The sequence below is a fragment of the Ostrinia furnacalis genome, unplaced genomic scaffold, assembly GCF_004193835.3.
Source record: "Ostrinia furnacalis isolate ACB-3 unplaced genomic scaffold, ASM419383v2 OfSCF7420, whole genome shotgun sequence".
NCBI classification, from domain to species: domain Eukaryota; kingdom Metazoa; phylum Arthropoda; class Insecta; order Lepidoptera; family Crambidae; genus Ostrinia; species Ostrinia furnacalis.
This window is the reverse complement of record NW_021137659.1, coordinates 149,358-293,536: the sequence shown is the minus strand read 5'-3', so window position 1 is coordinate 293,536 and position 144,179 is coordinate 149,358. Positions and strand designations below refer to the sequence as shown.

The 144,179-nt window shown below is 38.6% G+C and overlaps 1 protein-coding gene across 1 annotated transcript; it reads right to left on the bottom strand.

Annotated features, from left to right (window-relative positions):
- Positions 1-45,792: 45,792 nt before the first annotated feature.
- Positions 45,793-101,916, bottom strand: LOC114364449 (A kinase anchor protein rugose). The gene is made up of 32 exons (XM_028320619.1): positions 101,899-101,916; positions 93,303-93,443; positions 92,824-92,966; positions 89,949-90,162; positions 84,185-84,407; positions 82,798-82,940; positions 82,636-82,722; positions 82,446-82,549; positions 79,678-79,868; positions 78,464-78,615; positions 77,495-77,612; positions 77,138-77,184; positions 73,056-74,622; positions 72,105-72,250; positions 71,003-71,167; positions 69,848-70,027; positions 68,984-69,082; positions 67,608-67,715; positions 66,484-66,634; positions 62,375-62,463; positions 61,569-61,736; positions 59,567-59,677; positions 58,743-58,851; positions 57,557-57,660; positions 56,655-56,862; positions 55,253-55,488; positions 54,365-54,504; positions 52,251-52,345; positions 51,751-51,838; positions 51,177-51,321; positions 49,829-49,970; positions 45,793-45,950 (listed from the first exon to the last, which is right to left on the bottom strand). The coding sequence occupies exons 1-32, from the start codon at positions 101,914-101,916 to the stop codon at positions 45,793-45,795; spliced, it is 5,790 nt and encodes a 1,929-aa protein (XP_028176420.1).
- Between the last annotated feature and the right edge of the window lie 42,263 nt (positions 101,917-144,179).

Here is a 144,179-nt window from a genome sequence, read left to right as displayed (position 1 = left end):
GACACATTTCGTTCTACTCGTATGTTTATTAATTTAATGACATCAATTTCTCTGAATGTTTTAAGAACGTGAAACTGTACGAGTACTCTGAAATGTAAACTTAAACTGACAAGATGCGTTTCGGGGGACACAAAATATGCAATTATTTCATTACGCTAATGACTAATGAGCAACGCACTTAACTTTCAAAAGACATCGTTGATTACCGGATTATTTTTAACTTAAAACGTTGAGAGAAGACCTTCTAGGAATCTCTCTTTTACTACCATCATCTCTAAGAAGAAAACTCCGTAACCAATTGTGGCTTGACCCTAAATTATATTATTGAACCATAAAAACTATTACTTGTAATTCACAAGAGAAAGCCACAAACTTAACTAGAAAGCTGTTAGTACTTAATCGCCAAAACGCAACGATGAGTTACGTAAAGAGAGACATTATTGTCGGGCAGTCACGATCAGGCAATTCCGATAGCCATCGATTGTACGAACCACAGCTCATCAAGGTATACATTTTTTGTTGCAATATCAGCTCTATTACAAGTACATTAAGACGGTACAGAGTAAAGCTGGACGTGGTCTGTACCTACCCACTCTACCATAGGATTGACCACGCCACCCACGGACTGGGTAAAGGTTAGTGCAGAATATTATTTGAAAATTGAAAATTTATTTATTGGTTTTACTTGTAAACATGTCTGCTGTTACTGAAAATCAATATAATGTGAAACCAACACTGGACATGAAAATTTAAAAAAATCTGTTGTTTAAAGAAAGTCCAAGTTTTTCCACGATTGACCAAATCGCCATTTTAAACCCCAGTGGTTTATTTATAAATAATTATAATTTATAAATTAATTAACGAATTGAAAGGATATAATTTTCATAACGGTTTGAAAGGTTGTAATCTTTCTTTCGTATCTAAAATTTTAGTCAAAAAAATATTAGTGTCATCAATAATTGTAGCAAAATACGTCATTTTAAATTTATAAAAATATTTTCTGTATTTTTATTTGAATTAGCGGCTTTTGATAGATGATGCTATCATACCACCCGCAAATAAAGACTTTTAACATCTTTTTATTTATTATTTGACTTAAATTAATATCCCCAATGGCAATTTTAGATACTTTTACGACATAAATTATGGCCGCAATAATTAATTTGAGCTTTAACAACTCAAATGACATAAAAATTCCATTTCCGGTCACTTAAATACTACTTTTTATTGCGCCAAATATTACATTAAAATCAGCATGGAAGGGTTTATGTCTTTATTGGTCTTCCTTTAAACAAATACAATAAATTAGGATCGAGGATAGGATTAATGAGACAACGATAAAAGTTAAAAAAAAACTTCGCCATCTTTATTCATAAGACAGGTACACCAGCACCTACCAGTTTAGGATATACAAAGCTCTCTCACCTTACAATAGTCTTCTTCTGTGCGTTTTATGAGCAATCAAAAGGCGAATTCCATTAATTTTTTTTATCGGAAATGGAGCTTTGACTTTTACATGACACTACTTAGCAAAATCTATTTTTTACCAGCCAATAGCAAAATTTCGCCCTGAAAACTGAAATTTTTCTAAGTGGTTTTAAAAGAAGATGTATCTAGAAATTATGCAACAATTAGTATCCAATTTAACTTATGTACTAACTAACGGCCACCACTTGATACTGTGGGTTTATATGACTATCCAATAATTGGACTTATTGCCAGTAATGTGCTAACTTTTATACTTACCACTTCTTGAAACTGCAGTAAGTAATCGAGAATCAATGACGGAATTGACGTTTCAAGGCGTAATTTATTCCTTTTTTACTCCGATCTAGTGTAGACCGGGTTTTACGACCGAGACGAAGCTAGGTGGAGGTCTAAACGCGTGATTATCACCAGCAGACTCGTAAATTATGGGAATCGTCCGAGACCGCGTTGACTGCCAAATTTGTGGCCCTGGCTTACGTGGGAAATGTGTGGACATGGATTAATGTTGGGAGGTGATTTCTTTCGTAAGCTGCTTTGGGCAAATGTTCATTTTAAAAAAATGCCAAAATAGTATTGCATACAACCAGGTCATCGGAAAATTCTTCGCTTAAGGTTAACTTTATTTAGAACTAAGGCCGTGGTAAAATATCGTTCAAGACCTTTCAAGGCTCGATTGAAATGTAAGCATGAAATTCATTTTTGTGACGTCCTCTGCGATTTTGGTCAAATTGTCATTGACTGAATTTCATTTACAGTACCTAACGCAGGCTGGCTTGAATATGTTCTTAATCTACTTAAGTGCACTTTAATCATGTTGCTAATAATTAAACAGCCAGTCCACCTAAATCCAACGCTCCAAATTGGCCGCCAGTAAAAAACAAAGGTCGAAAAACCAACAAACACATCACCTCAGCCTCGGGGAGCCGGCTAATCATACACATTACCCGGTTATGACAGTGCCGGGGACGCCTATAGTGTGTTCTCGGAATTAAACTGTTTTATTTTGGATAGGTTTGTTAAACATCGAAAATCGGTATCACGGAATTAGATGAGAAAATTATTGCTTGTTAATTAAGATTTTTGGGTGGGTAACGTAAAAAATTGAGCTTTTTTGGGGCTTTTTTTAAAAGCGTTGTAGAGTTATCAAATACTTTTCTAGGCGAGAGTAAATAGCAAGACGTCGTACCATCCCAGACTGCATCTCACTTAACATCAGGTGCGATTGTGGACTTGCCTTGTTCTGCATTAAAAAAAAACTTTTATAAGTATTTTGAAGATAGGTACGGTTTAAGAAAGAAAGAAAGAAATACGGTTGCCTATTTCTCGACGAATAGAGATTAGGAAATAATATGCAGAAAACTTGGGGAATCGAACTTTTTTTAATTAAAATTATGTTAAAATAGGTACTGTTCAGAGTGCTGAGTGTCTACTTTCCAATCTAGAGTCTCTATTATGTAACTAATTCTATGTAAATAATTTAAATTAACATTATGACTTGTAACGTGTTTTAAATACTGCAATGCAATAGGTACTTTAACGTGCAACTGATCAATTATAAGAAAAACTCCAAATAGACCTTATAAAAGTGATAATTGTATCTTAAAATCGTTGCGATATCTAAATATAAGACTATATCCATAACCCATAAGTTCGCAATAAAATTACATACTTACCCAGATAAGCCCAATAATGGTAATTGAAAATTGTAATAAGCATTGCGTATGATAACTAGAACTTGTTTCATAAGAGTCACAGACGATGGAATATGGGTGTCTTATACGGTTGTAATAGATGCGAATTTGCAATGAATATGTATTAGCTTGATGTGCAGTCCACACACTATCTATGCACCTGTTCCGCCAGCCCATCTAGTCGAATAGTAAATTAGTAGATTAGAGTAAGTACCTACTATTTTATATTTCATATTGTAGATATCAAAGTTACTACTGAGTATATTTTTCAAGCTGAAAAATAGGACAGAAATTCTGAACTTTTTAGCTGAAGTTCAATAAAAGATAATGCAATTGACAGAAATAATTCTATGAAAATAAACAAAACTTTTGCATTTTTAATGTCCAATTCTATCTATAATCAATACGATGCGCAAACGCATACGATTTTGGAGCAATCTGTATTTGGTCATGAAGCAATTTATAACGCACGCCGTGCGCCTGACCCAGTATTTAGGTTTGGTCTGGCCACGCTGATTGCTTATTATATTGATGTTTCAATTTTATACTCATTTTTATGGTCATCGACCAACTGTGGGGGGTGGCCACCCAGAACGTGCTCTATCCCTTTCTCGCCGACTATCTGCTGCATAACCCCGTCTTGGTCTACTTTTACTCGCGCGCGTTCTGGTCCTTTCATCTCTGTCTTCCTCGTTCCGTGAGGTGTTCCGTCCTTGTCGTGTCTGTATAACTGATTATTGTGAGTGAGGAAAGTCGCTTCTCCCAGAGATGGTCCATACAAGGATGTTACAACACTCGCGGCGAGGTGGCCGGCCGATTGACAGATGCTCCATTCTCTGTTGCCTCTGATTGGTTTGATTCGATTATTTCCTTTAATATCGCTAATGAGATCGATATAGCAATCGATATTGTGCCAATAAACCAGAATAAATACCGTTAAAATCAATTTGATCGTCGTAAATTAGTTTGAATACTAATTGAGGGAAGCCGGTTGGAACGCGGGCGCCGCCACCGTGATGGGAAAAAAATCAATCTTAGTTGAAGCAATAATCTGCTAATATTTTTTTCTCACGCATATTTCATCCATAATTTAAAACACCCAATTTGTGACTTTGGAAGTTTATATTTTAAGATTATTATTAAGTGATTCGAATTCATAAATAAGAAGATCAATTAGGTTAAAGGCATCTCACCGCACGACAATTTTCTAAGCTGAAAATGTAGAGTTCGACAAAGTAGCTAAAATACCTCAATCCACTTTAGAAAACCAGAAAGATCGGCGTATTTTCTAAGAACCTCGCAACTTCTGTGCTATACTGGATTGTCGTTCTAAAATTCCTTGCAAAAAAAAAAGTCCACTCATGAAGCGATTATTTCGTAAATCGACCATTATCAGCCGACGGCATGCGACCAAAATGCCTGACGGGGAATATGACAAATTCGTGCGAGTGGTTTCTAACGAATTCCCCGTTTCGCGGTTCCGTAGGAATTTCGGCTGTCGGTCGATTGTTGCTTTTTTCATTTGGACTAAATCGTTCGTTCGAATTGATGTCGCGACTATCTCGCTTTGATCTTGTTTTAACGTGTTGGTGCTCAAAGTTTTTACCTGATTGAGATCCAATTAGTGACGAGGTATGTACCTACCTATTTATTATTTTGTAAAATGATAATTGTACGTACAGTGCTTTCTGCACTACCTTCACAGTCGATAATCCGGCAATATTATTCTGCTTTCCTAAACAGTTGTTCTTCCTGAAAATTAGGCATCTTTTTCTTTAGTTTAATCTTAGGAAATCAGATACGCGCCTAAATGCTGCTCATGAAGGGACACGTTGCTGGTGTTTGAAAATAATAATAACTAAAATATGTTTTATAAGCTTACTTTGTCTCAAATATGATCACAAATGTCAGTTCAAAAATGACTTTGTTTTTTCTTCCAAATGCGTCCCAAAAAAGTTTGAGCACCGAAATATGTACGCGAGAGACGGTCGCCGAGCGGCGCCTGCGCCTCCTTTATAAATCACGTCAGCCATCTTGTAGATTACCCGATTAACAAGTCAACTGTTAACGTATCCTTTCGGCTACCATTCACGCTCATTGCCCGGGACAAGGCCACGACGACTTTCTGATCATTTGGCTTTTTTGTCGGCCTACATGGTGTTTTGGGTTAACATGCTTTTTTTTAATCGGTGTGTTTGATAGTGTTTTGTTTGTTATGTTGTAGTACAAGAAGAGGTGAATTCGAGATTATACAATCAACTATCAGGAAGAAAAATTTTCCCAATAATTTTTCATCCTCCATTAAGTACTTGTATTCAAATTGATTTTACCTCCTTAGTAGCCTGGAGTGAAGTTTAAACTGTTTTAATTCTAAAAAAGACATTTTTTTTTTAAATATATAAATAGTATTTCGCATTTTAGCGTTTAGAAATTGTTGATCCTATTTAAATTTACACTAGCAACAGAGAATAAAAAACGAAGTAATTAAAAAAAACTTAAATGAACATTACACAATTAATCTGCTACACGAGTTGCGGATATCAATACCTCTAGTAGGAAAAACTTTCGAGTTCGTTTCGTTGCGTATTCAAAGTGTCATCGAAAAATTTTGTATGAAAAATTAAACAGCGCCCCCTAGGTTATAGCCGCCCTAGGGGGCGCTGTTTAATTTTTCATACAAAATTTTTCGATGACACTTTGAATACGCAACGAAACGAACTCGAAAGTTTTTCCTACTAGAGGTACGTAGAAATTGCTTTCTTCATCCTCATTAAATCTAAGATTCATAGAAAAGACTACAGGCGTATTTTCCTTATAATATTAATTTCTATATGAAACTGAATTATTTTTGGGGCCATTTCCCTTCAACAAGTATAAAAAAATGAGCAAAAAATTAATAAGACATGTGACTGAGAGAAAAGAAGTCAACATCGGTAACCTAATAGTTACGTTTGACGTAAAAAACTTGTAACTTTTTTCCTCTATCATGATACTCTACCGATTGCCACAAATTGGAACTGTACCTCTAGTAGGAAAAACTTTCGAGTTCGTTTCGTTGCGTATTCAAAGTGTCATCGAAAAATTTTGTATGAAAAATTAAACAGCGCCCCCTAGGGCGGCTATAATATAGGGGGCGCTGTTTAATTTTTCATACAAAATTTTTCGATGACACTTTGAATACGCAACGAAACGAACTCGAAAGTTTTTCGTACTAGAGGTACTGATAGGTTTGTAATAGATACAGGTGCTCGATTACCAATTTCTTTGCCCCACGGTACCGGGCGGGCTTTGATTGACATTTTGTATTAGTTCCTTCACCCGGCATTAACTTTTTAATATTGCTTCTGTTGGTTAATTTGAAACCGATAGAGTTAATAGATTTTGGGCCAAGACGTCTCACTGTGGGTCCCGTGTCAAGGCGAAATTCGTCTGACAGCTCTCGTATTGCCTAACTGTCATTTGTTTTTGTAACGTTTTCATCATCTTTTTTTGTTTGTTTGTTCACGAAAGGTGATATTGTTGGCCAGTCTTTTTAATTGATTTCCGCAATCTAATTTTATTTGTTTTTATGCTTAATGACATCTTATTTCTCGTTTGTTTAATGACATATGATATCGTCACCAGCCAGAAAGAATTTTTATCTGTACTTAATTCGCGTTTTTTGTTGTAGAAGACCCATGTTATCTAACTAAATCATGGAATCTATGCTCAATTTATTTATTCTATTCTGTAAATATATTTTAAGAATGTAAAATCTTAATATTCTAAGGTACGAAAATAAGTAGATTGAATCTTTCAAATTGTATAATTAACTACTAAACTATCGTTGGTAAACTAACTTTATTTTTACTATACTAACCCTTATTCTCCAAACATCATCATTCATCATATTAACATGAAGCTTCAACAATTATGTTAAACTTAAACGGAAGCTCGGTTTCGCCATGTTTTTGTTAATAAGCGCGATTATTTTTAAATCGTTCACCATAAGACGTGGCGTGCCTATAAATGATTGTAAAATTACCCACTTAATGGTAATGGTAATGATGTAACTGAGATGACGAGATAGCCTCGATTGTGGCAATACTTTTGGGATGGTTGTGTACTTGTGTGTGTGTAGTAGAGGTGGGCGCCGATATATAATTGGCCGGCGGCGGCGCGCCGACTTTTTGACTTCGGCGGCGGCGGCGTCGGCGGCGTGACCTTGTTTGACCTTTATTCATTAGGTATTTTTTTTAAATCTGCTTTTTTAAGTCTGCTTTGCTAGTCGTCAAGACTAATCAGGTAATTTGCAGTTGGTTGGGGTTTTGACACGGTAGAGCTACTAGAGCAGTGGTTTACCCAAGTAAATTAGCTCTCTTGATTATAGATACTTTGATAATTGGATAGCAGGTTTGGCTGAGATCAGGTTTTCGTGTATTTCCTAAAGGCGAGCGTACCAATGTGCCCCTAACCTGTATTTTGGAGCTCTTTGGAGGCACACAGTTAATGATGGATTAGCTGACTGTCGGTCGACCAAAGTTAGATGCCATAATATTATGTTCAGATCTGTTTTATTAATATTTATAGTCTTTCCATGTCATCCTACGGTCCAGGTTTTTAATGTAGGTTGATTGCAGCAATGTGTCGAGGTCTAGATTGGCCGGAGTATAAGTTGACGACGTCTTAAACGATAATATGGTGAAACTTCGGGACTTGCTCACATGCGCCACTTGGTCAGCCAAGCATTATTGGCATTTAGTTGACTTTACAACAGTCTAGTCGCTTTAAGATCACTGTTACATTTGAGGAAAGCCGCAACTTTCTGGTGTCTGGGCTGCTTTACTAGTAAATGTTGTAGAGTACCGGACCAAGTACAGAGACCTGGGGTACTCCAGCTCTGCAGCTAAAAAGATAAAATTTTGTCACGGAGTTTGATTTAAAACTGTCTGTCACTGAGATAAGACTCCATTATCATCACCGTTCAGTAGGTAGTAGAAGTGTGCTGGAAGGTACTTTTTAATTTTATAGAGTAGTCCTTTATGCTAAACCTAGCTGAAGCCGCAGCGAAAGCAGCCGTATAGGGTTCTTTCTCTTTCAAACATTGTACTGATTATGGTTGGTATGGTTTCTGCCAAAATTTATGGTCGGGTATACTATATTACATGGGTCATACTTAGAATAGACGAGAAAGAATGATCCTTTTCCATAATTTTAACAATACAAATATCAGATTAACTGAGCGATAGGAGGAGATTTCGTAGGGCGACTTGCCAGGCTTATGGATCATTTCCAAAGTTAAGAGACTTGCGAGGATCTCACTCTGTGTGTCATTGTCATGACCATGGACTGCATGGTGATCAGATCAAATGAAGGTGCTTTACGAGGGTCCATTTTGGCTATTTCTTTAGCTTAGCCAACTCTCTTAGTGTTCGTTCATTCGTTTCAGCCGAAAGACGTCCACTGCTGGACAAAGACCTCCCCCGGAGACTGGTCCTGCGCCGCTTGCATCCAGGTACTTCCCGCAACCTTCACCAAATCGTCGGTCCACCTAGTGGGAGGCCTGCCTACGCTACGTCTTCCGGCTCGTGGTTGCCACTCAAGAACTTTCCTGCCCCAGTGGCTATCAGCTCTACGAGCTATGTGCCCCGCCCACTTTTAGCGATTCTGCGGGCTATGTCAGTCACTTTGGTTCTCCTGCGTCTTTCATCCTCTCTTAGCGTAGTAGGAATCAATCATCTACTTTTAACTTGAGGAGGGTAGGCGGAAACATGGCGGTTAACTCCTCAGATAGGTACAAAGATGTCCAGAAACAGCATATGAAAAGATGCAAAATGGGCCCTCTCAAATCACAATGGGAAGGTTTGGGAGCATAGCGCCTAGAATGGCGGGAGACTGTGAAGAGGCGAGTCCGCGAGTACAAAGTGCAGCGCACACCTGAACTCGACATGAAACGCGATGATGCAAATCTCGTCCATCTGCCGCCATTCACTATGATTATGTTGGCAGCGTGCTCAGATACTCTCAATGTGCGAGGAGTTTGCCGTGAAGATCGGCTATGTAAGCTATCTTCGGGCGCACCAGCGCCGCCAAGACAGCTGTCGAAGTGGTCACCATGACCGAAATCGGTCGAAAGAATCATCATTATCAGTAGGAATCAAAGGCAGGCATATCTGCAAGTCTCGGATCAAGTTCAATACTTGATCTTATTTTTTTAATTGAATTGTGGATTTTTTGGATTATCCGTGTCGTTGGGTTTAAATAAACCAGCTTGTCATGTAGCAAAGGTCTGAGATTTTTCTTGTCAGTTCGCACTCGTGTATTACCGAACCTAATAGGCAGAGAACACTTTGAGGGATGTACTTTGTTGCCTTCCAGAGTTTGTGGTTCCCATTTGCATTCCAAGACATATTTGCCAATCTCTGTGTGAGTGATTCTCTTAAAGTATAGACCAATAGTGTAGACTGCCAGACGAAGGCGGCGATTTTTTTCTTGACAGCAAGAGGGAGCGGTGCCTCTCGCGATCAATTATTTACTAGACCAAGCAGCAACCTGAATAATGTACTGCATTAACTGTTATAATTAAGTTACTCAATCAATTTATTAGTATAACAACGGCATTAAGTTCGCCTTGTGTGCCAATTTATATGAAATTAAAGAATAAATATTATACTTAGTTCTTCTGCGTTCTAAACACGAATCCAGAAAATACAGTATAGGAGTGAAATAAATTGCAAATAGTTGGTACAATATCAGTATCGGCGCGCCGACAGCTGGTCGTCGGCGGCGTGAAAAAATTCGCGGCGGCGGCGGCGCGCCGGCGTGGCGCCCACCTCTAGTGTGTAGTCACGTGCAAAATATTTATAGGTAAATATTCATTGGAATTTAAACCTCAGTAGGTACATCGGAATAAGTTGCATGGTGGAATATTTTAGTGCTCTTCACTGAACTCCTCATTGGTTATTGAAGTAGTAATTGCTGTTCACTTGTTTATATAGGACACTGATTACGCAAGATCTATCAAGTTTAAACCCCTAAAAACCTAGGTCTAGTTTTCCATAACACCTTTATGTATTTTTTTCAGATAAGTATACGAGTAGGGTTTTGTCTCTTAAACTTCATACATATTTCCTTGAAATTATAACTGAAAGTTCAGAACACTTCACTATTTACTACTATCCTATCAAATACCAAAATTTTTATGACAATTTTATACAAAAACACGGGCTTATATTTTTGATAGGTATAATGAAAAAATATTTTCAGGGACAAATCAAAAACCACGCGAGCAAGAACGCGGCCTACAGCTACAATAGTAGGTACGTACTAAATAAAACGATTTCCACACATCGTATAATTATTTACTCGATATTATTGCGAAGTCAGATAGAGTTCGTATAAACGTCACATAATTTAAATCTCCAGTATTAAACATGTTCTTATTACTGGCATTAAAAGATCCATATTGCGTTGGACAGTGGTTCCCAACCGGTGTGGTCCGCTTTAAAATAATGGTCCGCGAAATATTTCAAAATTCACAGGCGATACAAGAAGCATTTTAGATAAATTTAGTTTATTTTGGCATGGCTATGGTCATGATATCTGCGAACAACAAAGAAACGCGATCTCTAATCCATGAAAGAATAGAATGGAAAATAGTTTCTTTAGTAAAAAAAATAGGCTACAAGACAAAAATACACATACTCCGCGTCTGTCATGCATGGTGGCAAAAGCGTTCCGTCTCTAGTCTTCCAAGTCTCAAGTAGGAAGGTTAAGACACCATTATCTACAGTAGAACAAATATAATCATAAAAAAGTAAAATAAAAAATAATAGGTATTTAGTAAAAACAAATTATTATTATCAACCGGCCATTTTGGAAATCATTGGGGGAGGCCTATGTTCAGCGGCGGACATCCTGCTGTGGCTGAAAAAATTATGTTTTTTTAAGCTTTTACGTTCCATTTCAACTAAAATAGAGAAATAAGGGTGAGACACGACATTTTTAAAAGAGTTACGTTTTCTCTGTTTTTGTATGAAAGTTAGTGCATCATAGATGTGTACAAACAGCTGTATGCGTATGGAAAGGTTGGGAACCACTGGCGTAGGATGCAAATGCCGCCCGGGTGGTCTGCCCGCCTAAGTAGGAAGCGAAGTGGTCAATTACTAATTGACTGACCAATTAACGGGTCAATAGGAGCGGCTGTGAGAATTAGAGACTTTGGCCAATGCTAAAACAGTATTTGCTCATCCTCATTAGGATATTATGGCATTATGAAAAGAGTTAACGTATACTCTATTCGCATACGAATCATCTGCCTATAAATTTTATGGTATCTATTGTGAGACTTCGTATGATTTGGATTCTTCAGAAATGTGTCTTAAAAGTTGCTCGTATCGTCGCTATAGAATAATCAACCTTTACGTTCAATGGCATTTATATTGAAATTACGTAGCTGCGTAGTTAATTCAAATTCAAATTCAAACGTTTATTGCATGTCACAATACAATTTATATGTTGTTGCAAAATATGTAGATTGTAGAGGTATACATACATGTGTCGCCCTGCAAGGGCACAGCAAGACATCAAAAAAAGGGTTAGTATTAACCTTAAAAATAATGTTATGATGATGTTTACAATATCTTTCATTCTCTTATATTTAACAAATCTCATGAACTCTTTTTATATTGCTTGCGTTTCAGGATTTCTGGATCCAGAGAGCGCTGAAGGGACAAAGAACCAAAAAAGATATTAAAAACTAGAAGTGGCGTTTTATACATAAAACATTAAGGCCATATAATGAAGCTGAGTTAATGAGCATCTAAACTTGTAAGAATAGGAGACTTTAAATCTAATATTTAGCTGTTTTGAGAACACTGAACTAGCTCTGGCCTTGAGGTTGTGGTATGGGGCCGTCCATATATTACGTCATTCTAAATTAGGGGGGGGGGGGGGGTCTAAAATCTGAAAAAATCGATGACGTAATTTATGGACGGCCCCTATTCAATATTTTCCAGAACCTTCTTTTCGAAAGTTAGCGTTAGTAAGTAGTAGTAAGTTAGTTAAGTTATTCTTCTTTGTTAGGGACAAAAGAGACTAAAACTGCCCATCAAACATCATCAATCAAAAGAACAAGCCCCCAAAGCTCATCTATATCAAACTAATTGACATTCCTGCGCCCAGCAATACTAGCATTCCGCAAACTATAGCTACGCTATGCGGCTGTCAAACGCCACTGACGGGGTCGCAGTTCACCCCAAGCGTCCGGAGCACTCGCCCCCCCTCACAGTCCAATGCACACCCCCCATCTTGCCTCCTACTGACCCTTTCTTGCGCAACTATGGGTTCTAGATGACGGGAATTTTGTTGCGAGTTGCTGAGAGACGAAGAAATGAGGTTTGATTGCCATACACAAAAAAAAAGTCGAACTAGTCGGCACTTCTATGTTGGTAGCATTCTCTTTTCTAATCTCGGATTTCTATTTTTAGTGATTAAATTAACATGATAACTGCAAAAAATCACGTGCCAAAAAGCAGTGCTCAAGTTTTTTGTTGAAATACTGAAACAAAAATGCACCGCATAAAATTACTGGATATCAGTAGTTGTCTTGTTTAGTACGTTTAAAGTACCAATAGTACCATATTGACAGTAGAAATTAAAAACAAAACACTAGTGGTTCAAAAACGAAGAGTTTACGAAGGTATTAAAACTTAAGAACTCCTGTAAAACTCGAGTTTCCAGTGCTTCACAGCAGAAACACCGCTAGTCTTTTGTTTTTACCAAATCCAAATCGAACGCAACGCAATAGTATTTCAAATCTGAATTCGATGTCCGAATCAGATATTTAAAAAGACAAAAGACGATTGATGTGTCAGATTTTAAACTTACTAAAATAGAGAACTCATGTCGCCTTGAGACCCGTGTTTCTCTATTTTAGTTGACCGATGTGCCCACGACTTCTCGTAGTAGCGTCCGGGCCGGACACCCGAAGGTGTCATGGAGACGGCTCAGCCGGGGCGGTTGCGTCTAACACAGCCTAATATAGCCGCTCAGCTCGATTGCTCTCAAGTGCGAACCCGCCTGAGGAGCTGGAATTAGCACTCGACGGTCCTCCAGCGTGCATTCAATATGAAAGGTCGCGGGCCTTTTAGTTGGGCTATTGTTTGCTTCAGGTGAGCGGAATGTGATGGGAATTTTGTCCACTCTTTCAGGGGATTTGGTAAAAGCTTACAGGACAGCACAGTGTGTTTTAGGTAGTGTAAAATCTACCTAGTTGGTTACTCTAGGTAATAGGTAGATATAGGTAATTGCTCCTCGATTCGACCTCATAGCCCAGAAGGCTATCCTTTTTCATCTCTTGTACCTACAAGAGATGAAAAAGAATAAAACAGTTCCTACTGTTTTAGAAATCTTTGACTTAATCTTAATCTTTCTAGAAAAAATTGTAAATTTTGAAGACTGTGGATACTTTATTTGACTTGACTACTTGACTAATTGTACCCTCTACATTTACCACTTGTCATGTTTTCATCCTGCATTTTGTCAAGTGACAATCTCTTCAGAATTTTTGTTATTATTTTCTTCTTAAAAAAATACTAGTACATGGCACTAACCTTCTAAATTGCACTAACTCAATAATTAGGCATTATGGACAAAACTTTACCTCGTCGACAATTTAACATCAATGCACTTTAATATGAAGACACGAACATCCTTCAAATATTCCAACCGTTCCATAAATAGGCACCTAGCACACCCGACGTGTCATTACAGCAAGAAGTTTGATTCCGTCCTCATATATATTTCACCGGAGCTACTTGAGCTCCCTATAATTACCTTACAAACGTAAAATTCGAAACTAAACTTCGTCCGCATGTTAAATAAAACAAGCACTATCGATTCGAATTAAATTTTCGTCGTAGTGGGCCAATTAAAGTGGTGTAAGCCTCTTACTAGTCACCCCATACTTACCCCCACTACTTCACTAAACCAACATGGCGTCACGATTGTCACCTAAGCCGAGCAATTTTTCTACGGCGTGTAAATTTTCTAAAAAAGCTTTATTGCAACGGAATAAGGTTGATGTGGAATACAGGGGTATTTTTGTCACCTGAAGACTTTCTTTAAACGAGTGCAGCATTACCCTGTTTTGCTCTAGCGTTGCGTTATGGTAATTTGAGCTTTGGGCTGTGATATTAGGGTAGTGATTTGAGTGGCGGGTGTTTGAAGAATGTTAGTTTTGTTGTTGCAAGTAGGTTGTGGAGGCGTGACATTAGCGCCCGCTGGGATCGAAGAATTATAGATGAAGGGTTGTGGCGGGGTTAATGGCGCATTTTAAGAAAGCACGCCGATTCAGTATTTATGCAAAAAGAACCGAGTTCTATTCAGAGGTTTGTAAACGTCATTGAGGCTTAGCTTTTTAAACACACTTTGGACGCGGAGTGAATATATGTAGAATAGCGATAAACTCTACATACGATTTTTCTTTATGTGGGGTTAGCTGACAATGAAAATACCGCAGTAATATCTGAAACAGAACTCAATAAGACCGACTAACTAGTAATAATGGTATTTTACTGCAAAGTCAAATGATTTTGGAATCACTAAGTAAATTCAGTCTCATTTCAATGAATTTTCCCCATAACTTACAGATCACAAAGTTGATACTGTTTGTTATAGAAGGCTTACAGACTTAATTCATAACAAACAGATGAACATCGACATATTATTCCTGTTGTTTTCACATATAACACGAAAAAGGCTCTACTAAGACGCAATCAATTACGCCAGCTCTCGTTCTTCGTTAACCGCTACCGTACGAATGGATACATCTCGAATGTAATACACACTCGAGTTATGTTCCGCTTTGTCGGTTGGGAGGTATTCAATAAAGTACATTAAATCGTTACGTTCGAAAATCAAAACGTTCGCCGACCAATCGCGTTCGCGCGGCGCACCAAACGGATTCTTATTGACGCGTGCGCACGGTTAGAGTTGCCAACAATTAGAATAGGGCCTTGGTGGTAATTGATTGGATGACATCATCCATGGTTTCAAGACACAACTTCTCTAAAAAGAACAAATTGAATAATTATCAGTAAATAACAGTGGGCTATTTTGAAATCAATAAATGGTTACTCAATTGATTTAGCGAAAAAGTCACGTCAGAGCTTTTTAGTATAAAATCTATGGGAGTGGCGGTGTAAACCAACTAGCTAAGACTCGAGGGTATTTAATACGGTAGATACTTCTAAGTTTAAGTGACGTTTGTTAAAATATTTACTTTGTATTCTCTACTTGTTTTCTATTCTTCTTTATATTATTCTAATAGGAAAATTATGAACACAAGGCAAGTAATATTTCTGAAAATGAAATTCTAACAGAGAAAGCTGCAAGGAAGAAGATCGTTTGAATTTTAACGCATTGTAAATAGACAATTATATTGAATTAATCCGATAAGAATCTATTTCTACAATGAAATTCAAAATATTTGGGATAATTGGCACAAAATATTCCATTTTCCGAAAGCAATTTTTTTTTACTTGAATAACAGGAGAGTTCAGGAACAGGGTGTGTAAAATACGTATAATTTTATGAGTAAGAAACATGTCAAAGGACCAGGTAAACTTGCTTTACATTTTAATTTCTTTAAATGAATACCTTCTACACCTTGTTAACTCTATGAAGACCGCTACGGGTGTTGTTCGGGTTATATTTATTGAAATAATAAACGAGAAGCGCCTCAATAACTCCTTGGTACAACTAGCGTGCTTGGTGGCATAAGACTGGGGGTACACTGGGGTTTGGGAAGACTTTTACCCAAATACAATAACTTAAAGTTTGAAAAATTAATTAAACTAGATTTCAGCAAGACTTTCAAGCAACTACAGTATTAAGATTCACAGATAATGTAGAGTAAGTTCTGTTACAAGTTACAAGACGACAGACAATTTTAAGAAAATAAATATCAACACTATCATCTCTATTTTGGCTACAGGATGTCCATTGCTAAATATTGCATTTGCCACCCCTAGTGACTTCCATCTGGAAAGAACGGTTTAAAACAATTAAAAAATGTTTACTCAAACTGCAATCGTACCACCATCGGTATGTCATCACTTGCGGTTATGAAACACCTTAATTTTGACGTAACGTAATTATGAAAAGATACTGTGATTGAAAGAACTAAGCTCAACAGAAAAGCTTGTCTCCAACATTTGAAATGTAGAGTTTTAGAGTACGTCAAACTACCTAAACACTGTGTCAGTGATCCTATAATTATTTGCTGTTGGCTATACATACACAGGTAGGTAGGCTTGCAAGCCTTCACAGGTCAAAAATCGGGGGTGAGTCGCACTAGGTCAAGCCGAGAAGGTTGCTGAACAAAAGAAAAACACATGTAACCCAAAATGCTGGTTCTGCCGTGTAGCGTCAGCAAAGAGAGCATCGCGATGGCGCCCAACAACCTATAATAAGGCCATTGTTTTTATACAAATACAATATTGCGTTTATAAATCGGATAAGCCTATAACGGACGGGAGCGGCGTGGAGCTGTTTTGTACACAATTTTATTTTAATTGTACTTTTAACTTGTTAAAGGTTTCTGATAAATTTTCCGATAGGTACGAGTAGCAGACATAAAACGATATTTAACAAAAAAGCCAAAGTCATCAAAGGTGTCTAGTTCATCTGACAGATAAGTTCCTAACAAGAATTTACGCAAGTGCTAAAACAGGCTCTATATTATGCCATATTTTTTGTTATAACTATATTATACGAAAATAAAATGATTTACAGAAAACCTCCTTGTTATCGAGCAAGATATAAAACATTTTCTAAGTAAACTGTCCTTAAAAACTGCATTAATGTAAAAATTGCATCTACTCGTAATCTGATAAATTCTAAGACTGAGTTGCATCACCTTAACTTTAAACATAATAACTTTAAGCGGTGTTTTTTTATGAAGTTTGACAGACTTAGACAGAAGCAAGAAGCTGAAATCTACGGTATAGATGACCTAAACTGAACTGTCCCACCAAAATCATTGACAGGAGAGCGCCACCATCGTTCAACATTATAGTTTCGAACATGGCAAAAATCGGTACCAGCGATCCTGTATTGACGGTGGCGCCCCGCTGTCACGTCGGTGGCAATGTCACGGATAGGACAGTTCAGAATATTGGGTCTATAAGACTTCTTAGACACATTTTAGTCTTTACTTTCTTTTCTGTCGACTCCACAGCCTCCCCTGTCCACATATCAGGCAACAAGAAGATCGCGCCGGCCTAACCTGGCGCCAGTAGCCCTGTTCGTATGTATTTATAACTTGTCTGCCCTTATTTATGTATTTATTCATTTCCTACCCGACCACATTGCCCGACAATTTGATCGGGAACACGCTGGGAGATCGACTTTATGGGTCATTCTTAGGAACTGGACATAGGATGGCTTTAGGAGACTTATAGATGATGGAATGCGTAGGAAATCCAGATATGCTGTTATGTCAATGTATTATTATCAATTCCTGGTATGGTATCATTGTCAATACACATAATATCACCACAGCACTTAATGTAGGCAGCAGTTACAGGGCCGGTCCTTGTGGAAATCCGTGGGAAGTCTTAGTCCAGCAGTGGACTGAAGTCAATTGAAACGAAAGAACCCACCACAACTTCTATGATGCTACAGTGGTTACCTCGATGAGCTATGGTCTGACTATAGTGACACGCACGCGCTGCAGCGCTGTAAAGAGCTAATTGAGCGCGTTTACGCGCTAGTATGCAAACCAGATAGTCATTCCAATAGAATATTGTATGGTAAGAAATTGATGAGCGTAAGAAAGAAAACAGTTTATGAAAACTCATCAGAATGTTACATTTTTGTTACAAAATCGCTCCTATTACAACGACATAAGAATATTCAGCTTGATGTTAAGTCGCTGTACCTTCTTAGAATAGAACCGTATGCAGATAATTATTCTGGAAAATTAGTTTTGCATATTTCCAATAGTGATTATTGCAAGACATAGCAGGTGACCTATTTTACTTCCATCTCTGAAAGTAGGTATTAATGTTTTAAAAACTTAGCTTGGCCTAAGCTTAAAAAATAAAATTTCAAAATATTTTTTTTTGTTCATATTAAAGTTCAAAACTTATCCACCATTTGATATTTGGATTTCTTTGCTGATTCTTTCTGAAAGTAGCTTTCATCAAACTCATAAATAAAGTCTTGTGGTACTTAAAAATCTCAATCTATGCTTGAAATTGAGTCGAGTTTTGAGCTTCCTCCTGAAACTCGCACCATTATAATTATCATAAATAAAAATAAGTGAATAAGCTCTCTCTACATTTCATAGCAATTAAATGCATCTCATCCTCAAGTTCTGGATACTTGTCCACAGGCGTCCGGCGCCGATGCGCGCGCGCTTTGAGACGCCGACAAAGGCGCCGCGTGGGAGACCACGTGTCGCGTGCTACGCGCGATTACGGTGCGACGATTGGGTCTCAGTGTCTTCAGATAATGTTCCTATCTTCTTATTATTATGAACTTACATCGGACTCATTATCCTTTAGGTTTTTATTCGAATTGATAAATCTTAGAAAGCTGAAAAATTCTTATGAATATTAAACAGAGGTTGGGTTGATGGTCCCAACTTCTGCTTGTGTAAAAAGACCCCGTTATTTCATAATTAACAATGATTTATTAAAGCCTATGGATAGTATGGATGTTCTGAAAATCATTTCGTGGTATGTGCCAGCCTTCATCTTACCTACTTAAATCGAATGACCAACTTATAAATAATATAACTAAGTCTACTATTCCGTTTATCGAATGAAACTTTTCCAAGTGCTTGAATCCTAGCACTAAGTTTAAGTCTTAATTTTTCAGCAGAAGTGGATGTTTCAGAGCTTTATGTTAAGGTTAGGGTTATAATATTAAATTGGTTAACTAATCTAGCATTTTTGTCAAAAAAATTTAGTAATTCATTTAAAAAACAGCACACAGCATAACGAATCGAACGAAACAAATCGCTGCTCATCAATTTAGTGAGCGTCCATCACCATCGATCCCGAATAATTCGGAGAAAGTTTCAAGAACAACTCCTAAAACGCGGCCAATTTGCATCACACGGTTCATACGGATGCGTTTCGGGGACGTTCCAGGAACATAGGGACATCTGGGAGGATTCAGGATAGCCCTAACGGTACTGTGAAGTAATTAAGAATAATTACTTACAAGAATCTTTGTAGAAATCCTTGGAGGAGGCCTTTGTCCAGCTGTGGACGTCTTTCGAATAAACGAAGTTCGAGTTTACGAATGAACAAACTTAGATCATAGAAGGGAAGTTGTAACATTGAAAAAGTGAGAGAGTATTAAAGCATAATTTAAAAAGTACTTACTGGGTACTACTTATTATTGAAACTAATTATAGCTTACTAAACTAGCTCTCCGCCCACGGCTTCGCCCGCGTGCAATTTTGTCTGTCACGGAAAAACTTTATCGCGCGCTTCCCTGTTTCAAAATTTCCCGGGATTAAAACTATCCGATGTCCTTCCCGGGACTCAAACTATCTCTATGCCAAATTTCATCAAAATCGGTTCAGTGGTTTAGGCGTGAAAGCAAGACAGGCAGACTTCAGCTTCAAAGAGAGTTCAGCTTGCATCACTTGCATAGTCACAAGAGGTCGAGGGTTCGATTATGTTATAAATTATGCATTGACTGTACTCGTACCTATAATTCGTAATGTTTTCATGCATTACCAATTTACCATCTTTTATTATGAGATATTTTTAATGTGAAATGAATTCTACAATTTGACCTTTATAGGAATGGGTAATTTGTTGCTCTTACCATGTTCTTCTCGTAAACGACTCATCAAAGTAAACACATTGGCACCTTAATATTATGTTCTTGTGATAGGGACGATTTTGGAACAACAATGTACGATAGTATGACTGTATACTGCTCCATTTCATACGCGTACTCAACACACCAATAATGTGCAAAATTATGCGAAATTGCTCAATGCTCAACTATGTTAACTTAAAGTGGCGCCAATTAGAATGCGCTTGATCCCGTTGGAACAATTATTAAGCTTGAGCATCGACTTAGAATATGGGAACTCATGATCCTGGACTTAAAATGGGTTCTTAAAATAGCTCTGTATCAGCAAACGAACCTATGTCATTCTAGCCCCAATCAGGCTGATAGCTGATTAGGACACATAAAGTTTCGCCATTGTAAAATCTATAGGAATGTCGTACTTTGGAAGTTCATAAAAAAAGACCGTTATTCATTGAGATTTTTCACTGATACTTCTCTAATTCCCTATAGTATAGACTATTGCGCATTTTCCACGCAGTATTTAGATTTTGATTTGGAAGCACTAAACTGGTTTGATAGGTAATAAAGATGTCTCAACAGAGAAATTAATCGATCTTCCTTTCAATTCACATGATTCGGACCCACCTACATAGATTACACAGGCTGATTATCGAAATCTAAAATTCCGACATTAAAAACCATGTCTAACATCTAATAACTTTCCCACCAATTTCAATTACGTTATCTGCGCATCAACAGATTATAAAAGTCAACTTTTTAAGAACATCAGGCAAAGGCATAAACGGGTGGTCCGCCAGATGAAATGCCGCGTCGCGCCCCGCTGCGGCCGGCCACATACCGGCCTGTCTTACAGTCATAAATATCTCGTAATACCTACCTCCTTATTGGAGCCGCTGTCGCCGATTACCTATTGTATTTGAACGTACGAAGAATGGAAAGGCTATCGAATCGAATGGAACAAGGATTTAAAATTTTGAAATATTTTTAAGTTTTTTTTTTAGTAAATAAGGCTTCTAATTTTAAATTGTTCGACATAACAGTCCAAAGAGTTTCTAGTCTTATGCATCTGTCAGCATTTATCACGGCGACAGAAAGCATTCGCAAATTCATCCGCAAAAACTCGTCTTTTGAATTTGGAACACCAAATAAGATTTCAAATTCGCCCCCGCCACTGACATCCTTACAGCCGAGCAAACAAACAGTTTAGAAACGTTTAGCAGAAATTGCATCGGACCAAATGTCGCCCGCCATTGTGTTTTTTGTGGGGATTACACCAATCCAATCCCGTAGGAGAGTCGGTGCCTTTCACGACCGCCGGACGGTTGCATTTTTCCGGGCGGTTGCGTAATACGATCGGGCGTTTGCGACAATTTTTCAAATGACAATCGGTAGGTAACTTTTTGCAACAATTTCCCAAATGACAATCCAGGCTGTATTTGTTCCTTCGCCTTGAAAAGGTGGGCGATGGATTAAAATTACGCGGCCATTTGATCTTGTTACGTTGATCTGTATAATCTTCGTGTGCAATTTCTTGCAAGTTGAGAACTTTTTTAAACGAGATCCAATTAAAATAAAACAAAGATTTATGAATGCAAAAAACACCTTATTATTGATTTTAAAGATCTCCACTGACCATGTTATTTTTAATGTTTAGTATTTATTATTTCTAAGAGCTTACTTTGAAGGCTAAAAAGACGCTATTATTTTGACTAAGTATTTTGTTTATTATCTCAGACAAGTTAAAGGAAATAATAATTTATTTTGCTTAATTACTGCTGAAACCTAATAGGTAGGTTTGGCTCTCCTAGAAATAAAAATGCAAGAAACGCTTCAAAAAGACACTTCGTCAATCGTGACCCCGGCCGCTGATCTGCAGCAAATTGAATCGTGGGCCCTACGAAAAAAGTAAACTGAAACTTTGGCGCCAACGCGCCAGCGATGTTCTTTATTTGAATGTCTGCTGCGTTCCTTGGCGTTTTTGTTTTTACTTTTTTTTTTCTTATTAAATTGTTCGTTCCTGTTCTAGAACTCAAAAATTTGAGGCCAGTCTCATTTTAACATGCTGTTTCGTAATTCCAGAGAGATTCGAGAAAAGAGTTTGATTTATATTATACATATTTCTCACTATATGGTTAACACTTTTTCTTAATATAAAGCAGCATAATAAAGTATTTACGATGCCTTTATCTGTAATGAATAATTAAGTCTAGCTAGAGAGTCAATTTCGATCTGAGAGGTGTAGTTCCGCAACTTTCGAAGTACATTTTGTGCAGCTAAATTTGGTACAAATTGTGCATAATTGCTTGAATTCTGTACCCATAATAAGGCTGCATCCTCATGGTAATAATTTATTGATGCCACGTAGGTATTAATTGGTAACCTACTTTATTTTTGCTTAGGTACTTTATTACATTGGGGTAAAAATCATCTGCTCCTGATACATAGTTGGTTCGAATAAAAAGGCAGGAAAATTATCTGCGAATTAAAACTTACAATGTAAGAATACTCTTTGAATTCGAATCCATAAAAATATCCTAACCAGTTTTTACGTCGAAGAAAAATACAAATAACGTTGACAAATCAATGTTTCAATTATGTACCTATTTGATTGATGCAGCCATACAATCTCTTCAGAAGTAGGTAAAGTTGATAAAGTTCCTTGGATTAAGAAACAAAAAACAACCGATACTTTTAATGTTTCAAACTCGCCTAATAAACTTTTGCGTAATAAGAAACCTTCTTTCGAAAGAATTTCCCAAATTCATTTCCTGAAGATTTTAACTTTTATTTGCAAAATCATACTTTATTAGAACTACGTAGGCACGAGCATTGATTTGCCGCTATCAGTATGTATTTTTCTAATATATTTTAGTGAAGCCCATTTTTTTAATAGCATTTACTTACGTATATTAGATGGCAGGGAAGCCGCAATTATGATTTCTATTCCTTTGCCTTCTTTTAGAAAAAATAACGCTAATTCGTAAGAAGGTCGAATTATTTTTTCACAAATATTGAACGCACCTTTACAAACAAGCGAAACGTCACTCGAATTCGGCACGGCTCGTTGCCCCCGAGATTGCTCCCAAAAAAATCGGCAACTTTCTAGAGATTAATTTGTCATTTGGAACGAAACTAGTTCCACAAATTGAAATCGAGAAAGAATTGCGTCCCGCTAGTCTGCTCTCGGCTTTATTTTGACAAAAATTGGACGAAAAATAGTTACGAATTTTGGTGAGTGAAGCAAAATTTAAATGGAATGATTTTCATCGTGTTTCATTTTGTAGGTGAAAGTTTTTGACAATGGAAATAGATTTAATGAATTACTTAAAAAATATAAGCTTTACTAGTAGATAAAAAGAAAATAATAACAATTTGAGACCTGAAAAATAATGCATAAAAATTCAAAAGAAAATTATTGAACCTAAAAATTGGTCAAATAGTTGAAACAAAAGCCTCAGAGAATGAAAAACTTTGTCTGTTCTTCATTCTTCATTTTTTTTCGTATGTTACTGGCTGAAAATATTGTACATAGGTACTGGGAACTAGCGTTGAAAAAATAGGTTTTATACTTTTATTTTTTATTTATGCAATGTTATAAAAAAGAACATTCGAAACAAAAATACTAAGTACCCCGTTTTTTCCCGCTGATTTTTATGTAACTTAGGGAATCTGTTCCTTAATTCTTTCGATCTAAGAAAAAGAATATATTCTTTTCGGAGTGTTCCACGCTGCCTACAACACATTCTACCTACATGTCTTGTTGTTAATAACCCGGCAGAGGCAAGCTTCGCTGCAGCGAGCGACTATTTTCCAAACAATTTGCCGGCCTAAGCGCTGGGAGTGACGTCATTGGGATAATGGCGCGCGGTTCACATACCAGTGGGTGTAGACAACGTAACACTTTTAGAAATTGATCCGAGGTACTCGTAACAATTTACAGTTAGTACTAACTTTCTCAAATACTCATAGCAATAGTATATAGTAATAGATACCATATAGTAGTAGTAGGTACTTTTTATGATACTGGCAAATTAATAACCTTATGACGTCACACGATTGCGAACTCAACTGACTATCTGTTGATTTCATATCCAGGTCCACGACAAATCGAATTTTACAGCAAATTGAAAACTTACACTATTTTCAGGTCTAGAATTTTGTCTTCAATGGTTGAATTTCAATTCTTTATGATTAATGCCATGGGAACGAGCCCTACTAACTAGGGCATGAATATCGGAATCTCGGAATCTCGTAATATCGGAATCTCGGAGTACGAGATCCGATATTACAATTCCGATATTGAATGACCCAATATCGTAATATCGGAATCAGATAAAGGTTTTAATTGAGATTTTAAACAAAGCGTTTAAACGCGCCACAACCTGCCACAAAGCCCAAAGTACATGATTGGCAAAGACCAATGATTTTCTCATGTCTCTCACCATCACTTTTTGTCCCACTGCAAATATTTATGGTTAATTTAACTTGTTCTAAAACATTTTTAGCACTTGCCGTACGTGGCCTTAGCAATGAAAAACGTCATCTCAACTACCTTCCAAACATTAATTGGACTATGGCCCGTCAGTTCTGCGTACATGTGCCCTGCCCATTGTCACTTCAGCTTGTACAGCTTCACGATCTCGTAAAGAAACACCAAGCACAGCCCTCTTCATAGCATGCTGTGCAACTTTGAGAGGGCACGTTTCCGAGCCGTATATCATCACTGGTAACACACACTGATTGAAGACTTTCGTCTTTAAGCACTGAGGTATTTTGGACGAAAATATGTTGTGTTGTTTCCCGAACTACTACTAAGGAGGAACTACTGAGGAGATCCGTAAACGAACTAAAGTCGCTGACATAGCCCGACGGATTAGCAAGCTGAAGTGGCAATGGGCAGGGCACATAGTACGCAGAACTGACGGCCGATGGGGCAGCAAGGTTCTGGAATGGAGGCTGCGTACCGGAAAACGCAGCGTGGGACGTCCACCTACAAGGTGGACCGACGACATCGTAAAGGTAGCAGGGAAGCGCTGGACGCAGGCCGCTACCAATCGATCAACGTGGAAAGCATTAGGGGAGGCCTATGTTCAGCAGTGGACGTCCTATGGCTGAAATGATTATGATGATGTTTCCCGAAAGCGGCCCAGCTGAGTAAGTTACGAAGATTTACAGCTTTCTCGAAATTGCATCTACCTAGCTGAATCGTTTGTCCGAGATAGCATACTTGTCAACAATCTCGAGAATCGAGCTCTCAACCGAAAATAGGTAGGGTGCAACATGGTCATAAGCTTCGTTTTGTCCATGTTCATCCGAAGGTCTACCTGTTGGGAGACTTGATTAAGGCATTCGAGCATTGTGCCGAGGTCTTCCAGCGATTCCGCCCTTGTACGCAAAATTGACGGCCAATGGGGCAACAAGGTTCTGGAGTGGAGGCCACGTCCCGGAAAGCGAAGCGTAGGACCGCCATCCACAAGGTGGACCGACGACCTCATAAAGGTAGCAGGAAAGCGATGGATGCAGGTCGCCACCAACCGGCCATTGTGGAAATTATTGGGGGAGGCCTATGTTCAGCAGTGGACGTCCTATGGCTGAAATGATGATGATGAGGATAGCCCGTGGTTTTGTGAGTTGTACATCGATAATCAAAAAGGAACAAATTACAAGCATATTCAAGTTTTTAACCAGTACCTAAAATTTTTGTACCATGTGACTTTACAAATCGTTCTGCCAGTATTGGTTGAAGGAGTAAAAGTTTGTTTGATGCCTGTTTTACAAAAGCACTTAAATTATTTGCTAGTCCATATTGGCCCATTATCAGTAACCAAATGCAATGGATACCCATAACATACAAAAATGGTTTTAAATACTTCAATTTTATAATTTTAAGAAGTGCAGTTTCGTACGAAATTAAAGATTTTGATGAAAATCATTATTTTACTGTATACAATCGAGAAATGTTACGAATATAACCAAATAATATTCAATTTATAACACACAAACTCAATTCCGATATTAATATCGGAATTCCGATATTGAGATCTAATATCGGAAACCAATATCGGAATTGAAAACCTTCCGATATTACATGCCCTACTACTAACGGACCTATTATATTTAACATGGTTTCACTATTTTATACACATGCGCATTTTGTTTACGTAATTAAGAGTTATTTTTAGTTAAGCCATGGCTGTTAATATTCAACCTATGAGTTATAATCCGCAGGTAAAATTAACCACTAAACCACAGCAAACGTTAAGTTTCCGATGTTCCACAGATTAAAGCTTCCTTCAAATATCTAGTTATACTAATCCAAAGTGGAAATTAGACGGTAAGATTTCACAATGGAGGCTCTTAAATGCAAAATCCAAAATAGAAAATCTTTTAGGTAGTTCAATCATACAATATTTTTATAAGTGCCACTTAGTGGTCAAAATTAAATATAATATTTTTGATTTTGATTTTGATAAGTACTAAAAACTCATAAAACTCATTTATTTTTGCAAATAGGCTTTTAAAAAGCACTTTTACACGTCCCAATATTAACCCTACCACTGCTTCGGGACAATAAATGGGCCAGTGCTGAAAAGAAGCAGCGCAAGAAACTCAGTCACTATTGTAAGCTAAAATTCTTCAGATTTCCGTTGATCATTAAGATTTTCCAACTTTCACTTTAAAACTGTGAAAAACAGGTCTCAAACGTGACATTCCCATAATGTAAGTACTTAGTATGGATCTATTTTATGTACTTTTCCAGGAATCCTCTTTCACCCACGCACTTGCACATTCATAATTTCAGCCATAGGACGTCCACTGCTGAACATAGGCCTCCCCCAATGACTTCCACATCGCACGGTAGGTAACGGCCTGCATCCAGCGCCTTCCTGCTTTTACATTATCCTGTCGAAAATGACAATGTAGACGATCGTAATCGCATGGTGTAAACGCCAGTCAGTGGCGATTTAATAGCAGCGTGGGTGGATAGGGAGATAGGGGCGTAGAGCCGCGAACTCTAAGGTGAAGAGATAAAGTAATTCCGCTTAACTGGGGGTAGTTAAGGATAACGCGAGAAAACACGCTAACTTAGAGTGGATGGATTGGGAATTGTGGAGAAATTGGAAGATTTATATTTAGATGCTATTTTTAGGTTTAAAAGCCTGATCTGCTAACCATGAGCTTACATTATGTGTGACATGAAATGTATGAAATTGTACAGCACCCCTAGCCGTTACTTTCAAGAACTAAAATGTTCATAGACTTTTTGATGCACTCTTTAGCTGTAAACTCATGGTTAAGCTATACTTGTTATGAAACGATACTTAAGTGAACAGACATAAGACTGTCATCTTCATTGCCATTTCAGTCATAGGTCTACTGGTGGACGTAAGGCTCCTCCAACGAACGCCATAAGCTAAGGTCTTCCCATTTTTTCATTAGTCTATCAAGCAGATATATCCTGCCAGTGATAACTTACGAAACGTGAAAAATGGCAGCCAACTTAGCTTATGTATTAACTACAACAGATGCCCCAGTCAACAGCAAAAAAAAGGAATACTAGTTAATCTACATAGTTATGTATTACTTGAAGACGAATTTCATATTGATGTTTCAGCCAGAAAATAGAAGTGAAAAAGACTGCGACAAACTGATATCCAAATAGAAAGAGCAGGTTTTCAAATATTTATTACTCATAAAGAAGCTGTACTTAAAAGACTGTGGGCTGTACAAAAGTTCTATTAAATCCGCTTCCACACTTTCTAAGCTGATGGTTTAAAGAGAGCAGCGTTGATGACCTCACCGTTCTATAGTGGCTGTATAAGGCGGCTACTCTACCACCTAGACTATCATTTTTATCTTTCTCGGAAAATTCAGTGTATTTCTCCAATTTTCAACCTTGTAAAGTTCGAATTTAACTTGAGAAGTGTGAGATAAAGTGGTTTGCTGTCTGGGATTACTAATTGTGATTCATAATAACATGCTACAGCCTCATTTATTTATACGTTGGTTAATACAAGCTGTATGCTTAATTTGCGACTGATTTGCAGTAATAGACCTAATCAGGATATTGTTTCCAAGCTCAACTGTATGACTGTATTCCTAAAAGAGTACAACAGATTGTTTTGTTATTAAAATTCGTTGTAGTTCATCGTGAACATCACTTATGGCCAATGTTCAAAGTAAAATAAAACATTATTTATACTTTACCTCATACCTATAACTCTAACCAACACACCTTACTCTCAGATTAACTAAGAAGGCCCATAAGCGCAAGTGTTAACCCCTCCGCACTCAGGAAGCTGCAATTAAGAGGGTCGGCTCTCCCAAAACTGTTTAATGTCTTGGATAACTCCCAGATATAGACAGTGGGGCGGGGAGCGAAGTTTGGGGATGAAATGATAGTAAACAAAAGGTTAACATAGATGATTTTGGTAAGAATTGAATTCGTATTCTACCATGAATTAATTTCATAGCTCCTATGAGTTACTATAACGTTTACTTATCGTTTATCAGAGAAACGGGAGCTAAGTTTTGGGATGATAGGTAATGATACTGCTAAGCCCACCAGGGACAAACTTTGACCTTCACTAGTTGGGTTTTTATTGGCGGTCAAGCTGCTGTAGATCCTGGCTACACAGGAGTTGTAGCGGTGGGAACGAGAGGTGGGAATAGTCCCGTAGTCCCGTACTACGCCCACCAATGTTAACAATTATGAATTTGGTAATTCGGAGTGTACCATGAAGGTTGTGTGTATTTAAAAGTATGTAATTCGTATCAAACGACAACATGAACACACATCTGGGTAAATACTCGTATAATATATCCAAGGCCCAGATAAAACAAGTTCGGGAGATAAGTTCTGGTAAATTCAGGATTGCTTGGAGAATTGTAATGTAGCGATGATCACTTGTATCGAAAACGGTCACAGCTGGACACCGCGATCATTTTGTCGGCTTCCAATTTGTATGAAGAACCGACCGGTATTATATCGGTCTAATGGCACACACTAGCACTTCCATACTGTTCATACTGATTAACAACCTTTTTTTTTTTTTTTTTCCGACTGGAAAATGCATGAAATTGCATACTCACCAGCCCGGGGGAGCCAATGAGTTATGTGGGGCTCTCCTCGCCTGAAGGGCAAGGCCTACCCACTAAAAACCAGTCGGGTCCCTCTGGTGGCGCTTAGTGGGGCAGCATACGAGTCGGTGAGTCGTTCGCATGTCTGCCCCCACGCAACGGCCGCAGCCTCGCTCTACAGACCCCACTGATTAACAACCTGACCTAACTATCGGCCGACTAAAGTCTATAGTCCGCGGGGAGTCTGATACTTGAATCTATTGGTGAAAGAATTTTGAAAATCAATTCTGTAATTCCAGAGATTACTTCTTACAAACTTGCAAACTTCACCTCTTCATATTGGTACTTAAGATTGCAATATTTTAAAACAAACTCAAAGAACGATTCGCTTACATTTCACTTTTTGTATTTTCAAGTAAGAATGCAACTTCCAAAACAGGGGTTGTTTCGGCTACAGAGTTACAGCTATTAATATGGGGGAGCAAGTTAGGGGATGGTAATGACATTGGGACCGTTTCCTTAAATGTATGTTTCTTGTTATTGTAGTGTTGCTACTTGCACAAACAAAGTTTCTACGATCCTTATCGTAATATTTTTATGGGCGATTTATAGTAAATTATGCTCGTGCTTTGTCCTCGAGATTAGAAATAAGAACTATGTAGTAGTATCACGTACGGTGATGCCAGTTTACGCACTGTTAGTTGAGGATNCCCCGTTGCAAAGCTAATGCATTCCCCGCGTATATTTAATGAGATCATTCGTCAGTGGCGATACTCAGTGCGGCGACTTCGCGACCGTCGCCTTATCGTTTTAGTTTATGCCTTTGAGACTTGCCTAAATTATTATTGATAAGAAGAACTTACTAAGTAAACGTATCAACTTTTAGCTGTAACAGAAAATGTTGAATGGTTTCAGCAACTCACAGAAATAAGCATGACAGTAGGTATATCGATCGGTGCCCATGTTTAGATGATCTCAAAATTGCTGGAAAAGCTATTAAAACTACCAGTTTGTCCGAACAAGTTGGTAATAACAATCTTAGGGCCAATCTATAAACACTCTTAAACTAAATACCTACCTATTCTTAAAAATTGTTTGCGATAAAAATCAAGCTTTTAACCATAATTGCATGGTAAAGGTAGATTACCCATTTGGGAGTAATTAAGTACAAACACATGAAAAGCAATAATTATTTCCATTTCCTAAGCTAACTGGCGTAAATAACTAAAAGTTTCAGTTGAGGCAATCAATTTTACTAATAACAGAAATTAGCATCAGCCTAAAATAGAAGCACTTAGAACTTTTGTTGGCAAAAGGTTTTATAATTTATCGCAAATACTGCAAAACTTGACGGCTAGGCAGTCTACAGAAACTATTAGTATTTTTATGCTTACAGATTTAGATTTTTTAGAGATATAATAAATACATGATAAATAAAATCAACAGCAGTTTCATATCAGCAGATAGATGATGAAATGAATAAAAAACATTTTATCGATCTAAGCCCTATTTTTTTAAATGAATCTGAAAATCTAAAAATTGAGATTCAACCAGCAAACTTCAAAATTAAATCAATTGATAAATATTTCCAGAAAAAGAATATCCAGAATACGAATTGCCTAAATTCACTTTTACCAATAACTGATTTAATAGTTTTAAACGGGGTCACCCAGGGCAGCATACTTGGCCCACTATTATTAAACGTTAAAAAAATCAAACTAACGAGACGAGCGCAAGTTTTACGGCACTTGTATGGTGGTTGTAAAAGTGGCGCCTGTTTTATTGTACTGCTCGGACCGAGCACTGAAGTTACGGCCAATTACCGAATATCAATTAGTGATGTTGATATATTGGACGCGCCGTAAATCTGTTTTCAATTTGCAGCGGATGCTGTGCGAGTAAAAAGCTCGTAAATTGATCAATAAACGTTTCGCTATTGAGTATTTTTCTCAAGTTTAGCAAGGTATGCAGTTTAAAGAGTGCAGTAAGTGTGATTGTTATCCTGTCTTATATTTGTGGTTTGCTTGGTTTACGTGCTTCTTCTCAGTACTGACTGGCACCGAAGTCAGCACATCAGACTATATAATATTGTAGCAAAAGCGCACCTATTACAGTGTTAAGCTTGATATGCTGTCGTCTCTACATTCACAGAAGGCATACAAACTTTACACATTCAGCTTACGGAATCAGTCCACCACCGACCAACTAGACGTGATCAAGAGAAATCTCCTGGCTTCACAGCGGCACATTAAGCACGTCACATGTGTACGAGATTGACGCCCGCCGCGCGCGCACCGTTTTACATATAAATTACCAATTACAGGGCGAGTGAGGCGTTTAAAAGATTTAGAACTGACATGCCAAGTGAGTAACAAGTTAGGCGTCATTCGATCAGAAGTCAAAGTCAAAATTTATTTATTTGTTTAGAACTTTAGACTATTTAAATAGTACTTACAAATCGACAGATATTTTGATCTTACGGCGCATCTACATATTTTATAATCTCTTTACCCTACCAGAGCGCTTCAAGACCAACATATGGCAAGTGAGCGCTTCTTATAAGCTGAGAAGAAGCGCCGCAACAAACTCAGTCACCACTGTCTCCCGGTTAATATAAATAAATAGGAATAGCAGTACCTACTTAGTAGGTACATTATTGATTCAGGAGCAGTTCTCTAAATTTGCCACGCATTCTTGTATGGTTTTCAGAAGTTTATTAAAGGCATCTAAGGATGAATCATGAAGGATATTGATCTTTAAACGAAACATCTGGATGTTTTTGCCGTTCTGCAATGCATTGCGTGTCTCTGCTTTTTGTATAAGATTTTGTACTTCCTAATCATAAATATCTATTCGAGAGTCATAATTAAATATAACAATGTTTGTGATATATTAAATTTACTGACAGTTATCTCGTCGTGGCATCAATAATGTAGCAAACATGAAAGAAAGTTACATTCCGTTCCGATTTCGGTCTGTGTACAAAGAAAACGTTATTTATTTACAATGCTGTATAATATATTTTTAATTAAAGTTACAATTTACTGTACTCGCGCATGTTTCTCTAATTGGCACAGTAACTGCAACATCATAATTTTAATATCACTTAGACCGTATCTATTGGTTCTTTGGTCGGGTCTTAACGGTAGCCACTTTTAATAATGAGTAATGATTGAGATAGAGAAAGACCGAGTCTAACGATTCCGTAATGGATTGGGATACCTCCGCGCGTTCTTGTGCTCCTAGTACAATCTTAAACGCTAAGCAGAAGTCTCATTAAAACCATGATTGATTCTGTAGCAAAACTAATCCAGTAGCGACTACCGGCATTCAAATAATTATCTTTAATAGAACACCGCGTCATGGTCTTGAAGAAATAATAATGAGACACGAATAATTTTGCTCCAGAGTAATTAAGATTTTAATGAAGTAGGCAGTAATGGCTGCTATTATGTCCCATCCTGTATTTGGATGGTCGTTATTGATTTTTGGCTCAGGGTTTTTTTTGCTTTGAGTAGACCATATTTTTAACTGTCACAAATTCATGCAGTATATTATTTGATTTATTAAAATCCATTTCATTAGAAAGAATCACAACTATACTTACAGTAAAAGGTTCTCTGATCTCGGAAAATAGAATATCAAAATTGAAATAGATAAAGGTTTACATTACAATAATAGCCACTTTCCACGTCCATAGGAAATTGCGAGATGGTTGCTACGCCTGTCACCCATCGCTTCCTTGAGGGCAGTTCAAATCATTCACTCAGGAGTACCAGGCAATCATGGGCTGACAGAAGGTGTGTTTAGCGAGACAAACCAGCGGCCACCCGCCGTGCGGGCCCGGGGGCAGCACGCGCTCGCGAAATCACCGCGCAAATGCCCTCACAATCTACAGGTTGCAACGGTACCGCGATACCTCCAGCGTGGTATGCCAGCCTGGTACTTTGGGAACGGTTGCGCTTGTTCAAATATCTAACGGGATGAGATTTACAATGTATAAAATGTCGGAAGGTTAAACCTATGGCACGACAGTGATCTCAAGTATTCAAGTAACTTAATTATTGCCCGACTTATGATTTAAAGACATGTTATTGGTGCAGCAGACGGAATTGAAAAATATACGTTATGAAAAAACTACTTCTTCCAAGAAGTTCCTAAATTCAACAAAGTGAAAGAATTTCGATCAAAAAGTTTTTCATAGCTAGTGGTGGTCCACACATTAAGTTATTCTGACAGATTTTTTAAAACAAACATAAAACAGCTTGAGGCCTAAAAAGTTATAGAATATAACTAGCGGCCGCCCGCGACTTCGTACGCGTGGATCCCGTTTTACCCCCTTCATCTATCTTACACGGTTAAGATTTTTTCATATAAATGTTTTTTCCCGCTAACTCCCGTTCCCGTGGGAATTTTGCAATATCCTGTTGTAACTAAGCTTTAAGTTTACTAAGGTACCTGCATGCCAAATTTCAAGCGTCTAACTTAAGCAGTTTAGATTTTTCATACAAAAAGATTTTCCCGCTAATTCCCGGTCCTGTGGGAATTCCTAAGTATCCTATAACCTGCCCAGGAGTATGAAGAATAATTGTACCAAGTTTCGTTAAAATCCGTCGAGTAGTTTTGGTTTCTATAAGGAACATACAGACAGACAGACAGACAGACAGACAGACAAAAATTTTACTGATTGCATTTTTGGCATCAGTATCGATCACTAATCACCCCCTGATAGTTATTTTGAAAATATATTTCATGTACAGAATTGACCTCTCTACAGATTTATTATAAGTATAGATTATTATAATTTACGCAGCAAGCGTCTATAAATCAACATAACCAATTCAACAAAAAATTAAACAAACCGTATTTCCCATGGATTAAAAACGCATAAAAATGCGAAGTTCGAAACGATACTTTTCCCATATACCTAGCGCAGTTTCCACGAACTTTTAGCATATTGCGTTCACAGGTTCTAGGTGCGGCATTATTACATAAAGAAAACGCCATCAGTATTTTATACACAAACACGTTGACTACGTAAGTAAGTTTTTATAAAAAATATTTCAACAATATTAAAAAATATTTTTTTTATCTTGTCGTGGTTACGAATACTAACTGAATCTGAAAATAGCTACTTGAAAATAGGAAATCTAATGTAAAGTAATTAATTGCGCATGACAAATGCCTTTTTCACTCTATCTTATTTTATGTATGTACGGCAAACGTCTCTACTTACTCTATGTTATATCCCTCTATAGGTACTATAAAAATTATATTGGGACGTATTGATAAAGTACTTTTTGCCGTTTTATAAGTTAACTTACTGAAAATAAAATAAAATTTTAATTTATTTCATGCTAAGGCGACTATCTTAAGGCGACGACCATGGATGCTATGATTGATAGTGACTGCCTCCGATCGCCTTCACGCAATCGCCCGCGCGACATTTTTCAAATCACGTACGCAGATGACTTTATTTTGATATTGCACAGCGGTTGTTTACCGCCCATTGTTTCAGCCTACGTGTACGAATGCGACGCCGAAAACTTATAAATATTCCACTAATCCACATATCAATATTCGGCCTGTGTTAGCGCTGGGAAAGTCGCCATTTGAATTGAATTAATATTGTTTTGATTGGCGTTTTTGATGTTTGAGTTTTTTATAAGCTGTGTAGTTCGCCGCTTGCATGCCTTCACACATTGAGAGGTATGCAAGTTTTTTTCGATTTAAAATAAATCCGTGAGTTACATACAACGTGCAGTTATTATTAACTACGTGTTCTTACTACGAGTATACCGCAACCTTGGACGTTTATTCGTCCAAGACCGCAACGTATGCGTAATTTTTAACCAAACGCGAGCTGCACTTTTATGTTCGAATCACTACCTATCTACAGTAATGATTTCATGAAATAGTGATGCTCATAGCATTCTTCTTTTAGACGGCAGAAATTATGATCATCATTTTCCTCCAGATGAGATGCGGGCCAAGAGCTTCCCGGCTGGAAAACCCTCTTCTTCTTCACATTCTTGCTCTAAATCTTCATAAATTTTCTTATAGTAAAAGGCTTCTCCTTTTCATCACACAAAGAAAGTTTTCAAAGTTGTATTTTTACTCAATCAGAAATTTTATTTTATTTGCGAGCTTCACCCAAAGTTGCCTCGCGGTTCGGTGGCGTGTACGGGCCAAATAAACCAAAAAACTTTTAGTTTTATGCAAAGTTCTCGCGTGCTACTGCGGTCTGGAAGGTAGTCCCCTTTCCTTTATTCCGCCGACACCTTGGGAATGTCAAGGACGCGTATCGATTCTCAGGAATCGATTTCACAATGAAACAGATGTGTCAATGACGATTAACAGCTATTTATGCCTCGTTACGTTAAACTTTATGTCTCGTTAAAACAGCTTCGTTTAGAGAAACGGGGTGCGGAGTAAGCGTTAGAAATGGAATAATAAGTAAGAAAGTTTACGGTTAATGCTTCTCTTTAATTTTATTAATTTATAAGCTAGTTTTCTTTGTGAAACTTTGGTTGAGTCAGTAGGTAAATTATGTTTGGAACTGCCCTTATTTATGTTATTTTATTTCGAGGCTCTACCTAATGGAAACAGTTCACACATTTTGCTTTCATCCATAAAATATTGTTAATCATAGGTACAAGCACTTTATTATTGCCAAATACGTGCGCTCTTGAGTTTATTCTGGTGCTATTATTATTCAAGGTAAATGCAACGTTTCATTAAATTATAGTCCCTTATTGTTTCAATATGTGTTTGGCTATAGTAATGCAAATTGTATCCCCAAAACCGGATAAAATACAAAAACTAGCCGTCAACATTAATCTAATAGGATGCATTAAAGAAATTATACCCGGGGGACGACCCGGGCCGTTTCCTATTGCTAACCAGGAACACATGGCCGCCGCGGAGGTATTTTTTCCCCGTTTTTTTCACGGAATATCAATTAGGATATTTGGTTCGGTTCCGCCCGTGGGAGGCCGCGTGCTTGGGATGCCGGCGCCTCCTGCTCTGGTATGCACTCCTGGTAATTATCCTACGATTAAATGCACGGTTTATTGCTCTCGCTGACTAATTAAGACAAATAACGTGATTTATTTGGTTTATTTTTGGTCAAATTTCTCTTCTGAGGATATTTACTGTAATGTTTTTGACTATGACAAGGTAAAATGGTTAGTAATTTTACTTACAGTAAAGTGCGTTAAATAATGCATTAAAAACTTTAAGTGGTAACGTTAAAATGAGGACAAGCAAGGAGTCTCTCTCTGCCACTCTTTATAACAGAATTGAAAATATTACAAGTTATATCACAGTCGTGGGTTCGATTCCCATTCGTTAAAATTTAGTTTGAGATGCGACTATTAACGCTAGAATATTTTAATGACTGCGTAATATCACAGTCAATACAGTTTATTCCAAACGTAACATTTTAGTTTGGTTGGAAAATAACCTAAAACAATAAATTATATCGAACTCTACTTTCTCAGAACAAGTAAATCATTCGCCGCAATATTATAGTGATGTGCGACGTGCGTTATCTATCGATGATCGCGCAGCGGGCGGCTCGCGTATGGCGCCTAAATTCCTGCTCGTCTGAGCATTGTGTGTGTGCCACTGTCAATGTCACGGAATATGTAGGGTTTACTCTAGTGGTTTCAAATCCCTTAATAGACTAGCAACTGTATTTTTATTTTAGACTGTATAACTTTTTGAAGGTTGAAGACATAAGAACGCGACGCAGGTTGCCCACGCGCCGGACCGATCAGGTCAAAACCGCACACAATGGTATACTTCACGAGTGTACAAGAAAGGCTGCAATGCGGGAGAAACGACGACGGATTGTGAAGCTAACCAGGTGTGAAGTCCACGACCACTGTGCCAAGAGTAGCGACGAAGAAGAAGAAGTAAAATTTTATCGAATAACAAAAACGCCCTTTTCCTTAATTTTTCTTAAACATTTTGGGTTGGATTTACTGTATCTGGCGTATTTAGTTTTTGTTGGTAATTGTCTGTAAGAACATCTCTCAACAAGATAAACAGGTACTTAAATACTCACAGTAATAATAATACTTCAAAAAGGCACTAAGGTAATTTCTCCAAGAGTAAAAACAAATAATTCTACGCAACATTGCAGCGAGTTCTTATCGGATTTCGTAATCAAAATTAAACAGAATGCAGAAACCGACAGGTAGACGTTTCATAAAAAGCAAATGGTACACAAAACTCAACCTTAACACCTTTGCATAGGTCCTGTTAAACTTTTTGGAGATGGTCTGTATTTATAACAAATGTTACGTCAGGCTGTCAGAGCAGAAGCTGTCAGAATGACGTAATATGTTTATTTATGACGGGCGGTCTGTCATTGATGACGTGAGAACAGTGACTGCGTGATGTTATCGGTTGTGCTTTTTTTTTGTTCGGGCTACTACTTTTTCTTTTGGAGACATTTAAATTGATGTACGTTTTTTTTAGTACCTTAAAGGTACTGCAAGCTTAATAGTTTTTTTTGTTATTTATTGCATATTTGATATGTATTTCTTGCATAAAAATATCTATAAATTAACTAGTTGTGCCCCCGCAAGCTGTGTTCTAATTAATTTATATCCGGTTTTCTGCAGAGGAGGGGTTAGGTTACAGGATTATCAAAATACATGACATAAAATTAACCCCAGTTACATTAAAATGAACTCCAGTACAAAAATACCTAAGGGAATACTTTTTTAAGAACAATTAAAGCTACTTATCAATAATAGAGAATTCGTGATGCAAAAGTAGCAACATTATTTTGCTAGCTACTGCTAGTAAACTACAAAACAACAAACTACAGTGTATGATAAATAAAAATATAGTTTAATGGATAAAAAGCTTTTGATGAGCGCGACGTCTTCTGCAATAAGCGTTAATAAGTTTAATTTCCCGATTATCGTTGGGAGATCACTATGCGAGGATCTTTTATACAAACATAGTCATATGATGCGAATATTATTGCAAATGAAACGTCTAGGCGTAGTAAGGACATAGTTTATGCATATCTTTTGTGAATAACTATTGCTGTTACCTATGGCGTTACTTATAAGAGATTTCAAAGCTTTCTAAAAGCACAGAGTATCAAATAAGTAGAATTAAAGCAAGCAATAATTGCTTAAAGATAAGGCAGTTTGGGCAGATTTTCAGATAATACCATATGTATATTCTTAACGGACGGAGGAGGTTCTCAATTCGGTAGGTAATTTTTTACAAATAGTATTTCAGCGAGCACTTTCTGAGAGACTAAAATCCAGGTTAAAACAAACTTACTTTAAGTTTAAAATGATTGTGGATAAAAACTCACTAAGATTGGTTTAAAGTATAAATTGCAATTGCCGGGTCGTTATAATGAGACCTTTAAGATAACGCGAATAAAATACACTTTAAACGACTCTGGAATTATTTAAATATTCATTTTGCGTTTACCTGTTCAACATAATCTGCATCAATGTTACTTAACTCTCATTGACTAGTTGACTTTACTTTTGTTGTAAAGCCTTAACATCAGTAGAGATAACTCATTTTTTTGTTTCTTATTTAGTCTAGTGATTTTGATTAAAAAAAGGGTAAAACAATAGCAACCATTTAACAATTTCCTCAACCAGTGCTTGAGGTATGGAAGCGGCACGGGATGATATTGACATTTATGACATGACAGACCTTAGAAATCTGAAGGAGATCTGAAGTCTCGCTGACGTTTGACTGTCACAAAAATACTCTCCTGTGTCGCTGCCATACCTACCTCAAGTACTCACTTAGTTAAGCGATAGACCTATACATTATTTAGTTTACAACCATAACCCGATCAATGCCACCCAACAAGCCTTTTATTTGAGACTCAAATATTAATTCTGTGGCCAATTAATCAAAAGCATAATTATAAAATATGTCCATATAAATCGTCATAAGGCCGTTGGCCACATAGACAGAATACCGAGATGGAGGAAAAGAAAGATGTTTTGTCTCTCTCCCACAGGCCGTAAACACGATACGGATAATTAAAACTGTACATTAGCATAAACAAATAAAATGCCCCATTACGAATTCAATTTACAATCTTTGAAATCGGTTGAATTAGTCGCAGTAAATAATGCCGCGGGTACAGTTTCGATAATAACGTCTTGGCGTAAAGCACAAGCGATGGCAACACTTAGCAACGAATAAAACTAAACTTAGCTGTTTTTAGGCTATTTTTTGCTATGATGCAATAAAGATCAGAGGTGAAATTGTGTAAAAAGCAATCGTAATCATTTGACAGTTCATAACGTACGATAAAGTCAGTTAAACAAAGCGTTTTGACAGAATAATCGTACGTTATGAACTGTCAAATGATAACGATTGCTTTACACAATTCCACCTCTGGATGTTCTTAGTTATTGCCTGTCAAGTAGGTTTTTTATTGCCTATTTTGTAGTACCTACTCGTAAGTATACTTCTTACCTATGAACCCAAATACGACTAAATTTTTACACTGATTATTACCATATTACCAAAACTATGGATGACTTCAATATGCTTTCTTCTATGAAAAAATTCAATACAGTTTCGCTTTAGTATTTGGACCATGACTTGCGCCGTCGCATAAAAAATGGCCGACTGTGTAAGTCGGCCGATCGATGCCTTCATTAGAATTGGGCAGATGGGTAAATATTGATACCTTTTCCGTCGCCACCGGGAGATCGTCAGAGTTACGGTAAAAATATAAATTGTAAACCGCAATCATGAAGTTCACAAAACTCGCCCTTTTTTGCAATTAATGCAAATCGAAATGGAGTTCGATTTTGCCGTAAATGTATTCCGATCGTAGGTTTAAGGAGAAAATACGGTTTTATTTGTCATATTTTATGCTTTTGCAATAAAATTACATAAAAGTTAGGATCGAGTTACTTCACATTTTCTAAACTACTGAACACGCATGCGTGCAAAAAGGGCTCTAAGTTATTCTAGTCGCAAAGAATAATAATACGAGTAAAATACTACGTATACCTACTACAATGTCAATAAACATTTTTTAAATTTTTTTTCACGATGAACTAGATGTTGATGCAAATATTTTTATATTTTTTATTCACTAACCAGTGTAATAATGAATTATAAAAGGCTATATTTAAAAAAACTAAGCGAAGCTAAAAAAATGCTTGTCTTTGGATTGGGTTCACCACAATAGTCCAGCGGCTACAAGTTCGAACATCCGTACTTTGAGTCACTGTCCATTGACGCCAAAAAAATTTAGTAGCTAAAATATATTTTTTCAATTGGATTTTTCCTATTTGTCCTTACCCCTTACCCCTTTAGGTAAACTAGTAGCATTCCAAATCCCAAATAAATACATTGGAGTATTGTACAGAGCGAGTTGAGGAGCCCGGGCGCGGCGGGGCGCCATTGTGCCGCTGTCGGCCGCGGTGCCACACGCGAGCCACTCGCGATAAGAGGTATCGATACTTTGTGGAAAATTTATCGATAGGGCACATGACTTTTTTAAAATATTGATTTATTTATGAATAGAACAGTAGTCCAAATGAAACTATTCAAACAAGTGCAAATCAGGTGCGATTGTGGTCAAATACTTGCCTTGTTATGCATTAAAAAAAAAGTTAAATATTAGAGTTGTAATAGAATAGCCCCAGTTTTATTCTACAACCATAAGAAGTAAAGAGTCGGTTTAATAAAGTAGTTCAGCGGTACCAGTGCGCGTGGTTTAAACTGTCAACCCTGACAACATAGCACTATTATCATTAATAGTAGGTATTGAAAAAGAGAGAGTATTTAATTTTCAATTAGTTTCTGTTCTTATAGCTTTTAGGTAAACTATTAGCCACAATCTAAGCCTTAATACATTTTTTGTAAGAACTTTATAACCTGTATTCTGGCAAATAAACGCTTGTTATCTTATCTTAATTTAACTTCCAATGTGTTGTACAGAGCGACTATGTAAGCTAAATATTTTATTATTTCCTACCTAGATTTTACATACATAAAAATGCAATACATAACAGGATTTTCTAAAAGATGAATCCTAAATTGAAAAAACTTCGATATCTGAATTTTCACATCACTACCGTGGCGCCTGTTAGGCCCGCGCGCCGCGGGGCTGCATTGTTCGTGCACCTAAGTGCCTCATATTCGGTTACCCGCCTATATTACACGCCTATACACAATATCGATATCACTTCACACTCGGTGAACAAACATCCCTAGCGCACTCACAGCTGCGTGCGAGTTTCAACTTTGGTGTTTAGATTATAAGGTCGGATTTTGTTTAAGGTTATGTGGTCAAGTTATGACATAAATATTTGAGTGTAAAATGATATAATTTTCATTTTACTACTCCTTGAATATCCAACAGGTCCAATAAATTATCGAACAAAGATCTCGCGTCGCACCTTATTTGAGGTCCGTTTTGTCATACGATTGTCTCCGCTCGGCCACAATTTATAATATTTGTTTAATAGTTATTATGAAGAGCAAAAAAGGATTTTATTTGTATAGCAATAAAACCGACGATTTACGAGTAGTCTCTAGTCTTTTGTTAAAACGTCGTAAAATTAATAAAGAATTTTCGTAGGCCGACAGTCCTCGGGTTATGACGAATGTTATTAACGACCGTTGTAATTGCAGTATTGTTACGAAATAGAAACAAATCGTTGCGTGTTTTATCGTGCTGCTAATAATTTATGTATTGTTAAAACTTGTTTTGAACAAAAATGCAGTAATTCGCTGACAATACGCAGTCGAATTCTAATAAGATTTTACACATCAGCCGAATAATATCAATCAATATCTGTCACCAGGGCTGATTTTTTTAGTCGCCAGATAACTTTTAGATGAATAAGTTGGCACATTGACAGTTTCAATATGCGGAATAGGTCAAAATGACTACTTTATTCTTCAATAATAAGATATATTCGAAAGTTGAAAAATCAGCTCTTACTATCCTAAACTGTATGCTAGGTCAGCACGCGTATTAAAATTATACTAACTTAAAGACTTAAAAGCCGACATACACTACCATCTTGAGCATTTAAGGATTCACCAAACTGGATGCATTTTGCGGTCTGCGGTCAGGTCAATCTCCTATTGAGGATTCCGGGTGAAGTGTCCACCAAGTAAGGGAGCATTCAAGTATTAGGGGAGAGTTCGGTATATTGTACCGCCGGGTAAATTGTACCACCCTCATATTTCGTAAAGTATTTATTGAATGTCTGTAATTCACGGCCGAATACTGAAACGCCATTTAAATATTTGACGGCTTCTCAAATAGTTAAGCAGCTCCTAAACTTACATTTCGCATACTCAAAACAATATCTGAGCAGTTCTCAATTTTTAAGCACCTCTCAAAGTAAGTTGCACTCAAACGCCACTTAAATGAATTTTCGAATACTGAAACGCCATTCAACGCTAAGCATTACTCAAACAACTGTCAAATCGTCTTGAGCAGCCGTTAAATTTGAGAGTGCTTGCGCGGTATCTTAAATCCTATTCTTATACCTAAATCGACCTAAATAGTGGTAAATAATGTCTGTGTCATCGTTATCATTTCTTTCGAGCCTCGAGGAAATACCTAGATCTAATCGCAGGAACGCAATAAGGCTGAACGCTATTGAAAAATATTATTATAATGATATGCAATTCCGAGCGAGGTTCCGCGTCTCAAAAGAAACGGTGTTGTTTCTGGATTCATAATTTGGAAGCTCTTTGAAACCCCTCACCAAACGCCATACAACCAGTGGACCAAATACTTATTATAACCCTACGGTTCTACGCAACGGGAAGTTATGAACGTGTGTACTAGGTGATATCTTCCACATCGAACAGCCAACTGTGCATCGTATAGAGCACAAAGTAACAACCAAAATAGCTGCTATGAAATCGCTTTACATAAACATGCCTACTTCTGAGGAATAATAATATGGGGACATCGCAGCATTTATAGGTGTACCAGAATCTCATGGCAAACAAAAATATTGGAAAAGTGTGTTTTTCATATGGCCATTGTCTATGGCTTTATTGTCACCTGTCAAAGTAAATCAAGAGATCTGTCAGCCGCTGCAGAAATTTTGTAATCTCTTCATGCCTATTTGTTATTTTTGTGAAAAAGACGAAAAAACTCAAGCAAGTCAGATTGTTTTCAAAGTGTATTGTAAAATAAGGCATAACTCAAAGTCAATCTTTGATTTTAAAGCGCGTCGTTGAGTTGACAGTAAGTTGGAGTGAAATGTTTTGATACTTACCTACATTTAGTTTATTACCTAACTGCGTCAGAAGGAGGGTTATGTTTATTTTTATATTATTCTTACCTAAAAGCATTATCGGGGTTTTCAGGTGTATTTCATGCATTGGTGCAGAGGAATGGTGAAAATGTTATGACCATGTAAAGAAAATTGAAAAAGATTTCATCAAGCAAGTTTGAGTAATTGAAATGCTGAAAAAGCGATTTATATTATATTAATACCTCTTTAACTTGATCATCTATTTGAAGAACAAGAAATGCAAGTGGAATTCTTAGAATCGTTTTCTAGTTCTGAATGAAGTGATAAGTTATAAGTATGATACTTAATAAAATAATTTACAGTAATATACGGTTTACTTATTTTTCAAGACATGTTCCTATGTTAAAAACCCGATGTAAAACAACATTCTTCATACACATACCTAAAATGTATAGGTAGGCATTCGTACTTCATGTTCATTAATATTAGTCATAAATAAAAATTTAACAGTATCAAGATCGTTTAATCCAATTTCCCCAGTATTGCACTCAACAAAGTTTATTTTCCCCATTTGCCATGAGATTCTGGTACACCTATACATATAAAATACTTTTATTATTTCATTTTTTAATCCTCAAGTGTCCGTTACAATCTAATTAATATTTAAGTATTCAAAAAGTAAGAGATTAATTTTGATACTTTACTGCTGTGCCCAGGAATCTAAGGCGGTTTCTGACAATGTCCTTTGCGGCATAAACGGCTGTATCTTTTGATTGCGTTGGCTTAGAAGTTTGATTTTTTCACAGCTTCAAGGGACAGTAGACCTGAGTAATTGATATAAATTTCAGCTTCATACCTCCACGCGTTCCTGAGAAAAAGGGTCTTGACAGACGGACGGACAGACGGACAACAAAGTGATCCTATAAGGGTTCCGTTTTTTCCTTTTGAGGTACGGAACCCTAAAAATAACATAAAGAACAATAACACTGTTCTTTGTGGTGCTGACCACTTAAAGAGACTCGTGTATACTAAGCCTAACCGCACACTACTAACTTTTTGTTGGCCGATGTTAGGACGGGCTGTTAATAAGTATGGACGGACATGTATGAAAGTTCAACTTTCCCGATTCAAAGAATCGGGCCCAACCATAGAGATATAGAGAGATGCCAACTAATGCACTGAGTTCCAAACTCAGTGTCGCATTAGAAATTCAAACACACAGAAATCAAAATTCTCATTATCCACTGCGGTATTAGTACTCAACGTTCGAATAATCTTTAGTGCTACGCAAGCAATGTAAACTGTTTACTAATTTATGACGTCGCTGCTGTCATCATTGCGGTCACGAGCAATGTGTTCTGTTTTTGGGCATATTGCTGCGACACCGGCCCCACCCTCTTTAGTTTGTGTGATCTGTGTGGGCCCAACTATAGGCCGACTAAAAAGTCTGTAGTCTAAATGGACAAGTTTCCAATTTTTTTCTTTTAATATGAATCTTGAAAATATAAGTAACTTATAATAATTGTGAAAGAATAATGAAAATATCTCTACAAATACAAAAGTTACAGGGCCCTAAAGTTGGGCATAACAAATATTCGCGCCATTTTGATCGGTCTAGTCACAAGTCACTCAAGATTCTTTCTTAGTAAAATTGTGTAACCTTTTTTGACATATCCAAGACCTGACCATATTTAAAAAGAAAAAGAAGATTTTGACATTCTAGTGTCATTCTCGACAGTGCGTTAGGGGTGGTAAGAATTGTGATGGAAACTTGAACAGATGGCCAGACGTCACGGCACCGCCTATGTTTAAGTTCCACGCGAAAATATGGAGGTAATTTAAATAATTAATTTCTCAGCCACTTCTTGATGGATTTCAAAAATAACTTCACCTTTTTAGTTTTGGTCTATATTATAATCCCATTCAGTGAAATCTAATGTTTTCAACATCACGAAACTTCTCAATTATACCAGGCCTGTTCATCTCCGCGAGTTTACATCGAAAACAAAACACGCACGATGGCCCACCTACAGGATTCTATTCGACAAGGCCTCACATACGAGCGAACATTGAAGAAAATAAAGAAAATGGTGTACTAAATACTGTGCAGTATTTAACTGCCTAAATAATAATAAAAACACAGAATGTACTTTTTTAAGTTGCCTCAAGACACTGAGAGGTAAATAAGTAGTTAATATTATTCATGATAATTCATGCTAAATCATGTATTTCCTCCGCCATTTTCCGCAGTTTGGCACCTCACGTCACATCATTTTACCGAAGTCAGCCCTATAGCTTAGGCGCAGTGCCGATCACTGACGTTTGTCAACAAAATGGTGCTTGACTCTTGAGTCAAGCTAAATTACACCATATTGTTAATGACATTGAGCATACATTTTTTTAAATACCTTCGCGAAGTAAAACTTCTGTACGTAGTACTTATTGTTATTCTGTGATTAAACTCTAAAGGCACGTACCTCAGGGTCAATCTTCTTGTACTCGGGGTCGTCGTCGTCGACCTCGAAGTAAAGCTCCGTGGAGGTCAGCGACACCGTGCCCGGCGCCACCAGCCCTGGGGCCACCAGCCGCGCCTTCGTACTGATGTTCACTGGACCTGGGGGAAGGTGGGTAGGATAAATATGGTACATCTATATCTATAAAAGCGAGAGGTCACTGATTTACTGACTCACTCATCACGAAATCTCAGAAACTACAAGTGCTAGAAGTCTCCAATTTTGCATGGGGGTTCCTTTTAGAACGTAGATGCTCAGTAAGAACGGATTATACGAAACTCCGGGGGAAAAACGGGATCCACGCGTACGAAGTCGCGAACGGCCGCTAGTACATTATAACTGCTAGTCATTTACGACGTTACAGTTTCGATAGGGTGTAGTGCAGTATAAATGTCCTCTTTACAAAACACAGATACATGGAAGAAATACAAATTTGACACGAAGCTATAAACAGGGAAAGAACAAATCATCACTATTATTACTATAGCAGTCCACTACAAAGAGGTACCAAAATGTAAGAACCGTAGTTCAACGCCTGATTTTTTTTACAATGCAATGTTTCTTAAGTTAGAAATATTGCATGCGAGATTTATGTAGGAGTTTCTTCTTCAAGTTAAACACACTGTTGCTCCACAGCTTATGTCCTGCTGTGAACTGTACTTGGTTATAATGATATAATATGGATTATTTTGATCAGCCGGGTATCAATACTGCTGCGCTCCATATTAGATCATGAGCAAATAATGCCTTGTGCAATCCGAGCATATTATGGTAGACCATTCGATGTGGACCCAGCTATTGAGCAGGTGTCGTGTCGTGTCGTGTCTCTCTCTCACATGTAAGGTCCGCATCAATGTATCTGTCATCTAACAGTACTTCAGCAACATTGAATGAGTTCTAATACAGCCGGCATGGTCAGTTAACAAAATAAGCTTGAGTAATGTCATGAAAAAGAGTTGTATTTCTTACCGGTAAGGTCCGCATCAATATCTCTATCATCTAACAGTACTTCAGCATCGTTGAATGAGCTCTGCGGCAGCTGGCATGGTCAGTTAATTAAATAAGAAGACGATATTAATGTGAATGTAAGTTGTATTGCTTACCAGTAAGGTCCGCGTCAATGTCTCTGTCGTCTAACAGTAGTTTGGCGTCGTCAATGAGTTCTGCGGCGGCCGGCGTGGCCAACTAACTGAATAAGCTTGAGTAATGCAGGTTGGCCGTAGTAAGGACAATCTGGTCAGGTGGGGATTCTTGGATGGCTTAAACATGGAGTGCAGGTGCGGTTTTGTTCCCCAGTCGATGAAGCACCTGATGTCGTGCCCTGAGTGCCAAAACAACTGCACTCAGGAGGATTTGATGAGTGCTGCTGACAACGCCACTCTTGTGGCGGAGTTTCGGGCTGGTGTAGGTTTGTTGTCGACACGAAAAAAGAAGAAGATGTCGTGAATGTAAGTTGTATTGCTTACCAGTAAGGTCCGCGTCAATGTCTCTGTCGTCTAACAGTAGTTCGGCGTCGTCAGTGAGTTTTACTACAGCCGGCATGGTTAGCTAACTGAAGAACATTGAGTAGTTTCGTAAGTAAAAGTTGTATTTCTTACCAGTAAGGTCCACATCAATGTCTCTGTCGTCTAACAGCAGTTCGGCGTCTTCAATGAGTTTTACTACAGCCGGCATGATCAGTTAACTGAATAAGCTTGAGTAAAGCAGGTCGGCCGTAGTAAGGACAATCTGGTCAGGTGGGGATTCTTGGATGGCTTAAACATGGAGTGCAGGTGCGGTTTTGTTCCCCAGTCGATGAAACATCTGATGTCGTGCCCTGAGTGCCCAAGCAACTGCATTTGATGAGTGCTGCTGACAACGCCACTCTTGTGGCGGAGTTTTGGGCTGATGTAGGTTTATTGTCGACACGAAAAAAAGAAAGAGATGTCGTGAATAAGAGTTTTATTTCTTACCAGTAAGGTCCGCGTCAATGTCTCTGTCGTCTAACAGTAGTTCGGCGTCGTCAGTGAGTTTTACTACAGCCGGCATGATCAGTTAACTGAATAAGCTTGAGTAATGCAGGTTGGCCGTAGTAAGGACAATCTGGTCAGGTGGGGATTCTTGGATGGCTTAAACATGGAGTGCAGGTGCGGTTTTGTTCCCCAGTCGATGAAGCACCTGATGTCATGCCCTGAGTGCCCAAGCAACTGCACTCAGGAGGATTTCATGAGTGCTGCTGACAACGCCACTCTTGTGACGGAGTTTTGGGCTGGTGTAGGTTTGTTGTCGACACGAAAAAAAGAAGAAGATGTCGTGAATAAGAGTTGTATTGCTTACCAGTTAGGTCTGCATCAATGTCTCTGTCATCTAACAGTACTTCAGCATCGTTGAACGAGCTCTGCGGCAGCTGGCATGGTCAGTTAACTAAATAAGATTGAGTAATATCGTGAATGTAAGTTGTATTGCTTACCGGTAAGGTCGGCAACAATGACTCTGTCGTCTAACAGCAGTTCGGCGTCTTCAATGAGTTTTACTACAGCCGGCATGATCAGTTAACTGAATAAGCTTGAGTAATGCAGGTTGGCCGTAGTAAGGACAATCTGGTCAGGTGGGGATTCTTGGATGGCTTAAACATGGAGTGCAGGTGCGGTTTTGTTCCCCAGTCGATGAAGCCCCTGATGTCGTGCCCTGAGTGCCAAAACAACTGCACTCAGGAGGATTTGATTAGTGCTGCTGACAACGCCACTCTTGTGGCGGAGTTTCGGGCTGATGTAGGTTTGTTGTCGACACGAAAAAAGAAGAAGATGTCGTGAATAAGAGTTGTATTGCTTACCAGTGAGGTCCGCATCAATGTCTCTGTCGTCTAACAGTATCGGCGTCGTCAGTGAGTTTTACTACAGCCGGCATGGCCAGCTAACTGAATAAGCTTGAGTAATGCAGGTTGGCCGTAGTAAGGACAATCTGGTCAGGTGGGGATTCTTGGATGGCTTAAACATGGAGTGCAGGTGCGGTTTTGTTCCCCAGTCGATGAAGCACCTGATTTCGTGCCCTGAGTGCCCAAGCAACTGCACTCAGGAGGATTTCATGAGTGCTGCTGACAACGCCACTCTTGTGACGGAGTTTTGGGCTGGTGTAGGTTTGTTGTCGACACGAAAAAAAGAAGAAGATGTCGTGAATAAGAGTTGTATTGCTTACCAGTTAGGTCCGCATTAATGTCTCTGTCGTCTAACAGTAGTTCGGCGTCGTCAATCACTTCTACGATAGCCGGCATGGCCAGCTAACTGAATAAGCTTGAGTAATGTCGTGAATAAGAGTTTTATTTCTTACCAGTAAGGTCCGCGTCAATGTCTCTGCGAATAAGCTTGAGTATAGCAGGTTGGCCGTAGTAAGGACAATCTGGTCAGGTGGGGATTCTTGGATGGCTTAAACATTGGAGTGCAGGTGCAGTTTTGTTCCCCAGTCGATGAAGCACTTGATTTCGTGCCCTGCGTGCCCAAGCAACTGCACTCAGGAGGATTTAATGAGTGCTACTGACAACGCCACTCTTGTGGCGGAGTTTTGGGCTGACACTGTGTAGGTTTGTTGTCGACACGAAAAAAAGAAGAAGATGTCGTGAATAAGAGTTGTATTGCTTACCAGTAAGGTCCGCGTCAATGTCTCTGTCGTCTAACAGTAGTTCGGCGTCGTCAATGAGTTCTACTACAGCCGGCATGGTCAGTTAACAAAATAAGCTTGAGTAATGTTGTGAATGTAAGTTGTATTGCTTACCAGTAAGGTCCGCATCAATGTCTCTGCCATCTAACAGTACTTCAGCATCGTTGAATGAGCTCTACGGCAGCTGGCATTGTCAGTTGACTAAATAAGCTTGAGTAATGTCGTGAATAATGTAATACCCTGTCAGGGTTCATTTGAGGATGTATACGTATGTATTAGCTTAAGACCTTCTCATCAAATGAAGCAATGAAGTATTATGAATTATTATGAATGAATTATTTCTTACCAGTAAGGTCCGCGTCAATGTCTCTGTCGTCTAACAGTAGTTCGGCGTCGTCAATGAGTTCTGCGGCGGCCGGCGTGGCCAGCTGTGCACCGCGCGCTCCTCCACCGCCCGCGCAGATTCGAGCGTGTAACTCTTCTGTGGCCTGGCGAAAAAATACAAACAGGTCAGTCATCAGTGCCATCTAACTAATAAACAAACGAGTAAAAAAATATAACAATATAGTTCCAAAATACTGAACTGTCCTATGCATGACATTGACAGTGGGGCGCCACCGTCAATACCGGATCGCTAGTTCCGATTTTTACCATGTTGGAAACCATATAGTTGAACGATGGTAGCGCCCCTCTGTCATTGAGTTTGGTGGGACAGTTCAGCGTGGGACATCTATATGTTAATCTTTAAAGAATATAAAATAGTCAAATTGTCAGAAAAAATGCGGAGCAAAGCAGCTCGGGTTTTTTATTTATACATTGTCACTTTGCTCCATGTGTAAAGCGATTTCAAAATTGAATCTGAAACGAATATTACACAACGAGGAACCTCTTGGTTATCGCCTCACCCGACAAAATGATAATCAGACCGAAGGAGATGATCGACAAAGTGATAATCAGATCGAAGGACATGTGTCGGGTCGGGTGGACTCATTTTTCTATAGAATTTGACAGCGGCGGCGGGGCTCGAAGCAGAGCTGTGGGTCTAGACAAAGTGCAAATTATAATCGCAAACCAGTCGAAAAGTGGTCGAAAAGCCCCTTTTTTGTATAGAGTTTTGACGGATTCGATTTTCGATTCGATCAAAAAGTGCGTTTTGTCTAGGGGGGCTGTGCGGAGTTTCATAGACAGCAATAGACTGACGCTGACAGCTGCGCACAGCTTACAGATCTCCTCTCGTCTCCGCTACACTTCGTCTTGGTGGAAACCGGGCTTTAGACCAAATGTAGTCTTAGGCAGGGTATTCCTGTTTTTATTTTATTATTATACCTGCTATGTAGCACGTAACGTAGCATGTAACGTGGCCAACCTTCAAGTGAGTACGGCTCGTCCACGGTCATCGCGTATCTGGCTGCGAGCTCCAAATTCAAATTCAAATTCAAATTATTTATTGCATGTGACATGGGTAAGGGTTGACAAGAACATAATATTGTACATGTGATTGCTCTTGGATCCTACTGCGAGCCGCCTTTGTGCTCGCAGTGATACCGCCAGTCGGCGGGTCGCTGCGATCTCCCTGCGAACCACGCGCGAGCAGCTCGCAGCGGGCTCGTGCCTATGTACTCACTTGATACAGTATCTGATACATTACATGGTAAACGTCTAGATGAGTACCCTGCTTTAGATTAGGAATATACCTGTAGTATGGCGTCGTGGTGCGGCGGCGGCGGCGGCGCGGCGGGCGCGGCGGCGTGGCGGCGCGCGCGCGCGTCGGGCACGAGGCGGCGGCGGCGGCGCGCGTCGTCCTCCCACGAGTCCAGCTTCCAGAACTGGCTCGTGTTGCTGAAAGAATAGAACACAATCAATACATCTGTCCCTCTATGACTTTATCTACTGACTAGCTTTCCGCCCGCGGCTTCGCCCGCGTGGAATTTTGTCTGTCACAGAAAAACTTTATCGCGCGCGTCCCTGTTTCAAAAACCGGGATAAAAACTATCCTATGTTCTTTCCCGGGACCAAACTATCTCTATGCCAAATTTCATCAAAATCGGTTGCGAGGTTTAAGCGGGAAAGCGTAACAGACAGACAGACAGACAGAGTTACTTTCGCATTTATAATATTAATAATTGGGATTCACTTCTTTGCAGGACCCAAAGTAACGTATCTTTCCCCCAAGACCAAACACCAACAGGACCTTCACTGGTTGGATTTTTATTATTTATTTATTTATTAGGTACACCAACAAAGTCACATACACAATACAGCTCATACATTTCAACATTATTGGCGGTTAATCTGTAGATCTTGGCAACTGAGAACAAGAGGCAGGGATAGTGCACTGGTCTCTCTTTATTTGGCTCTATAACAATTTAAGCGTGCAAACTTATAGGTACACGAATTAAATGGGTGAATTATAAATTACATTGAATGGACGTATGGCTGGAATTATAACGTCCACTGACCCAAGATGTAGAGAGACTAATACCTTTCTTTTCCACCACTACAGCTCCTCTAGGTTCTGGCTTTTATAAAATCCAGCCAGTGAAGCCATAGAAGTAGAGGTAAAAATGANCGCCAGTCGGCGGGTCGCTGCGATCTCCCTGCGAACCACGCGCGAGCAGCTCGCAGCGGGCTCGTGCCTATGTACTCACTTGATACAGTATCTGATACATTACATGGTAAACGTCTAGATGAGTACCCTGCTTTAGATTAGGAATATACCTGTAGTATGGCGTCGTGGTGCGGCGGCGGCGGCGGCGCGGCGGGCGCGGCGGCGTGGCGGCGCGCGCGCGCGTCGGGCACGAGGCGGCGGCGGCGGCGCGCGTCGTCCTCCCACGAGTCCAGCTTCCAGAACTGGCTCGTGTTGCTGAAAGAATAGAACACAATCAATACATCTGTCCCTCTATGACTTTATCTACTGACTAGCTTTCCGCCCGCGGCTTCGCCCGCGTGGAATTTTGTCTGTCACAGAAAAACTTTATCGCGCGCGTCCCTGTTTCAAAAACCGGGATAAAAACTATCCTATGTTCTTTCCCGGGACCAAACTATCTCTATGCCAAATTTCATCAAAATCGGTTGCGAGGTTTAAGCGGGAAAGCGTAACAGACAGACAGACAGACAGAGTTACTTTCGCATTTATAATATTAATAATTGGGATTCACTTCTTTGCAGGACCCAAAGTAACGTATCTTTCCCCCAAGACCAAACACCAACAGGACCTTCACTGGTTGGATTTTTATTATTTATTTATTTATTAGGTACACCAACAAAGTCACATACACAATACAGCTCATACATTTCAACATTATTGGCGGTTAATCTGTAGATCTTGGCAACTGAGAACAAGAGGCAGGGATAGTGCACTGGTCTCTCTTTATTTGGCTCTATAACAATTTAAGCGTGCAAACTTATAGGTACACGAATTAAATGGGTGAATTATAAATTACATTGAATGGACGTATGGCTGGAATTATAACGTCCACTGACCCAAGATGTAGAGAGACTAATACCTTTCTTTTCCACCACTACAGCTCCTCTAGGTTCTGGCTTTTATAAAATCCAGCCAGTGAAGCCATAGAAGTAGAGGTAAAAATGATACTAAGATGTGTAAAATAATTTAGTAAAGGTCTGTTTGCAGGTAATAAATAACTTTAATACATGTCGCAGCTTGTCCAATAGTCTAGCGGCGGCGGTGGTGTCACACCGACGCGCAACAACTAGCTATGAGGCGCTCGTCTTTGTCCAAAAGTGGAAATATCCGGCTAGGATGATGACGTCCACATACCCAGGGTGTGTGGCCGCATGTCGCAGCTTGTCCAACAGTCTTGCAGCGGCGGCGATAAAGCACTCGTCTTTGTCCAGCAAAAGAAATCTTTCGATTGAAAGAAAGTCTTCTTACCCAGGGTGTGTGGCCGCATGTCGCAGCTTGTCCAACAGTCTTGCAGCGGCGGCGATAAAGCACTCGTCTTTGTCCAGCAAAAGAAATCTTTCGATTGAAAGAAAGTCTTCTTACCCAGGGTGTGTGGCCGCATGTCGCAGCTTGTCCAACAGTCTTGCAGCGGCGGCGATAAAGCACTCGTCTTTGTCCAGCAAAAGAAATCTTTCGATTGAAAGAAAGTCTTCTTACCCAGGGTGTGTGGCCGCATGTCGCAGCTTGTCCAACAGTCTTGCAGCGGCGGCGATAAAGCACTCGTCTTTGTCCAGCAAAAGAAATCTTTCGATTGAAAGAAAGTCTTCTTACCCAGGGTGTGTGGCCGCATGTCGCAGCTTGTCCAACAGTCTTGCAGCGGCGGCGATAAAGCACTCGTCTTTGTCCAGCAAAAGAAATCTTTCGATTGAAAGAAAGTCTTCTTACCCAGGGTGTGTGGCCGCATGTCGCAGCTTGTCCAACAGTCTTGCAGCGGCGGCGATAAAGCACTCGTCTTTGTCCAGCAAAAGAAATCTTTCGATTGAAAGAAAGTCTTCTTACCCAGGGTGTGTGGCCGCATGTCGCAGCTTGTCCAACAGTCTTGCAGCGGCGGCGATAAAGCACTCGTCTTTGTCCAGCAAAAGAAATCTTTCGATTGAAAGAAAGTCTTCTTACCCAGGGTGTGTGGCCGCATGTCGCAGCTTGTCCAACAGTCTTGCAGCGGCGGCGATAAAGCACTCGTCTTTGTCCAGCAAAAGAAATCTTTCGATTGAAAGAAAGTCTTCTTACCCAGGGTGTGTGGCCGCATGTCGCAGCTTGTCCAACAGTCTGGCAGCGGTGGCGGTGTCGCGGCGGCGATTAGTCGTTCACACGTTCACATATCATTATCTAGCAATAAATAATACCTTTCGACGACCCACGACGTTCCGTGACTTGACCAATAGTGGTCATCTATTAACTCTGAAGAAATATATTTACCCAGGGTGTGTGGCGGCATGTCGCAGCTTGTCCAACAGTCTTGCAGCGGCGGCAGTATCTCGACGTCGCGCAGCAGCGATTAGTCGTTCACACGTTCGCTCCTCCTCCGCTCGCTCGGCACTCGTGGTTGCGCATAAGCACTGCAGGTGAAAGAAAATTGGTACTGAATGTGCTCAAGAGATGGCGCTACATGGAAAAAGTTCAACCAAACAAGGTGTAAAATAAGTTCACTGTTTGTGCTCAAGAGATGGCGCTATATGGAAAAAGTTAAACCAAACAAGGTGTAAAATAAGTTCACTGTTTGTGCTCAAGAGATGGCGTTGTATACAAAAACTTTTACCAAACAAACTGTAAACTGTAAAATTAGTTCACTGTTTATTGTGCTCAAATAATGAAGATGATGATACTAGACTGTTGCTGTTCATAAAATAGGTAGTGTCCTAACTTGGCCTAAATTTTATAGTGGTCTTGTCATACCACGTGAACAAAAAGCACAATAGATACTGACAATATTTATGAAAAAATCTGTCGAAATGTAAAAATATAGAGATTTTAAATGCAATACAACATTTGTGATGCATTTATTACTTTGATTTAAAACTTTTCCACAGATTACTTGACACGAATAAACACGGCTTGATAGATAATGGTAGTTTTTAACGACATGTAGCGCCCTCTGCATCAGTTTTGTTATACATGGTGTTTGGCGGAAGGTTAGACAAACTTCGTGGGTGTATAGGTAAGGTCATTTTATGAATACAAGTTCGCCCATTTGACCCTAAGTGAGTAACCCTCCGCCAAACACCCTGTATTCCTTATTTCCTCACAAATAGTAACTTAGCCAAAAATAGTCTATTCCAATAAACATTCTACCATCAGAAAACTAACCTCAAAATCGGCATGTTTCAACACATCATCAGCTCTCATCCTGTTCAATATAAACTCGGCCTCATTGGCCACCCTGACGATGTGGTCGCGCATAGCGTGCGACAGCAGCCGCCCCTCGTTGATGAGCTCGATGAAGGCCAGCCCCGCGTGCTTCTGGAGAGAGTTCTGCCACTCCTGGGAGCACAGCAGCATCACCAGTTCTACCACGGAGGTACTGGACTTGAAGGTCTGCAGGCCTGGGGAGCGAGATTGGTACTTGAAGTTTTGGTAGAACAAGTTTGGTTAGTTAGTAGCTGTTGTAAGAAGAGTTGTTAGGGTTTGTTAGAAGCCTATTTTTCACCCTAAAAACTACTAAAGCCTGGTCCGTGAGCACGTAGAATTTTGTCCAATGACCCCAAGCTACCCATCCTTATCGCTCGCGTGTAATTATATTGCTGTCGCGACTGTGCGACGCGCGCCCGCAGTGAGTGTGCGAGCGCGACAGTCATTGGAGGACGGACCAGGCTTTACACCAAGTCAAAACATCTACCAAGCATGTAACTATAACTCTACTAGCAGTGGCTCGTAAATACCTTGAATAATCTCTCTCAACAGAGATCACAAGGAGTCAAAGAGCGTCTCTATTATTAGAGAGATGATTTGAATTCCGCCCTATACACCAAAAGCCCTCTACAATCCCTAAAAGCGTACTTACCTATAACTATAAAAGTATTTACATACAAACAAAATTGATATTATGCTCAGAATATTATTATAGCAATAATAAAAGAATTCTGCGCAACAGTCTCTAGATTACAGTGTCGCCATAAACGAATCCAGCACCAAGAGCCCAAAGCATCTACCATATCTAAAACCGTGTATCTTTACCACCCATCAGGATACCCGTAGATTTTATCTACTCTTAGTGCCATATAGACCATCTCCCAGCAAGATGTCTTCAGTGAACTTTGCAGTGTTGCCACTACAATAAAATAGTCTAAAGCCTGGTCCGTGAGCACGTAGAATCCCGTCCAATGACCCCAAGCTACCCATCCTTATCGCTCGCGCGGAATTATATTGCTGTCGCAACTGTGCGACGCGCGCCCGCAGTGAGTGTGCGAGCGCGATAGCAACATAATTACGCGCGAGCGATAAGGATGGGTAGCTTGGGGTCATTGGACAAAATTCTACGTGCTCACGGACCAGGCTTTACAATAAACGAATCCAGCACCAAGCGCCCAAAGCGTCTACTATATTTAAAACCATCTTATGTTTACCTCCCATCAGGATACCCGTAGATTATATCTACTCTTAGTGCCTTAGAGACCATCTCCCAGTAAGATGTCTTCAGTGAACTTTGCAGTGTTGCCACTACCATAAAATAGTCTAAGCAGAAGCATCTACCATGCTTAAAACCGTATACCTTTACCCTCCATCAACAGTTCCTGTCCATGGCTTCCAACTAAGGTCTTGGACAGGAAGGGGGCGAAGTCCAGCATGATCTCTCTCAGCAGAGGACACACGGGGCCCAGCGCTGTTTCCAACTTGTGCGTGAGAGACGCCTCGCGGGATGCGCCGTCGGCGGTCATGGAAGCGTTCATCGCGCTTAAACCGGCTAGAGTCTCGTTGTCCTGGAAGTTTTGAAGATAAATTTTCAAAATCAAAATATTTTTTATGGACTAATTAAACCAGTACTTGCAAATCATCAAAATTTTGCTCTTAAGAAAAAAAACATGTTTTTTTTCCCTACCAGTGCTTCGAGACAAACATTTGGCAATTACTGAGAAGTGCCGCGACAAACTTAGGGACTTCTTGAGTACGAATCAGGATTTGGGAAGCGTAATACGCCCTCTAGTTAGATGAAATGACGACTTATGAAAAGTCGCTGGCAGAACTGTTTGCGACAAGTCAAATCAATGTAAAATAGATTTTATTGGGGGAGGTCTAGGTCCAGTCCAGTCCAGTAATTGACTGCTATAGACTGATGACAATGTCAAGTATTTTCCGCTGCTTTTTCCCAGCACCAGTCCACATTATCGTCCTTACACAGACGTTTTTTTTTATGCAAAACAAGGCAGGTGGGCTGTAAAAAATGTATGAAAATTTTAGCTTTTGAACGTTTCCCGCTAAATGGCGCTGTACAATCTGTCATACATTAAATGTCATTTTTTGACACGCTTACTAGTAGGGCGCGTTTGATGAAAACTCACACTCAGCCCTAGGTATTTGACCGCAATCGTAACTGGTGTTAAGTAAGATGCAGTCTAGGATGGTACATATCTGCCCTTATTTTTTAATAAAGGGATAAAAGAACAAATAACTTACAGGGTGTAGATGCCTCTGTGCAGCTTGTAGGTTCCTATTCTGATGCCTCTGTTGCAGGTGGTGGTGCGACTCAGAGTTCCTCATGTGGATTTGTTTGTCTATATCTGAAATTGATAATTTTGTAGTATCTAGTTTGTAAGACTGAATTTGTAAGAAGAATTTATTAAATTATTTTGTAAAAACAAGAGACGCCGATGACGTGTCTCTCTAAAGCTTGTCGTCGTATCAAAACTAAGGGATCGTAACCGTATCAACTCGAGGTGGTCTGTATTATTTGTACGAAACTCCATACTGGAACGCACACTTATTCGTACCGTAACGTAAACGCCTCGCCTCGCGGTTGCCAACGCGCGAAAGGCGATGACAGCTCGCGAAAGACGATACGGTGTTGATCCCTTTCCGAGTTGAAAAGTCTGCTGTGAACTTTAAACTCTTTCAAAATCAAAAAAAATCTTTATTTGTATAGACTAATTAAATTAGTACTTACAAATCGTCAAATGCTCGTAAGGAGCCTATACATGTCTCATTCTTTTTTTGCCCTACCAGCGCTTCGAGACAAACATTTGTCAAGTGCTGAGAAGAAGCGCCGCAACAAATTCAGTCACCACTGTCTGCCGGTTTCAAGTTACCTTTAATGGTATGTGATGGAATGGGTTTTCAGATTGACTTGCAGCTTGTCTTGTCCAAAAGTAAAATAACTGAAACTATTTACGCCCCTTTATGGGCTAAGATATTAACTTTAAAAAAAAATAAAACCGACTTCAAATGCGTGAACACAAAAAAAAACTAAAAATTGAAAATATTGCGTATAAAAAAGTTCATCCCCAATTTTCCACCCTTGGGGGTGAAATATTTTCTTCAAATTCGCATGAAACCACCAACCACCCTTTTGATAATACCTATTCAACAAAAAAATAATCGTTCAAATTGATTTATAATCGGCGGAGATATTGCGTATAAAAAAGTTCATCCCCAATTTTCCACCCTTGGGGATTGTTTTTTCTATTATTAAATTTAAATGGGACCACCCTTGAGGTATTACCTATACGCAGAAAAAAGATTTGTTCAAATCGGTTAATAATTGGCGGAGTTATCGCGTAACAAACATAGAAAAAAAAAACATACGGGTCGAATTGAGAACCTCCTCCTTTTTTGAAGTCGGTTGAAAACATATAAAACTGCATACCTTCGTGTATATTTCCCTCGTGGTCTCGCGTCCTGCCGGTGATGGTGGCCGGCCCTCTCTCGCCCTCTTCATTCAGGTTCACGTCCGTCCACGATTCGTCGTTGCTGACCTGGAAAGTTACGAGATCAAAGTTAGATATAATTTGATTTCAATTCTTTCTTTCTTTCTATTTTTTTAGGAGACCCTTCGAGGCTACGGAAATAGGAAGCCGATCGAGATATGTTTATCTCGTGAGTTATTCGGAATTCAAACAGCCTGTAACGTTCTTACAGCCATAAGTGAATAAATCTAATCTTCTAGGCAAGATTGCAAAGATCAAAGACCATATCTGGGTCCTTCGGTCAAACGAAGGAACGAACGAAAAAAACTATACTTAGTACAGTTAATTTAAAAACGTCAACATGGTATACTTGGTGTGAAAATCTGTGCAAAACGTGACAGTTGTAATGTCGAAAGGCCATAGCCCCGGTGTTTATTTGTTACATCGCTCCGTGAACGGATTCTATTTTAGATTCGATCAAAAAGTGCTACTGGTTCTACATTAATTCACATTACTTTACTCCATCCTCGCTCTCATCTCAAGACAAAATTAATTAGTGGACTCCGAAAAACCCAAATATTTTACGGAACCCTATTTTATTCCAAAATATAATTATAGCCTATGGTACTCGTGGATAATGTAGCTTTCGAATAGTGAAAGAATTTTTAAAAACGGTCCAGTAGTTTTTGAGCATATTCATTAAAACCAAACAAGCAAAGTTTTCCTCTTTATAATATTAGTGTAGATTAATTTCTAAAATTTATCCTAGTAAATAAATACTGACCGGATGTTTATTGTCGTCCATGGCAATCTCACTGGAAGTCTCAGGATCGTTATTCGTGGTCTCCGTCGAGTTGAGGTGGAAGGAACCCGCGTCTTCTATCGAGTCCACGCTCTGTGGGAACACAGGTTGTGTGTAATAAAGGTTTGGCGTTTATTTGATTGTGTTTAATTGTGAAACCGGATTTAGTCTTTACGAAATATAGTTATTATGAGGTTCTGCGAAAAAGAATGTTTAGAAAATTTACTGGATGCGGGTAGGTACGTAAAACGTGCAAAACCATTTTTTTAATTTTTTGCCTAGCAATTTTTTGAGTTATTTTTTTTATTTTTCAATTAAAAGACGTATAATTTACTAGTATTATATTTAAAATACCTATTTACCAATTTTGAACTAACATAAATAGGTAGGTACACTAGTTTTATAAACAAGTTAAGACATTAAAATGTATCTAATCCGGGGAGACAAAGGGTAGGTCGTGTGTAATGTCTTTATATTTATGCCTTACCTCATAGTAAAAGTAAAGTGATGAAAATAGAAGTGGATCTAAGAGGTACATGCAAACAAAGGTGGGGTGGAAGAAGCAAGCGAAGTCACACGGCATGCATAGTTAATTAAATCTTTATCGTCCACGATATCCTTACCTTTGTCCTTTGGGAGGTACCTACTTAACTAGGAGTTTATGGTATGAGTTTGATTTTTGTGAAATCATAGTAAAGGTTATTGTATTCTAGCTCTTTACAAGTTTATAATACAGTTCTATTTGCAGTGTTAGCTGATGCCCGCGACATTTCCTAAAAAAATTTTCATTAATGTTTAAGTTAAACAGATGCAGGTAAATACATGTGAGGGGGCATGTATCACCCTGAAGAAAAATTTGTCAAAAGTACTGAAATGAATTTACATATCTTTGTCCGACTTGTGAAATCCAAAACAAACTTTTAACTTACTTCTTTCATATAATATTCATATTATTTCATATGATATTTTTAATTCAACATTTTTTTTTGCTTTTTGGGCATGAAAACCTAGCAAACAGAATAACTGTCGTATTAATTATATTAGTATACATAGTGTAGCGTTAGTGATGTGTCGTGCTCCGTGCTTTACTTTTACTTACCTAAGGTCAACCAGTGAGCATAGCCGTAGCATGTTGTATGTCAACCATTAAAACTGTTGTAATCGTGACAAGCTTGTGTATTAACTCCATGTGGACAGTGTTTCTTGGTCTTTGGAAATAAGTTAGGCTATGGTATTTTACAAACGACGGCCAAGACGTAAATGCCAGTAAGTCTCAAAAAATGTTTTTTTGTTCTAAAATGTTAAGTGCCTAATTTATTTCCAAAAACCGGTTAGAATGTTATCACAAAAAGTCAAGTGTCAATAATTACTTGTTTACAAACCAAATTGACCACAGACACCGTAATCCCAGACAATGTTTTCGACCTCGCGGTGGGCTTACAAGAGGAACAACATTCATGTTTAGTACAAGGAAATCCAAACGTTTACAACAAGATATTGCGGGAAATAGTTACTACTAAACCAGGTTAGGTTCGTTGGGGTGAGATCTCTCAATTTATTACACAACAATAGACAAAATTATCATAATTGTCTTTAAATCAATAGATTTTTAAGATAATTTAAATAAATACATAGTTAACAGTGGAAATAAAAATTACCAGTTTAGCACAATTGGTTCTATGTTTCAGTCAAAGTTAATCAAACTAATCTTGATAATATTACATGTCAAGTTAGACAGGTCATAGTATTAATAAAAATAACTCGATGTGATTGGTCTAAATATTATTTAAAAAATTAAAACCATCAATCTATGTTTGATATTGAATCTAGATATGGTAAGCTTCATTCTATTATATGAAGCAGAGCTTACAGAGATCTCACGTCCAACTTCTAAAATGAAACACTGTCAAACTGTAAAGAAACCGTACAGGTCGAAAGGAGGCGCTAATAGATAGACAGACCGAAGCCCCGCGCGCCCACTAACCTTGGCTTTCGTCTGCTTGAGGCGCAGGCTCGACTTGTATAGGGGCTCCTCCTTTTCAGAAGCCGGCGTCACCGCTATCTCGATCTCTTTCGGCTTTTCAGCGCTCGGCTTCAGTTCGTCAGTCGTCGTCTCAATTTTGGCAACAGCCTCTTCCTTCCCACTCGACTCCTTCATAATTTTATTGCAACAGCAAACAGAACCAATCGTAAGAAGCGTTCACATGACATTTGGGACGCACATCGATAAAAAAATACACGGAAAAATCATAGCAAAATAATTGCCGAACACAAAATTGATGGGATGATTCAATTTTGTATTTGGGGCAGGGGTTTGATGACATGCTCTCAATCTACTAAATCGGCTAGAGGTCTATCTGAAGACTAAATTATGGTTCATGACTCTACGCTATGAATGATCTAGTTTAATTTGAATTTTAAGAAGAAGTTACTTCAGCTAAATTTGGAAAAACAAGAAAAACATGCCTTGGAAATAATGCGACTTGTAAAGTTTCGTAATTAAATAAATTAATGAATAACTAAGAAAGTACACGTAGAATGACAAATTGCCTAGAATGTGGCATATTACTGTCATATTTACGTATAACTTGAACGTAAGAGATTTTAAACTAAATATCTATTAAGAATCTATCTAATAAGAATTCAACCTACATCATTTATTTAAATCAATAAAAAATGTTTCTGAATGAAACAAAAATAGGGGATATTTTAGTAAAAAAAACAACATCAGTATACATGCCTTTTCATCCCTAATGCAAACCTATTACATATAAAAAAATTAACACGTACCTTCATTGAGGGCGAGTCCAAATCATTTATCGTGGAATTGTTCTCATCGACGACTATCATGGCGTATTCCACGTCATCCCCATTATGTTCTGATTGGAAAATGCGAAAATAAAAACATGTTAGTTTTTTTGCAAAAAAAATACTTAGGCGGTTTTACAACATTGACGAAGCTTGCCTTAACAAAGCGGGTAGGATTCAAGTTTTCAATTTCAATACTATTCTAGGGCAAGTCTAGTTTTACTATATTTAGCTGATCTTGAACATTTTCAATGTGCTTTTTATTATATTTAATATGATTATTTCAAATCTGTAGGTACTATTATTGATTAGTAAGCACAGTTAAAATGTTCAAAAGGTATCAACTTAATCTACAAAACCACGATCATCCAATTTCAATCAATTAAACTTTTCATGCATGGATCAAATGATATCACACGCTAGAGATGACGCAACTCATAGAAAAACTAAACAAAATCGAAGCGGTGCCTTAGCGGTGCGGAATGGTACCACTGTTTCATCTTTTTATTTACTATTATTATTATAAATATACTCTATCCTTAATTTAATATAACAATAATTATATTTCAAGACAAAACAGGGTTGAACAACATCGACCACATACAACAATATAAAGTATTCGCATCTTTATGATTAAACACACAAGGAATACAATAAAAGCGTGTTGCAAATACTGAAGCTTGATAAAAACTGTGGATTTATTCCGTGTGCGATAATTTCTATGATTTTATGAATAAGTTGCGAATACTTTGACCACTGCTTATTACACAGGTTTTAGTAGTGTTGATTCAGTGGATACTGAAACGTGTGTAAGCAGGATAAAGCCGGAATTATGCTGATTCCCTGAGTGTTAGATAGCTACGAATATTTAAATGTTCATCTTTAAAAATTGAAAATCATACTTATTTTATTTCTAGCAAATAAATGGACGGATACATAAAGTTTATGTAATATTTTCTCATAACCATACCTAGATTTTTTTGTCTTATAAGCATTACGATTATGTCATTGTGTTTATAGGCTTTATTCCGACGGCCATAAAGGTTAAATTTGAAGGCGACCGCCGAAAAAGGAACAGAAAATGGTGAGTCAAAATCTAGTTACATACTTGGCCACACCTTTACACGACCAACGTGATATTAATTAAAATTTTAAGTAATTATCATGTTGATTAGCCTGAACATTACTTGCGCTCGCGCTACCCAACTACCAGGAGATCAGCACGAGGCGGCGGTCGGTCGGTGTTACCTGCGTGAGCGCGGTGGTAACTAGCAATGCGTGTGTGCGAGAGCGTGTTGTTGTTTATATGTTGGCTGCAGTCGAGTTTGCAGTGTGTGTGAGGATGGCGGTGAGCGGGGTGCCCACCAGGCAGGAACTGCGGGTACACGTGGTGAGACCACTGGGGGAACAGCGGCCGGCTCCCGGCTGCGTTGGAGAGAGACGGAGAACAAGGAGCGAGACGGGTGAAAGGGACAGGTAGGGGCACAAACATAGTGGTAAAAAATAGGGAATGAATGGGTAACGGTAAAAAAGGGCGTGGGAAAGCGATGGTAGCGCACGCAGAGAGTACCAGGGCGGCATGAGCGGCGAGGATATGAATGATGCCGTAGCGAGAAATGGAAGACGAGAATCGAAATGTCAAGCGGATGTGACGTAAAGGAGGAAACGAAGCAAATTGTAGCATTTTGAGAATATTTAGATAGAGACAAGGATTTTTATGTACACAAAAGGAATATCACAGATGGGAAATGGTACAAATAATTTATCAGGTAATGAAAAGAAATACAGAAAATGGAACATTAACATACGAACAATACAGTCACAAAGAAAAGTATTTGAACAAATACAATATTAAAAAACAGAAAAAAAACACACAAAAAACACCGAAACGTCACAATTCACAATAAAGGGGATGAGGTAAAGGATAGATTTATAGAGGAATAGAGTGCCAAAGTCAGATCAACGCGTGAGATATTCAATCGTTTGATAGTTATTTTGGTAAATACCAAAATAATAAAAACATCGAACGACCGAAAGTTGTCCAGTGTACAAACGCAGTGCCGCAGTGTAGTAGAATGTTGACGATTTTACCAGTGTCCCAAACCGTGACGCGTATATCAAGCGGCGTGAAAAAGGAGAAACGACACACTTCAGATATACAAGTCTATTAGTAACCTGCAGTGTACCGCCGCCGTCAAATATTTGAACTGGCCGACCAAAATATTTAATTCCAAAAGTGTTCAAAATTGCAAATTAAAAAATCCAAAAAAAATTTTTTGGTTCAAAAAATATTAAAACACTTGACTGCGACTGTACCAGATGATAATGATCGTATCTTTATGATAAATTTTATCGTTATTTTATACACGTAAACCAATATTGGATGGAGTAATAATGTTATAATGTAAGTGCAATGAAGCATTTAAAGAAGCAAAATAAATAATATTATTTACAGATAAATGAAATACTAAAATATCTTATAGCTAGTGATAGAAAGGAAATCAGTTCAGTAGTAAATAGTTTAAATAGTGGAAATTGTAAGATTCTATTAAAATAAAAGTGGATGCGGTATATAAACTGTGCAGTTGCACTACATTGTAAATATGTAAATAAATAAAAATATTACTACAATATTTTTAGGAATAGAGATTTTAGAGTAAACATAAATTAAAAATATTTCGGAATATTAATTAGGTATAAAATAATTGAAGTATAAATAAAATAAATGCACATATTGACTCCTCTCCTTCGTTGTTCTACAAAACATTATTTTTGTCCAGTTAAAAACTAAATCACACGAGCATTATTACAAACACACGATCTATTTGTTAGCTAGTTTAAAAAATAATCACTCGAATGATGATGTGTGTATGTAGGCCCGTAACATACACTTGAAACTCGATTCAATTTCAAGAGTGGTTTAAAATCTGCCTTTCTGATTCATGGGCTATGACATCTTCTGTATTTTTGTATTTTATAATGTGTAAATCATTCAGTTTCCTTTTCTGATCCGTCAAAATACTGAAATACCAGTCACTGGCCTCTAATCCATACTTGAGTTTGAATCGAGCTTCAAGCGTCATTATAGGCATGAAGTTTCATGTATGTTGCAGAATGTTCTATGAAATTCATGCTTTTCGATCTTTTGTGTTAATGATCTTTTGAGTATTCATTATACTTGAAGTTGGTGTTCTACATATTACTATTTAGTTATCGTAGTCTTATTTAAAGTTACCTTTCATGTAACCATTTTGTGACTTATGGACTAACAGAACCTAATGAGGGCCTATTTGCACTCAATACTCAATTCTTTATTGCATCCATAATGTTACAGAGGTGGTATGTATGGTTTTATAAGTCCACTCACTAGTTGGCGCCACTGGTAAATAACAGGATAAAAGTCGCTAGTGGCGCTAACTGGTGAGCGCATTGCAAATACGTCAACGCTGTATAAAATTACACGTTTTATGCATCAAAGTGACGATTAGCATGGAAATGACTTTTAATCACGTGTTCAACGTGCTTGTAATTTTTTATTAGTACCTAAGATAGTGATCCCTGTTTGTTTAGTGATAACGGGCATCGACTAGCACGTAGAATTTTGTCCAATGATCCCAAGCTACCCATCCTTATCGCTCGCACGTAATTATGTTGCTGTCGCGCTCGCACACCCACTGCGGGTGCCAGTAGGGTTACCAACTATACTGTTTTGAACAGTATTATACTGTTTTTCACTAAATTATACTTTTTACTGTTGAACAAAAATAAAGTATACAAAATACTGTTTTCACCTAGCATCACTAGTATCCATAGATATTTTTAAAAGTAAATGCCCAACACCACATTTAAGTACGCGTTGTAGAGCTATACTGTTTGTTTTTTTTTTAATACTGTCTGTTTTCCTTCTCCGACCTCTGATATACTTTATATTTTGAAAGAAAAGTTGGCAACGATAAGGATGGGTAGCTTGGGGTCATTGGACAAAATTCTACGTGCTCACGGACCAGGCTTTATCTTGTTCTTTTTAACCCTCCATAGCCACATGTGTCAATAAGTTTTCGACCTTAAACCAAGTGAATAAGGTACAATACCGTGATGGTCGTGTGCGTGGTGCGGCCTACGCGCGCAGTCTGGCGGCGCGTGCGCCGGCGGCTCGAGGATGTCGCGGTACTTTGACACCATGAGCACGCTGATGAAGTAAACGATCGCTAGAGACAGGAACTGCGCTTGTTTCGTCTCCTCCTGTGAAGGGAGGGTGAATATTTAGAGCATTATAAATGAGAGATGTACAGCACTAACTATACTGAAGCCTAAAATTACTAACACTAGATTAACCTTTGATTGCACCATCTTATAGTTCCAAAATACTGAACTGTCCTATGCATGACATTGACAGTGGGGCGCCACCGTCAATACCGGATCGCTAGTTCCGATTTTTGCCATGTTGGAAACCATATAGTTGAACGATGGTAGCGCCCCCCCTGTCATTGAGTTTGGCGGGACAGTTCAGCGTGGGTCATCTATACTTTGACAAACGTCAAAAATCTGTCAAACTTCATAAAAACACTGGTTAAAGTTATGGTGATTTAACTCGGCTGAAGATTTATCATGTTACTAACACCTTTATATGGATTCTGTTTCAAATAAACGTATCATGTTTCTAAGGAGGGTTTCACCGCCACTGGCTGGCGAGTAAACTCCTGTAACTTCCTTGTGGTTAAGACAGTGGCGCCGACTTGTGAGCGCAAAAGGAAACCCTCAATGATTCAAACCGATTTCTTTTCTGTAAGTCACATCACGTGGTCAACTGACTTTGTTACAAACGAAAGAGACAGAACTACTTGTGTTTCAAAGGAGCACAAAAAAGGCCCCTAACGGTAAAAAGATTCTAAGGAAAGTATCGATTACGTTTGAACTACCAGGATCTCAGAGGAAGGGAGAAGTTATTCATCTTTTACATTTTTGGGAACGTAGGGAAGGTTCATTTTTTGTCAATAGTATGATTTATGTCCTATCCAAAGAAACTACTTAAAGAAGCTTAAAAGTGTCAACAAGTTAATTAACGAAGGTTCGCATACTAGGAGATCATGAGTTTACAAGAAGTTGCTTCGATCCCTTTTTCGAAAATTCCAAGGTAGCAAAAAAGGGTCTCTTCAAGTCGTTGGGTGTGTCTAAATATCTATTTATGTAATGAAAAATATTGTTATGTACTTACAACATCTCTATAAATGACAGCTCGAAGCCTGTTCACGTCCATATCCTGAAGAAGCCTCTCGGGATCCTTGACAGGACTCGAAGCATCGGCAAGACTTGCCACCACACTCTAAACCGCAAAAAGAAACACACATAATAAACTCATTATTTACTTAATTAATTAATCCCATTAAAAACAATGCTCTAGATTTGTAAGTGTGCCACAAAATACCAGGCTATCATAAGGTGTGAGGAGTGCTTGGAAGCCGTGAATGGGAACCTTTTACCTGAACAGTCTCTAGTAGCCATAAAAAAAACGGTTTTCCCCAATGGATTTTGAAATTTATGTCTATTAAATATGATTCAAAATCAATTGACGTTTCATAAAAGGATATGTTGGCGACCGTAGAATCTTGTGCAGAGAAAAAAACGTTTTAAGATTTGGGACAGGGTGTGACAAGGACGAATATACTGTGCAGTGTTAAGAATTAGAAAGAGAAAGTTATATCTATTTAAAGCACATTTTATGAATAAGATGAGAGGGAAGATGTTACGGTATTTTTGGGATGTTTTTTAACTGTACATTTTAACGGTGTAATAACGAAAGTTAGCTAGGAAACCGTAACAAGGTACTGGGACATCACGAATCAGGAGAAGATTGAAGACTGACTTACTACGAGTACTATCTGTTTTTTTAGTAACCTTAAAAGGGACAAAAGGGAAGGGAGAGTCTAGTTTAATTTCAGAAATAGTTTTATTTATGTTCTACTTAATTCCAAAACGTGTCTATGTATATTTTTAAAGAAACGTGCATCTAGAAATATTGTGTCTTGTAACAATTTTATTGAAATAGTAATAATAGAAAAGTAGGCCTACACAATTAATTTTGTTGAGTACATTCTTACATCATGCATAAATATAAATTACAGATACATAGATAAATATTTACAAAATATATTGACAGATAACGGTGACAGTTTCAAAATTCTAATAGACATAAAATTACAAATATTTCACTGGCACGTAGGCGTATAAATTACAAAGGTTGCACCAGGAACGCATGACTGCCAAGGCGATAGGACGGTGTAAATTCTTCTGAATGTGGTGGGCGGGCAAAGAAAATTTAAATAAGTCCTTCCAAGAAAAAATCAGTGAATAACAAGAAAGGTGTCCAAAAGTCAAATGAAACAATTAGCGTGAATCCCTGTACCAGGATACCATAAACTCGAAAGGATGTGACGGTGATTTGAAGAAGTAAAAGGGACGGTGTTTCTTAAGGATCTGTGAGAGAAAAAGGGACGACATCGCTTGCTTTCATTGGTCACAAAAATCTTAGACAATAACCAATAATAGCAACCGAAAGTCGGCTTTACGGGTAGGTGATACGGTGTGTTTTACCTTGGGGTCAGGCGAGTCCGTAGGGCGCGCGGCTCTGGCGGCGGCGTATCGCTGGCGCTCCTTGCACTCGAGACAATTGCGCACCGCGCACGTGCACACCTACGACACACGCACGCTAGCTATTCTAGAGCTACACACACTACTCCAAGTCGAACACCGAACTCCTTGCATTCCCTTTTCAAACAGGCCAGTCACTTTTTTAAACATTTTACTCTCTATCGACTCGTGGGCCCCTGGTACCCAAATCGATAAGACCGAAGGGGTTGAATGATTTTAACACAAAAAAGGAGTTCGGCATTCTTATAGAAAGTAACTATAAGTATCTATAGAAGAGTAACACGGAAGAGTGTATCTACAGTCTCTATTTTTATAGTTCACTATCTCTGTAAACTATGTCTCAGCTATGATAGATAGAAAATAACCAGTAAAATTGATCTTGTCTAAGCATTCAATTCAATAGTCGAAGATTTTGAAATCGATGAAATCTCTTTTGTAAGTACCTTTAATTAGAGCGTACTAAAATTAAAACGAAATTATGACCAAACAACAAGAAAGAAATAAAAATATCAAAATCATCGGTTTGGAGATAGTGTGGCATCTCAGGTAAAACAAATAGAAAATTAAATACAATGACGAGTATCATTCACAAAATCTGAAGCCAAAACAGTAATATTGGCGCAACGTTCCAATCACTACTCTCAAGTTCTACACATTCTATTAAATCAAATACACCGCAGGTAAGAAATAACTTTAAAAGCTGGATAGATGCTAATACACCCTAATTTCTTTTCCATCTGTTCAGTAAAATATTTTTAAAACAAAATGCTTGCCACAAAATCTCCAAGCCCCAATCCTCCAGCTTACCAATCTCAAGCACTGTCTCAAGATGCCTCCAGAAGACATGTTCTTCTCAGCTTCTAGTTCAGCGAAGTTCAGCGCACTGGCGAATATCAGCACGTCAGCCATGCTGACAAGACGCTGAAGGAACGTCACCGCCACTTCTACAGGCATGCCTTGCGTCGGCTCGATGACGTCGAGTTCATTCTGCGATAGAAAATAAGTCCAAAATTAAATTTATTTAAATGACAAAGATTTCTGGCGGTAAAAACCTGCCTGAAAGCCTTGGTTGCGTGCTATGATTATATCCTATCGACACATTTTATTGATTTTAGACAATACGCTGTCATCTTCTTATTGTCATCGTGGTATTATGCCGCTTCGTGAAGTGATCGCAGCATGTGACAGAAATGTTACTTTAAAATGTAAGAGACTTGATTAGTGTTTGAAAATAATGTACGAGGCAGAGCGTGAATTAGCTACTTGGATAAAAATTATGTAAAATTCAGTTTTCATATAATAGTTCACATACTTGTATTATTTACATCTCCCTTTTTTAAGAACTAATTGGTTCGTTGAACTATGGTTGGTTGAACTATCGGTTAATAAAATTAATATTCAGCACAGATTAGTGCGGCGAGAAGTACCAGGCGAGCATAAACGCCAGCAACTCACATTGGGCGAGGTAGCCGAAGCCAGCAGCGGCAGCAGGCCACCGCACGCGATGATCAGGTTGTCGGCCAGCTGGCTGATCAGGTGAACAATATTCACCACGGAGACCCTATTATTGCTGCTGATTACTACGACTACAAGTACCAGGCAAGCATAAATGCCAACAACTCACATTAGGAGACGTAGCCGAAGCCAGCAGCGGCAGCAGGCCACCGCACGCGATGATCAGGTTGTCGGCCAGCTGGCTGATCAGGCGAACGGTGTTCACCACAAAGATTGCGTCTTCGCTGTTGATTAGTACGGCCAGAAGTACCAGGGGAGCATAAACGCCAGCAACTCACATTGGGCGAGGTAGCCGAAGCCAGCAGCGGCAGCAGGCCACCGCACGCGATGATCAGGTTGTCGGCCAGCTGGCTGATCAGGTGAACCGTGTTCACCACGAAAATCCTATTATTGCTGCTGATTACTATGGCTAAGAGTACCAGGCGAGCATAAACGCCAGCAACTCACATTGGGCGAGGTAGCCGAAGCCAGCAGCGGCAGCAGGCCACCGCACGCGATGATCAGGTTGTCGGCCAGCTGGCTGATCAGGTGAACGGTGTTCACCACAAAGATCGCGTTCTCGCTGCTATTCACGAAGTCTATCACGGATTTGGTTGAGTGGCTTCGCCACACCTGGAATGTCAAAGAAAAAGAATCAAAACCACATCAGCAATACACATTCTTGTTGCAAAATTAGACCTATTGCAGCTAAATGAGCTGCCAATTTAGCTTGGACATCGGTGAAATGGAAATCCGCTTTTGTAAAATAGTAGCACCCTTATTATTTAGCGTACAGTTATTTCTCAGGGCGTCCAAGGAAGACCAGCTTCGTGACTTGCCCTTTTGAGCATGTCACGATAAATGCAGAGCGGGTGCCTATTGGCACAGTTTTTTCTCACCACTTGTTTTAATAGCCAACATTTTTGTTGTTTTTTTTTGTATTGTGTCTTTTTTTCTGTGTCAATAAACCTTTTCTATTCTATTCATCAATTTTAGGTGAAATGGCCAAGAAGTCATCCAAATAAATAACGTCTTTTTCAAGCATGTCATATTGCTAATGAATTATTGACTTTAAGAATAACTTACTTCAAGATTGTTGTTGATAAACTAAACAATCAAAAACTAAATTTATAAATGATAAAATCGTCTAGATCCATAAAGTAAGAATTCAAAATGAACTCTTATTCCAAAAGACAAAGAAAAAGGTTCCTAGACTATTCACCTTTCTCGTTCCCATTGCTACAGCTCCCTCTTAACCAGGATTTTCATACTTGTTTAGCAGTTGCAGCGGTGCTAACGAGATGTGGGAATAATCCCATTATCTCTTACTATAGTCTGGTCCGGGAGCACGTAGAATTTTGTCCAATGACCCCAAGCTACCCATCCTTATCGCTCGCGCGTAATTATGTTGCTGTCGCGCTCGCACACTCAATGCAGGCGCGCGTCGCACAGTCGCGACAGCAATATAATTACGCGCGAGCGATAAGGATGGGTAGCTTGGGGTCATTGGACAAAATTCTACGTGCTCACGGACCAGGCTTTAGAGTACATCATTATAAATTCCACTGACCTGTATATCAGTCTCTAACGAGAACAGAACATCAGACAGCAGCCGCTGGTGTATGTACGACCAGCGGAATTCAGGGATGCGGAACGGCGGCCGCGTCGGGCCCGGCGAGAACATGGCTCGCGAGCATTTCGACGGCCGCTTGGATTCTGCGAACATTCGTCACAAATTTACATAGGTATTTACAAAATTACGAACATATCTTTACATAAAAACGATGCTGTTAAGTTCCTGAAATTATAGCCCGAATTAAGCCTTCCAAAGCATGAGGTAATAGGAATCTTCTGGGAAAACTCGCTCTACCATATAAGAGTAGCTGCGATTCTTATCAAGAGAATGTCCATACTACCAGGCCTGTTCATCTCCGCGAGTTTACATCGAAAACAAAACACGCACGATGGCCCACCTACAGGATACTATTCGACAAGGCCTCACATACGAGCGAACATTGACTCACGCACGCGTATTCTTGTGTATGATGGAAGAAAATAAAGAAAATGGTGTACTAAATACTGTGCAGTATTTAACTGCCTAAATAATAATAAAAACACAGAATATACTTTTTTAAGTTGCCTCAAGACACTGAGAGGTAAATAAGTAGTTAATATTATTCATGATAATTCATGCTAAATCCTGCTAAATCATGTATTTCCTCCGCCATTTTCCGCAGTTTGGCACCTCACGTCACATCATTTTACCGAAGTCAGCCCTATAGCTTCGGCGCAGTGCCGATCACTGACGTTTGTCAACAAAATGGTGCTTGACTCTTGAGACAGGCTAAATTACATCATATTGATAATGACATTGAGCATACATTTTTTAAAATACCTTTTTATTATTATTCTGTGATACTACATAAAACATCTACTAACGTAATTAACAAACACATGTCTTTTATACAACTGGTTCCCCTCTTGGTAAAACTTAACAGAATAAAATCAAAGAGTAACTTACCGAAATGGTTTGAGTCTACTTGAGTGCTCGTAGAAGCGCTTCGCGGCCTCTTCGGTGACGTAGATGTATTCGTCCCTTGCGAGGCCACGCCCTCGCTCCTATTGCTGTCCTGCTTCATCTCGCCGTCTCCCGGCAGACTGACGCGGCGCTTCTCTCTCTCTCCCTCTCGATTCCTTTCCTCCTCACTCTCTTGTTCCTTCTTATTAGCCAGCGAGATATTCTCGCTGATCGTCGATATAGGTGGAATTTCCGGCGTCTTTGGTTCCTCTTCTGTGGGCATCTCTACTCTTTGGCTTTCGTTTTTCGCGTTTTCTTCAGACACTTCATCAACGATTTCGGTTTCTGTTGTCTTTTCTTCTTCCTCTTTCCTAGAATTGACTAAAAATTCCCCATCGAGAGGCAAAACGTTCCCCTCGTGCGGATGGTCAGACGGTATCACCCTTTGAGGGCTGTTATCGTCCGACGTATTATTTACATTTTCGTCTTCTACCTTATCCTCCTCACTCGAAACTACCTTACTAATAATATCATCTACGAGCTCATTGGCGATAGCTTCCGCCATTCGTTTCTCGTCAATGATTTCTTCGATTTCATGCTCGAAATCCTCGCGACCGTTTGGTGTGTTACCTTCGGAATGTAAGCCTCCCGATATCGCACCTGAATCGGTGTCGTCATCTGTTTTTAATCTGACAGTTTCTAAAGCGATCGTCAGCACGTCATTGACGATGTTTATCGCGACGTGCTTAGGGTCATCACTGTCGTCGTCTGGAATGTGTATGTCAGTCTTATCTTGCGTTTTCTTAGGGCTAGTCGCTTCGCTCGGCGTCAGATACAACTCGGACGGATCCGACAACTCCGATTCTCTCTCTGTCACTATGTTAAGTTCGGCAACCCTCTCAGGGCTCGCAGTTTCACTTGCCGACAAACTGGAAGATATCCCTTCGCTTTTATCCGTGTTGTCGTCCTTCGAGACGCCGTCGCCGACGTCTCTGACCGGGATGTAGTCGAGGCTTCCCTGCCTCGTCAAAGGCTTGTCCGTCTTCTCCGAGTTTTCAACCGTCGCGATCCCAGATTCGGAGCTCTCCAAATATTTGTTTTCGTTTATAATAGAGTCGACTAATTCGCTATCCGCATTGAGCAATTTGTGTTCCGGTTCCTCGTCTATCGCGTGTTCCACCTCACTGTCTGTACATTTAACACTATCACAACCATCGGGGGGCACTTCGGTACGCTTAGGGCTATGCACTTTACACACTTCACTGTACACGACCTGTGTAGTCCGATCGTCGGTTTTGCAGCTGCAGGCCTCGACTTCTCGGAGAGACAGGCCTTTTCCGATTTCTGTTTGGGCGGCGTGGTTGAGGACGTTCTGCTTGCGGATGGAGACGGGCGAGCTGGCAACGCTGTCGGCGTCGGGCACGCGCGCGTCGGCGTGGCGGTCCCAGCCCGAGATGGTGGAGATCGGGCGCTGTTGCCGCTCCGCCGGGTCCGTGATGTTGTCAGCGCGCCGCTGCTCGTAGTGCTCGTACATTTGAGCGAACTGCAGCTTGAACTCTTCGTATGAGACCTGGAATTTGAAATTATGAATTTGAGTAGTATAGCCTGACCAGGAACATAAAAACCCTCGCCATGTTGCGGAAAATTAATGGTACTAATTTCTTTTAATGGCAACAGTAACGGAAAAAAAAAACTTCATTGACATGTCACCTTGCATGTCAATCTATTGCTGTCAAAGTGTAAACAAACTTTATTTTAAATGTGCGCAATTGATTTTGTGAATTAATTGCTTAAATCTTTTTATAGTCGTGAAAGAAAAGTGGTTCACAATGTGTTAAAGTATTTGTCGAAGAGAAATACTAAGGGTTCGGACAATATTTTCATTGAATAATGTTTCCGACAAAGGTTGTCAAATTGACTGACATGTTTATCGTATAGTACAGTCAACTATGAAAATTAGCTGTGGTTTGTTTCAACTACCTATTTTAAAGTTTTTTGTCACTTTGTAAGTATTGAATTTTATGGAATTGGGAAAGAAGTACAGAGTTTGAAGCGTTCATGAGCAGACATTGTAGTTGAATATTCAGAATTTGATTATTTATGAATAATAATAAAATCCTACTTGCTCGATTGATGGTTTCATTTAATTTATTTAAACCAGTTTACCTTTAATATAATACGTTTTTGTTAATTTATGAAAATATTAAACAAGCCTATAATCCTGAATCCTGATACATAAAGTTAGCCTATTAATTTAATACAGGTACGACTGTACCCAGTGTTGCACTATCAAATGCAATTGAAGCGCCTCTATGCCAGGGTTTTTATGTTCCTGGTCAGGCTATAATAATAGTTATTGATTGAAAATGAAAGTTTAGATATCTAACGAAATAATAAAAGTAGATCAGTGTGAAAAATTAAAAACCGATGGTCGGAAAAGAAAAGACCAGAATCAAGTTCGGTGGCATTTCAACGTTAGCTGATGACTCATTACAGAGAGCTAAAGATGACGATAGTGTTAGGCCGGAGCCGCGCCGCATCGCGCGATATAGCGAAATCTTTGCGCTACGCATGTGCTTTGACTCTTACCCCCTTATTAATAAAAACAACTAGAATGAACTCTGGATTAAAATGACATTTCCATCACTTACTCACCTGATGATAAGTGATGATCACTAAATGACAATTTAAGCCAAAAATTTAACAAGGGTGTAACTCCTATTAATAAGGGGGGTTAGAGACGAAATATCAACACAAACTGGCCAGACAAGATGTTGAATGATAGCGATTGACGACAAGTGACACTGAATGATGGCAATTGGTATCTTAAAGTATACCTTAGAGTGCACTATAGCCAGTGTATCCACCCACACGCGCCAGCCGCCATACTCGTGCTTGATGGCAATTAATACTAAAGGCGATTGATGTTGAATGATGGCGACTGATACCGGTTGATGGCGATTGATAGCGATTGATACAGATTGACAAGTGCCAATGGTTATTTAAGCTAGAGTATACCTTAGAACGCACGATAGCCAGCGTATCCACCCACACCCTCCAGCCGCCATACTCGTGCTTGATGGCGATTAATATTATTTGATGGCGACTGATACCGGTTGATAGCGATTGATACAGATTGAAGGCGACTGATAGTGATTGACAAGTGCCATTTAGTTATTTAAGTAGCTAGATAATACCTTAGAGTGCACAATAGCCAGCGTATCCACCCACACGCGCCAGCCGCCATACTCGTGCTTGATGGCGATTGATATTATTTCATGGCGACTGATACCGGTTGATGGCGATTGATACAGATAGAAGGCGACTGATAGTGATTATCAAGTGCCAATGGTTATTTAAGCTAGAGTATACCTTAGAGTGCACTATAGCCAGCGTATCCACCCACACCCGCCAGCCGCCGTACTCGTGCTTGATGGCGATTGATACTGATTGATGGCGATTGATACATATGGATAGCGATTGATACATATGGATAGCGATTGATAAATATTGATAGCGATTGATACCGACTGATACTCATTGTGGCTTGGCTAAAGGTTACCTTAGAGTGCACTATGGCCAGTGTATCCACCCACACCCGCCAGCCGCCGTACTCGTGCTTGATGGCGATTGATATTATTTCATGGCGACTGATACCGGTTGATGGCGATTGATACAGATTGAAGGCGATTGATAGTGATTATCAAGTGCCAATGGTTATTTAAGCTAGAGTATACCTTAGAGTGGCCAGCGTATCCACCCACACCCGCCAGCCGCCATACTCGTGCTTGATGGCGATGGATACTAATTGATGGCAATTACAACGAACTGATGGCGACTGATACAGAATGATGGCGACTGATACAGATTGATGGCGATTAATACTTTGTTGTAGAATACCTTAGAGTGCACTATGGCCAGGGTATCCACCCACACCCGCCAGCCGCCGTACTCGTGCTTGATGGCGATTGATATTATTTCATGGCGACTGATACCGGTTGATGGCGATTGATAGCGATTGATACAGATGGAAGGCGACTGATAGTGATTGACAAGTGCCAATGGTTATTTAAGCTAGAGTATACCTTAGAGTGCACAATAGCCAGCGTATCCACCCACACCCTCCAACCACCATATTCGTGCTTGATGGCGATTGATACTGATTGATGGCGATTGATAGCGATTGATAGCGATTGATACCGACTGATACTCATTGTGGCTTGGCTAAAGGTTACCTTAGAGTGCACTATGGCCAGTGTATCCACCCACACCCGCCAGCCACCGTACTCGTGCTTGATGGCGATTGATACTGATTGATGGCGATTGATAGCGATTGATACATATTGATAGCGATTGATACCGACTGATACTCATTGTGGCTTTGCTAAAGGTTACCTTAGAGTGCACAATAGCCAGCGTATCCACCCACACCCTCCAACCACCATACTCGTGCTTGATGGCGTGGTGCAGCAGCATCCGGAACAGAGAGTACACCATGTCGGATATCTTTTGCTCCTCAGCATTTTTGGGGTGGATGTACGCCATCGCTATCAGCCATTCCTGGGGGATAAGAAAGGGAATTGTATTATCTATACTAATATTATAAAGTTGAAGAGTTTGTTTGTTTACTTGAACGCGCTAATCTCAGGAACTACGATCCGATTTGAAAAATTCTTTCAGTGTTAGATAGCCCATTTATTGAGGAAGGCTATAGGCTATACAACATCACGCTACGAGTAATAGGTGCAGAGCAAAAATGAAAAATGTTGCGAAAACGGGTTTTCATGCGTACGAAGTCGCGGGCTCAGCTAGTTCTACATATAAAAAGAAAGTCCTCGTCCCCAATGAGAACAATCAGCCATTCATCATCATATCATAGGACGTCCACTGCTGAACAATGAACATAGGCCTCCACCAATGATTTCCATGTTGATCGATTGGTAGCGGCCTGGGTCCAGCGCCTTCCTGCTACCTTTATGATGTCGTCGGTCCACCTGATCAGCCATTAAGCATTTTAGCAAATATCACATTTCGACACGTAAAAAAGATGTAGATATCTACTGTTCACTTCTGGAAGCGACTCTGGAGTCAGATCGACAGAAAATTTTTCTCCCGACATGCCAGCCGGTGGAATAAATGGAACACTTTGAAAGAAATAGGAACAAAAGAAAGAGAAGCAGATTTTCAGCCGTATTACCTACCAGACCAAAAGGCATAGTGTGAGCAGGAACCTAACTAGGTGGACTAACGATTTATTTTGAGGAGGTCACGGGAAGTACTATAAAGTGGTGTGCAATAAAGTGTATTTATTATTATTATTACTTGGATGCAGGCAGCGTAGGACCGGTAGTTCTGGAAATCCTTGGGGAGGACTTTGTCCAGTAGTGGACGTCTTTTGGAACGAACATTACCTGCCAGACGGACATCTGCAGCACTGTGCGGCGGTTCTCGCGGTTGTTGCTGCACAGCAGTGTCATGTCAGACAGGAACAGCTTTTTGACCTCCAGCAACTGCTCCGTCTGCTTCGACTGCCGGATCAATGTTGCCACCACTTTGAGGATCACTGGAAGGAAAAGTTGTGTGGTGAATATTTGATTGACTGTGAACCCTTTTAGGCGAAGTCTATCGGGTACAGAACTACAGATGTTTTCCTCTATCGAGTTATCTTTGAGCTGAAATGTATAAGAACTATTCTAAAATTATGTAGCTAAAGATAAATAAATCATGATTTTATCAGGAATAGTCAAACTTGGTTATAATTATTCTCTTTAGAGAAATAGGCAGCTGACATTAAGGAAGTAATAACTGGCCAGCTAGCAGTAAAACTCTCTCGATCCGAGAAAATAAACATAATTCTGTACTTCAGAAGCAACATTGAGCTATTCGTTCAAAGGCTTCGCAGCTTATTTGTTGCTCAAGAATGAAAACTATGTATTTAAATAATAATAAACTAAACACGATAGGAGAAGTAGAGGAATGTTTCCCTAAAACACACTGGGGTTTTCAGCCTTTTTGGTAGTAACGGAAAACAACAAGTAGACATTCGCTAAGCTACTTACTGGGGTTCTCCAGCCTGAAGTGCGGCTGCGGCTCCGGGTGGCTGGTGTACAGGATCTCTGTCAGGAGCTCCGTCAGCAACTCGTATAAAGCATTGTACACCGGCAACGCCAGGCCATCGCCGCATACGCTGTCTAAAGGCTCTCTTACAAACCAAACAGTAGAAACATATTCTTCTCAAGATACTCACTGGGGTTCTCCAGCCTGAAGTGTGGCTGCGGCTCTGGGTGGCTGGTGTACAGGATCTCCGTCAGGAGCTCCGTCAGCAACTCGTATAAAGCATTGTACACCGGCAGCGCCAGGCCCTCACCGCATCACGAATATTACACGCTGTCTAAAGGCTCTCTTACAAACCAAATGACAGTAGAAAAATATTCCCTTTAGACACTCACTAGGGTTCTGGTGGCTGGTGTACAGGATCTGTTGCCCAACGTGCTCCGTCAGCAATTCGTATAAAGTATTGTACACCGGCAGCGCCAGGCCCTCGCCGCATCACGAATGTTATACGCTGTCTAAAGGCTCTCTTACAAACCAAACAGTAGAAACATATTCTTCTCGAGAAACTTACTGGGGTTCTCCAGCCTGAAGTGTGGCTGCGGTTCCGGGTGGCTGGTGTACAGGATCTGCTGCCCGACGTGCTCCGTCAGCAATTCGTATAAAGCATTGTACACCGGCAGCGCCAGGCCCTCGCCGCACGCTCCCAGCCGCGTCGCCAGCAGCGTGTATAGGTTGTGAGGAGACATCACGTCGTATTTTCGTCTGAAAAGTATATTTTTTTTAAGATTATTAGCAATTTGTATTGCACAAATTACTAATAGTCCCATTAGCCCCTCGTGGTAAGCTAAATAAGCTTGTGTTACGAGTGGGCTCACCACAATAGTCGAGCGGCGGTGGGATTCGAACCCGCGTTCCTCGGATCTCGAGTCGGCCACTCCAACCCCTTCACTGATTTGGCTAGCGTGGCTATAAGTATAAAGTCCGGTCTGCGAGCACGTAGAATTTTGTCCAATGACCCCAAGCTACCCATCCTTATCGCTCGCGCGTAATTATGTTGCTGTCGCGCTCGCACACTCACTGCAGGCGCCCGTCGCACACCAGACCAGACTATAGATCGTTTCATCTACGAAGACGCGCCCCACCAATTTTGGTCGAGGGAAGCGCGGGGTGCGGGAGATTGATCCGAGCAATCCGAGCGTCATTATTGTAGTGTGCGTGTGCACTCATGGAAAATTAAGCGTGTACCGATAACACTCAGACATTAGCGGAAGAATGGTGGGGCGCGTCTTCGTGGATGAAACGATCTAAAATAAATCTTATCTGCATATTATTATACGAGTGTTAAAGGCCTACCTTAATGACTGATCTATGGGTATAGACATAGTTAACTGAGTCAGTACCTGAGGTATGGAAGCAGCACGCGAGGGTGATAAGCATGAGCTCCCCTGGCCTACCTGGAAGTCTTTAAATAGACTTCGGATGCAGGTCGGCCGTAGTAAGGACAATCTGTTCAGGTTCAGGCTCAAACTTGGAGTGCAAGTGTGGTTTAGTTCCCCAGTCGGCGAAGCACATGATGTCGTGCCCTGCGTGCCCAAACAACTGCACGCAGGAAGATTTAATGAAGGCTGCTGACAACGCCATTCTTGTGGCGGAGTTTTGGACTGACGCTGAGTAGGTTTGTTTGTCGACACAACAAGAAGAAGAAACATGCGAGGGTGTTTTTGTGACGGTCAAAAGTCAGCGAGACTTCAGATCTCCTTCAGATTGTATGTTCTGTCACGTCATTAATGTCAATGTCACCCCTCCCTTGCCGCTCCCATACCTCAGTTAAGCGCTTGACCAACTCAAACCAGTGAATGGTTTTCGCTGAATTTGCTCGCGGAGAATCACATGACGTAGGTATCTGCTAAGAAATTAAAGTACGGCCAACGAGAAGCGATACCAAATGTAAACAAACCCAATTTCATGTGTGATCCCGTCTGACTTTGACATATTTTGGCGGGAGAACGAGACATTACGACAAATACACAAGATGGGAAGAGACAGAATATACTGTCAACTCGACAGTCGTATCGACCTTTTGTATCGCTGCTAGTTGGCCGTATTTTATTTTCGAAAATACACCCCTTAAAAAGATGAAACGGACGTCCAAAGTTCAACCTGAGCAAAAGTTAAGTTCTAAATTGAGATTGCCCTCATATCCGCGAAATAAGAGCTAAGTTTCCAATACAACGGTTACAAATTTATCTACTCTCAACTTTACTTAAGCTTGCCAACTTTCGAGGCAATTTATTCCTTTGTCTATTCGTAGTCGGAATATTGGTAAATAAATATGAAATGGCGGCACTTATTTTAATTGAGAAACTTTTGGAACCACTTACAGACTCTCTAAAATAACGTAATTACAGTTTTGACAAATCCCTTAGAGAATTTTAGTAAGTACTTATAAAAAGTTGGGAACGATCCCAACGCTGATAATTAAATCAGATTGTTTTAATGGAGAACTGTGACTTCGGCACTTGAAAAAGGATTTGAACTACTTTCATTCAATAGCACTTCATTTCACTGACAATTGCTACTTTAGCTAAAGTTAAACTATATTTTTATTAACACAACGTGTCATGAAACTTGTTCTTATTTGAGTCTGGATTCGATCAAGTAACATCACTTTTGAATAATGGAAGATAAAGGCTGAGTTTCACCACCTAACTTTAACGTAATTATAATGATAACCGGTGTTTTTGTATGGAGTTTGATAAATTTTTGACCTTTGTTAATGTTAAAGTAACTATGATGGTGCAACCTAGCTTAAGAATGAGTGAATAAGTAACTACGTAATGCCTTAAAAGTGGTTTGAAGGAACATACGTTTTAGCAACACTTAAGTTTATTATCGTTCTCAAAATTAAGAAAAGCACAGTAATACTAAAGATAAAACCGTTCTGTAGACCCAGACACATTTAAATGCCCATCGAAACGTACATTTTCCAAATAAAAACCAACGGAGTCTGCGTTTTAAAGTCTAGCTCTTGGAGCGATAAAGCGGTCCACAGACAAATGAAAAGACTTAGTACATAAAGTTATTCGAGTAGAAAGACACAAAAGCCAGTCTAAAGTGGATATCGAATCGACGAGATTTTGGGTATAATATTTTTTGTTGGAATTTTGCCACTAAAGTTAAGCGTCAGCATTTTTAAACCATTACAAACGAAACCAAACCAAAATATATTCTAAATACGATATTTTTATAAATTCACATAAAAAATATCGTTTCACCTACAAAAAACTTCCATGAACAACATTAAAAATCATTACAACGACAGTAAATGCAGGTACTTACTTGTGTGTACTTCTGCTAAGAAAGAATCCAAGTAGTTTCAGAGCTTGTAATCTTATAAGTTGGCTTTCTGATGATAGGAGCTTGAAAATCGTCCTCACACCACCCTGGAAATAACGCACATAAAGCGTTAAAATGTAATAACAAACTATAAAAATATACAATTTGAGGGTAGTTCTAAAGTAAAACTTACTTTTGCGTCAAAAGCTGGCACCATCGAACTGGGGTGTTCCGACATAAGAGAAATCAGCATTTGCAAGACATCGTGTAAGTTTTCGTCCTGTGATAGAAAAAAAACCATTTTAATCACAAATCCAATCAAACTTATAAGCCCAAAAGTACCAGGAAAGCATACCTCGTGCATAGTGGTCAGGTAGTTTAGTATCGACTGCAGCTCGTCCTCCTTGACGCCGTTGCCGATCATAATGAGTTGCTTTAGAAAGAGAAGGATGTACGCGCGGATGGTAAGGATATCCTTGTGGGCGGGGCGTGGGCCATCTGTGAAGGAGCAAACTCTTTTAGCCCATCGTCTCCTGGTACCCGTGTGCATCGGACCGTGAAATGTCATTTGTTATTTGACTTAACTATTAGAATTATGAAGATTAGATAGATACAGATGTCATGTAAATGGTTATTTATTGTATTGTAATGCTTGGATTTTGTGTAACGGTATTTTTTTGTAACTCCATCGAAGGAAATACAAGAAAGAGACAAAGTTATAAGTAAGACAGTGAACAAACTACACAATATGGCTCAGGGATGTTACACAGTCAGTCCGGGCGTCAGATTGGGCTGTCATTTCATTGAGTAAGGACGGCCCCGTTGTTTGATTTGTACGAAAAGTCCTATTCGTATTCATTACTTAGGAACAATTTATTATTTTTTGTCAAAAATATCACACAAGTACCTACATTGTTTCATTTCATTTGAATACAACTGTAATAATGATCGACTTGTCATTAAAAACGGACGCTTCCACCAAACAACGGCCGATCAATTTAATCGCTGATAAATAAACTCCAGTAAACGGCATTTAAATGTAAAGCGAGTTTTAATCGAGTGTCTTTGTCCGCAATCCGAGTGCGGTATCTGATCCCCTTAATGGCTGGAAGAAGCAGTCGTTAACGAGATAATGGCCGGCGTATCATAAACTTTGCCTCTGACAGAGACAAATCAGCGGAGTAAATATGGCCGCCGTTTAAACCATTAAATCTACGCGCAATAATTACAGTCGGGATCCTCGCTAACGTTTGCCTTGACTTGATTTGCTGAGTGTTTGAGTTGTTTAATCAGAGGATAAATGTGTACCTACCTACGTATTATTGATGACGTTTACACACTTATTTGCGACGATGTGAATAATGATATTTCAATCGCTGTAGACTTCGCCGATGATTTTACAATGTATTAGTTCTAAATATCTAATATGCATGTGATAAACGGTAAGTAGACAATGCTAATTAAAAGCTATATTTTGGTTAATTAATTACAAAAGTTGATAAACTTTGAAGATCTTGTATGTTATTCAGAAAGTTCATGACTAATATTATGAAACAAAGTACAAAATTAGATTTAAAGTTCACCTTGGATTCTGGCCTTTGATTGATTGAATGTTAATTATCTTATCACGGTCTTGCAATCATTCACAGTCTGACTAAATTATTTCAGATGCCTAACCCAAAATGTCTGACTCTGAGATTTCTTACAAGTTATAAAAGAAGATACAAAATTGCAGAACTTACCCATTCCCTTAGGAGAGATGCCACTCTTCGACCGTGGGTTCACGACCCAGTAGTAGAACTTCAGCGTGTGGACTGTCTGGAGTACAGTGCTGACCCTCCTCACGCTGCCGTATATGTGAGCGTCAGCCAGGAAGTCCGTAGCCAGGTAGCAGTACAGTCTAGCCTGGACTGCAGCCGGCGTGTGGATCCATAGGGCCGGGTTGAACAGGATGTGGTCGAGCAACTGCCAGGTCAGAAACGATTGGCAGAAAGACTGAGGTTAGCGTAGACTTTTTACTGTCCGATGGTTGGTAGCGTGCGCTCACTTGCTTTTGTGTTTGCCTCCTACGGTTTATGAGTGCCTGGTAGCTACGAGATTTTCTTGAGAAATGATTACTTAAATTACTCTTGAAATATTTATGAATAGATAAAATAGGATTAGAATATAAAATGTAAGTAATTTTTTTGCAAATATTGAAGGATTTTACTGGATTATAATCTAAATGTTCTTAGCAAGATTAGTGAAATATCTCTATAAGTACAACTTTATCTTAAATGAATTAAAAATATATTCGCAGGTACCGTTTACCCCGATTCTGGCTAAGCTCAATAAGCTTTGGGTGCGGATAAGCTGTGATCGATTTGAACATCTAAATCGAAAAAGAGTTTTGTACGAAATTAAAATCAGTTTGTGTGTTTAATACCCATGATTTATACTAAATAAACTAACCCACAAGTACAAAAATGAGAAATCTATCTCGATATTGTGTAAACTAAACTAAAAAGCATTAAAAAGTATCGCTGTTTAAACTTGAACGATTTTATTGTGCGTGTTGTGATGTTGATTCGATAATCCGTAGTGTTTAATACCCTTACATCATAAAATGACATCAATAAAAAATATACAAAACTCAGTGATTCAGTCAACTGGAAAGTGTAGGAGTGGGGCTAAGTTTGAAATAAGATTTAAAGCATTTAATTCAAAAGGTTCACTTCAAATACTTTTACAAAGAACAAGCTGAAAAGGGTGTGCAATTTCATCAAAGATGGAACATCATTGTTGTGAAGTTTTTTGAACTAAATGCGTAGCGAAGAACTATCTCTTACACATAAAAATAACGACGACACTTGAATCTATTTTGCGTCTAAAACGGCGACTTTTCTCAACAAATATCAATTAAAATCAAACGAGATAATTCTTCGTTAAGTGCAAAAGGTCGTGTGGGACGTCTGAAGCAAGGAGCATGCGCTAGCAACCATCGAAATAAAACTTAAGACTAAAACAATCGGTTATTTTGACGTGCGCTCGAAACGCAGCTCGTTCCCGATCAACTTGTAATTGAAATTTAGAGCAAAAGTTCCCAATGGAACTAAACTGTAAAAGCTATCCAACTCGATGTTGGATTGAGATCAATTAATTAAGAATTTCAAACAAGTTTGCTCGGGAAAGAACTGAGAGAATTACACAAAAAGGCGTAGAGTCAGTGAGAGAAATGTTTGTTGGGGAATACGAAAAAACAAAGTCACAAACAATAGTACAACTTCACGATACGGATAATTTAAATATTCTAACAATAACAGTATTGAAAAACAAGCTTCCAATTAGCCGATTTTCTTCAGCTCCTTTAGATCTTAATTTAAAAAAATTAAGACAAAATATTATCATATATATGATGTGATAAGAATATCTGATGGGTTCGTGACATTAGATAATACACACAATAGAATAAAAAGACAAAAAGAAAGTTGCAGCTAAATAAAAGCTAGTATAGTTCCAAAATATTGAACTGTCCTATCCATGACATTGACAGCGGGACGCAACCGTCAATACCGGATCGCTGGTTCTGATTTTTGCCATGTTGGAAACCATATATTTGAACGATGCTAGCGGCCCCCCTGTCATTGAGTTTGGTGGGACAGTTCAGCGTGGGTCATCTATAGGAAAATTGATTTTGGCTGTCAATCATTTGTTAATGTATTTAGAAGCTCACGCCTCGACAGTATACTCATATAAACCAATTACTCTCACATAAAATATGCTAACCGCATCGTAAAGTTGTATTAGGGGACTCGTAAAGAATTTTACACATAATAATAGCAGTCATTTTCACCATCTTCGAAGTCCAATGCGCCTATAAAGTGTTGCGTTAAACTTGGCCAGTTAAATTTTAACGGCCAATTATGTGTCCTTTGGGGATAATATACCCAACCCTAGTAGTCTGTATACGTATTTTATATGTATATGATTCCAGTCAATAATTTTGGTATCAGCAATCGGCGGGTTAACGATTTGACAGTTAGTCATTAATTATTCGTGAAACAAAGCGACAAAGATTTGACCATTTATCAAGGCTTGTCAGTTGTCAGAGTATCGTAAAGATTATTGTTGGAAAGCAAAGATCGTGGAATGCAGATGGCACTTTTGTTACCTCTTAACCTTTTAGGCCGAGTTGCACCACCTTACTTTGACCGTAACTTTAACGATAACCGGTGCTTTTTTATAAAGTTTGACAGATTTTTGACATTAAAATTTGTTAAAGTTATAAAATGGTGCAACCCATCCTTAGCCCTACACTGCATGATTTTTTTGTTTTTAGAAAAAAAAATCTTTTCAGGTAATATTTGTGGTCTAGAACACGGGAAGCACAGCTAAAATTAAAAAAAACTAGTGGTTGAGGAGAAAATTGATTTTTTTATTTTGTTCCATATGTGGCACTGCATGCAATGACCTACCTAAATTAAAGCGTAATCAATACAGGGCATGTGTAGCCGAATAACAAGACAATCAAGGATTACTCCCATTTATGAGGCTTATTAAGTAAATATTGGCGCAGCATGATAGAGGCCTTAGTAGCGCACATTTGCTCATCCACTGACAATGCTTCTCGTTTGGGTGTAGCTTGATATTTTTTTTAGGATTTCTATTAGATGTCTGAGTTATGGAGACGATCGTATCCTGCAGTGCCTGCTGGTGGCTGAGTTGTATTGTCATTGAAGTGTAGATATTGCTGAATTTTTCAAACTGGTTTACTTACTGACATGGTATTTCTTATCAATGGCAAATAATTACAAGAAATATTGCAAAGGAATTTCAACTTCTGGTTCTAGATCGGTTTGCCCTCAAAACTCAAGATTTGTTGGATGGTAATTTTTTTTCCAGCTGATATTTTGCTTTATTCTGGCGACGGAAACAGCAGGTGTAGGAGAAGCGTCTTTTGCAGCAGACGCGGAAGAAACAACTGTTGATTGACGTGTTCGTGAAGGCAACTGCATCACGAATCTGAATGTAGGAAACAGCAGGATCTAACCACTAGGATTTGGTATATTATGCTGCTGCATATCACCAGCATATGACCCTGATAATGGTGCAGCGAATTCATACCTGTTCAGTGAAAAAAATTGCTCTTCGTCATCCGTACTTATTACTAAATGTTTCAGAAAGTTTGTTGAGGGTAGATCTAATTGAGGCAATGTCATCGTCACTTTCGGCCTGAGGAGTCTTGTTCATCTTCATTGCCTAATAGTATTGTCAAATAATTTTGGATTTGAGCGCTGGATGAGGTTTTCTTCGCAACTATGCAAAAATAATCAACATCATGCCATTAGTATACACATCTAAAATTGTATCATCACTGCATGAAGTGACACATCGGGAACACACAGTAATTGTAAAAATTTAGTATCGAAACACGGCCAAATAAAAAAAATATACTTACATTTGTTTAGATCACTGATATTTCGACATGAAAACAATTTATCCACTGTTGCATTCCATAAACAACTATTTTTTATTAAATTTTCAAAATGAATACGCACGGCGCGTGGCTGACGTTCAAAATTTTCAATTAAATGACTGATTAAGCGAGATAGTGCTGCCATCTAATTTCAACTAATGCAATAAATGGATGCTATTGGTTGTTGTCACTTTATTTACGTAATGATAGATGCCGCTACTTGGCTCAAATCAGAAAAAGAATCAATTATATTGGTTGTCCCACATAAGGGACTGAATGCAGTGTAGGGTTAGAAACTAAAAACGTTTTTATCATAAGTACATTTTAATAAATACAAAGATAAGAAAAATAAAACTTAACGTATTTGTGTTATTCTTTGTGCTTATTTAATTTGTATAGAATTACGATTCAGAAAGATTGTTATTTAAAGACGAAGTGATTTTCGAGCACAATGTTGTGATTAAGAATTCTAAGAAAAAAATATTTTCACTTCTAAGAAAAGTATAAGTAGGATTTTAGCTAGAAAGTGCTTTGCTTTGCTTTATGCTGGAAAATATTTACTATGTAGGTACTTATTTATTTTAGTGAAGGAAAAACCTTATTTTCAAAGTTGGTAATTATAAAATCGTATAGGTATACCTACAGTATTTATTTTGTTACACTAACGCCCGTATTCACAAACGATGCTTGCTTAAGTGAAGCAGCAAATCGAACGCACAGCGTTGAATAGAGCTCTGTGATTAGTTCGTGTGTGACCCTGTGCGTCCACGCGCTTTGTGAGACCTCATAGTAATGTTTGTGAATACGGTGGTAAGGCTGACTTTCACCACCTTCTTTAACGGTAAGTACAACTTTAACCGCCGTTTGTGTATAGAGTTTGACAGACTTGACATTTGTTATAGCTAAAGTAAAATGATGCAATCCAGGCTAAAATTGTTTTTGATCATAGCCGATGCATGCCAAAACTATCGAACGGGGATGCCTCCAAATGAAGTGAGCAAATGAATTAGTGTAAAATGTTTCCAGTTCACCGCGCAATTAAACGCAGCCGTGCAACTATTATCGCAGTGTTCGTACAAATTGATTTATTTGCAGTGTCAAAGCGGTGTTCCGAAATGGACTGTAATTTGTGTGCAGGTTGATGCAGTTTGCAACGGACCGCAGCCCTGTTTAGCTTGTAAACTGACGAACATTCCGCAAACATTATTATGTTTACGTAGTCGCTATAAATTTTTCACGAAAGCAATTTTCTTTTTGCCCGCGCATTTTAAACGACCAGAAATTATGGAAATGCTTTGTACTCGCGCAATTGTGTTAAAACGGTGAAATATTTATCATCCCGGGTAACGGGCAGTTTCATTTATTCAACATCTATTTATACGACGGAATTAAACCTTATTATTCATTTTCATTATGGTCGTCTGGATTTTATTTAACGAGTTCGAAACACTTTTAAGATACATAATGAATAATGATCCGATTCCTTGACAAAGGACAATTTAATTTGCTATTTGAGCAAACATTTACAAATAAGTTTTAATTATGTATGACAGTCAATTGACATTCTTTTTATGGTCATACTTTTTTGGTATACGTCAAAAAGTAACCATCACCTATTGGTTTCAAAGCAACTTAAAATCAAATTGGTAACTAATTTGGTTTTATCCCTAAAATTAAGTGTTCTGTGTTTTCTTAGATGTGCTTTGATTGTGTATTAAACGAGACGCCCTTATCCCTGTACATATAGAACCATACAACCCGGTCAAGTTAACTGCGCACTATGCAGCCGTGACGTCATATCGACGGTCTGGCACGAACAAGGCTAACGCGGCGAGGTGAGGTCGCGTTCAGCCAAGTGCGCAGTTATAGTTCTTGCGCTTCACGAAGGCGAGTGAGTGTACATGCACATAACGATAGTGTAATGCCCAGTAATGTCTATCAAAACTGAAAAACGAACAGTATCGAGCCACCACACATGTAAAGCTCACTCGCCTTCGTGAATTGGAACAACAATAACTCGACTGGGTTGTAGATCGTGGATAAAAACCTACCTGTTTCAGCAGGAGATCCGAGTTGGGCGAGCAGCAAGTCACCAGGTGCTTTGTGAGGTGTAGGAAGGATGCCAGGGTGTCTGGGGTGAGGTGGTCGCGGCTGCAGCGCTGCAGCATGTGCGAGACGACCAGGAAGCCCCGGCATTGCAGCATGTGCTGCTGGACCGTGCTGCAAGACTCCACCAGGGAGCAGACGAAGCCGAGGAGCTTGGAGCTGTCGGGGAAAACACACAGAGTTTTGGTTTGTTCAATTCAACCAAAAGACATCCATCGTCATCATGATCAGGCGGGCTACGATGCGCAACATGATAAAATTATTATAGTCGACAAAAGTATGGGCTTATCGTCTACAAGCGATAAAATACCTCGATATCGTATTAGTCCTGAAGGTCATTTAGTCTACATTACAGTTACATGAACATCTATAATTTACCTGAGGTACCTAAATGGTGGATTTGCCTACGCTCCCCACGCAAAAAAATAATACTTTTTGCCGATATTAATAGGACTAAAATAACTTATTATCCGTTGTCTACTGAAAATCTACGAGTAAAAATAGAGCAATTTATACTAATATTATAAATGAGAAAGTAACTCTGTCTGTCTGTCTGTCTGTCTCTCTTTCACGCTTTTTTCTTCCACTGAACCCATTTTGATGAAATTTGGCAAAGAGATAGTTTGAGTTCCAGGAAAGGACATAGGATAGTTTTTATCCCGGTTTTTGAAACAGGGACGCGCGCCGTAAAGTTTTTCTGTGACAGACAAAATTCTACGCAGGCGAAGCCGTGGGCGGAAAGCTAGTATGTTATACATGTTTAAAGCTATTTTAAATTACTAATTTGAACCAAAGCTTAATATTCTGGTAAAATCAGAAGCCATTATGCGAAGATCAACAAAATCACATTTCTTTCAAAGAAGTTAACTTGAAATTACAATAATTCCTAAAGGCCGTATTATTCCAGAGTTCCAAGTTATTCCAACAATCGAATCGCTGCCGACACACGCAAAAGCCCTCCTTTATAGTGAGTGTAAAAAAGGAAAAGTTCCTTTAAACAGAATTTATTTGTTGCGAAAACTTCCCGCGAGTTGTTTGCTTTAACAACATTTGTTCGCCGTCAGCATGAGCGAATGTAATACGCAGTTATGGAAAAATCACGACTTTCTTCTGAAAGATTTTATTTCTTACTAAATCTTTATACGGTCCTAACTTCTCCGTTATCTAGTGAATAAGGCCCAGAACAGACGGAACAGACGCAACTGCAACGAAACTGAAAGTGAAAGTTTCAAACTGGTCGCGTCATGTGTGGTCTCTCAACGGACGCTATGGCAGAAACTTAGATGCAATTCAAAAGAAACTAGCAGTTGCAGTTTCGTTGCAGTTGCATTTCACCGTCTGTTCTGGGCCTAAGAGTTGACTTAAATTGCGTCACTTTTAAGTATTTTTCTTTCATTTAACACGAGCTTTGAACAGCGAAAACTCAAATATTTACAATTTTCATCTACCTAAAACCCTCTCGCCTCACTACGCGCAATCACGATCGCTGAGACCCGGGTTGACTCATTAAGTGACATGCGAATACGTACGCGGCTCTAATTCGCTTTGATGTGAGTACGAAACGGAGGGACGTGGCCCTCTTGCTCTTTGAGACGCCACCTGGAGTCACTCCCACGAGAAGCCGATCTTTACCCGAATTTACTCGTACCTAAACCTTCAATTTGTTTCGACTGCAATTAATTTCGGAATTTCATTATTCACTATAAATCTCGAAGAGCCCACATTATTAATGTTATGAAAGATACCTAATTTAATAACGAACATAACCCGCGCACAAATTATAAATTGTCCCGCAAAGTGTCCCCAATAAATCACGGCGGGCACGCAAGTCGACACCCGGCAATTAGGAGTTGAGAGGAGTTAGTTCATAGCAGGGATGTTATGGATATCCGTAACCGTAACCGAAACCGATTCAAAAGTTTCGGATAAAGGCGGAGTCTAAATCTTAATGTTTTTAATATTTGTTACTTGTCTGACATTCCCTGTCAGAATCTGATATCCTCGCCTGTTTTACCTTTATCATAAGTGTCGTCATCATAGTACATAAAGTGGCTGGATGTGGGTCTATTGAATTTAACATTTTTAAAATTTTGATATCCGTAACCGAAACCGGTACTATAATATTATTCTAATATCCGTAACCGTATCCATAACCGAAACTTCATATCCTTAACATCCCTGTCCAGGAGTTAGTTCATAGCTGCTATTACCCGGCCGCGCGGGGAGGCCCCGGTTTCAGGGGCGATTGCCGCGCGACAGTGAAAGTGCATTTAGCCGCCTAACGCCGCGGGAGGCTACTTCGAATATTAATGAATGGCTTTAGAACTGGGGACTCGCAAATTCTAGAGCCCAATATACCAGTGATTTAGCTCGGTAATCCCTTTCCAACTTAATTCTGTATCTGGAGCATGAACTATCGCCGAGTACGACAATAGAGCGGGAAGCCGAGACGAAACTTTGTTTAGGCAAATTCCACACATCCTTTATAGTTGTGGGGATTAAACTCTAATTCTGATGTTGGTACTTAGCGCTCAAACTTTACTATTTTGGCGGCCGTTGAGCTATGAGCCGTACCGTTATAGGATGTAACTATGTACAGTTTATCTGATCCCTTCCCGACAAAAGGTCGAGGAGTTTAGACCGGGCGTTATTAATGTTTAGAAGCTTTACAGTTTAAATCCTTCCAAAACGAATGGGTAGGAGGGACTTTTCCAGTCAAATAATAAAATCAGTATCCGCCCCTCAAAAATGGCCGTCTCTAACCAAAAATGAACATGTTAAAATTTATAATAACGAAACCAAACTACCAGGACAACATACCATAGCATGGGGTCTCTTTTGGGATCGGCTGCGGGCGCGTCGTGCGGCAAGTCCAGTTGGGCGAACAACGGGAATAGAACTTGAACCCCGCCTATTGAGTTCAACGCGCTGTGTATTGAATGCGTAACCACCGCTTTGACTTCCTGAGAAAAAATGCTTTTGTTAGTTTCTTTTGGTTGCTAAGGGTAAATTTAGAAGGACAAGGAATACATGAATTTAAAGGAGTGACTATTCAAAGTGGGTTGTAAAATTTTATCACAGGATCTTGCATTTACGGACGTAAAGAATAAAAAAAAGGTCATAAAAGCTTTACTGTACATTTCTATTATTATTTAAATGAAACGTGTATTTTTAGTGTTTTCATTACACACCAACATAAATGGCACATATTAATTTGATCCTAAGTCCAAAAATTACCATACCCACCCATACAACCGCCCTGAAAAGTACCAGGGGTGCATGAGTGTTCAAGAGTTCACCTGTAACATGAGCGCGTGCGGTGTGTGCACGAAGTATGACACGTTGCCCTTGGGAGCTGATTGGAGACACAGCTGGCCGTCAGTTGCCACTGGGTTGTACATGAACACTATGGCCGACGACAGCTTGCCGTCGTATAGCACCTGGACAGTTAAATATCATTAGTAAATAGATCATTTCAATTAGTAATGAAAATGTGTATCACAACTAGCAAAGTGAAAATATAACTTCTGGGAAAACATTCCATTTGCACAAAAAGTTTCAAAAAACTTACTTTGAGGAGTACAAAAGAAACAAATAACTACAAAGGTTCTAACAAGTACAAAGTGACACACACAGGCAAGTGAAATAAAAATTCTAACCATTTAAAACAACGTTTACCATAGTAAATACGTAGAATAAAGTGCAAACATCAAACATGCAGGTAAAAGAACAAACAATGCAGCGAACGTAACAATTAACATCTTAGTTACATCTGTTTTACTGGTATCCCACAACCAATTAGTACGAATTAGTTATTTGACAATATGATAATTTCAAGGGTAGATGAAAACGAATGTAACCTATGTTAAAAACATATAATTAGTTAAATTATAGCCAACAATAAACCATAAACATTATACTGTAAAAATACACCATATCTGAAAACCAATCATTTAGTATTATTATTACCTTACATTCAAAGAAAAGGATTAAAGACTTAAGAACAAAAATACCATTTATAAGCCGAAGACTGATATTTTTAATCTAATTAATCCCCAAGTTCCAGTGAAAATGTTATCTGTTTTCGATATCTTGCCCAGAGCTTCATTAAGCTGTCTACAAAGTTTCAAAGTTTATTTAGCATGCTATACTAACAACTCAAAGTATTTATAATAATACATCAACATAGCATCATGAATGTCAAAAACGTTTCATTTACATTTCATGGTGGGCGTTATTTTTATCCGCCCAGCACTAAAAGCTTTTCTATTAAGGAGCTTTTTAGCGGCAACTCACACAATTTATGCACTAAGGAGCTTATGTTGTTGGCATACGATGCGGTATCCGGGGTAATTTTGGAGCTGTACCAACAAGTTTTTAGGGTAAACTAAAACAAAATTGGGTACATCAACGTTAGAGTTTGGGGCGAAAATTGTAAATCATATTACTTGATAATATTGTGGAAACTTGATACGTTAAAGTGGTAACGTGTTATGGAAATTTAATAGATTCAGGTCACAATTTACCGAAGTAAATTAATATATATTTAAGTTCACACGTGCTACATAGGGTTGTTTGCTGCTAAGTACGAGTGTATACGATAAAGTGACGTGTGTACTGGATCTAAGAAAAACCGTTTCAAAGTAAAGAAGTGGTTTTGCATTTCATTTTCAAAATAACTAAAGTTTCTATCTATTTTTTTAAGTGTATGGACAAGTTAAATAATGCAAAAGACGGTATCGTCCCGTCGTGAAGTCGGATTAAAAAGAGTAAAATTAATTTGATAGAATTTTATTCTACGAATCCTCACTCTATCAATTAGGCACTTCACTTAAAAGCCACCGTTTTAGTTCTTTGTCAAAATGCCGCGAAGTAAGGCTTAGTTCACATCCGCTGGCTAGAACAAACTCCGTAAAGTCCTGTGTCCTCAGCTTGGGCCAATCTGGAATATCGCTCTAATGGAGAGTTCCGCGCAAGCTGTCTCTTGCAACAACTTACTTGGATGGATTTGTGTGGACCGACCTTAAGTAGCTTATAGTAGGTCCATTAGGAGTATGAGCGTTATTGCTTTACGTTCAAGCTGTATTATAGTAAGTTTGATATCTTCTTCTATAATGTAGGTTTTGAAAGTAGATGTTCTATACACGGGTGTCAAACTTTACAAGCCGCCCCTGGTGTCTGCCTTGATTAAATGGGATCTACAGGAGTTGAAACGTCTCTTTTGAAGCACGGGATCGATTCAATAATAAAGACAAATTTTATAAAAAACTTATACAGTTTTAAAAAAAAATGTAATGTAGGTATTTTATTTTGTTTAGAACACGATTTTGCACTCCTGTACGTCAAAATAAACAAAGAAAAGGGTAGCCATAAAAGGGCTCTTTAGGTGTCCCAATCTTTAAGGAACAAAAGTTGTAATCTAAAAACATGACTCTGCATGCATATTCGCCTTACCGACAACTATGAAATATCAATTAAAGGCTGCTGTATACGAGTAGTTTCAGTCCAAGCACGGCAAAGTTAAGCCCAGGCTACATTCGGCACTTGAGAGCGACTCCACAAGTTTGCCGGCCGTCGTCAGGGCAGGCCAATCGGGGGTATCGCTGTAATGGAGAGTTAAGTGCAACTCCTTTGAACAAGCTGCTTTGATGGATCAGTGTGTAAGTCAAACGTCAAGTATGTACTACATATCACATATTTTACAATAACATTAGCGCATAACAAGAAAAAGAAATAGTACCTACTTTAAATTATTTTGGAGTATAGAAAACTTGTGATACAGTTAAAAAATAAATGAATATGGTAAAAACTGTTCGCGGCTACTATTTTACAACTCAATATAAAACGACAGACGTATTCTACAATCATATTTTCCTAGGAGGTTTGCCAGGAGAAAGTGCAAGATTACTTATAACTGAAGAACTTCTAGATCACTAATTGAGAAGTGAAATCGGGAAACGCGTTATTTAGATATACCTAGTAATAAACTCCAGTTTGGCTGTAACTAATACGAGTATACTTACCTAGTATGACAGAAAAAAAATACACTGTCTCTAAAAAAGGTTACTATTACAAGGAAATGTTTGATAATCCTAACATAAATAAGTTAGCAGCCACAAAGCTTACACATTAAGCTGGCTTCTCAGCCAAGTAATTAGAGGTGAGCTTAATTATCTCCTCGGGGATTTAATTAACAAATACTACGAGTATTACTACACTGTCAGGTTTGAGGACAATGAAGAATCGACTCATGTTCAAGACCTAATTTGAACATCTGAAAGACTTAATTATGGGAAATACTAGCTTTTGCCCGCGGATTTGCCCTCAATTATAAACGTGGCCTAATAACTTCACTCATTTACAAAAGTCAAGTTCGGTATTTTGGGTAGCAACTTCAGACAGAGGTGGAGTGATAGTAATGTTTAAGAAATAAGTAGAGGATTAGTTAGTAGGTAACATTTATTAATGTTTAGTATGAGCAAATGCCTCTTAGAGTAGGCGCACACCGTTGATTTTAGTTGACCGATAGTTGTGCCCGATTTTATTTTGTATGAAGAATCGGCCAAATCGAATCAAATGGCACTCTCATACATGCCCATACTGATCATCTGCCCGACTAAACTATCGGCCGACGAAAAATCAACGGTGTGCGCCTACTCTTAAGGTTACTCGGCTGTGTGACGGACCTATAAATTTATTCACTACAATTAATATAAGACATAAGGTAGTTTTTATCTGATCTCAAGCACTTTTAAATAACCTAATCGAATTTGCGCTTCTGATTACACAAGAATCATAATTAGCATATTATACGAGTACCTACGGGTAGGTATTGAGTTAAAAGAGTTTGGGATTGTCCCATTTGTAATTCCTAAAAGACTTGAGGACCAGTGTGCCATCGTCCCAAGTATCCCGACTCGGCCACTCGCAGTAACAAGTTGGTTGTTGAAGTAATGGCGACTAAGTGGTCCGGCTAGTGCTGCGGATAAGTGCCATGTGGAGTTTGACTAGAGCTCCCAAATGTGCCAGTCGAGTAGTCTATTTTCTTGGGATTTACTATGGAAATATCCGATGTATTTAACAAAATGCTGATCTACTTTGGTCTTTTGCAATACTACAGAGTTGAGGACTGACCCCAACCCAGTGTGCTATCGTCCCAAGTATCCCGACTCGGCCACTCGCAGTAACAAGTTGGTTGTTGAAGTAACGGCGACTAAGTGGCCCGGCTAGTGCCACACTAGCGCTGCTGATAAGTGCCAACGTGGACTGTGGGCAGAACTACCGAATGTGACGGTTGAATTGTCTACCTCCTTGGCACTTACTGGGAAGTTTCAGCCCGATCCGTCCAGTGTTTTGGGCTGTGCGTTGATAGATCATTACGTCAGTCAGTCAGTCAACTTTCAGTTTTAAATATTTAAATTACAGACGTATGGATATACCTTACAGGGATCTCTAGACTAATGTGCCCTCCGAAGCACTTACTCAAAATTTCAATTGAAGATTAACAAAAAGAGCCATAAGAAATAAACTATTTTGAAGCGAAGGTATGTATGTCAAGATATTTGTGCAAAATGTCATTAAAATCCCCACACTTAGCGCGTGATTCGAGTTACAAACATTAAGATGAATCAGAATCACAATAACAATAAACAACGTTAAACTCTTCACCCTAAACTCGACGTCACCGGCTTAAACACTCAAAATAACTTGCAAGTCTTGCACAGAACAAATCCGCCGATTTAATATTAAAACAAGTCGTCGAGAAACAAAGAGGGGGTGGGGAGGGGGAAGGGGTACATCTCATCTCGTTATACAGATTGTGTTTGCTTTATGTACTACCGTCAGGTGCAAACCGCCTGGACGGTCCCAGTGAAGAGAATTGCATAGAGTAAGGATTTCATTTTCTTTAAAAAGTTGTAAAAGAAAAATGAGTAATAATGGACAGATCTTTCTTGCCATGTACCTACTTATTTAAGCTGCACTCGAGTCCTATGACAATTAGAATAAATGAGTGGAGTGCGAATGTATTCATAATGGTTCATAATGCTCCTACTCCTTTCTGTCTGCCTAGTATTTCATATCAGACTAATTGGTACATTTACAAAGAAACAGTAATTCAAAATAACTCTAATGAAGTTTTAATTGCAACACCCGTCTCATAAAATATCCAGTAACATTATTATGATATTCCCTTGCAAACTAGAGCTACTTTATATGGAAGTTAATTAGAGAACGTTTGCGAAATAGCAAAGGTGTAATTAAAGGCCCCTGAAGCATGCCCGTTATTCTTAGCAATATTTGCTCTGCTCTGTTTTAATTAAACTTTATACTAAAACAGAGGGAATATTGATTAAATTTACATAATAAGGTTAATCTACTGGACTTCAAAATATAAACTTTCCAGAGAGTTAAATTTTGCCAAGCTACCTATGTACAGCTGGGTCAAAATGATAATATAATTTTACACGAGGCAGTAGAAATTATAATAGATGAGGATCAAGGTCTATTAACAGGTCTGCGTGCGTTTATCCAAACCTTTTATCATAAAAGTCTTATTTATTTATTCAGAAACTCAACAGCTGTTTTACAATATTCATGTTAGTTTGATGAGCATGAAATCTAAGCCAATTAAAGAGTTTCCTAGCTGCTTAAATAAATAAGTCTTTCAGCATAACTTTTAGACAGGGCGCAGACCACCGATTTTTAGTTGGCCGATAGTTGTGCCCGATTTTAAATTGTATGAAGAATCGGCCAAATCAATCGGCGTAGTGTGCGCACTTCCATACAAGCCCATACTGATCAACTGCCCGACTAAACTATCGGCCGACGAAAAATCGATGGTCTAAACCTAGGCTTAAAGATTAAAACACTACCACTGCTTTAGGACAATGCTGAGAAGTAGCACTAGTCAGTCACAATGAAGAATGTTCACTAATTTCGTTTTTTAGCTTTCTGTATTCTCTGTTAAAAATAAAAAATACACGTGAAAGAATTATTTCGATACGTTAATTAGTTTCCAAGATATTGAATTTTAAAAGTGCGGGCGGCGGCCGGCCCGCCATTTTATGCGCGTGACGTCATATTACAACGACTGGCTCATATTTGTATGGGTGGAATCTTGCAAACTGAATTAAGACCCACTTGCAGGCAACCGATTAAGCTGAAATTTCGCAAACACATGTGATTTGGATGACCATGCAATATTATGATGACATGGAGCTGATCTGATGATGGAGCTGGAAGGTGGCCATAGGAACTCTATAATAAAACGACTTAAATGCATCGAGTTTGGGCTCGTTCGTTTTGTATTGATGAGTATTTTAATTCTATATAGTAATCGGGGTCTAATGATGGAGCTGGAAGGTAATTCGCAATAAAACGACACAATCGCATCAAGTTTGGGTTTGGTTCAATTTTAATTTCTGTGATGGGTCTGGGTGTTAATATGTATAATAAGTTTGTATTTACAAAAAAAAATTATTTAAGTATGTTTATATCCGTTTTCTAGTGAGCGGACGCTGTGAATGTACGTCACACGGGGTCACGTGACCGTCGGCGGGTCTCAATATTTAAGCGAACTTTGAATGCCTATAAAATCATAATTACTGGGTATTTTTGAATGAAATAAAAACTAATGTATTTGTAAATGTAAAAGCTTAACTGTAACATAGGTTTCAAGTGATTTTGCATACCTAGTAACATTCTCAATTATGAGCCTCTTTTTCTAAAGTGTACAAGATTATGTGCAGGCGTAAAAAATACATTCACTATCTCCAAATTGTTAAATGAAAACTGTATACCTATAGAATTGTGAATACTGTCGTTAAAGAATTACTATTGGTCATTACGAGGAGCTTTCTTTGATCACAAAGGCCCACTTCGGCAGCTTTTTTAATTACCATGCAAATGAATACTTATCCCGGGGCTCCGTCCCGGATAATGGTCCCGCAGTCCCACTATTGTCCCGCGGCCATTATACGACGTATTTGCAACTCATTTGTGGCTGTGCGGCGGGGCCTCAAAATTTCGCAGAGTTGAAGTGCCAAATTTGAACACGCTAAAATTATTGTCCCGGAGCTGTGGTCGGGTATATTAATAATTATTTACAAGTCTAAAGGTTGATATTTCAATCGTCAGATATCTTTTAACTGAAGAATAACCTTGTCATTTTGACATATTTCCCGTACTTAAACTGTCAATGTGCCAAACTTATTCTTCAGTTAAAACTTATCCGACGATTGAAAAATCAGCCCTAAATATAGAAAACAAATGAATTTGTAGCTAGCTATACGCTGTTACTGTTACATGTATGACTACAGTTTTCTTTGAAAAATAAATGATTTTACTTTTTATTGTTAGAGCTCTTACACACGAGCAGCACATTGACGACAGCAAAAGCGACCGCAGTCGCCGTCACTTGTCGGCAGCTAGCTGTCGACGTGCCCGCAGCAAGCTGTCGATACGTCGACGTCTGCAGTCCACATGTCGACAGCTTGCTGCGACGACCGTGTCGGCGTACGTCTTTGTACAGGAGCCAGGTGAAAATGGATTTAATTGAAGAAACACTGTTGTTGCTTTTACTACGTCGTCGTGGACGAAAGAGAAAGAACCGGTCATTGTGGGTTTAAGAAATGTTATTGAATAGAGAACGAGACTACACACACCGAACTCTATTTTTTTAATGTTTTATTATGCTAGCCTTCTAAATTCGAGTTCCATATTATTTTATTGTTTTTGGCAGCACTGATTTTTTAGCAATTCCGAATCAATTTTTTCGGAACTCATTAGGTATGCGTGTAAGCTCCTGGACTACTGACAGTTGACCTTCAAAATGGCGGAGGCGGCTAGCTGTCGCCACCTGCCGGCGGCAGCCGCGAACGCGTCGACAGCACGGCGGCGGCATGTCGACAGCTAGCCGTCGCCTTCTGACGTCAACTGCAGTTACATGCGTCGACAGCAAATTGCTGTTCGTGTGTAAGAACCCTTACATATAATATGTAAGTTTTTCTGATGAGAATAAATTTCTTTAAACCTAAAACACGAGTAAAGTACATTTGTCATTTTTATAATGAATATTGTTGTACTAGTCAATTTAAGAATTTCTAAAATAAAGGCCGTGAAACAAAACTGTTTAAGTGGACACTCGAAATAAATAAAACAAAGCTTGTTTTTGCGTGAAAATAAATCTAAGGCTAATTATTTTTAACGCTACAATGGAAATTTCTAGGGAAAATCTAATTACTTTTCTGAAAACAACGTCCACGAGGGCACAAAGTAAAACATCAGGAAGGTGTATTGTGAGCTAAATAAGTTCCTAAGAAGTTCTCTATTGTTAAAAGGTTCCCCTAACGAGGTTAGTTCACATTTTAAATGTTTCCTTCTAAGACTAGTTAGGTGACATCCTTATTACTTCTGAGGGGAAATTTCTTTACTTTTTATAGTTTTACTGTAGGCAGAATTCCAGTGCAATTCCAGAGTCCAAGTTGGCATCTTCCAGGAAGCGGCGAGTAAAGTAAATAACCAGTTGGAAACTAAACTTTGTCGTATCTGTGCGCCACTAGCGACAATGGCGGCGGAACACGACAACTTTTATTAAGGGCCCTCTGACACTGCCTGGAGCTGGATATAGTATTTTTATCTTTTGTTTTAAACTTTCATGATCACTAACATAATTATTATTACTGACGGGATTGCTACCATGTACCTTAATTTAGACCGATATGTCTGCCCATAACATCTCACCCGCAAGTTTCGTCAGTTACTCCGTGACCATGGCGCTTGCAACAGTGCTGAAATATCGGAAACTCAAAATTAAGGAAAATAATGGAAAAAAAATTTCGGAAACTCAAAAAATATATCCCGTCAGTGATAATAATTATTTTTATCTTTTGTTACCAAACCTCGGTATATCATTGTGAGAAATCCGAAGCAATTGGGTAAATAGCGGGGTAACTTCCAAGTTGGTTTACTCATGAAAAGAATATTACAATATAGAAAACATATTAAGGGAAGGGGTCAGAGTTGGTTCTTAGGGACACAGAAATTGAAAGACCGCTTTGTGTAATCGTATCTAATATCTAGTAGTTAGTATCTGAAAAGATACCTATTGTTTCGGGGGAGCTACGTCAAGCATAAAGTGCTGTATGATTGAGCTATGTTAGACAAAGAACGGCATGAAGTCTAGACACCAGGGTTGTAAAGTTATTTGAAATTAGTTAAAAGAAATAATCTAAAAGCATATGCGCGCGCGTGTAACAGTACCTTTATAAAGTCAAGACAAGAGAAAAGAAAGAATTAATTAAGTATTTTATCATCTGCGGGACCCCTAATTAATCTTTAATATTCAATTGGCAAAGTTATAATGAGGTTCGAGAGCCCTTAAATGCATTAAGGCGATTAGTGTCCTCAATCCGCGCCAAATGGGCATTTTGTAAAGCCTACTCCTCTTTTACTGCTGGNTTTAAGGTTGTCCATATACATCAAAAGTATGCTTTTGGTTTATACTTTCGATACACATCGCAAAAAGTTAAAAAAAAATCTTTAATTTTAAAAAAAAAATTGGCACAAATTTAAGAATGGCCCTGTAACTTAGCTTTAAGTTTACTAAGGTACCTGCATGCCAAAATTCAAGCGTCTAACTTAAGCGGTTTAGATTTTTCATACAAATGTTTTTTCCCGCTANATTCTGTGCTAAAATATTTAAAGCATCACAGGAAAAAGTCACTAAGATTTTGTGAGCGACCTTTTGTTTTATGACCAATGTTTCAAATCTCGATAATATTTAGATTCTGAACGTATAAACCTAGTTTTGTGGGCCGATAACGTGACAAAATTGCTAATATTACTCATTTGCCTAAATGGTGGGCAACAGTTAAAGCTACGTGACAGTTATAACTTCCTAAGTGAATTATTTAGGCACATTATTTCAGGTTTAGGGGTTTTTACGTGCTAGCTTTTGTCTGGGGTTTTTTGTATGGATACCATATTTATCTAAAATATTGTACATAATATGTCAAACGAGCTTGCGGCATGTGTAGTTTTCTGAAAAGTTCCTATGTTAACAGATACTATGTAAACTACTGTGCAAGTGGTAAAATGGGGTCTTACAACAGAACAGAATCGCCATAAACTATTTTTTATCCGTTAAAAAAGGCTCAAGGGACACGTAAATCGCGAAGAACCCACGATAAATATTTTTTCAAATCCAGATGTTAGTGGCTTACTATTATCTATTTATTGTATGTTGCTCTAGCTAACAAAGGGCTGATTTTTCAATCGTCAGATAATTATCTTTTAATGAAGAATAACCTTGTGGTTTTGACATAATATTTCCCATACTAAAACTGTCAATGTGCCAAACTTAGTTACTCAGTTTTTTTATGCATAACCTGACCATTGAAAAATCAGCCCTAAGTATGATAATAATTTAATAAACGTTTATGTAACCCTCTCTGTATTGTATGACGTGTCTTTTACCCTCATGCTTTAACCACTGAACCAATCTAGACAAAAATTGGTAAACCTTGGAAATATCACATACTCGTAGATATCACATTAATAAAAAATTATTAAGTAGGTATTGTTTTTTAACGAGAAACACGCGCATATCTTTCAAAATTCATGTGAGAAAAGCCGTGAGCAAGAGCTAGTACAGATTATAATCACGTCTGAGTCGACACATTTTAAAATTCCCGTCCTACTACCCTCAACCGCGATTAGCATACAGATATGCCGAAAGCCCTTAATGAACGATTTAATCCTTTAGTCGACCCTTGGGGCTAGTATTTAGCGATTTTGCGGAAATTACCCCATAAAATCATTCCACATAATCCCTAGGCGCTCCCAAGGACATCAAAGGCCTGATGTGCACAGCCGAGCTATTTTGAGATTCTTACTTGAGTACAGACGGCGGCACGTCAAGCATAGCGTTGTGCCATCTTACGCCCGTATTTACAAAGGTGCTTGCTTAAGCGAAGCAGCAAATCGAACGCACAGCGTTGAATAGAGTTCTGTGATTGGTTCGTATGTTACACTTTGCGTTCACGCGCACTGTGAGACCTCATAGTAATGTTTGTGTAATAATTGCAGTAAAATTGATGGTTTAATGTGTTGTCGACTGTGGATCGAGTCAAATCAAAATAAATTGTGGATTAGGTTAGGTACTTATAAGGATTTAGTGTTGGTATTGTATGTTGTGAAATAATAATAAAACAATTGTAAAATGGAACTACGTTTTTTTGAATCAAAGAAAGAAAAAATATTTATTTGGTATTAAAAATAGAATGATACAAATTAACATAAAGAGTAAAAATAATAAAATTGTTGTATCAAATAGGTATCTGCTCAGCTTACAAATTAGATGAGTAAATTCATTGAAAAATGTTTGTTCTGTATCATTTAAGATAGATATTTTATGAAACCCAATAGCTAGGCAATTTCTTTAAGGGACACCCAAATGAACGTACGCCACACATTTCATATGAGAGCAAAATACACCATCTGTCACGTAAACGTTACACTACCAGCATATAGGCCAGCGCACAGCAGGAATAGAAGAGCATTCATTCATATTCATACAAATAGGTACATAAATTAATGTAAATTGTAAATTAAATAAGAAAACGGACAATCTACTTGAGAGAAAGAAAGTTTGAGATGTGTATTAAATGCAAAATAAATAAATACAATCTGATGAGGATTATCTGATGAGGTTAACTAAGAATGTAACATATTATGGGCTGTCATTCAATTAAATGAACATTATGTATTTTTTGAAACTGAATCCTTCTTTTTAATTTTTTTAGGTAACATTTTAGAATCTTACCCAATGTGCTATTATAACAATTTATGTTCCCTCTGTGCTATAATACTTACCTATAATACTTAGCAAAACATTTAATTAATCCCACAAATTGAGTTCTAACAACTAGGATTGGCAGTCTGTTCTAAGTTTGGACGTGGACTAAGTGCGAGCCGTTATTTATGGATGACCCTCAAGTGTATGGTAAACAGTTTCCCAAACTTTGGAGAGATGAATGAATCTTAGGATGGTATTAGTAGGAACTTAGAGACTTCGTTCAATGACTTTTAAAACACTGAGTTCGAAACTCAGTGTCGCATTAGAAATTCACACACACAAAGTAATCGAAATATGTGCTCATTATCCACTGCGGTATCAGTACTTAACGTTCGAATAATCTTTAGTACTACGCAATCAATGTAAACTGTTTACATTATGACGTCTGCAGCAATGTCGCAATGTGTTGTGTTGCTGACGTACGTTCGTTCGTTTCAGCCAATAAATGACGTCCACTGCTGGACAAAGGCCTCCCCCAAGGTTTTCAACAATGAACGGTCCTGCGCTGCCCGCATCCAGGCTCTTCCCGCGACCTTTACCAGTGTGCTTACCATGAGTTTACGTTAGGTGTGCTCGCTAGCGACTGCGTAAAAAAATGACATTTAATTGTATGACATATCGTGCAGCGCCTCTAGCGGCTACTTTCAAGAAGCAAAATCTTCATAGAGATTTTTGACGTACTCGCTAGCGAGCACACCTAACGTAAACTCATGGTAGGTACACAGATCGTCTGTCCACCTAGTAGGAGGCCTGCCCACGCTACGTCTTCCAGCCCGTGGTCGCCACTCGAGAACTTTCCTGCCCCAACGGCCATCGTCTCTACGAGCTATGTGCCCCGCCCACTGCCACGTGACGCTGACGTACGTAACTGAAGTGATATTAACGGTACTAACTTTTTGAAGTTGTCTACTCTAATATTATAAAGAGGAAAACTTTGTTTGTTTGTAATGAATAGGCTCAAAAACTACTGAACCGTTTTTTAAAGTTCATTCACCATTCGAAAGCTACATTATCCACGAGTAACATAGGCTAAATTTTATTTTGGAAAAAAACAGGGTTCCGTAAAATATGTAGCGCGACGCCGCGGGCGGAAAGCTAGCCTGGTATATAGCAATAATACATAACACCTTTGTTTAGTTTGGGGCTAGAGTTAGATATTGCCGCCTATGTATAACTCCACATATAATGCAGACGCTCTAAACATTTACCTACCCTCGTTTACCCTAATTGTTAAGGAACGGTTATGAAGATTAAACCATTCGGTTTCAAGAGTCCTTCCAAAAACTGGCACTGCACATTTAATATTTCCAAGGTAAGTAAATACAAAATATGTGCGTCAGTCTAACCTGACCTTTCTCATATGATAAGCTAGTAATCCTCTCGCCCTTCTATGAAATGTTAGAAAAATATTCAACCTTATTTACTAAAATATACAGGGTGTTAGGTAAATGGGTATATGAGCCGACACTAGCCCATGTTAACATACGCATATAAATGGTATGGTGAAGTCAGTTTGATATCATCATTTTATTTTTTTAAATGTTCATACAAAATCAAATTTATAAAAACAGATTTGTATGAAAATTAAAATAATTAAAATGATGATATCAATTTTCTGACTTCACCATACCATTTATATGCATATGTTAACATGGGCTAGTGTCGGCTCATATACCCATTTACCTAACAACCTGTATCCTACCTAATGTACATTTTGAGGTAAAAGATGTTGAAGTCGAGCGGGAAACTGAAAATCACTTACACTGCTTACACCTAGGCGTTGATAGTAAAAGTAAATGAAAACATAAAAGCTTTTACGTTCTCAGGTGTGTTTTTTTCTGAACCTGTATAAATATATATAAAGCTGTATAAAGGCTTTGCGCAAACATTTCAAGGAATGACCTTTTTTTCTCCATTTTCTCGCTATCTCAGACATGAGTGATGTGTACATCTATATTATTATTATGTTTATGTATTTATGTGTATGTCTATTATATTTATTTGTATTATGTTATTTATTTTATGTAATCTTATGTAAGTAGGTTTATTATCAAAAAATGTAAATTTTTTGCACCGCCTTACTCTTTCTGCATGACCCGTGGTTGACTGGCAGAGAATGCCATCCGGCATTAAGTCCGCCACAGTGCATTTGTTACTTTGTGTGCTGAAGTATAAATAAATAAATAAATATAGGGTTAACATGTTCGAAATCTTCGCAACTTATTCTAATTTTAGGTATATTATTATCATTCGTTTGATAAATCGTTTCTATATCACATGTGCCTTTACATTTTAAACCCCACTTAAGAACTTTACATCTACTATTTTTTTAGCACCTCACGGCATTTAGCGAAAGCCAATTCAAAGTTGGATCTACAACATTGACCTCTGGAAAAACCATACAATACTGAACCATCATCTGTATTAAAAAATACGTCACATAAAGACCTTTCCCAAGCACCCCTAAAACGCCTCGGGCTATAAATTCTATAAAAATCTGCTACAAACAACACCCCGCCATAATAAAAATACACACGGTGAGAGTGTACTACAAAAAGTTTATTATGTGACAGTAAATAGGCACTTAGGGGCATGTATGTACCATACTAAACTGCAACTCGTTTTAACCTCAGTAGGCCTAGGCGCACCGCGACAAGTTTTGTCACGTCATTTTATCGATTTTACGCGATAAGCCCATACATTTGTCGTCTAAATTCATCGATAAGATTTTATCACGGCGTGCATTCTAGCCATATGTTCAAAAGGACATGAAAGTACTGGGACTCCAGGAACAAGACGTTCAAGATAGAATTAAATGGCGGCGCATGATTGGGAAAGCCGACCCCGCGTAACGGGATAAGGCGAAGCAAAAGAAGAAAATGATAAGAAGAAAAAAAATTCCATTAATATTAAGTACGTCAGTCGCTTATCATGGTACTCATCTAGCCGTGTAGCATGTAATGTATCAGATACTTACTGTATCAAGTGAGTGCACGAGCCCGCTGCGATCTGCTCGCGCGTGTTTCGCAGGGAGATCGCAGCGACCCGCCGAGTGGCGGTAGCACTGCGAGCACAAAGGCGGATTCAGGAGCTCGCAGCCAGATACGCGATGACCGTGGACGAGCCGTACTCACTTGAAGGTTGGTTACTTTACATGCTACGTTACGTGCTACATGGTAGGTGAGTACCCTGCATATTAGGTAGGTCGTCGTCGTTGTCGTCGTCGTTTCAGCCGAAAGACGTCCACTGCTGGACAAAGGCCTCCCCCAAGGATTTCCACAAAGACCTGCCTATTAGGTAGGTAGTTAAACTCTTTTTCAAACTGAATTTACACTGAGCCTACCATATTTTCCTGCCATTGTGTTGTAGCCAAGCTAATGTATTTATTGTATCCTGTTTCGCTTAATTAATTTCAGAGGGAAGTATTTAATCAACGCTTTTTAATTAACACTGAAAAAACTGGAAATTCGTCGTTGGATCGCAATGAAGACTATCTGATGGATCCACCATTTGGATAATGAAACTGAGATGAACAAATATACAAATGGAAAAAGCATTTTTGAACATTCGAAATATTTGCAATGATTGTGAGGAAATGAGGTTTACATTATTTTGAGAAAGCAATTTGTCAAGTTTGTAAAAGTTTAATACTACAGTAATGAAATCCGTAACATGGCAGAATACACAAATGGGATCCGGAATCGAACTCAGAACCTCCACATTGAGAGATTTTATTCACTAATCACCGAACCACAGAAGCGTTAAATGGTTATACCTGCTCCAAACGCTGGCCCCAACGTTTATCCTAATGACACTTATCCAACGTAGTAATGTGTGTAACAAAGTATGGGCACCAACGTTGGACCAAGCTATTCTAGACCCTCACTGTGTTGGAAGTTGGGATTGGGACCAACGTGTGGAGCTGGCTTCATAAGTAGAACTTTTTGTAAGTCTTACTGCTCGTAAAAACTTATCAATTACTACGCTTACGTGGAACGTACGTACGGCTAAAATGATTTAAGGCTGAGTTGCGCCATCTTACTTTAACTTTGACAAACGTCAAAAATCTGTCAAACTCCATACAGAAAGCACCGGTTATTGTTATTGTTACGGTTAAAATAAGGTGGTGCAACTCAGATGGCTTCTTATGTAGTCGTAACTAGAGATGGGTTTCCACCCGGGTAAAAACCCACATGAGGGTAAAAACCCAATAAAAACCCGTTTCATTCCACCCGTGGGTGTTTACACCGGGTGAAAACAAATAATTTCATAATTATTTCAATTGGTATCTTTTCTTTATTTTTATTGAATTTTTCTCATTTAAGTTTATTGATTAATAAGTAATAAGTCAAATTTAACACTAATATGCATTTATATCGTGGCCAAATCGTAAAATTGATCACGTTATGATGATGTGACCAATTATTTTATAAAATGGTGTTATTTCAAGAATCGTTGAACCGATTTAGAAGAAATTTAGTAGGAACACAATAATTTGTGATCATGGCAAGGACATGGAGGGGGAGGGGGGGGGGATGCCAAAGATGCCAAACTCTCTCTTTGATGACATTACGGTATAAAGTTACAAATAACAACACCAACTACAAAGTGCTTCTGCTTAAAAACTTGAAATCGAACCGCCCTTCCGCCACTGTAACGCATTGTAACGTTTTTCAAAACCTCCTCTCCCCCCAGATTGCATTAAGTAACACTAGAACGCCCCCTTAGCAACAAATACCACTTCTAACTTTAAAAAAACGCTATTTTTGTTTTCACCCACCAGAATGGGTGATAATGGGTAAAAACCGTTTTTACCCAAATCACCCAGTTTTAACCCAATCGGGTGAAATGGGTTTTTACCCACTACCCATCTCTAGTCGTAACACGGGCGATATCTCCACAAAAATGTATGTCTTGATGTGCTGTTTGTTTAGAAATAAAAACTCACTATTTTTTATATTCCACGGCATCACGAGAGTTCTCGCAAAGCGTTATTTGCTCTCAGACTCGCGATAACGACGTTATCCCATTGCAGGTATATTAAACCGGTATTTTACAGCGTTTATGGCTTCATAAGTTTTAACGTCTCCGCAGTAAAAAGTCTGGAGTAATTCAATTTGAATATACAGATTAATTCGCAAAATTATTGGGCGCCTGAACTATGTTACGGGCTGAAAAAATTATGAGATTTTTATTAGCTTACTCTGTCATAAAGATACAAACATCTTGTTCTGCTCTATCTAAAAGTAGTTGTGTACATGCGAGTATTCGCTATAAATTATATATGTCATGTAAAATAATTTCAGGAATTATGAGTACGTGAAACGACTACAATGTAGTTTTATTTTATGGGACAAGAGATAAATATTAATATAAATACTAATATTCCTTATTTTATATTAATGTACACAAAAAAACTAACAAATAACTAACCTGGGTTTGCTCGAGCAGTATTTCCACCACTAAACACTTCAAAACACTTCACAAACTTTCCTCGAGACGTCTGTTCACGGCGGAGGTTGGATAGCGACTGACTGTCCGGTGCTCAAATTACAATAAAGTGAACGACCGAGTGAGTAATAGAACTTGAATGAGTGAGTGAACCGACGAAGCGAGTTGCCGGATTTGACGTCAGTCGATGTCCAAATGTAGAAATTTTAATGAATTATTATTGCTATTTAATTAATTAATTAATTTATTATTAAATACCAGCAATTTTATATTATTAACAAAAAACTATCCAACAAATTAATGCACCTTTTCATACTTGCCGATTCTTTACTTTCAAATGCATAAATCATGTAAATGTTAACCACGAACAACTTCAATAAAATCGAACACTGTTAACCAATTTGAAGTTCAGTGAAAATATCTGTAAGCTTGCTTGCGACTGTTGCCTCGGGCAAAACTCCAACATGCGCTACGGCGCCCTAGCATTAAGGACGCAGCACACTTATCAACCCAGAAAGGGATCGTAACCGTATCAACTCAACCGTGAAAACATAACAAACAACGTTACTTTCATATATAAAATGCCATTATTCATTGTATAAAAGGCCGAAACTTTATAGTAATATAAGCTTTGTATAAAAATGTACTACGATACTACAGTGTAGCATAACAATGCTACGGGCTTGCTACATTGCTACGAGCTGCTACAACAAAGGCCGTAGCACATTTATCAACTCGTAGGTAAAGGGATCGTAACCGTATCAAGTCAAGGCGGTCAGTATTCTTTGTGTGAAACTCCATACTGCAACGCACACTTATCCGCACCAGTAAAGTAAACGCCTTGCCTCGCGATTGACAGCGTGCGTGCCTCATATAGATGACCCACGCTGAACTGTCCCACCAACTCAAAGACAGGGGGGCTACCATCGTTCAACTATATGGTTTCCAACATGCCAAAAATCGGAACCAGCGATCTTGTATTGACGGTGGCGCCCCGCTGTCAATGTCATGGATAGGACAGTTCAGTATATTGGAACTATAGCAGACTTATCAACTCGGAAAGGGATCAACACCGTATCGCTTTTCGCGAGCTTTCATCGCCTTACACGCACAGTCAATCGCGGGGCGTTCACATTACGGTGCAAATAAGTGCATTGGAGTATGGAGTTTCATATAAAGAATACTGACCGCCTCGAGTTGATACGGTTAGTGCTTGATCACGTTGACTCGCGGGCGCGGTGGCGGGCGCGGTGACGAAATATCAAACACATGTAGTGATTCCAAGTGTTCACGTACGAAACGCACGTGCGGTCTAACTAGCGGGCAAGCTAGCGACTGGCGCGCGCGGAGCGCTCGCGGTAATTTCAACGCGTGAAGATGTTTGTGTGTGTTCATGTCAAACTAGCGGCGGCGCGCGCGTTTCACTCGCGACGTAGTTGAACCAGTTTGAACTTGTCGCTAGAAACGATAGTACGTCACACTCGCGCGAACGCCTGGTCGTCAATGTGAACACGAGCTCGCGACGTTTCCCGCGCCCGCGCCCGCGCCCGCGCGTGCCTACGTGAACAAGCACTTACGATTCCTTTACTTACGGGTTGATAAAAGTGCTACGGCCTTTGTTGTAGCAGCTCGTAGCAATGTAGCAAGCCCGTAGCATTGTTATGCTTCACTGTAGTACCGTAGTACATTTTTATACAAAGCTTATGTTACGATAAAGTTTCAGCCTTTCATACAACGGATAATAACATTTTATGTATGAAAGTAACTTTGTTTGTTATGTTTTCACCGCTGAAGTAATTTTAGTGAATTTAGTATAGAAATAGATTGGATTCAATTAAATACTTATTGAATTACTATGAATTACTTAATAAGACTATATAATACATATCGACGACATCATAAAGTTAGTATGCAGAACTGACGGCCGATGGGGCAGCAAGGTCCTGGAGTTGAGGCCGGAAAACGCAGCGTGAGACGTCCACCTACAAGGTGGACCGACGACATCATAAAGGTAGCAGGAAGGCGTCGGACGCAGGCCGCTACCAATCCATCAACATGGAAAGCATTGGGGAAGGCCTATGTTCAGCAATGGACGTCCTATGGCTGAAATGATGATGATGATGATGATGAAGGCTATATTTTAAATATAAAGTCCCTTATAAAGGGACCAATAATTTAAGAGAATTTGGTATAGAGGGTGGAATTTTGTAATGCAGTTCTCTTTCTTTTCAAAAATAAAGGATTTTTTTCTTTGAGTAAAATTTTTCTATCTACCTACTCGTACAGTATTAAGAGCACTTTCCCTCCAGGTGGCATTACAAAAATCCACCCTGTATAAATAGACTGGATTCAATGAACTAACAAGGTTATAAGGGACCCAACATCCTTCTCTGGCTGTCGGGGTAAGGACATAGTGGTAATTAAGAGATTGCGATCGGTTGTACCCTTAGGGAGTACCATTGAGACTCCATACTCTACTGTAAACATACTTACGAAAACAAAGTGATAGGACTTCCACTGGGAAAATATAAAAAAGATAAAATAGTTTTGGTCACGAAAATTTAAATATTATAACTCAAAGGTGACTGACTGACTGACTGACATAGTGATTTATCAACACACAGCCCAAACCACTAGACGGATTGGGCTGAAATTTGGCATGCAGGTAGATGATTGTTATGACGTAGGCATCCGCTAAGGAAGGATTTTACGAAACTCCACCCCTAAGGGTGTAAAACGGGATCCACGAAGTCGTCGGCGGCTGCTAGTTTTCCATAAGTTGTTATACATAGTTTCAAGCTACTTGTACAGTCAGCATCAAATAGTTCGTGACACCCAAAGTGACCAAAAAGGTGACAACACAACCTTATTCCAATGAGGGTTTTCGCGATTGACAAATCCGCCAGATGGCAATACGTAGACGGGAGGTCCAAATGCTACATGATTGGTTATTTTTGATATGACATTGACAGATATGTCAAAATCCACCAATCACGCAGCAGTCAGACCCCACATCCACGTCCCGCACTCCCGCCATCTAGCGGATCTTTCATTCGCGAAAACCGTCATTGTAACAAAGACGTGCTGCGAACTTTTTGACTACGTTGGGTGTCTCGAACTATTTGACGCTACCGTATAACACGAGGGTACAAAATTGACGAAAATTAAATTAAAAAGAAAGCCAACCGAGTTGAAAACCTCGTTTTTGAAGCCAAAAAAAAACAAAAATTATAAAAAGTTCCCTGACCTTTTGTGAAAAGCAAGTAAATGTCCACGTCTCCGTGCTTCTTTTAGAGCCTGCATCAAAAAGCAACAAATAAACTGTGACGTGGCGTAAATGAAATCCAGTGCCCCCCACCCCCCACTCTGATAGCAATCACGCCCCCCACCTGTTGAAAATCACCAGTAGAGATGTGTAAAGTGTGGAGTACACGAGCTTGAATTATTTCTTGAATAACATTTTAAGGTTTGTTTACGGTACTTTTCACGTATGTTCAAAATTAATAGTCGAAATTTGTAATTTCAATATAAAATAACGATGATAGAACAGACATTTTTGTCAATTGTTCAAAAACAGTTTAGTAAGAGGCAATTAGGAGGGAGAAATATGCGAACATCCAGCCCCGAGTTTTGCTAGCGTAGAAAGTGAAAACCAAAATCCTACATTTCACTCTAGTTTTCTTTTTATTTTTATTAAATTGTAGAATAAACGTTGCAGGAAAGCGCTGGATGCAGGTTGCTGTCAACCGGTTAATCTGAAAATCATTGGAGAGGCCTTTCAACAGTGGTCGTGTTGTGGCTGAAATTGTGATGATGAAGACAGTGGAGAGAGTCGTTTTCTTGCAGTGAAAACTAAATGGTCTGAAGACGTAGTGTGGGCTACCCCCTCACTAGGCAGACCGACGATCTGGTGAAGGTCGCGAGAGTACCTGGGTTCGGGCAGCAGGACCGGCCGTTATGGAGATCCTTGGGGGAGGCCTTTGTCCAGCAGTGGACGTCATTTGGCTGAAACGAGCGAACGAAAATGGTCTGAGGGCTTAGTGTGAGTTTACGTCAAACGTGACTAGTGAGCGCGTACAAAATGATATTAAATGTATGACGGATTGTACAGCGCCCCTAGCTTTAACTTTCAAGAACTAAAATTTTCATATATTTTTTTAACGCGCTCACTAGTGAGGACATTATTTATGTAAACTCACACGAAGCCCTTTGCATGTGAAGCGGTTTGTATGTGAGCGCGTCAATACGTATGCGGCGCGCACGCACACACTGACAAAATGTAGCGTGGATTAGCGGTGAGGTGCGCTGAATTTTGTCAGTGTGTGCGTGCGCGCCGCATACGTATTGGCGCGCTCACATACAAACCGCGCTCGGGCGTTTCTATGAAGATGACCTACTCATTTGTATTTAATCTGCCTCTGATCACACGTGTGTACCAAGCCTTACCTCTCTCGGAGCTCCCACGGTTTGTAAAGCAGTCTCGTGGCGAATAATCTTTAATCCTTTCCCGTTAGACACAAACTCTACATACAAAATACGTAGAGTGCCTCCAAAGAAACGAAAATTTAGATAAAACATTTAACCCTAGAGTGCTCGCGCTATGAGCATTTTGCCGCCCTCGGCCAAAAAATCGAGTTATTTTCTACACGATGCGTTTGTTAAAGTCAAGCGTTTCAGTAGCTGCCTCCCCATACTTCACCTCCATGTATTAGAAATTAGAAGAAATTTAGTGCGCAGATGACCGCAATAGAGAACGATTGTTGAACGTATGTCACGTTTTGCGGCAAATTGCTCACTGCGCGACTACTGACGTAAGTAAAATTTGTGTGTCTGGTTTTTAGTGTAGTTGGAAGATTATTAGTTTTTATTGCGTATAATGTTGTTTTGACATTAATGACGTCATAACATTGATAATTACTATTAGTGCTTAATTTATTTCATGTCGTTTTCGGTAAAATTCACGTAAAATACAAAAAATGAAAAAACAAGGAACATGTTGGATTTCGAAGAAGCTGGTGCGCTAAAATTAGTGGAAAATGTATACTAAAGTTATAAAGAAAGTAAACATAGTCATTACAATACTGTTATAGAACAATCAGCGGCAGAATCTGAAGATGATGTGCCAAGGGTGCAATAGTCATCAACAGCCCTTTACAGTCCACTGCTGGACTATGAGCCTCCTCCACTATAGTGGAGGGTTTTGCCATAATCTCCACGCTTGGCAGGCGGGTTGGAGATCGCAGTTTAAAAGATTGATGTTTTTCAGAGAGCGCTGCTGCCCATTCTCTGTTTGATGTGTAGTCCCTAAGTCGCCTCTTACGACACCCGCGGGAAGAGTAGGGGTTGGTGACAAATGTATTCTACTCTGCCGTCACCACACGGCTATCATTGTATTCTTACTAATGATTTATTATTTTTGCAAAGTAATAAACAGCTTTGTTTTTATTATCATTTCACATCAGTTCTCTCAAAATCTACATAGTTCTTATTTCTAATCTCGAGGACAAAGCACGAGCATAATTAATGATTAAACGAACTTAAAAAGTGAAGTTCTATCATAATTATGCGAGGGCTTTGTCCGAAGAGATTAGAAACCCTCCCACCCGTCTTTAACAATCATTATATGTATATTATTAAAAACACAAACCCCCATATTAGTGAAATGATAAAAAATACAAATTACTACTCCAAACTAACTGACGACGGATACCAATGTCAAATAAGATGTAAAGTGAGATACCCACAAAAAAAAAAAAAAATCCTCAACTAACAGTGCGTAAACTGGCATCACCGTACGTGATACTACTACATAGTTCTTATTTCTAATCTCTTCGGACAAAGCCCTCGCATAATTATGATAGAACTTCACTTTTTAAGTTCGTTTAATCATTAAATATACTTTTTTTAAGCAGAATAAGGCCGGTATTTGACCGCAATCGTCAAGTGAAGATGCAGTCTGTCTAAGTACTATACTAGTTTGCTTAAGGTTTCGCGCGAGTTGATCATTTTATCGCTTTAGGGGGTATAATTTGGAAAATATTTTATTAAAAGGATGCCTACCTACATCATAATAGTCATCAAGTGTAGATGCAGTCTGTCTAGGTACCTACTATACTAGGTAAAATACTAGCTTTTGCCTTTGGCTTCGCGCGTGCTTATGGACTCCGTTTCATCTCCTCAGAGGTCGAATTTTGAAAAATCCTTTCATAGCGGATGCTTACGTCATAATAATTATCGGCGTGTTCAGAGCAATCCGTTCAGTGGTTTCACCATTGTTTTGATAGATAAGTCAGTGATGTATACCTCCATATAGAGAGTAGCCCTGTAGTTAAATACTACAAAAATAGCAGGGAAATAACAATATAGAGTCCGTCCACAGAATTCCGTTGGGTACCTCCAAGACGTCACAATTCTATGGATACCAGAATCAGTTCGAATAGATGTGTCGTTCCGTACAAGTTTCGCATGCCGGCGCGATGTCGAAACGCTCGTACTATGTCATACCTGCGGGCCATATCGATGGACGAAAGGCATACTTCGATTGAGCAAAGATTAAAGAATTAGATACGACATACGTTTGATGGTGATCTATGAATACTTTTGACAAACATAAATTGGTTCCAGCATCTTAGGACAGGAATATAACACATACATATTCCTAGACGGTAAGGTTTTTCTCTCTATATTTTTTCTGTTCTAGTATGGAAAACAGTCTAATCAGCATCAGATGTTCCAGTTACTAAGGCTGGGTTTCACCATCTTACTTTAACTTTGACAAACGTCAAAAATCTGTCAAACTCCATACAAAAAAACACTGGTTAACGTCATAGTTACGGTCAAAGTGGTGCAACTCAGCCTTAGTTTTTGATTTCTTACAAAAATTCTGTGAAGAAGAATCTCATAATATCACTGTAGTCGTAGTCAGTTTACTGGCAATAGGTATTGTATGACGAAAATCTAAGACTTTACTTAAACCTATTTGTGTACTTCGGAAAACAATTGCCCGCCAATCAGAGGCACATAAAGTATCTAATATCCCTAACTTATCTTTTCTACTCCTTTTCAGAGAAAAGCCTCACAGACACAATACTTTCCCAACTTGACCCATTCATAATGTAAGTAGAGACTAGAGATGACTTTTTCGCGACTAAAACCCACAAAGGCCGAAAATTTTCTGCCTTATACCTCACACACGCCGTATGTTAATAGTCTGTGGCCACGCACACACACATGTATGTCGTGCAGCGGGGTGGGGGGGTCTCCGCTGACCCGTGGCGCCGCCTTCAGATTGTTACGGGCAAAGAAACACTCCGTGAGGCTAGGGAAAGGCGTGGAGTCGTGGAGATTGTTACAAGTAGTTTAAGAAGCTTTTTGGTCTAGCTTTGCTATTCTGTAGTTAGACTTTTTTTTCAGTCTTGTAGTTATAACCAGTTATATTATCATACCAGAGATAGTTGAAATAAATGGGGATTTTAATTCTTGCATTTTTTTAAGTACGAGCGTTTGCTCGTAAAAGGCTGGAGTAGACATTTTTGAGGCTTGTCTAGTCTAGACTGACTGCCTTGATATATAATATTGTGGTCTTCAATAGGGTGATGCAGAATATCATCATCATCATCAACAGCTCTTTACAGTCCACTGCTGGACTATGAGCCTCCTCCAATATAGTGGAAGGTTTTGCCATAATCCCCACGTTTAGCAGGCGGTTGGAGATCGCAGTTTAAAAGATTGATGTTTTTCAGAGAGTGCTGCTGCCCATTCTCTGTTTGATTATGTAGTCCCTAAGTAAGTCGCCTCTTACGACACCCGTGGGAAGAGTAGGAGTTGGTGACAAATGTATTCTACTCTGCCGTCACCACACGGCTTGATGCAGAATATGGAAAGGTCCAAAAATCCCACTTTGTGCCAACCTCACCATATAAATGCAGGGGTATTTTTTCGTCAGTGCTGACTGATATGATTCTAAGGTATCTATCGTTCATGCTCCTGACAGGTTCATAACAGCTATAAACTTTAGGTATTCCACATCGTCTCTACGCCACTCCTGTCCTCACACAGAGCACATTCAAAAGGATCGCGAGTTTCTTGCGTCCCGCGCCACTTTCATTTCATATTTTATTTTATATTTTTATTTATCCAATGCCGTATTTTTATAACGTCGACTAGACTTGGCCGGTTTTTATGAAGGCCCATTCGCCTCTGGATCAGCGTTTTGTGATGATACATATATTTTTATGGCATGTCCACTTGATGGCTGGCCTTATTATACCCTAAAGAGTAAGGGCTTTTGCGGTTTCATTGGTGTCCCATTTTTTTAACAGAGATAAGTATTAAGGGTGATGTTAATCAGAATAAAATGAAAATAAAAGTTTGATAACAGAAAGGAATAGATGACAAAATTATAGACGTTGCTATTTTATAATAGAGAAAAATTAAAAGTCAGTAAGATTGCAAGTCAGTAAGATTATAAAACCTTATATTGTAAGTGATTAACTAAAAAAGAAAGACCAATCTGTGAGATCTTACTCACTTCCCTTAGCTATCATATCTTCTTCTCACACTAGTAAAACTTGTGACAAACTTGACCTTCATTGGTTGGGTTTTTGTGGCGGTCAAGCTGTAGATCCTGGCTACACAGGAGTTGCAGTGGTGGGAACGAGATGTGGGAATAGTCCCGTAGTAATATTTGTGAGTTTTAGTGGTTTGCTTAACACAAATAAGATCTTGGTATCTTTAAGAAAGAGTGGGGTCTCCTAACATAGTTATTATATTATGCTTTAAGGGAAACCCCAGCCACTTGAAACAAAATGTAATCTATAAAGATACTGAATAAATATTTTTTCATTTTCATTTTTCCGCCTCTGTGGTCTAGTGGAAAGACCACCTGCTTAAGACGAAGAGGTCCCGGGTTCGATTCCTAGTGGGGGCAGATTTTTCTATTCGGTTTGGTTGGTGGTAGGGCTTGTTCTAAGTCCGCCTGGCTAGCTACCACCATCTTATCTAAGTCTGTCGCCATAACAAAAATGTTAACAGCATTGTTATGTTCCGGCAGTTAGAGGTAAGATAGCCAGTTCCTCCGTGGTTGAAAATTCCGGGTGCTCGCTCGTGCCGGAAGCTCGCTATCACCTTAGGCCTGATCATCACTTACCATCAGGTGAGATACAGGCCAAGAGCTTCTTCGTTGTGGATAAAAAAATATTTCCCAAAGTAAGCTACAAGACACAAACGTTTTCCCACTTATCATACCTACTCACATTTTTAACCGCACAATAATTCCAGAGCAGTATTGTAGTGATAGGCAGACTTCATGTTTTATACGGTGGAAATGCCAGTTTTCTACTCTTTAATTTGCCCATTGCTTAGTGGCCCTGTCATCGTCCATAATTACTGTTTATGGGCCTTTCATGTCAATCGGTTCAAAATATATAATTTTGCTGAGGGACACGTCACTTTTTAAAAACGTAATTTCCTTTACTTTTAGTTTCAGTCGAGGAAAATTTATACTTACGAGTATGTGAAACAATTCTTCATTCATCTATGTATGTCTTCTAAACCACAAGTTTCCCAGGTATGGTCCCAAAGAAAAAACTGATCCTCATGATGTGGAGAATAAGTAGCCTTCGGCTTCGGGATAGGTTTTTTTACACCCGTTATAATAATAATAAAAATCACAATCTTTGTAAGGGAAAATCGTGAGATTCGGATTTTTGTTGTAACATATCGCCATAATGTTAAAAGAGCGTTGTTGTGTTTCGGTCCGCAGATGGAGGTAAGAATCCCTCACTTCCTCTAGTGTTTGAGAACGCTGAATGAAGCTTGCTTTCATCTTCGGCCTGATTATCAGTTTCCATCAAGAGAACTTCTTCGAAGACTAAATTCTATTCATTTCAAAGTATACCAAAATTCTTAAAAATTGGCTTAAAATATTTTTTACTTAATTGAAGAGAAGAAAAGAGCTAATATAATTGATGAAACTCATCTCAAACAAGCAAATATTAAGCAATTAAAATATCCCCTAACAAAAACCCTCAATGACAATGTGACGCGTGCGCATCGGTTATGATATTGCGCGCGTGATTGTGATCTGTGGCATACTTCGCATCAAAAACTGGTGGATCCAGTGCGCAATATCATATCATAACTCGTTGATTGATTCGTTTAGGTGTACAGTGACGTCATTATAACATTGATTGACTGTAATGAGTTTTAATTGTTGTTGTCTTTGCCGTATAAAAACATCTAGTTTACATTACTCAGAAATTATATAACTTACAGTAAATGAAAACATTTTGAATTAGCTTTAGAACTAGCAGCTGATAGAGCATGAAGGTTCAGGAATAGAGGCAAGTTGGACAGACGATCTATGAATATTTAAGGGGGTTATTGGATACAGTACAGGCAGAGTAAATACAAATGAGTAGGTCATCTTCATAGAAACGCACCGAACACCCCGATAATCCACGCTAAATTTTGTCAGTGTGTGCGTGCGCGCCGCATACGTATTGGCGCGCTCACATACAAACCGCGCTCGGTGCGTTTCTATGAAGATGACCTACTCATTTGTATTTACTCTGATACAGGTTACTTCCAACCGGCAATTCTGGAAATCATTAGGAGGAGGCATTTAAGTTCAGCAGTAGAAAACCTATCTGTAAGCTAACAATGTTGATGATGACGTTGAAGTTAGCTTAAGCTGTACCTACTGAAGAAGCACATTTTACCGTAAAGGTCTGCGTTGTTGAATACTCGAGTTTGCATCTGAAACCTTGTGTTTGAATAGAGATTTGATCGTTCCCGAATTCAGGCCACAGGCCGTAACAATTTCGGATGTCTGACATGATATCGGGCTGTCATAATCCTGCAGCAGATCGATCAAACTGACCGATTTATGAGCAATCCGAAACACGGAATACAGTCAAATGCAAGTCTGGAGGAGATTTAGGCTGAGTTGCACCATCTAACTTTAACAGTAACTATCACGTAAGTGTCAGGTATTTCCAAGGAACTCGCCAAGAGACAATCTATTGATTTAAGGTTCAGCCAAACCAACGCAATCACACGCGATCAGCCGGCGTCCAGCGATGGCGATCAGCCGATGCTTTTTGTATGGAGTTTGACAGATTTTTGACGTTTGTCAAAGTTAAAGTAAGATGGTGCAACCCAGCTTTAGGTATTCCCATTTGTATGTATTCCCACAAGTTAAGGTTCACATAGACGACCTGAATGTAGAGTATTCAGGTCGTCTATGTGAACGCAGCCCGCAGCAGAAGGTTACAAACCATTACATGTTACGGGCTGCGTTCACTTTGACTTGACCGCAGAACGTTGTTTAACTAAGTTCGGAATCGCCACGACCAGCTCACACTAGCCTAATAAACATAAGTCTTCCTAAAGCACACCGCTGTTCTGCTGGAAGTTACAAAGTATTCCAGACAAAGAAAAATACAACAAATTACACACTTTTGGTGTCGCAGTATAGTCGCGCAGTAAATGCTTCTGCATTTGTTTTACAAATGTAGAGTAGTCATTTGAAATCAGTGCACACCTTTCTACACAAAGTTTTAATTTAAAACAGAACGATGTAAAGGTGCAACAACTACACCACGCTTTACTCTATCGACCATTATAACCAAAAGTGATGCTTAAAGAAGCTAATAATATCTTTTCTCTCAGCGTTTAGAGAATGGTGGAAAAATGACTAAGTCTAGGTCAATTGTGTGAAGACTAAGAAGAAATTAGAAAGACATCACAAAGGAAAGGCACATTACGATCGATAAAATAAAAACAAACAAATATTTTTAGCAATATTGTGTAACCAAAATTTTACCCACCCACCTAGTACTAGTACAGTCGCCAGCACGCACTATCTATCGTCGTCGTCGTCTTTTCAGCTGAAAGACGTCCACTGCTGGACAAAGGCCTCCCCCAAGGATTTCTACGAAGACCGATCCTGCGCCGATTGCATCCAAGCACCTCCCGCGACCTTCACCAGATCGTCGGTCCACCTAGTGGGAGGCCTGCCCACTAGTGCCCACGCTACGTCTTCGTGCACGCACTATCTATATTTGTTGCAAATGAGCTTCTACAACTACACAAGATGCGCCATTATTGTAAACACTGCTGTCTGTATTTTCTTATCAGTTTTCCAAGCCTTTTATACCTATATTCTTTATAGCAGCCGCATATAGCCACTTCTGGCGTCACCAGTACGCGAGGCGCTGAGCGCGGCGCCTGCAGCCAGCGCCGAGATAAGCGACGCGTCCTGTGAAATTATGGCACCCTGTGGCTCGCCGACACGTAGGGGTGCTGGAGTTTTCCGACTTTTCTTTAGCCTTTCTTTTAGTAATGCAATTTTAGATAGTACTTGAAAGAGAAATGATGAGTGATAGAAATGTGATCGTTTGTATCCTAGGGTGTTGGTGTTTTTCAAATTTTCTTCAGCTTTTCTTTTGAGTGAGTAATTTTAGATAGTTGTATTTTGGTGGTGGAGAAATTGTGAGCGATAGAAATAGGATCGTTAGTAATCGTAATTCACTATTGTTATAGGAAATTATTACTTCAAAGAAAGTAAAATCTAAGTAATGTGTAAACGTAAAAACTATCATACTTACTCACATTGAGAGGGTAGAATATAAACATATAAAGTTTTACATCAAATAATACCTACTAAGTCAATAAGACACATTTTTATTAGTGACAATAACTGTAATGAAAATCAAATTTCGACGAACAATTCACAAAGTGTCTCTGCTGCTTTCATACACAGAACACATCGAATGTTCGACGACGGAGATGACAGTCTAAAATATTACTCAAAGCACTGTCTACTCGGGCGGCCGCTCGGCATCAATAATGCAAGCGTCTAAGATTGTTCAGACTACGAGCCTGATGCTAGATTCCTAGCAAGACGAAGATTTCATATCACAAACAAACAAGTCCTGATTTTGTGCTATAAATTGAGTGACACTTGCATTGGCGATGAAGTGTTCAAAGAAAATATTTCAAGAAACGTAATGATGCAAAGCAGTAAAAAATATTTATTAGTCTCCTGAATGAATTACGTGGAAACAAATTTTCCTTAGCACATCAACACAAATTAGCATTAAAACAAACCCAAGAAAAATATCACCTTTAACTTGTCGTCGCCCTGAAACTTAAGAGACACGTCCAAAATAGGCTGAGTGTGGGCATCAATAATGCAAACTATCCAAGATCACCCTCACCACACCGCGAGCCAGGGTGCGGGTCGCCTCTCCTACGAGTCATTTGTCAGTGACAGGACACCCCCCTCCCCCCAAATTCCGTTTGCGGCTTGTGTGCTCGAATGTACGGAATTACTGAAGGCTGTATTATGAATGGGGTGACGTTTGGACGAGGTCCGGCCAGTTTTGTTGGTGTTTTGGTTCGCTACGTTTCGGTGGAGCGTGACGTATTTTTACCTAGTCAGGTGTTAGTAAAATCTTATACTTATTATGTCAATGATCATCATAAATAGATAACTTTAAAGGGAAGTTGTATCTATGGAACACAGTCAGAGCAGCATCTTTAATAAGTTCCTGAAAGAAAATTAAATTGAAGGATCATTCAACATTGCGCTCTGTAAATATCAACAAAATTGCTCTGCAGTTATAAATTAAATAAAATTAAAAAAACATCTAAAGTAAGTAATAGTAAAAAATAAAGATATTTGAGCAATTTTGGGTTAAAAAATGGTATCCCAACTGTCTTTCAGGCTCAACATCCTTTATCTCGAAAAATGCGCTATCACGTACCAACATACGTTAAACGCCCAACACATTACACCCAAATTCTATTTCCTCCAAACATACAGCTTTCTTACAATCTCTAAAATTCCAAGACCGTGTGGATCCCACCCGTAAGTCACGCCAATGGGCCCGGTAGGGTTGCCAAGTGTCCGGCTCTAGCCGGACATGTTTGGCTTTTACCGACGTGTCCGGCCAAATATTCTCTCGTCCAGCCTGTCCGGGTTTTGTTACGCTTTTTATGTAGCTACAGGACCTTATTAAATTTGCTAATTTTTGAATAACGCACGCAGTAGTAGACACTGGCCAATATAAATATACCAAATGTAGGATTAGTATAAGGAAATTCAGCAAATGCTAGGGCATCACGCATCAAAAAGAACAAAAAAAAAAATTAGCTAACACATAAAAAAATGTTTCATGTACGCCATGAATGTCCTTTTAAGGAAGGAAAGGCTTTTAAGGTAAAATGTCCGGCCAAATTAAGCACCGAGTCCGGCTTTTGTGTTTTTGGACCTGGCAACCCTAGGCCCGGATAAAGGGCCAGCACAAAGGAAACGATCGCCCCCTACTCACCCCCCAAGGGGTGGACCCCCGACCCCCGGGATCAATTTCAGCGGGAGCGCCTTCTAGCCCGCGTGGCAGAATAATCGCCTTAGGACGGACCGTGTCGTTATGTGGCCACTCTAAGTTTGCTAGGCTTGATGTGGACGTAGTTTTTTCTGCGGTTGGCAGTTCTGGAAGTGTTGAGCAAGCGTGGATGGTAGAATTCGTAATTTGAATTTTAAAGATTTTCTGTATATTATTAAAAAGTTCTATAAACAAAAATTCATTGTCAAGGGCCGTAATACCTTGAAAATTAGAAATTTTGTTTTAAACTTTCTCTTTTTTCTAACTTACTGTTAGATTTTGTAAAGCCTAAACAAATGCATGTTTAGGTAATTCGCTGGTATCATTTACCCAGGTATAACATAACTTACTTTTTGAAATTACAGTATTTCCACAGTACATAGGCATAGATTTTGGTCAAAGCTCACTTAACAAACTAATTCCTTATTTAATTTTAATCTGACATTAAAAGAGACGTAAAAGCTTCTGCGGTATCTACAAAATTACATGCAAAAAAAGGTATTAAAATCACATCTTCGATTACGCATTTCAAGCGAGCCCGCGATTTATCTTTATCAGCTGACAGCCGACTGACACATCTGATATAGCTGCAAATCTACATACACAATGAAGAAAACACAATTATTTCGCATCTTCCACCAAACGTAAATCAACCTTATAAACCAGAGAGAGGGTTACAAATAGAATGTAGAGCTCGCACAACGTGGAAGCGACACGCGCGAATGTCAATATTAGCACAACAAAGAGGCGAAGTAAAGGACGCACTAAGAATAAATCTACGCTATATGAATACTACCCTCATCCTGAAAACCGTTACATTTTCTACCCTAACACAATAGATATAAGAGTCAGTGAATGTTTTATGAATTATCCAGGATTTTGGTTCCCTTTATGTTATTAACGATTTGCGTTTGATTTTATCCGTTGCATTCAGTCTATGATATATTCTCTTTGGACCCGTGTTTAGTTTAGTTGATTTTCTTTATTTGACTGCATTTTAATATTAATTCCATAATGTTCTAAATTATTGTTTTTTTATGAATGAATGTAGAGTTTATAAAGTAAACTTGTTTTAATTTGTCTTTCCATAATAATGAATGGTTTTTTCCTTGACATTATCTTTAAAAATGCGTTGTAAGCGCATGAAAGGTTTCTTTAAAACCCATTAAGCCTACGTATTACTTACTACTACTTACCTTACAGATTATTTTTCTGCTTTTGGTCCAATGTTTTTTAGACTAAAAGAGAAAAACATTTTCTACATACTTTTATGAGCTGACAAATCGAGACTCTCCCGTAGAATTTGTATGCCACTAAGGACTATGACGTCACTAGAGCGCGAACTCAATGAGGGCTATCGTTTTAGCGCTCACCAGTTAGCGCCACTGTAGAGTAAAGTCCTGTCACTTGCTAGTAGCGAAGACAGTGGCACCAACTGGTGAGCGCTAAAGTAGTAGGAGGACTATCGCATTTGCACTCATCAAGATGGCGCCACTGTAGAGTAAGGTCCTGTCAATCGCCAGGGGTGCCAACTGTTAAGTAAAACAACGATAGCCCTCATTGATTAGCAATTTCAAATGAAAACCTTACAGTCCGCTGAAAAATAAATTCGGGTGCCAGTGCTAAATTGAAAAAACTTTTTTTACGTTAATTGGTGTCAACCAGTTAATAAATAATAAATAAATAAAACATTTATTCGCTTCAATCTTAGGGTTACAAATTGGGTGTGGACTTCCTCTATTAAGTACATAAGCACTTGTGTCAGAGGAAGCCGCTCTTCCATAGCCATCATAACAGGGACAGGCGACATTTCATCAGATTATACGTATACATCTTTGTTGAAAATTAGCCACTATTTCAACTTTAAAAGAGGCTACAGCGTTTAGCTTGATGTATCATCATCTGTACATTTAAATTAACTTGTTCTTAAGCATTTCCTCCGCGACTGTACCGCAGCAGTGCGTGCGACGTTGAGTAATGTGCGAACGCATTACAACTGTACAGTGTACACTGGTCCGACTGTACCTCTACGTGTTACGGCGCTATCTCTGCTGCATTTCCCATATGTAATTATTGTAAAGACAATAGCACGTCAAGCCAAACACTGTGGTATCTTATTTAGTAATGATAAAAAAAAGTTTATTACTTTTTAACACAATTAAAAATAATTACAAGAAACAAAATTACAGTAAAAAGGTAGGTAAATAAAAAGCCAATGGAGGCGGCTCAGCATGTGCTGCCAAGGACTACCTGCCCTAGTGCTGGTTTTCAACCACCAGGTGTGGTTTTGCAACGATAATGTTGCAAAATAAACTTTTAAAATAATACATTACCCATGATTTGTCTCATATTTGGGGAATGTACTGTATCATGAGTAGAGTCTTGTTTTAAAAGGATGCCCACGATTTAAACATCCTGTATTTTGACTGCATTAGATAAAGAGTTTGAATGGATGTGCCATAATCTCTACATACTAATACTTTAACGTATTTAAAGTAATACCTTTTGCATTTTTTCAGATGACCACACACGACTGTGTTAGGTAATTGACTTTTATTAAAAGCCCATGAGTGACAGGACTAATTTCGCTAGTGGATCGCTTTGGTAGCCCTCATTATCCAATCGACGAAGGGTCATCGCATGGAACCTATGACTCCAGTTCAAGTGATACTAATTTTGCTAGGAAATAATCACATCAGGATTAAGTTATTTCTAGTGACAGAGCTTTAGCGGTTACTGACATTTCCATACTAAACGTCACTATAAAACAAGTTTCAACTATGGTGTAACCCTATTGTAAAGTAGGACCTTTCACAACTACCTAAGTCACTATCGCCCGTATTCACAAACATTACTATGAGGTCTCACAGTACGCGTGGACGCACAGTGCGCGGTGACACGAACCAATCACAGATCTCTATTCAACGCTGTGCGTTCGATTTGCTGCTTCACTTAAGCAAGCATCGTTTGGGAATACGGGCGTATACCTTGACGTGCAGTTCGCTGTACTATTTTCTAATTTAACCCTCGCCTCCCAGAGCGTCGGTGGCTGGCCGTCGGTAATTTTTCACCGTCACGCTAGATTTCCGAACGTGCCGCAATATGGCGGCGGCGGCGCCTATTTCGAGTGTTCCGCGTAATGCCTGTGTCTCACTGGGCTAGTGATGTGATGGGGTTAGGTCAGTATGTCGATAAAAAAAATCAAATAAAGAATACATAAACTAAAGATCGGTGTAAAAATACTTGTAGGTGGGAAAATGGAAAATCCCCACTTGCATCAAATACAAAATCTTTATTATTTACTTTATTAGCTATCATCGTCATCACCAATATTATGTTTCTGTAAATAGACTCCTTAGCCAAACTCACTCTTGATCGATGGCCATGTAGAGAGACACCGTGTAATTTAAATCCGTTACACTAATTTCCGCGTTACAAAAGTGATACGCATAATTATGTTATATTCATTTAGCTTTCAGAGGCTCGTTAACTAACGAGAACTCTACGTACTAAGACTGAGTTGCACCATTAAACTTAAACCGTAACTATAACGATAACCGGTGGTTTTTGTATGGAGTTTGACAGATTTTTGACGTTAGTAAAGAAAAAATTAAATGGTGCAACTCAGCCTTAGTAAGTAAAACGGAAATTAACTAGCTGCTTATATCGGATTACTAATGTTTGGCCAAAAAACGTTTCCCAAATTATCACATCGCAAACAACGTTTCGCAAATTTTCATTTGGCAAATTCTCATTTGGCAAAGCAACTTATTGTAAACTTTTAATTCGCAAATGTTTTTTTTGGCATATTATTGTTTAGCAAATTATTGTTTGGCAAAGTATGGCTTGCCAAATGTTTCATTAGGCAAAAATATTTCACGTTAAACTATTTACAAAATAATTTGATTGGTGCATAGAATGGTATACAAATTAGCTTGTGGTTATTATTTTGTTTAGTGGGGAGTAAATATAAAATTTGTTCTACATTAATTTCCTTATTTCATTCTTTGTATCGAAATTTCCAAATGATTCATTAACAATAGAGGTGATTCTAGCGCTCGGCGGCCGCTGCCGCGGCACGCTTCGCTCGCCTTCGCGCATTAAGGGTCACTGTTCTAACCTAACCTAACCTACTATTTTCTGCAATACCTACTTTTTGCAACCATACTATTTTCTGCAATTTTTTTTTCATAAAATTATTGTGAAAACTAGAGATGAAACGGATAGTTGTTTGGCCGGATACCGGATACCGGATATCCGGCCAGCTGCTAGGCCGGATAGCCGGATATCCGGCGGCCGGATAGTTGGCCCATTGTCTCGTTGCATGTCGTGACGAGTATAGTGCCGCACAGGTGCTTCGAACGCGATCAGTGGGTCTATTAGTAGAATAGACTAGTCACACTTTTGGAAAATCGAATCCTTCCGAATAGAATGTCAGATTTTGCCACTTGTCTAGGGGGCAGATCAATTCAATTTCGGCTGCAATCGTGAGTGTGTGATTGAATAGCGAAAATTTAACTATACTGGTGTCATCACAAAAATCGGCCCACCTACGTTTTACAGTAAAACTCGTTTCTACTGACACAGTCATGGTGCCCCAACAATATTGGCGTTATTTGAAAGCCCAATAAATATCCTTAAAGAAAAACACATTTAATTTCTTAATAAACGATTAACATAAACGCGATATACAATAAATGTGACTTGAAAAAAGACCTCACTTTGGGCTCACCTCTGGGATCAATTAGACCCATTTTTATGGTTATAAAACCAAATAATGATCTCACGTGTCCTCTTTAACAGATGGATAGCGATTAATCCCAACTTAACAGTTTTATAGCCATAAAAGTCGGCATAAGCGTAACTACCTATTTTTTGAAGAAGTGACTCTGGATTCTTCTACAGACACATTTTTGGGGTAAAAACCTTTCCTTTAATAAAATGAAGTTTAGAACTAGGCTTTTAAATGGTGCCAATATTATAGTTGTGCAAATTTACTGTGCAACGCACATTAAATGCACATGTGACAGGCCTGTTTTGTTGAAGCACATGTCATAGTAAGAAAAACCTTTAAGTGTGCTAATAAGTTTAATATTTGATGATGTATGTAGGTAAAAACAATAGTGTTTCTAAGATTTCTATAAATATTTCCTAACATTTCCAAAATATATTTTTTCTTTAAATTTTAACCACAAATCTTTAATAAACGTTATTTTCTAATAGTGTATGCTTTATTCTATAATTTTTAACTGATTTTCATATTTTTAAACTGTTAATTGACAAACAACCGGACTTTAAGTTTGGGCGGCAAAATGCTCATACGCGAGCACTCACGTTTCACGGAAAGGCGCGACTACTCTAGGGTTAACAATCGATAGTTATAACGGCAATCTTTAATATCTAATTTTTTAAATAAACAACTTGAAAAAATCGAACTGCCTAAGGCGGGAATCGAACCTACGACCTTTCGCTTGCCGGGTGACTGCTCTTGCAACTGAGCTACTTAGACACTGGATGAACCTGGATGTCTTTAAACATAAATATTTAAGTAAAAACATAATATGACGATCGATTTAGCAACTTAAAACAAAAAAACATAGCACAATTTTCTATTAAAAACATAAGAACAATCGATAGTGGCGGCAATTTATAGCAACATTGAGATTGAAACAAAAAAGCATCGCACTAATTTTCTACTATCCCATGAAAAGGAATGGTAAGACGCTATAAAGCTTGGTAAGCAACTTTGTGCACGGTAATATTAGGAACAAAAGGAAAAGATTGAATAATTTCAGAAAATAATTAAAAAACTCTTTTGTTTTACATTCTTGTTTTTTTAAAAGATGTTTTTTTTATAAACAGAAAGCTATTATGATAGTAAGATTGATGAGCCGCCATAGTTTTTGGTAGTTTATGAAAATGTTCTAGATTTTGAGTATTCTTATTAACAGCATCCCAGGTTCATTTGTAGCTATTAGTTGGCAATTTAAGTGCTAAACAGCAAAAACCTTATTATTACTCGTATTATTAAAGTCTTCCGTTACAAACTATGTAGGTATTATGTTACATTAATTGTACATAATAGTGCAACCAAGCTTCTCCCAACAAGCCCACCTGATGCTCGGATAATTTTCCGAACAGCTATCAAATTGGTGAGCGAATACCTATGCACAGACTACGGCACGTCAGTGTTAACATTGTAGCATCCTATCTAGTTGGAATATGGTCGATTTTCCAACAAAATTGTATCGTTTGATGTGCCGTCGTCTGTATCTAATGTTTTACTAATCGATAACCGTGCAAAACATGCGCAAATGTTCCGTTATCACATTAGAAATGTTGAAAATGATTCTATTTACTTAAAACATTGGTGCAGCAAGGTTCTGGAATGGAGGTCGCGTACCGGAAAACGCAGCGTGGGACATCCAGCACCCACAAGGTGGACCGATGACCTGATAAAGGTAGCAGGAAGACACTGGATGCAGGCCGCTACCAACCGTGCGACGTGGAAGTCATTTGGGGGAGGCCTATGTTCAGCAGTTGAGACGTCCTATGGCTGAAATGATGATGATGATGATGATGAAAACATTGAGTGCTTGCTTATTTGATCATCAAATCCTTTATTGCAAACTTAAACTGATTATGACTAATGACACTCATAACTAAACTCAACGCTAACGCTCGTATTCACAAACGATGCTTAAGTGAAGCAGCAAATCGAACGCACAGTGTTGAATAGAGCTCTGTGATTGGTTCGTGTGTCACCCTGTGTATAGTGTTGAATAGAGCTCTGTGATTGGTTCGTGTGTCACCCTGTGTATCCGAATCCTGTGTAGCGAATGCCTACGTCATAACATCTACCTGCATGCCAAATTTCAGCCCGATCCGTCCAGTGGTTTGGGCTGTGCGTTGATAGATCACTATGTCAGTCAGTCAGTCAGTCTCCTTTGTGTTTTTATACTATACAGATATACTACATATTTAATTAACAATTATTATGTATAGGTAGTACATACTAATTAGGTATAATTATACGTGTCTACTAGAACAATAATACCAGAACAATAGATCCACATTACGAAAACCCGGTTTCAATCTTTGAACAATAACGCGACCTGATTGTGTAGATATTGTACCGTCGAGAGCACGTAAACCTGCCACATATTGTCTTTCATCAATTAAAATTGAACCTCAACGTTACAGAAGAAATAAAGTTCAAAATTAATTGGAAATTGGGGCAATCAGTTATTTGAGCCGGTGTACTCATACATAAAATATCTAACGCATGAAAGTTATTCGTTGGAAAATTTTAGGCCCAGCTAGGTAAATAGATTTATTCTTATCCGCTTTACAATTGATAATTATTTCACCTTATCTAGCAAAAATATCCGAAAAAGCCATATTTTATTTTGTCTCAAAGCGCTGCACGCTGTTAGGAAAATAAGAAAATATTGCTCGTTTTCACTATCAATCTCAAATTTTTAAGTGACCCCTATGAAAACAAAATATATCCTGTTGTGTTACCATAGGGGTCACTTAAAAATTAGGGATTGATGGTGAAAACGGGCATAACACTGAAAAAATAAAGAGGCATATAAAGAGTCTATCTTACTTGCTCTACTATACATTGTATATTGATTCTATTGATATTTATGAAGTATTCTGGGCACCATGTCGCGTTGTTTGGACAGCGATTTGGGACATATTTTTATTTGTAAATATTTAATTTTAGTCTATGTAGGTTAATTATTGATATTAATTGCTTAATAAACATGGTGTATTTCATCTCATTTCAATCATGGTTTTATGAAACAGCTACTTATTGTGAGAGGTGTAAAAAAACGATTCGTTCTCTATACAATTTACATTTTCATTGGACGCAGATGTCTCATTTTTCGCTAAGCACAGTTCCAATAAAATGAATCTCTCTATAAAATGAATGGAGAAATCTAGAAAAGAAAGGAAATTTCGTTTTTCACATTATTAGTATCTATGTTACAGGAAATGTATGAAATCCGTCATTGTATACAATTCCTAGGAATTGTGTATAAGTCCTAAAATCACCCGGAAATGTGTGATGTAAATTATATTAGACACATTTCCTAGGAAAATTATACATTTCCTAAACAGCAATCGGAAATGTTAAGATTTCAATGAATACGCGTGGACATGCGGTGCGAGGGGAGGATATTGCATCATCCGATTACGCGGGGTCTCTATCGAATCGCCAAATTTTTTGTACGCCTAGTTGTCTATGGCACACAAATTTTAAGCCTAAAATTTTTTACACAAAATCATTTAATTATTACGCCACTTTTTTAAACTTAAAAGTTTCGGAGAAAAGGTCGCAAGTCTAACCTAACCTAACCGAGACATTGTTATCCAGCTACAGGAGTACTAAAACCTTCATGCCAATAATAGTTTAATAAAAGAGATGTTAAAATTAGGGATTTCCAATACTTCAGCGTAATATGCGTGATGCCGAAAGAAAAGTATGCTAATAAATTTTAGGCAAATATTTTTTTCGGCCAAAGTATAATAGTGCGAAAACAACTGTCAGGCTAAACAATAATAATTGTGAGTTAAAAGTACCTATCGGCCAATGTGGTTTGGCTAAATGAAATTTTAGACGTACCGAGGGGCACCCGATCACGCGATCGCGCTTGTGCCGCTTAGTTTTATACATTTCCTAATACAATATTGGAATTCTATAAAATTCCTAGGAAAAGTATACATTTCCTAGGATATGTGCGTATTAAAAAATCTCTGAAGCAATATTTTATACATTTCCTAAATAGCTTCGGAATTGTATACATTTCCTAGGAAAAGTATACAATTCCTAGATTTCATACATTTCCTGTAACATCTATAATAAATATTCTATGTTTTTGTTTGTCTAGCAGTGGACGTCTTTCGGCTGAAACGGATGAATGAACAGAATTTTGGCACTTATGAGCTTAAAAAAAAACTTTATATGACGTCTCCTTATCTTTTGGGCGCCACCAGCGCTTCGAGACAAACATTATGGCAAGTGCTGAGAAGAAACGCCGGAACAAAGTAATAGATTCTTTCTAGCGTTCTTAGATAGAGGCAGTGTTCACAGTCCAAGTATTTTATTATTCTAATAATACTAAATATTTTATTTACCGTTAAAGTAGATTAGTTTAAAATATTATATTATTATTCTGTTTAAAGAATTCACTCAGACACCTCACACACTAACCTCCTTCCCGCAGTCGGTAAAAAATTACCAAGCAAAATGATACAAATGGCGCCGACTCGCAGTGCAATAACAAACGGCGCGAGAGAATTTAATTTGCGACTCTACACGACAAATTGTGCGGCCGTGCTGCAATTATCGCTGGTTGGAAACTTGCTTTGATGACGACTTTTTCAGGGTTCCGTACCACAAAAAACCACGATAGCCGAACGGTGAAGGGGTCGGACTGGTCGACTCGTGATCCGGGGAACGCGCGTTCGGTCCCCGCCGCCGCTCGCAGCTTAATACGAAGGGCTAACGGAAGTAACTAATAAAATCTTTAAAAAAAAATCCTTTAAACGACAAATTGTGCGGCCGTACTGCAATTATCGCTGGTTGGAAAATTTTTAATTTTTAAGGTTCCGCATATCACAGGTAATTTTTAATTTTTTTTTCTTAATATGCCTAAGGTGGGAATTGAACACACGACCTTTCGCTTGCCGGGCGACTGCTCTTCCATCTGAGCTATTTAGACACTGGATGAACCTGTCGAATTTTCAAGTTTCAAGCTGTTCGGCCAGCGTTTGTTTCATCAATGTAGCTTCTAGCCTTAAACATACATGTAAAGGTTGAAGCAAAAAAGTCCTCGTGGCGACCACGGACCGGAATACGTAGTGTGGGCAGGCCTTCCGCTAGGCAGACCGACAATCGCGGAAAGCACCTGGATGCGAGCAACGCAGGACCAGTCGTAGTGCTAATCCTTAGGGGAAACTTAATCCAGCCCTGGACAATATTTTTCTAAAATCAAAAATGTCAACTCTCTATCTATCACAGTGTATGCTGCTGACAGACGATTAGAAAAAAATCCCAATCGTTGGTACCTATAGAATGGGTACACCTGTTCTAGAACCTTAACATCTATAATCATTAAGTTGATATTTTTCGACATGTTAATACATAACTAGGGTTTCTGATTTCTCGACTTATTTTTTTTCTCGAGTTTCGGGAATTCTCGAGGCCAAAGTCTCGAGTTTTCTCGGGTCTCGAGTCTTTTAATTAAAACTGTTGAAATCGGTTGAAATTTAATAAAAACACGGGTTTTTATTAATGTTATAATGTGTCTGGGTTATAATCAATGATACTGTAAAGTTTCAACAAAATCCGTTCAGTAGTTTTTGCGTGAAAGAGTCATCCAGACATCCACACAAACTTTCGCATTTATAATATTAGTAGGATAATTATAACTTAGTAATTAACTAAAGAAACAAAAGTCATAAAGTCGCGTGTACTTTAAGGATTAATAACCATAAATATCTGGAGCTCCAATTGAATCACTTGTTTTCCAAAGAACACAAGTCCAAATTAATTGAAAAATTACGATAATAAACCTGCATTTACAAACAAAAAAAAAAACATTTAAATAAATTTTTAAACTTAAAGATAACGACTTGAATAAACGTATTTACGAGTACCTAAACTAACAGATAGTTAACAAAAAAAATTCAGTCTTTAAATCAGTCAGTTATACAAACATAATAAAATAAAGCATACTCGTAGGTGATCATTATTAGTTTCGGTTAAGATCATTACTTGCAAATCAAATTAGTTAAAAAAAGGAAAGACTAGGCCAGTCTAAACGCAACATTAACCTATTAAATAATTAAAATCTTACTTTTGTCTAAGAAAATAGGCTTTCAAGAATATTAAAGCTTCAAAATCGAAACTCGAGAATTCTCGAGCTCCGGTAATTTTTTTCTCGTCTCGAATGAAGCCAAATTTCTCGAGTTTTCTCGAGTTCGAGAAAGCTCGAGCAGAAACCCTATACATAACATTTACGGCACGTGTAAAACAAAAAAGGTATGGTCGTACAGATGGTAAATCAAGCTAAACACTAGCACCTTATGCAGTTGTGATAAGTCCCATTTTGCTACGAAAACGTATTTGATCAGATTTATTTTATCTGTCCAGTGTTTACTTTAGTAAGGTCTCTAATGACGGTGGCCATTATTCCGCCCGTAAATATGAAACCCGGTGTTTACGTTCTTTGCTGAGAACTGACTGCGTCTTCAATTAAGTCTACCTACCTGCTGTTCGATTTTCGACCTAATTGTTGTGGATATTAGATTATTCACAAACATTTCTATTAGGTCTCACAATGCGCGTGGACGCACAGGGTCACACACGAACCAATCACAAAGCTCTATTCAACGCTGTGCGTTCTATTTGTTGCTTAACTTAAGCAAGCATTGTTTGTGAATACGTGTGTTAGTATGTAGGCAAGTAGGGACACCTACTGCGAAAGTACCTACTGCAGAAATTCTTAGCTAAAAATTCCAAGTATAAATTGAAAACCCAACAAAATAGGGAAAATATTTTGTCCTCTGATTACTATTGTTTCTTTCAATAGCACTGTACATTGTGAAATGATTTTTGCTTACCCTCCAGCCCGCGGCGATTCAAAGAATTCCCTCTAATTTCATGAAAGAGAAATCTTTCACGAATTCCGAATGAAAAGGCAAGTATTTTCAAACGCTCTACATTTCTGTGCCAACTTTTTCAGGAATGTAAAAGCAAAGCTTTGAGTCGTTTTTAAGCTCTGCTGTGCGTTATTAATGTTGTATTTAGTTTCGTTAGCTTTTTCGGTGAGTAAAGCTGGTTTTCTAAATTCAATCGTAATCCGTCCATCAACTGTTTTATCTGCGGTTATCGATGTTTTTACATTTTCATATTGTTAATAAGATTATATTTATTAACAATGTAAAAGCTCAAAAATTGTATTATTTTTACTTTGTAATGTCAATGTATCATTTAGTACCAAATAAATATTTTTTCTTTCTTTCTTTCAAAATTTAGGTTAGTTAATAACTTGACAGTTGAAATTTGGATTTGGACAAGGATTGAATATGGAAAATAGTCGTAAGTCGATATGAAACATATACATATATGCAGCAAAAAGGGTTAAAATGTACTCAGGTAACTACTTTATAACTTTAAAGCACTCTATAAGATTTGTGCCAAATGAAAATGATTTAAGTTCACGAACACTTCAATGGTTAATTTAATTTTTAATGTAAGCGACAACAGTCAAATGATGTTGGTGTCAGATTGGCCCAGCGGTTCCCAAACTTATTTAGTCTACTGCCCACTTTGAGAATAAATAATTTTTTAGCGCCCCCCATTTTTGTAGTCAAGAGTCGAGCTCTATATTCCTTTTCTCGCAAGACTAGTCCAGGACCATACTTTTCAGTAACGAGCGGCGTTCATTCTGGAGTCGTGCGATAGAGACTATAAATAAACGGCAATACACTTTAGCGTGCGTGATGGATACTGGGCAGCGGAGATTGTCGATTGATCACAGAATAGACCCTCGTTTTTCTTTATAAAGGGCAGCATACGTGCCGTGGTGTTATTTATTAATACACAAGTATACAGGGTGTTTGGCGCATCGTGTGCCAAAATGATTTGGCGGATAGAATGGGTCATTTCCTATATTTTCATCCCCCATAACACGTTCCACGCCAGGCGGCTACTTTTATATTAACTTTTTTAATAATTTCACCAAAATACCCATATCGCATCATTTAATTTCGATTTAAAAAAAAACTACTAGGCGTAGCCTCAAAGTAAATATTTTGTTTTGACATGCATTGATGTAGGGTTGCATCAAATCTAAATTTACTGGCAAATATCATCTAGTTTTTTTTTAATTCAGCTTTAAAGTTTTCCGAAAAGTTAAAAATGGACTGAACATTTAAGTTTACATGGCTATAAATTTTTTTTTAAAAGAGATAGCGGTCTTCGGATTTTATCAAAACTTCTCTAGTCTATCCTCATTCAAACGGTATACTAATCTTGTTTAAATAATAACAACAACTTCACAAATTCCGAGTAGAGTCAATGCACTAATTTAAGGAATTTGTGAAGTTGTTGTTATTATTTAAACAAGATTAGTATACCGTTTGAATGGGGATAGACTAGAGAAGTTTTGATAAAATCCGAAGATCGCTATCTCTTTTAAAAAAAAAAAATATAGCCATGTTGTAAACCTTAATGTTCAGTCCATTTTTAACTTTTCGGAAAACTTTAAAGCTGAATTAAAAAAAACTAGATGATATTTGCCAGTAAATTTAGATTTGATGCAACCCTACATCAATGCACGTCAAAACAAAATATTTACTTTGAGGCTACGCCTAGTAGTTTTTTTTTAAATCGAAATTAAATGACGCGATTTGGGTATTTTGGTGAAATTATTAAAAAAGTTAATATAAAAGTAGCCGCCTGGCGTGGAACGTGTTATGGGGGATGAAAATATAGGAAATGACCCATTCTATCCGCCAAATCATTTTGGCACACGATGCGCCAAACACCCTGTATATAGCGACAATGATAAAACTCCAGTTTCAGGAGACAGAGGTTTACCTAGTTTGGAAACTTACATACTAATAATTAATCTTTTTGTCGGCCGATAGTCCGTCGGGCTATTAACCCTTAATTAGGCGCATGGGGTCAAGGCGACTCCAAATTAAAAAAAAAAAATTTGACAGTGATTAGAGCGCGCTCGCGCTCTTTCTAGCTTCCTCACTCCCCACGGGGTACGCAAATTAGTCGCGTCCAAAATATCAACGCGCGCGCACGTATTGCTGCTGTCTAGAGGGCTGACCCCATGCGACCAGTTACGTTACATTTTTTGGAGGAGGTAAGTTTTAACTATCATGTTTTCTTTTAGTTTATAAGAGTATATTGATAATTATTTTTGTGTGTATGTATGTGTTTATATACTACGTAATTGTTTTATGTGATTTTGAGTTTATTTTGAGTCTTTTTCCTTTTTTTTCAGTTTTTTACCGATTTGAAATGTCTAACGAAAGACAAATTTGCAATGGCTGGAAGAAGTGTCCGATGAAGAGCAAGATGTAGCTGGTTTGGATTCGGAAGACAAAACGGTAAATGATGCTGCTATTGATAGTGCTCATGATTCAGAAAGCGAAACTGAAGAGTCCGAAGATATTCAATACAGACCTGAACCATCGGAAGGTAACTTTTTTTATCTCGACATACTCACAGAAATGGCCCGAAAGTGAAATGGTCTAAAGTACCACCATCTAACGCAGTAAGGACCCGAGCACAAAATATTATTCTTCACTTACCAGGAGTCAAAGAGTATGCAAAGAACGCCAAATCTCCCCTTGAATGCTTTCAATTGTTCTTTGACAGTGTGGTTATTGAACTTTTGGTCACAAATACCAATTTGTATATAGATAAAATGAAGGAAAAGTTCGGAAGAGATCGTGATGCACTTCCATCAGAGGTCATGATGTGGACGAGACGGTCCAACAATCGACAGCTAAGCGCGAGCGCTGTTCATCATGTTCTAGAAAGAACGACAAAAAACTGCCAACAAAATGCTTTAAATGTCATAAATTTATTTGTCAGCAGCACTCGAGAGTTTACTGTGTCGGATGCAGAACAGAAGACTCCGCTGATGTGACTGATTAGTTATTATTTTTTAAGTTGATCTCGGCCATGCCAAAAAAATAGTTTTGAGAGAAGGGTTATATTTTTTAATTTTTTAATAGATATAATGTTCCAGTAATGTTTTTGTTCCTTAAAGTTAATTATATTAAAGAACTTTATTAATTACCATAAAATACATTTCATTTTATTTCTTTTTGACACTCCTTTCCCAATATTTGTTTGGGGTCACTCAAGACCCCATGCGCCTAATTGTGTGATTTTTTTAATGCGCCTAGGTAAGGGTTAAAATCAGTACACTGAAAAAAATGTTTGGTTACTGCTTACACATCAAAAGTGACCACCAAAAGTGCGCACAATGGATCGGACGATTCTTCATACAAATAATAATCGGGCCGACTAAAAGTCTGTAGTCTGAGGGGAGTCTTAGGCTGAGTTGCACCATCTTATTTTGACTTTAACAAACGTCAAAAATCTGTCAAACTCCATACAAAAAGCACTAGCTATTGTTAAAGTTACGGTCAAAGTAAGTTGGTGCAACTCAGGCTTAATATCATAGCAGACAAATTACCTAGAAATATAAAGCATTCACAACATTTAAAACAAATGTTTATACACACATCATGGAGTTGAACCTCCAACCTCTATAGATCCGGTTTCCGGAGAGGAGATGTAATAACCAATCAGATTTGTTTATTTCCACACCACCTCTCCGCTCAGTTTCGGTTCGGAAATCGGTTTGGTTATGGACACATATTTCTCCTCTCCGCTTTAATGGAAACCGGGCCATAGTAGCCAAGTTCTCAACCACTATACCAAAACGGCCGTCACTTAATNGTCAATCGAACGTCACGGGAGTGCTAAACCGAAAGGGTGAACCTATTTAAAAGAAAAAATTTTGAAAAACCGACCAAAAATTACCAAGTTAAAAAATTTTGTATGAAAAAATTCTAAGTCAATATTAAAAATCTAAAAAATTGAATAAAATCGCCAGGAAGGGTGCTAGGGGTCTCAAAATGTTACGGGGGTGTAGGCAAAAATATGGCGCTCAAAATGATGTATATAACCTATAGGTAGGCTATTATTTTCTAGAAATTTGAGTTGGGTTAGGTTAGGTTAGGTTAGGTTAGGTTAGGTTAGGTTAGGTTAGGTTAGGTTAGGTTAGGTTAGGTTAGGTTAGGTTAGGTTAGGTTAGGTTAGGTTAGGTTAGGTTAGGTTAGGTTAGGTTAGGTTAGGTTAGGTTTCGGTATTTATAAGCTATATTTTTTACCGATTTTTTAAAAGCACTATCACCTAGTCGGCTAAATTGTACCACATCAAGTTGTATGGATAAAGTTCCATAGGATTTTGAAATTTTTTTTAGTAAATCATATTTTGAAGTTATAATAGCGTAGTTATGTTTGACTAAAAATAAATGAAAGCAAAAGACTGGCAAAGTAGATTAGGTACAAGTGTGCGTTACGATAATTGGAATTACAAAACTTGTACTTAAAATCGTGATAACGTGTAAAACAATATCGATTGTCTATGTTATTAACTACTGTTCCTTTTCGTTTCCTAATTTGTTAAGAATGTATCGTATATTATTTTGCAATAGTTTTTTTATTGGCTTGAAATTTATTGAAATCCAATTTAGTAACCCTGTGGTACAAATTATCGAACCGGTTGGCTAAATTGGACCGAAGCTCTGAACTCGTACTTTGTTGATTTGTGCTAAATATACAACACTCATGTTAATTAATACTTATGAAATAGTAAGTTGAATAATGTATCTTTTATTATATACCATGGACATTAGCAAAAACAAAAGAAAACTATGAGTGAAATGTGATTGAAAAAAACTGGTCCAAATTAGCGGACTCTCCCTTATAGATAGAATTTTGAAGACTTCAGAAAGGGAACAAAAATTATTTGCCAAATAGAACGTACTATTAATTTGGCAAATATTTTGTCCACAACGAGGAAGCTCTTGGCCTGCATCTCACGTGATAAAAAGTAATGATATAAAGTAATGATAATAGCCGAAGGTGGAATCGAGTTTCACCCGGAATCCTCAACCACAGAGGAACTGGCTATCTCTGGTATAAGTGAGGAGCAAAAAAAGAATTCAGATTTAGCCAGGAAACAAAAGGTTGATTTAGCCAGGAAACAAAAGGTTATGAGGTTCAGCTCAAGCTGCCTCGAGAGCAAGTCCCGGGCTGCGCTGTTTTTCAACCTTGCCCAGCTCTCTGAAGGTAACAGTTGGAGCACTAAGGGGTTTCGTGTGATAAGATTGGGAACCGCTGGCGTAGTGATTTAAAGTTAACTGCCTTTACCTACTCTTGGCTGTAGACGAGTGCAGTGTTGTTAAATTTTATATCACATTGTGGCATTGTATTTTTATCTGGAACAAAAAGTCGGTCTTTTATTATAGTTATTCGTTGAAAAAGGTTTTGTCCACAATCTTGTTTGATGTTAAATGTACTTAGATTCTGTCTTATATACGACTTATACCTATACCTTATACTTAGTTTGACTGTGATATCTTATGTAGTTAAAATCAATCTGCGTCTAATACAGTCTGCGTCAAAATAGTTCCTGACACCCAAAGTGGCCCAATTTCCAATTGTAACAAAGACGTGTTGCGAACTTATCGGATACTTTGCGTGTCACGAACTATTTGACGATTACTGTAATAAGATCATTTTTGCAACTAAAGCCCGGTCTGTGAGCACGTAGAATTTTGTCCAATGACCTCAAGCTACCCATCCTTATCGCTCGCGCGTAATTATGTTGCTGTCGCGATCGCACCCACTGCGGGCGCCCGTCGCACAGAATGTACATCTCTTGTGCTGTTGACTGTACATTGGGAATCGAAATCCTACTAATATTATAAATGCGAAAGTTTGGATGTCTGGATGGGGGTATGTTTGTGACTCTTTCACGCAAAAACTACTGAACGGATTTTGATGAAACTTAACAGTGTTATTGTTTATAACCCAGAATAACAATTGGCTATAATTTAAGATGATCCGGGACAAACTAAAGTTCACACGGGTAAAGCCGCGGGCAAAATAAAGTATTTTCCATAAACAAAACTTATTGTTTTCTTTCAAATACCTACAGAATGTGTTTAAACGAGTAGGTAGAGCTCAGAATCTCTCAGTTTTCCTCATCCCTTACACCCTATATCGTATCAACAACATCTTTCGAACTTAACTTCTTTCCACAACCTGTTTCCAAACCTGTTTACCCGGTTCCCCAAATTATCCTTTCTGTCCCCACTTTCGGGGTTCACAGAGATGAGGGGATAATCAAAATTAGTCGGGAATCCGGTATGTGGTTCAGCAGACTTTCTGGATTGGTAATTTGATTACCCCAATCAGTGGTAACTGGGTAGTACTTTAATGAGTTGAAATGTATTCGTAACGACATTATAAAAGGTTTAACGTTGAACCTGATAATCGTACTCGTGTGCCTTATTTAAAGAAAAAAAGGGTACTAAAAACTGCCTAATTTCTGTGAAAAATTTTCTAAATAAGTATTTACTAACAATGAAAAATTTGTTTTGTCACGAATAACTAAAAAACTACTAAGCCGATTCCAAAAATTCCTTCAGTATTACAATGCTACACTAAGCCTGAGTAATAGGACTACAGTAAATTGAATGTGGGTGATTTTACTATCTATTAACGCGAAAGGTCACTGATTGAGCTAGGAGTCTCATATTTTGCATGGGGGTTCCTTTTAGAACATAGGTGCTCACTAAGACGGGATTTTGCAAAATTCAACCCCTAAGGGTGCAAAACGGGATAAACGCGTACGAATTCGCGGGCGGCCGCTAGTACCTATTTGGTAAGTTCATAAAGACCAACTTATTGTGGCTTTACAGCTCTAAAGTACTCGTATAAACAACGCAAACTCACCGCTAATTCAAGCACTTAAGAGCCCATATTGTTCAGCAACATGGCATTATCTTTACAATTCGCTGATCTTCATCTGAACAATATTTCCATGTGAACTCTATAAAACTTCTCAAAAAGGAAGTCTTAAAAACATACTCCAATTACGAAATAAAAAATTCTCAATAGGTCATTCAAAACAGGATCTCGCATTCTTGATACTTGGAAAAGAATCTTAATACTTTAAACTGAGGTACCGTTATGGGGACACTTTCTCTGATGCACGATAGCTTTTATATTTCACATTTTTCACATTAGTCAGTCGCTCGTTAACTCTGTAGGAGAAACGAAAGTAGTATTTAAGTATTTAGGTATTTCTCGTGGCAGAGACGATATTTCGGATGAAAGTCATATGTGTGGTATTATGCCACTCAAAATTACGGTGGCAAATTCTTGTTTATCTGAAGTCTGTCTTTCAGGTCTTTTGTGCAGAAATAGAAATCTGCTGTTGTTAATTTGGCTACAGTTAAAAAATAAGTAATAAAGAAAATCGTTGAACTTCTACAGGTTTATCGGTCTTCAGGCTAGCAAAATTAGAGTTTATTTTTACACAATACTTTGTTTGCTTACGGTTTCGATAACTAAGCACTTAGGTACTACTATGTAAAGTTTTATTTTACTGGCCAACTTCTTTTCTTGAGTACTTAATACTTTTGCTCTTCACGACAATACCTCAGGGACCAACAATCGACATTAGAATAACTTGTACTTTTATAAAAACCTTAAAAGCTGGTAATAATGTGTTGACATTGCTGATTCCGACATTTTAGTCTCTATCCCAGAGAAAGGTAACATTTGGGTCCCAGAATAGCTCCTTAAAAGCGTATAAACTAACAAAACACGGCCTACAGCACCTACGTGCA

Coding starts and splice junctions, on each gene's coding strand:
- LOC114364449 (XM_028320619.1), bottom strand. Junction 52,346..54,364: donor CATGCCGCCACACACCCTGG/GTAAATATATTT, acceptor CTATTCTTTCAG/CAACACGAGCCAGTTCTGGA. Junction 51,839..52,250: donor GCGCGCGCGCCGCCACGCCG/CCGCGCCCGCCG, acceptor AAATTGTTATAG/AGCCAAATAAAGAGAGACCA.